General features: G+C 46.0%; 3 protein-coding genes across 11 annotated transcripts; 1 reads left to right on the top strand and 2 right to left on the bottom strand.

Moving 5' to 3' along the window:
* Nucleotides 1–19,724: 19,724 nt before the first annotated feature.
* On the bottom strand, nucleotides 19,725–69,283 carry IL1RAP (interleukin 1 receptor accessory protein). 8 transcript variants are annotated; one of them, XM_064385656.1, is made up of 12 exons: nucleotides 68,951–69,282; nucleotides 52,274–52,341; nucleotides 51,597–51,727; nucleotides 40,401–40,686; nucleotides 39,458–39,650; nucleotides 37,578–37,743; nucleotides 36,568–36,639; nucleotides 35,317–35,446; nucleotides 34,256–34,404; nucleotides 31,897–32,046; nucleotides 30,909–31,052; nucleotides 19,725–21,314 (listed from the first exon to the last, which is right to left on the bottom strand). In XM_064385656.1, the coding sequence occupies exons 4-12, from the start codon at nucleotides 40,655–40,657 to the stop codon at nucleotides 20,596–20,598; spliced, it is 1,980 nt and encodes a 659-aa protein (XP_064241726.1). In that variant the 5' UTR covers nucleotides 40,658–40,686; nucleotides 51,597–51,727; nucleotides 52,274–52,341; nucleotides 68,951–69,282; the 3' UTR covers nucleotides 19,725–20,595. The 8 variants fall into 8 exon arrangements, with proteins under 8 accessions (XP_064241726.1, XP_064241723.1, XP_064241725.1 ...); XM_064385653.1 differs by lacking the exons at nucleotides 51,597–51,727; nucleotides 68,951–69,282 and adding exons at nucleotides 67,261–67,433; nucleotides 68,636–68,706; XM_064385655.1 differs by lacking the exon at nucleotides 68,951–69,282 and adding an exon at nucleotides 68,636–68,700.
* Nucleotides 69,284–89,861: 20,578 nt separating this feature from the next.
* Nucleotides 89,862–97,829, top strand: TMEM207 (transmembrane protein 207). Of its 2 annotated transcripts, XM_064384930.1 has the most exons (6): nucleotides 89,862–90,564; nucleotides 92,566–92,735; nucleotides 94,543–94,580; nucleotides 95,002–95,046; nucleotides 95,493–95,632; nucleotides 96,578–97,829. In XM_064384930.1, exons 2-6 carry the CDS (start codon nucleotides 92,640–92,642, stop codon nucleotides 96,724–96,726), a joined length of 468 nt encoding a protein of 155 aa, XP_064241000.1. In that variant the 5' UTR covers nucleotides 89,862–90,564; nucleotides 92,566–92,639; the 3' UTR covers nucleotides 96,727–97,829. The 2 variants fall into 2 exon arrangements, with proteins under 2 accessions (XP_064241000.1, XP_064241001.1); XM_064384931.1 differs by lacking the exon at nucleotides 89,862–90,564 and having other exon boundaries at nucleotides 92,414–92,735.
* Nucleotides 97,830–103,927: 6,098 nt separating this feature from the next.
* Nucleotides 103,928–111,570, bottom strand: CLDN16 (claudin 16). Its single transcript, XM_064384936.1, has 6 exons — nucleotides 111,450–111,570; nucleotides 106,767–106,869; nucleotides 106,361–106,525; nucleotides 105,127–105,318; nucleotides 104,657–104,803; nucleotides 103,928–104,578 (listed from the first exon to the last, which is right to left on the bottom strand). The coding sequence occupies exons 1-5, from the start codon at nucleotides 111,561–111,563 to the stop codon at nucleotides 104,664–104,666; spliced, it is 714 nt and encodes a 237-aa protein (XP_064241006.1). The 5' UTR covers nucleotides 111,564–111,570; the 3' UTR covers nucleotides 103,928–104,578; nucleotides 104,657–104,663.
* Nucleotides 111,571–121,896: the final 10,326 nt, after the last annotated feature.

Here is a 121,896-nt window from a genome sequence, read left to right as displayed (position 1 = left end):
TTGCAAAATAAAGTACAACCAGCACCTGTTAGGTAAAGGAAATCATGGCCAGCAAGGTGCTGTAACCTCTTGGCAGGATAAAAATAGACCAGCAAGGTGCTCAGGTGGGAAATCACCCAGGCTGCAGGAGCTGGTGGGTGTTGCAAGATGTAATTCTCCTTTCAGTCAATTATAAACCACTGTGTTTGCAGAAGTGATACATAAGCTGCAAACACGGAGGCTGTGACTATTCATATTCACTGAGTCGCTTATTTTTGCTGAGTCCAAATATGCCCTTAAGTCCCAAAGCCCTACATTGAGTTTCAAAGTCTGTGCTTGTAAGAATTTTCCACATGCAGATCTCCTGTCTGTAAGGACAGTTGGCTAATTAATTCTCTCTGTATCAGTTTTCTTTCCATGAAATCTGGGTCCACAAAAGCCTGGTAAAACAGTGGTCAAGAAGAGGGCAAGGCTTCTACTGAGATGGTGTGGAAAAGGATAGATCCCAAAATTCAGACAACTACTAAAGGGCAACTGCAGTTTCATGCATTGACCTCTGCAGATTACACCAGAGAGGGTGTAATACATTAAAGTACCCCCATAAATGAGTGTCTTGGGTGCTGATGACTCAGGATTTCAGTGTATGAGGCCTCACAGAGGTAAAAATTAAATAGAACAAAGTAAATTCAATAAATTATAATTTTGTTGGAGTTGTTAATCCTTTACATTTTAATAATTCATAATTTCCTTAACAGTCCTGCAAAAAGAATGTTTAAAGTCTTGGATTATAGAAGTAACACGTCTTAATAGGGAGCAAACTTTCAGCCAAAGGGGTGTTTGGCAAAAGAGCAGGACTGTTGATATTTTACATAATCCTTTTTTTTCCAATTACAAGATATTTATAATAAAAAACGTATTGCACATCTAGACATCAAATCTGGTCTTTATTTACAGCATCATCATGAACCTCCTCCTAAATTTTTATGTTAACTGCGTCACTTATGGGTAAGAAAATTGCAGGTAAAGTGATTGTCTCTTATTACTTGAATGTGGGTTGCAGCAGGTGGGGGTGTTAGCACCTGTGTGCAAGTGTCTGTGAGAGAGAGAAAGATAAAAAAAGCTTGCTTTCAATAGTTTTATGGAAAGCCCCATGGAACAAACAAATAAACCTTTCCCAGTCTGCCACTGCAAGCTCAGAGATCTTGTCAATAGCTGAACAAAATTATCCAGCAGCTCACTTCTGGGGGGTGTATAATCCTTGGGAATAATGTGGTGGCAGAGGTAGCCTCTGCTTTTTGCCCTCCACATCCTCTGACTCAGCTTGGATCAGGACACCTTGCTTGACAATCACTGCCCATCCACCTGCCTGCACAGCAGCTTCGTGAGGAGCAGCTGTGTGTGTCAGACTCACTTGCTTTCCATTCCTTCCCTCTGAAAAGAATCAATCTCAGTTGAGTTGATTTCATTACTTTGTCACCAAAAAAAAGCAAAATGTGCAGCCAGGTGAGAGAGTGGGGTACACAGACATCCAAGTGCAATGGTGAGGAACACTTAACCCCATTCCCACCAGTGCAGCCTCCCCCATGCTGCACCTCTGCCCCTCTAACACTGCAGCTTCTGCACCTTAGGAGGCTGTGATGAATGAGGGATTTAATTAAAGTATTCTGAAGGGGCAGCAGAGAGGAAGGTTGTGGGAAGTGATGGGACGTGGGGATTTGCACCTGTGTGATGATCAGTGGGTTTTTGTTCCCAGGGCTGAAGAACAAACCATCATCAGTGCTGGGATGCTGGTGCTGTGGGTGGGCAGGATCACACCCCAAAGAATGGATACCTAGATGATAAATAGGTTTCTAGACACATTGGCATGGATTTTTGTACAATTCAGAGCTGCTCTGTTCACAGCACATACAGGTCCATCAGAAGAATCACAGATTTTCTCCCTTTCCAATGAGGGATTCCCAGCCCCAACAATTTACTTTACTGTAGAAATAAGAATTATATCTATATGGAATTAAAAAAAAAAGAACACCGATATTTGAACAATTTCCATCTGTGACAACAGCAAAAGTTGCATTTCACAGAGCTTGCAGGCAGACAGGTAACACACAACACAGCTGGACTCACTTAATTTTGTACATTTACTTTATGGTTATACTGGAAGTGCTTAGACAGGAAGCCTTCAAATTCATGGAGGACCACCTGTGGATTTTCTAAGACTACATTTGCATTAGCAAATAGGATTAACTAAGCAGAGCAGAGCCAAGGACCAGGAAGATTTTTGCTGAGGACTTGACATCCACAGTAAATGCATTTCTTGGTGTTATTGCTTGCGGCTTTGCTGTTTGGTTTTTGCCTCTTTTTAAATTCTTGCCACCCACAGTCTGGTTCCCAGTGGTGCCTGGAATGGATTAGGGAACCACATATTCCAGACAAGTTTCTTCCAAAGGGACAGTAATTCAAACATCCTTAAGATGGCACCACAATGCAAACCAAACTAATTTTAGAGGGAGCTCCTGATCTGAACTGAAACCTTAACACAGACATATACTCAGGGCTTCACAGCAAACTAAATCAATGGATCGGTAATCTCAATTGATATTTGGGAAGGAAAACAGTTAGTAGTCCTCAAGTGTTTATATTCTCTGGGACTGTACCAGATGAGGTGATCAGATTGTGGTTACTAAAGCTATTAATTTATGTGTTTTATTAACTCTCCAGTGACATATAAAGCTAATGTTAAAAACTTCTCATCTTGAAGGGAGTGGGGAAAAAAGAGGGGGGAGAAGAGGACTGAGAAAATAAATAAATAAACAAATAAACAAGAAATTAAGCATGAGATAAGATCAACACTACTATTCATTTGTCTTAAGTGTGTGAGATAAATTAAAGAATAGAGATCTCTATCTGGGCAAAATGTGCATCCAGTACCCTTCTTCCCCTCCACTGAAGTAGGAAATAAGTAGTTTATGACCAGCTGGGACAATCACTACTGAATGGCTTTGAGGCAATAAATCACAGAAGCTGGTTTGTCCACATTTCTTTCTTTTCTTCAGACTGTTTGGCTAAATCTCCCACGGAGAAAGTTACGCCATGCAGGGGATTCAGCAAAATGCATGAAAAATGTACTCATGTCACCTACAAATTCCTCACTTCTGGCTGCAGTCCATTTGTGGCTTTACTACAAGACAATGCCTTGCTGCTCTCCTTCCCTGAATCCTACAAGGGCAGCTGTTTAAACATTTATCATGAAATGTTTCAAAGAAGAGAGCTCACTGTAGCACAATGATGCCATTTGAGCTTTCACGTTTGTTTCCGGGACCTATGGAACACGTGCGGGTTTGGGTGGGGTCATCCCACAGCCCCACAGTTGGCTTATTTTCCTCAAATTCATGCTAAATACCTCACTAATGTTTTTTTTTTTTTTATGTTCTGATTCTTCACAAATTTGGTTTAGCAAATCCAAAGCTGTGGCAAACACCCAGCATGTTGGGAAAAGGTTTCCTTACAGCTGCATCAAGGAGGAATTGAGCCAGAGGAAAGCTGGCTTGCTTTCTCCCACTGCTTCCAACTGTTCTTCATGTCTATTCTCTGCAATTCAATTCTCAGATTGGTTTGTTCCTGTCTAGGGATGGTGTGGATGCAATAGGTCTGTGGGAGAAGGGGGAGGACCGAGAAACTTCCTGAAATAGAAATATATAGAGTTGCTCAAGACAGAGAAACTCCTTCTGGCTCTGACCCTTCCTAAATTTGGGAGATTCATATGTCCTTGCCAAGTTCTTATGTGTTTTTACATGGAGCCACTATTTGATACAGCACATTGGAAGAGCTGGATCTTTGGACTGAGGTGGGATGGCCACCCCTGTGCTCACAGGAGACCACTTACATGGGGTAGCTCACAGGGGCATTCTCCTGTGGACAAACAGATTCCTAAAGGGACAGCAGTCAGCCCATTCCATAGCAGGATACCAGAGTCACTGTTTGAGCAACCTTCCAACAAGAACTAGTCGTGAATCAATGATCTAAAAGCGTAAAACTCTGCTTGCCACTTTCAGAGGTCCTGTGGGGCTATGGATCTCCTCTGTGTTCTGAAAACATGGTTTCAGGAAAAGTTTAGTTTCTCCTGAGAAAGAAGTTTATTAAATGTGTGGGCTTCATGGCACCTGTTTGAAGGCTCCCAGGTTGTCTGTGCTCTTGTGGTACAGCAGGAGACAATAGCATGGCCAGCCAGCCTGCACCCAGCACCAACCTGAGCCTCCGTTTGCCTTGCAACAGCCCAATTTCTTCAGCCTAGGTGGCTGAAATGAGGCAGCTAATGCTATACTTAATGACCTATTTAATGGCCCATTTTCCAGAAGTGATGAGAACTTACAATTATCCCTGTGCTCAGTGTGAGCTGTGGCTGCTTTGCAAACAAAAACTCCAGAGCAGGCATTCAGCTTTAAATGGGCAAAAGTGAAAAAACCCTCGAGTCTTAGATCCTTGTCCTTCCTGCAGCAACATCAAACATCAATACATCAAAATGAAAGACATCCTCCCACTGACTTTCACGGGACTCTCAGTGTGACCTGGGAGAATTGGTCTTTCCCAAAAGCACAGTAGATCCAGCCAGTGGCTCAGCAGCTTCTGCACACTCTGGCCCCACTCTGCATCCATGTGCTGCTCACTACTAGTTCACCAGCCTCTGCTGAGAGCACCACTTGGAGCTGGGTGCCCATGGGAGCAAATCTGGGATCCTGTTGACTGGGAAGTCCTTTGGATTGTCACAGACCTCCCTGACCATTACATCCTCTCTGCTCATTTCAGGGTAATAGATCCCAGCTAAATGGCTGAGTGTAGGACATGTCCACAACAAAAAAAGCAATTATCATTTCCCAACAGCCAGGCCTGAGCACAGGCTTTGTTGATTTTGGCTCAGAACTGGGAACACTGACTCACCTGAGGTGCTGTTTATGAGCTTGCCATCACATCTATGAACTGAAAAGCCTTTCCTGCACAGCAAAAACCAGGCTGGCACTCTAGAAAGGGAAACCCTGCCACTCATACGGAATCCTTCTTGTCAGCTCAGGGCTGGATTTTTCCACGTGGGGCTCAATCCACCTCTCTATCACCAGGTGCCATCAGCCAAATTGTCTCTGCCATGTAGGCTGGCCCACAGCAACCACCACTGTCCACATGAGAAGGATTTAGTAGTTGGCAGAGTATAGTGTGAAGGAGGCTGTGACTGCAGACATGGATTTCAATTTCAGTACTCAAAAACTTCCAGCTAAATTGGTTGAAAAATGGGGATTCAGGTCAGTGAGAACAGTGGAAGGTGTTTCTTAAGTGTTTCACTCAAATTTGGAACACTTTGGATTGAAGTACGTTCCAGGCAGCAAGTGTTGAAGCCCAACATTTATTTTTGAAACACCGAAACATATCTGATCTTAATTCAGAAGGCTTAATATTCACCAAGATACTGAGAACCATGAAGTTCAGCAGCACAAGTCTTATGTTTAAACAGTCAGGGCTTCTTGCTGCATAAACACTCTCCAAAGGCCTTTTAGAGCACACCAACATGAAAACAGCTTACTTTTGGAATAATGTCAACAGATTTTACTCCTACACATGAGATACTTTGGGCTTCATTGGCATCTCTTGTTATCCTGGCTTAGGTGGGTTTTCACATGTTGAGGCTGCAGTCATGTTTTTTCAAAAGGAAACTGTTCTGTTGCCCTGGAGCTGTCATCTCTATGTTTTGCTCTCCCAGGGTCTTCCTATGTTCTTTCAGTCAAATTTTCCCCAGGTAGCTTCACACTGACTTCCAGGGGTGGTTTCTGATCTGCCATGCAAGATGAAGGACCTTATCAATGTCCAAACCACAACATACATTAGGAACTTTTACCCCAGAAGAGAAAAATAATAGGTGAGAACATGGCACAGCTACTTTAGTTCACAATGGTCTTGAGGATGAAAAGGTGGCTGCAGCTTTCTGCTTCTGGTACCAGCCTGGGAGGACATGGTGTGAAGCAATCAGGCAGCAGGTTCAAGAGAGACCAAAGGAGGTGTTTTTTCACACAAAGCCAAGTAAACTTCATTACTTCAGTGCAAGAGCACTGTAAATACATACGGGCTACTGGGACGCAAAAAGGCATCAGAAGTTAAAGAAAGGCCTGCATGTTTTCTGCAAAGGTCTGAGCTCTGCATCCTGAATTATCTAAGACACGGTTGGCTAGGAGGACATTCTAGGGAAAACAGCTCAATGAAGTTTACTCTTGGCATCTCCTAGTAGCAAGATGCAAGACTGGATGGAAGCTGCACAGCGAGGACCTTGACCTTGAAAGATGCTTTTATATGAGCAAAACATTATAATAGGTGCCAACACTGTGTCCCAAACCAGAAACACATAACTGCAGTCTCTGGGCAAACTTGAGTATGTCCCAAGTCAGCAATCAGGCTGGGACTGTCCAGCTCTGTCCCTGCAGACAGAACCACACCAGAGCCTCATGAGGCAAAGGCAAGAGCCAGGGAGCCTCCCTTGAGGGTGGCAGGTTTGCTTTGTGGAGACCTGCTTTGCCCTCTAGTGACTGTTAATGATAAACCAGGAAATCAAGTACCCTCTATTCCCAAAAATAAAATTCATGTCCAGCTACATCAGCTGGCTGGGAGACAGGCAGTGGGGCTGTTCTGACTTTGTTTGGCCCAATTGAGAATATTTCTCTCTCAGGGCAGCCTGTCCATGCAGGATAGAGCAAGGGAAGGAGATTCTATTCAGAAAAGTTGAGAACAGACACCCTAAATTGGGAAACGAATGTCCAAGGGATTGGTAAAGGAAAATCCCCCAGGGCTGATGCTATTTCTAGTCTGCACATGCCTTGGAACTGAAAAGAGACTATTTGGGGGGAAAAGAAATGGAAGAATAATGGAAGCAAAAATAGTTGCTCCAAATTCCTTTCCAAAGCCATGTTGCCTACGAACTCTTTGCAAACAACTGACAATTCATCAGAACATGAGCTCATATTTTGTGATCTATGGGGCCATAGACTTTGTGAGATATGGTCTGCGTGACTATTAAAAGAGCTCTTTTTTGGAAAAATAACAACACTGATCTTTGTTTAAAGAGTAGCAAGGGAAGAGAGGAATTAGAATAGATATCTAGATTTGTGCAATTGCTGTGCTATATGAAAAGGAAACTCTTGGAAAACACTGTAGAGAAAACTTTTCCTTTAAACTTAAGAATAAATTCTTATATTTTCAATTTTGAAGATCCTTGTTTTTGCTAAATTAGAGAGGCTTCCTACAACAAAAGATAATCCAGTAATATAAATGGAGTTAAATTCCTTTGTATCACAGAAATTAAAAGAAATCAAATATCCATTTGGAGATTCTCATTCAGTCAGTTTTTGTGACCACAAATAGGATTATTATCATGTGATTGAAAAATACTTTTCCTGTGTATTTATATATAAGCTATTTCACAGAAACTTAAAGTCTGGATGCTTTGATATTAGTTTTTTTGCAAATACTAAGACAAGAGAGACATTTTGTGTTCTAATGCTCACTTAATAAAAAAAGCTGGAGAACATAAATGAATTTTAACTGAAAACTTAACCCCAGAAATAGCCTGGAGCCTTTATGCAAAGGTTGAGTTACAGGAATATTTCAGGCAGGCTGGAACCATCCTCTGACACCACTGACTAGAGTGAGGAAAAAAACCAAAAACAGAAACCAAAACAAGAACAAAATAAAAGACAAAGTCCATCCCAGCTAATTTGTGAATGAAAGAGGAGAGGCTGCATTAGATGACTTGCTCAGTCACTGATTTCTAGACATATTTCATTAGACTATTAGAATACCTACAGTTGTGCCTAAGAACTCAATCCTAAATAGGATTTTTTGCAAAGCTGTGTCATCAGCTGGGATACTGTTGGCAGAGGAAAAATGTTAGGCTTGGGTTGTTAAATCACTTGGACATATTGCAGGACCTAGAAGGAACTAGGAAAGACTCACACAAAGTCTGTAATCATATTTGAAACTGGGAAAGACTCACAAAATCTGTAATCATATTTGAAACCACTGTCAATCTGTCAGCTCCACATCCATACTGGATACCCAGAGCTTCACATTAGCATCTGTAGTTTTTTATTTGTTTTTCTAGACCCAAATCACTTTCACAAATAGTTTTCTGATAGGTTTTCTAGGCTGCAGCTGCCCAAACTCTGCTGACCCATGTTTATGCCAAGGTCTGACGTGGATTTGGTGGCTTGGTTCATGACAGTAGATGATTAAGAGTGGTCTTACCTGATTTTTAACTTTATTCCTCCAAGAATAACCTCTTGCAATATCCACATCCCAGAAGCTGGGCTGTTGTATGACTCCAGTGATCCTGTCTGAGAGCTCTTTCCCCAGCAGCCACCAGATGGCCTGCAGAGAGGTGCTGTACCTTGCAGCAGCTCTTACAGGTTAGTTAGAAACCAGCTTTAGAACCAGCACACCCAAAAGGTGTCTGTAACACATGGGCTGCTCCCATGTGGGCAGATTGTTTACCTGCATTCACCACCATCTACAGCACACGCACGTGTCTATCCAGCCTTGGCTTTGCCACCCCAGAGGACTAAACACTAATGCAGACAGTCCTTCCGAAGGAAGGATTCTTTCAGGTCAGCTGGAAAATGCTGATCGTCTGAAATAGTGATTTTGAGGCTTTTAAAAACGACTTCCTGGGTTTTGACCCTTTAGAGACATAGGTGTGACTACCCCATAACCAAGTGTTCAAGATCTTGCTTCTGATAATAACCAAGTGCTTCAGAGGAAGGAAAACCACAGCCAGCAGATGTTCAATAGTCACTGGCACAAAGTTTGTTATTGTGTGTTAGTTTGGTACTGATCTTAGTGTCTCATAACTGATTTAGACCTGAAAAACTAGAATGGAATAATTTGATTTTCATGGATCAGAGTTCTTAGCTCTTCTTGACATCTCCAAGAGGTATAAAAAGCATCAGGAAAGGAATGCATAGGTCTTTTCAGAACAGTGATAGCTATCTTGCAGACCAGCTCAGGAGTGCCAGGAAGCAATAGAATGGATTAATCAGAAGTTATTTCTTCTCCGAGTTCCCATATTTGTACCTAAGTGAGCCAGTTTCATGTGCATTTCACGTAGAGATGTGTCCTTTTTGGCAAAGCCATGGGTATTGCCAGGCAGCTCCAGCTCTGCAGAGCCACACAGCTCTGCAGAGACACAGCTGAGGTTCCTTGGGGGGAGCTCCAAGGATGGCATTCCCCTCAGCCTGGGGAACCCAGGTAACACACACAGACACTGCTGAAATCTACTCAGGGCAGATCTAACTACACTAAAATTAGTAAATGCATGAGGGCACAAACTCTCTTCAGAGCTGTCCACCTGTACCCAAGTGCTGCTGATGAAGTCTTGCATTCCCATGAAGGTTTTCCCAAGAGTGGATAGATGTTATCAGCATGTACATCTAATCTCTGACTCTGGAGGTTTCTCTGTGTCCCTCATTTTTTTTAATGAGAGTCCTGAGAAGGCAGCACTTTGGCCTGGTGATCCAAAAGACGGGAGATGGAGGTACAAGGGAAAGAGGAATAGGCTGTGACAAAAGATGCTACTGACTTACTGCTTTTTTGGAGTAAAGAGCAAATATCTGAAAAAAGCACATTAAAACTGAAGGACTCAAAATTAATCCTGTTCTATTTTTCACAAACAAGTAAATTCCAGCAGGGCAAATATATATATATAACAGAATAGGTTATTGTAAAGGAGCATAGTGAAAGAATGATTTCAAGAAATATCTAGACTTTAAAAAACTCCATGTATTCAAACTGGCAAGGGCTGCTGAAATTCCCCCTGGAGTGCTTATAGAAAGAATTAGCTTAATTAAACCTCTGAACCATTAGTGATTGCATTTGAGGGAGCAAAGACAGCATCAGAGGTCTCAAAGGAATGGAAAAGGGCAAGCAAAATACTTATCTTAAGAAGAGGGCAAAGAGAGGCTGTGGGATTAGCCTTTCCAAGATCCAGGACATGAGAGTGGTTACAGAGCATCCCATCACTAGTACTGAATGGATAATGAAACCATAAGGACCTGGCAGCAGGGGTTTGATGAAAACAAGCATGTCAAATCAACCTGAATTCCATGAGAAGGTTAGTGACCTGATGGAGAAGACAGAACCAATGTGTGTGATCCTAATTGGAGATTCTGGCTTTCAATTATTTTTCCCTTCATAAGTTAATTGAGGAATTGGGCTGTAATCACTTCTAGCTCACAGCACTGAGCAGCTGGGCAGGGAAGTGTTGATATTCCTGTCATTCCTCTGGTACATTTGTGTCCCACCAGTTTCATTATACCAAGAGCATCTCCTGCTTTCTTACCTGCACAAGATCATGTCTCATGTCCCCACCATAACTGATGACACTGGGAGTTTTAGTACAGACCTTTAAAGATCAGCACCCATGAGGCCATTGCAGATCATAAATATAGTCCAAAAAATGTGGAGATAGTCCAGGACAAAGGGCTGAATCTCCCTTGCACTGCATTTTGAGTAGTTTTGTTTTGTTTTTTTAATTAAGGGGTTTATAAACTCCCCATACCTTTATTAGGGTTTTAACCAAAAGCCACCTTGGCTAAATTTGTTCTAGCAGTACAGTGCATTTGTGAACTAGATTCTGTGCCCAGCCTTGTGGGTATGTGCCCAGTGTCAGCCATGGGGTAAGTCTCTTTCCCTTCTATAGGCTATTGAGATGTTTTCTACAGCAAGCAGAGAGAGAAAATAATTCTAATCCTGAACCAAATTCCATCTAAAGATATCTGCTTTGCCTACCTCCAGCTTTTTGAGAAAAAGCTGCCATTCCTTGAAATAGTACAGCATTTTCTGATCCCCTCTACCAGAGTCCCCTTCAAACTGGGAAGTATGAGAAAGCAGCTTGGCAGAGCCTGCTCAACAAGACTTGACATCTAAATTGAACATCCAGGCCTCAAGTTCTTGATTTGATTGAAAAGCCACTGGAATTGCTTCTTGGAGACTTGAGGACTGCAAAACCGGCTGTGTGCTCCTCCAGATAAGGGCTCCTTTGTGCCGCGTTGTGTAACGGCTGCCACAGGGTTGATGTGGGCCAGGCCATAAATAACTTCTGCATAAATATTTTTAGCAAATACTTTCTGCTCTCTTGAAATACACTGGACAGCTTGAAGTGTGTGTATCTGTGTGTGAAGGAGGTGGGGGGAGCTAGCAGAGCTCCCATCAGGAGCACAGAGCAAATATCACAGCGCTGCCGATGCGCAGGATAACGCGGCCGGAGCTGACGCCTCCACCCAGGAGTGTCCAGAGCAAGCAAGATGTCCCCTGAGAGCTGCCTTATCAGAGTGGCAAGGCGTGCTGGGCTGTGGCAGAAATATCAATGAGCCCAGTGCACACAAGAGGTGGATGCCAGCACAAGTGGTCTGAGCAGGACTATCCCCAGGCAAGCCCTGAGCTGCCAGCCTATCGAGGGCCCCTTCCAAGGCATCTCCTGACCTTTCTGATGTGCTTAGTGCAGATGGAACTGCTGGTTGTATTCCCTGTGGGCATAACCTGCCTCTTGTTCTGCACCTGAAGGGCCCTGTCTGACTCCAGCTGGAGACAGCACCACTAATCTCTATAGATGAGTGCACACATAGCAAGGGTTAACAGGGAAGCACAGCTGCTAGAAGACTCCAGCTGCAAGGGAAAAATAAAATGAACCCTTCATGCATTAGTCCTTACACTAGAAGCCCAAAGATCCCTGAAAATGCAGAACAGGACAAAGTCACTTACATTTTCTCCCCACGCCAGAGGCACTTCAGGAAAGCGTGATACACTGGCAATGTGTCAAACAGCCCCTGCTGGCTATGGCTGATGGCACAGTGGGGAAGGTGCTCACTGGTATGGATCCCATGTATTTAGAATTATTGATTTTCTGACTATTTCTGTGCAGAGCAAGTCATGAACACAGTGCCAGGCAAGATTCTGTGCGTGTCTCTTCAACACCAAATAGGTCAAGAGAGAAGGAGTAGTAAAAAGCTGGGAGGAGGGGATCAAGAGAGGAAAAAAATGGTCTGGATTGATGCAGACTGTGATTGTCCACCATGAGCCGTGCATTGCAACTGCTAGTGAAGGAGAGCTTCATAAATAGGGTTAACTTCACAAAAACGTGGAGAGGGAGCAAGAACACTGAAGGCTGTTAAGTTCTCTAGTTAAAATATACACTTGGCATGCAATAGGACATGAGGAAATGTGATCTTGTCTAGTGTGCTCTGCAGCTCCTGGGAGTCTGCATCCCCAAAACTCAAAGGAGCTTCCTCTGAAATTGGCAGGGAAGCACCAGCTTTTTTCCTTCAGTTTTTCCACAGAGACAACACAGAAGTCACATTTCAACTGAACAAACTGAGCTTAATGGCTGCAAAAATTTCTTTCTCTGTTATGAAGTCTGCACATAACCAGGGGGAATTACCTACACTAAGGTATCTGGAAGTACTCAGATATCCACCTTTCAGAACCTTTTATCAAGGGAGGTAATAAGCCATACTTTACCATAGTGATCCATAGGAAAAGTGATCTCTGGTGACCTCCTGGTAATATATCACAATCCAGCCCCGGTTCTCAGACATTTCTGAGAGGGTTATCTTGTCTAGCTGTATTCATCAGACACAGCTGATGTGATTAATAAATGTTGACTGATTATTTAATGGGGTGACCTGAAGAGAGTTGCTTGAGGCAGTAAAGGAGTTGTTACAGGTGGGACTTGTTGCAAAGATTTTTCTTTCCACCTGCTAGCAATGTTACTTAATTATTTGGTGCCTTCTATCTTTCAAAAATGAAGGAAAATATTAATGTAACTAATCTAATATTAATCCAGTCTGCTCTGCTTTTGCAGACAGGAATGAGAGATAGCAAGAACTTCAAACCTTTCCTAGTTATAACAGAGGGGAGGTTGCAGCACAAGGCATGTTGAAAGAAAGGCCAAATGCCAACCTGAGAGGAAAGCAACAAAAATCAAATAATGAAGTAGGTCAAACTCAGTGATAAAGGTGACAATGAGAAATGCTGCTAAGGCATCAGCCAGGCAGCCAGGAATTCTCAACAATAGCCCTAGAGCTTGCTTTTGGGCAATTCTCTCCTTATTCCAGTGTTTCTGTAAAAGCATTGACTAAACAGAGAATAATAAAGGTTGCCTTTAGTCTGTGAAATGAGTGATGACAGTTTCACTCTGTAGTAGTATAATGGAGAGCTATGGAGAGCTGTTATTTGCCTGCCAAGTACTGTATTTCAAAAAAAAAAAAAAAAAAAAGAGGAGAAAGGAGGAAATAACCCTATGACAAACTGATAAATAAAAGTATAAAAGTACAACTGGAAATACCAGGATGAATACAATTTTTTAATTGGAATGATGTGATCTACTTTCTCTGCCACATCTTTCCTTGTCCCATATCCTTTCCTAAGATCACCTACTAGAGGCTAAATATAAGCCACTCACCCAGCTGAAACAGCCGGTGACAGGAGGTGACACCCTGCGCCGATCTGGCTGCTCCAGCATTTTGTGGTAACTGGCAGACAGACATCTGCACACAGACATGGGCCAGGCTTGCTGATGAAGTCAGTGCTCCAAAGCATCTGTTGTGTTGACCTCTGCACTGGAAGCAGGGCCAAACTGAACAAATTTAGTGGACCTTGAGGAAGTTTGCTGTCAGACAGCTGGGATTGCACAAAATAAGAGTGACGTCCCTTAGAGAAGGAGTCCCCTGACATCCCCACAGCACCTGGCACACTCTTCCTTAGCTGTGGAGGATGGAGAGGAAGAATATGCTGGAGACTGAATTATCTGGCTACTGATGGGGCAGAGGTGTGTAAGAATAGGAGATAAGCTGCTGTACTTCAGAGAAGAATAAGTGAGAGAATGCAAGCAAGCAGGTTGGGATGGAGTAGAGCGAGATGGTGAGCCCCAGCACCTGCTGAGTCTGTCCTCTCTAATAGTCAGGGCAGTGTCCAGAACAGCTGGAAATACTTGGATGCTGCTTGTGTGCATGGCAATGGTTATCAGAAAACTTCAGACTAAGACAGGCAAGACAGAGGGGTAGCTAAATTAGAAAAGAAGATGGGAAGCTAAATCATCTTGATCTCGTTTTACAAAGTGGTGACCTTGGGTCCCCCCTTGGCATAAAATTCATGTAAGAGGAATTGCAAGCAGTTGAGCTGGACTGAGCAAAGCATTAAGTTTTGAGTGAGCTCTGGGCATCTTCCCAATTATGTCTGCGTGTAGGAGCTTGGCAGGAGTAAGAGGCAGCATGTGGGAGAGGTCTGGCTCACTGATAACAGCAAAAAGAAACAGAAGTGCAGGGTGTCCCCAGGGAAAAGGGTAACTTAGCCCAGTCATTTAAATCTTCTTATCTAACCCCCAAAAAAGCAATAATAAATGCTTAAAATTAGTGATATGAATGGATCCTGATGAGACTGTGGGTATTATTAAACTGTAGCCCTGGAGTCCTCAAGGGAACAAGGAGCACCAAGCCAGTCCAGCAGAAAACTAAGACTCAGCACTAACAGAGCAGCCTAGCAGGGGTCTGATGGTCATCTGAGGATCTGGGTAGTAGCTGCAAATTAACATAGCCCAGATACCCTCACTTTTCTTCTTTCAGCTCCAGCTTGGTGCCAAATGAGCCAAAACTATTGTTGGGTCACATAGAACTCTGACAGTATTGTGCTGCTGGAGTGAATGAAACCAGGCAAAACAGATGTGGGTATCAGGGGGAAATGCCAGATATTTGTTGGCTGGTTTGGGATAGGTTTTCTTCATGTATGCAGATCTGAAATGGATAGTGAGTGAGTTTGAAATGCAGTTTGAAGTTAAATGCAGGTAAATGAACATGTGCCAGGGAGGCTGACACTGAATGGGAGCCAGCAGCTGCTCTCTCCTGCATCCCCAAATGGAGCAGATGCTTTCGAGGCAGAGATGTGAAACAAAATGATAGATGTTACTCTTGCTTGCCTCCAGAAAGGAACAAGCAATTAAAATGTAAGCATGAATGGAGCAGAATTTTCTTTCAGTGGCAACAGTGTGCTCGGAAAGAGTGAGAGCAAAGCAGAAGGCATGGATTGCTGTCTGCAGAGACATCCCCATTTGTGTTGGCAGTGTACAGAGGAGAGAGCCAGTAAGGTATTATCCACAGCCAAGTCCTTGGACCTGATACACAAACATGAGTGTGATTTGAGGAGCAATCTGATATGCAAACATGTTGATTTTTTTTCCAGCAAGCTGTAAGAATATAGTTCGAGGGTTTTCAGTTGCTAGAGGGCTGGTTAAGGAGCTCATGGCAGCACTGACCTAAATCTTTAATAAATCTTAGCAGACTGGGAAACTGCAAATACTGAAAACTGAGAATGCTGGGCCAATATGCAGAAAAGGGCATTTATAACCAATACAGATCTGATGTGTTTATAATGAAATCTGTTTTCCAAAGGAAAATGCTGTTTTCATTTAAGCTGAAATGTTTTAAAAGGCACTAATCTTAACAAAGCATGCTGTAAGGAAAACAGAAGTGAAATACCAGACTGATTTTGACACTCTCAGTGTAGCATGTTTTGAGCTTTGTTTAAAAACTTTTCAAAATCTGTTTATGTTAAATAAAATACAATTTTAAATGGCAATCATGCGTTTTCCATTTTCATGGAAAATTTTGATGTCGTCTTGTGCTGATTTTGTTCTGCTTGAGGACAGAAGAGGAGGAAAAAAAATAAAATCAAAGAAATGGGATTTGCTGTGAATGGAAAACTCAAGTTCTTTGTGATTCTGTCTAGTTCACTGCAGGCTCATTCCCAGACTGGTCAATATGGAACTGTCCACATGTGGAATTTCAAGGTGTCACTGTAATCAGCAGTAGCCAGTGAAAACAGCTCAATGGGATCAGATATTCCCAAATGACCTTTTTCCATCAATAGTACTTCCAGCTTGGCTGATAACTGTGGGTACATGGATGTGGTAATGTTTTGTAAGCATCACCCTGCACACATTAATAGCAGGCTTTTGGTTCTTCATCCATTAACCTATAGATCTCAGAAGGTAAAAACTCGTTCTTGAACAAGTTTCTGATGGGAATCAGTGTCTCAGCGTCTTCATGGCTGATCTGGAGATAAATAAAACATCATTTGCTAATAACCACGGCAGATGGAACAAGGATTGCCTGTCATCGCTATTTCCCGCTTCACCAAGCATGCAACGTGATCTGCCTTGCCTGATGAACTGGCCCCAAGCAGGCACAGTGCACTATAACAAAAAATTCTTCTAGGATCATGCCAGGGGAATGCCCAGAGACACCTCAGCCGTAGCACTTCCTTGGGAAAGGTGTTGGACACAACGAGCAATCAAGTCCGGTTTCCCACTGAGATGCAGTGGGATGAAGAAGAGTGTCAGCGGGAAGCAGTGAATTCCTGCAGGTCAGGGACTTCACTTCCTTGTTCAGCCCAGGCAACAGGAGAGACACTCTGCCACCTATGGTCTGAAATTAATTAATTGCAAAGAAAAGGAAGAAAACCTTTTGGAAAACAATCATTTTGTGGGCAATGGATTGTCAAATGATTTGGCAATAGAGTGCAAGTACTCCCACTGACAGAAAAATACCTGAAAAGTCTCTTTGCTGCAGCAGAGGAGTAGAACCATCAGCCCATTTGGAAGCAAAATCTAGGTTGCAAAACAATCAGGCACAATATTAAGGCTGAGGCTGAATATTCACTTGAACAAATACTGATGAGTTGGGAAACTCTTCAGTGTTTTCAAGCCAAATGAGTTTGTGGCAGATACATTTTAGTGAAGTACAAATCATTAGCCTGATTACAGGCACATCAGTGGAAATGCTATGTTCCCTGACGTCTGGCCATTACTGTGTCTGGTGCTACAAAGAATTCAAGTCATATTCTTCTGTAAACCATTCTGCAGCTTCTCTATCTGTCATTAACATCTCTGCAAAAGGAGCCTGCATGGTACGTTTATGATGCCATTTAAGAGCCACAGCCTCTTCCCAGCATGGCCAGTGATGGTATCCAGTGTAAACATCCATGTGGATAACAGTCAAACCCCAGCACCTCTTTCACATGGATTTGGGCAGGCAGCTTCAGGGTCATTCACGTTGCTCCCTGCTAGGTCCATCATGTTTTACCTTATGCATTTCCAGAACAGCACCAGGTTTCTTTGGCTGCCAGGTGAGGCCCAAGGCCTGGGTGGTGAGCAGGGAGCTCATATATCCCCCATAGACCCTGATATGGTCTGTGCTCCCCTGCTTGACATGGCTCTGGATTATACTTCTACGCTGAGTGTGTCACACAGCACAAACACCATCCTAGAGGTAGTGCTGCCCTTCACAGATATTTCTGGTGAATCAGCTGTGGAAGATAAAATATAAATGTGGAGCAAGGATTAAAGGTTGGAAACATTTTTTCCCTATTTCTGGCATCTGTTGGTTCCTTCACAATCTTGTCATTGTTTGGGAAAATGTCTGCTATAAATACACTTAGATCAGATGCTCTGAGATCAGCATCTAGTGTAACAGATGAGAATAAAAATCTGTTTGATGTTAGAAAGAGAGTTTCTTTTAGTTCTTGCAGGTTAGTGATTCAGGTATTTCAGATGTGAGGAGCAGCCCATTATTGGCATGTCCAGTGGCACTTACTAGGGAGAGACCTAAGGCACCAGAACTTTGCAGTCACTAAAGTGAAGACAGGTTGATGTTGCGATGGACCATGTGGCTTGTCTGTGTCCCCTAACTGTTTAGTTACCCATGTTCAGTGTCTTCCTGACAGCACCAGCCTTCCACAGAGTAAAAACCTCCAGGTAACAGTGGAAATATTGTACAAACGGCTCTGCACATCATAACCTGGTAGCCTTCTACCATTGCATGCTTAGGTAGGATATTCAACTTTGTATGAATGTTTTTATATTAAGATATAGTAGAAATTCCACATATATACTAGCTCTGCTCCTGCTGAACTGTTCTTTTGAAACAACCATGTGGGGTGAAGGAGGTTGTAATACTGTGCTGCCAGTTAACTTTGGAAGTTATTACATTTTTGTATTCAATTGGCAAATGCACATGTACCAGGGAAGAGAGCAGTGACTACAGTCCATCTGCACCAGGGGGTGTCAGATGGGACATGAACAGATTTTAACAGATTTTCAGAGAGCAGAATTCAACTCTGCAACGAGTTTGTTCTGGTCCTAAAGTAGGACATTGTGATGGGATATAGGGTATTGCTAACACCTTCCTCAGCATGAGAGACAAACACAATGGAAATCGGTTCTAGGGTTTCTTCCCATATTCTTGATCAGACATCCATCCAACAGGAAGTGCCTTTGGCTTCTGGGACCTTGGCCTTGGGAGGCAGGGTCTCTGCACCATGTCTCAGTATTTGTTATAAGAGCAAACAAGACCCTGGATCCATTTGATGGGTCAGAAAAGAAGTGGTAAAATTGCACTGGCTCCGTTGAAGCATCAGGAAAAGCAATGGTCATTACTAGTTTGCATTTGTTCTTTCATGAAGTGATGACAGTTTGCCCCAAAAGGCTGCATTTGGCCATTTGATACATCTGTGAGGAGCTCTAGCTGTTGTTTCCTCTATCTTTGCATTGTTGTAGACGACCGAGACAATGTCACACTCAAATAAGGGCAAAGTCTGTAAATAAAAGCTGTTTAAATGCCAACAAATAACAAATATGTTGACTCTGGAGGCTGATTGATTACAAATTATTTATATTTTGTAGCTGCACTTTTCAGCGCTACCAGACTCACTGACAGTACCATCCTACATTTAATTGCAAGCAACTGGAATAATTTCATGGCATTTTGATTACGTCTTACAAAGCATCCTGCAATGTGTCAGCTTTCTTTCCAAATATCTCATTCCTGCTCCTCCTCTGGTCACTGAGAATAGCCACATATGGGCAAAGCTTTTCTGAGCAATTTACAATGTTTCTGATAGAAATTAGAGAGACATCCACACCTGGAAACTTCTCCAGAATCTGAATTTTTAGCTCCTATGAGTTGGTAGAGGCTTTGTTGCCCTTATTTTATTTAGATTGACTCAGCACCACATTTTCTGGTTTCTATTTCTCAATCTGTTGCAGGAGGCTGTTAGGATTCAGCTCACAGAGGCTTCTAACAGGAGAGCTGTCAGCTGTGCTTGATCTCAGAAGGAAAGGATCAAAAAAGTCAGGGCAATACTGAGGAAGAGGGTCTGCTGAGGGAAGGAAAGTGATATATGAATTATAGCTGGACTTCAGCATTATTAAAATGGGTGAGACATGGCTCTGTCCTTCCTCACAGCTCCAGCAAGTTCACCTGAGGCCATCAGATAGGGGTCCTGGGGCCACCAGACCCTGTACCCCAAGGGCTCAGATCATATTTTCAAGGCAGAAGAAAAATAATTACTTGTCACTCTGATACACAATTACTAGACTGACTAGAGTGGTGAAGGAGACCTTTTTTGGTCTCAGGGAAAGAAAATAAATGCAGTGTATTAGCAGGTCTGTCATGCCAAAGCATCAGCTGAAGGCGAGCAACTGGCTGCCAGGATCAGCACCCTTCCTTGGTGGGGACAGAAGGCCTTACACAATGTGGAATGAGGCAAATGAAGTTTTCAGTGCAGGAGCAGAATGGGAAACACTGCTGACAGCCAGCTCAACAGACTGATGAAACAGCAGCCCCAGGGAGACTGTTCAAAGGCTCTTTTGGTTATTTAATGAAGTGTGGTTGAGTTTTGACCCCTCAGATTCAGCGCCGGAGGTTTTCTGTGAGAGTTTGAGGTCTTGCTCCTATCCCTGGGCTCACTGGCTACTCAGAGAATTTTTTTAATCATATTCCCTGTAATGGTTTTCTTTCCTGCTGCGTGGAAGGCCACTCGACTGACAGAACAAATTCCTCATATGGTGAAGTGGAATGGGGACCAAGCCCAGGAGGCCATTGCAAGCTCAGGGAACAGGAGGGGATCTCAGCCAGCTTGGGCAAACCATATCTCCAGGCATGGCCTGGTGAACATACAGCATTTACCAGTTCCTATGGAACTTTTTACAACAGCAGATTAAAGAAATCAATTTTATTTAGAGAGAAAGGGCTTGTCTTGAAACTGTTGAGCAAGTTCTTTTAGACTACAGTGGATAACTGCAGTGGCAGGGGCTCCCATTACCCTCATTAGCAAAGTTTTAGCCTTTGCAAAATGCAGGCTTGCTCCCCTTTCTCCAGAGGCTACTGCCAGCAGGATGGCTTCTCCCTGCTCCCTCCCTCCCCAGCTGGGGACCTGCCCTCCGCACCCGACCCCAGCAGCAGCCCTGCTGCAAACACAGCCACGGTGTGGAAAAGCAACACCACAGAAACGCATTTTCAGCTCCACTTTGTAATTTAAACTCAGGAGAAGCACCCGGGCAGGAAGCCCCCAGCCGCTGCTCTGTGCATGGCTGCAGGTCCCTGGCTCAGGTCACCAGCAGTGGAATTGCTGCAGTCCTCCGTGCAGGCCTGGCACTGACATTTAATGGCACCGTGCCAGCCTGTGACATGGTAAAACTATCCTGAGGCCACAGTGAGTTTCTTTCAGTGGCCCAGCACCAGCAGTGCTTCGGCCTGTGCGTTAGAGCACGTAGAAGTCATTGTTGTTTGACAGGTCACTGTAATGGCAGAGGGCGAGAGCGGGGCCCTGTGCCGCCGGGGGCTCGGCTCGCGCCCTGCCCTGAAGGCCCTGTGCCGGGGGCCTGCCCGAGCCCGGGTTGCAGAGGTGACTGTCCCACCGGGGCTCAGCCACGGCCTGGTGCTTGTGTCTGCTGCTGCCATTGCAGTAGGTCCCACAACACCGGCATGTCAGGAAGCGCTTGGCTCGCTGTTTGGCCTTTGACTCGGAGGCCGAGGCCGTCCCTCCGTGAGGGAGAGTCACAGGAGTGGCACCCCGTGGGTCGGGCTGCCCTTTCAAGCGGCTCCTTCTCCTCTGGACGGGGTCCAGGCTGATGTCGGACTGGGAGGAGCAGCTCTCGTTCCAGCCGGCGCTGGCGCTCAGGCTGCGCAGCGGCAGGGCGAGCCGCAGCGCCTTCCAGAACTGGGAGCCAGAGCGCTTGGACTTCTCCCCCTTCCAGGTGACAAAGGAGACGGATTCCTTCAGCTGGAGGATGCTGGGGTGGGTGCACTGCAGCGGCCTGTACTCCACCACGATGAGCTTGGTGGCGATGGCGTTCTGGCACATGATGCCCAGCTTGAACTCCAGAAGGCTGATGCTCTTCTCTGTCAGGTAGTCAGGACTCAGGACCACGATCATCCTGCGGCTCCTCTGGATGAAGTCAAACACGGCTTCAGTGGTATCTAAGAGTACAAGGGTAGAGGAATTGGGGTGCACAAGGAGAAGGGAGTGGGGAGAGAAAAGCTAAGGAAGCTGTTTGGTGGCATACCTGCACAGATCCCTCTTCCCACAGAGGGAAACCTGGCACAAGCTCTGTGACTTTCCACTTGCCCACCCTCCTGCTGGCAGCATTTTTGCTGTGCAGTGGGTTTTTGAGAAGGCTGAGGCATAAATGAGAAGCCAGGATATGCCATGATTATACTCTGACTTCTGCACAGCATCAAGCATGCCCAGAGAAGTGCAGGCATTTGATAAAGGGTGGGTCTTGTTTGGGAACCACCTGCCCACAGCTTGAGCAATTCTTTGCATTAGGGGATCAAAGCAATCATGTCATCCTGCCCCAGCTCAAACTGCAGGGGCTGACCCACCTCCCCCCTGTCATGCTCTCTCATCTTTAAAAAGAAACCTCCAAATTTAGAAAGCAAAAAATGTCAGCCTTAAACCCCTCCACCAGTTCCCCTAGGCATCATGGGGGGTGGAAATACTGCCCTTCAAAGCATTTCTTGGAATTAATTGCAAGTTGTAAAGCTCAGGAAGAAGCTTAGCTGAAATGGTGCCAGGCAAGAGTAACATTTCTTTTATTACCAGTTTTCAAAAGTAGCAAACCTGAAGGATGTCCTTGGACTTCTACCTGTGGCTTGGGACACAGAAAGTATATTGAAGGTGTAGTAGCTGAAGGGTGAGCAGTGGAAAGGATGGGAACTATATGGCTGTGGCACTCAGCAATTCAACAAAAGCTGAGTAATAAAACTGTAAAAAAATTTAAAAACCCATACACTTACTAAGTGCTGGTGCCTGAGATGAGAGGGGATCCAAGGACAAATTGGTGTTCAAGACAAGGATCATTAGAGTAAGAGCTCTTGCACATTCAGAGAGAAAAATCTGCCTCTAGGAATGTCTTTCAAAGAGCTGTTCTGGGAAGAAGAGCTACCTCCTGCTTCCCTTCCATTTCACACTGCTAAAGCCTTCATTCCTCAGGCTGGAGACTCTCCTCTCTCCCTGACAGTGGAACACTGCTCTTTTATATGAATAAAAATACTGTTCCTTCCCTGCAATGGCAATGCCTCTTAATTCTCCCAGCGCTTGGCTGTCTCTTATCTCACAGCAGAAGGTGTACTGTGTTGCATCTGAATGCACCTTATTTTAATATGGTACAGAGCAGTACTTTTCAAAGAAGTATGACTAGCTGTAAAACTCATTGTCACTAGATTATGTGGAGACCAAGAAAGGAAAAATGATCATACAGTCAAATGCTAATGGAGAAAGTAGGGCACTGTTTGGTTAATAAAATACTGGAATTTAAATCAAATCATTTTGAGGGTGTTTTTTTCTTGCATGAAAAGTTTGGTGGGATTTTTACCCCCAGCACACACAGGAAAACACTGATTCATTGAAACCAAAAGTAGATGATAGTTCTGTCACTTACCACTAGGACACATTTTTACCACCCTGTTTCAAAGGCATAAAGAATTGGCAGCAATCTCCCACGTCCAGATCTCATCCAAACTTTTCTACAAGTGATTGAAATCTATTTTGAAAACAGCCAGGCTTCAACAGTTTGTGAAAGAAAGAGCTCTTTCGCTGTTTGAAAGGTCTTTCTTTTTGAAACTGGAATCACAGAACCACAGCAAAATGTAAGCAGGAGCAGCCCCTGGGAGGTCTACCTGCCTGCTCAAAAAGCCCAGCTTCAATTAACATGAATTACTCTGATGCTGCTGAAATGAAATGTTTTGCTTGAGGTGACAGTGCTGGTTTTCTTTTACCCATTTTGAATTTGCAACACTTTTTGAGACTTTTTATTTTGAGAGTCATGTTTTTTGACACTCTTTTTTTTTTAGACTTTTTTTTTTGCAAGAAGGGTGTTCAAATTTCCAAAGATATATTTCATTTTAAGAAAGGGATGCATTTAGAGTTGGCTGACCAGGGTACCTTGGGATGTTCAGTTTGCATTGTTTACCCAGCTCAGGAAAAATCCTGAGTAGACACTTCACAGTGCAAGTAAAATCTTCCCTCCCAGTTAAACAGCACTGGGTGGGACAGGCAACAATAACACTGCAGGGGCTTGGGGATTCAATACTCTTGGTTATCTTTTTACTAAAAAACCTTCCATCTTCACTAAATGTTTGCAAAAGACACTGCATATTTTTACTGGTTTACTTGTGTCTCCCCAATGCACTCCAAAGATGTAACAGATTATAAGGATTATGATCACAGGTCCCATACCCAGAGACCTCAAATCCATAGGTGGTCACAGGTACTCATTTTGCTAGCGGCCTGGAAGTGCTGGGCTGTCTGTCAACTTACCTGCAGGCAGGCAAACATGGGAAATGGGCAAGAAAGTGACTTGGATGAGAAAATATGAAGCTGACTGAACCTAGAAACTGATGGGCAAAGTAGCCTGAGAGTGAGTTTGATTTCTGTGGTTTTGGCAGATTTCTAAAATTCTGATTTGATATTTAAAGCAGAGATTATGTTGCCTTCCCATCTTTCTGTCTTGTGATTGCCAAGTGAACACTCTTTAGATCAAAGACTTTCTGTGTGTGCGTGTCCACTGCTGTGAGACATCTGAATGCTGTGTGTCGCTGTGTTTCTGCTTGGATGGTCCTGGGAGCCCAGGTGTCTCTGCAGGCACAGCATGAAACAGCCAGGAAAGTGTTCCATTCCAGGGAGGAGCCCCAAATGATCTTGATTCTTGGACTACACACACATCATCTTTCTTTAACAGCATTTTGCAGACGAAATGAGAAGATGGTACTTATGAGAAATGCACAAGGACTGAAATGCAAAAATGAAAATGTTTTATTGAAAAGCAAAATAAAATAATACTGACACTTCACAAACCAAATCACACAAAGGCAAAAACATACAGAAAAGGGAAAACTCTGGAACAGCTGTACAACATCAAACAACACGGGAAGGGAAGATATTTTTTCCAATTTGTGCCATGCTGTTTCCCAATGAAAAAACAATTAGGAACTTTGCATGAGCTGCATATTGATAAATGTTAGGTTAGAGCACAGAAACTCAAATGAATCAACTGATTCAGACGGATGCTGTGATAGAATCCCACAATGGAAACCACACGTGGCACAGAATGACATGACAGGCGTATCTGAGGCACTCGCAGATCTACTTTACAGTTGGGACTGGGCTTTACCCTTGGCCTGAAATACCCCAGCAAAGCCAGTGGTAAAGCTCCTGGGTGAGTGGAACCTGCTTCTGGACTGTTCCTTCCACACTGCTCCCTCTGACCTCTCAGGTCCCTTCCAAACCTTCACCTTGTGGCTGCTCTGCTGATGTCCCTCAGTAACCCTGTTCTGGGGGTGCAATCACAGAATCACAGAATTTCTAGGTTGGAAGAGACCTTTAAGATCATCGAGTCCAACCCATGTTCTAACACCTCAACTAGTCAATGACACCAAAGGCCACTGCAGTGTATGCCTGAGAAAGTCCAGGCCTATTCATTATCTGGAAAACTCTTCTAATAAAATCAGCAAAATACATGAGATGGATTTAAATTCCTAAAATAATCAGACTTACTAAAACATCAGCATAAAATCTCTTGTTAACTCAGGCAATAGTGAGATGTGATGTAGTGAGGTCTGAGATTCAATTTATGAGCATGTGGGAGTCAATCTTTTAAAAATCATACGAGAACCTAACAGAGCTCTGCTTTGGCTTCAGGGCCTTCCCTCTGCCTGCAGATCTGGCAGCTGATCACAGAGATGCTTAAAACACAAACAAAAAGGTGAAGCTGGGCACAATGACAGGGTTGCAATGGGTTCACAAAGCCAAGCATGGGTTTGGATGCTATCTCTTATAAATGAAGTTTTCTGGAGTGTGGGAAGCAGCTCTGTCCCTCCACAGACAACCACAGCAGAAAAGCTCATAACAAAACTTTTAAGCACCTCTGAGCAGATGAGGAGCTCCACTGCCTCCAGTGAAGCTGACTGCAATTTTACCTGCTTAAATCAAAGCTTACTTGGGGTGGGAAAGATGAAAAGGACAGTAAGAAAGAAGCTTTATTTGTTACACATCTGTACAGTGTCCTGGTTCCGGCCAGGACAGGGTTAGTTTCTGCAGTAGTCAGGAGGGGGCATGTCCAGGACACTGAAGTTATTCTATACCACCTTGCATTTGCAAGGAGTGGAGGGAAGGGGATCTCTTTTGGGAGAAAGGGTCCCAGCACAGCGCAGCTGGGCCAGTGCAGGGCAGCAGAAGGAATGGTTGGATATGGTCAATTGTCAGGGGGTTTTTCCATGGGAATGATTAATTTCTTGTACCCTCTATCACCAGTATTGTTGTAGTTAATGTTCATTTTCTTATCTCATTGCTGTTTCCAGTAAATTTTTCTTATCTCAAAGCAGGATCTTTACCTTTTGTGCCTTCAATTCTCCTCTCCTCCCTCTGCAGAAGGAGGGAGAAGGGGAAAATGAGGGGCACATCAGTTTCCCTGAATTGTGGAGTACCTTTCCTAAACACGACACACAGTACCTGACTAAGGGCATGGGGCTTAGTAGCTCCCTGCAGCCCTGGAATAACATTATTAATCATAAATTGCTAAGGGCAAAAGGTTTTCCTGATACCAGTCCCACACCTTTAAGGCTGGGCTTTTTACTGGGATGCCCTCAAAGCTCCCAGCTCAGCTGGGTAAATAGTGCATAGACTCCTAATTGTAGTGCTTTTATAATGCCATAGTGAATGCTTATGCCCCACCCATTGGACACCAACAGAACAAATGCATGAGTCAAAGGTGACTCAGGAACAACCATCACCAATAAAAATAAGCATGCACTTGGTGTGTGTAATACTGAACTCCACAATTAAGTGGGCAGGTCCTTGCACTAAGGGCTGCAGGAGTATGGAGACACCCCCCAGAACCTGAAGTTTTATTTGAAAACATTGTGAACCATAGCACCAGTCTATGCCAGGGCCCTACTGTGCTTTAGTTTGTCCTACAAGAGAGATTAAACTCCCCTCCTCAGCATGAGCTGTGTGATGGGGGTTTACTCACCATGCCCTCTCCTGCTGAAGCAAGGGCACCTACACAGTGGGTTTTTGTACTTCTGTTTTGTGCAAATGTTGCAGAAGCTGAGATACACTCTCTGTTCTGCAGCTTTAGGCTGGAATCAAGATGGGGAGAGACTTTGTAAAGCCAAAGCTGGTTTAAACCTAAACCTTGAATTAGAAATGGCAAAACCAGGCATTGAAGAGAGAGTCTTTATAAAACCATAGAATAATTTGGGTTGGGAAGAACCTTCAAAGACCACCCTCCCTGCAATAAGCAGGGACATATTCAACTGGATCAGACTGCTCACAACTTTGTCCAACCTGGCCTTGAATGGTTCCAGGGATGGGGTATCCACCTCCCTTGGCAACTTGTGCCAGTGTTCTACCCCCCCTCATTGTAAAAGATGTCCTCCTTAAATGTAGTCTGAATCTACTCTCTTTTAGTTTAAAACCATTACCCCTTGTCCATAAAGGGGTAATTGCAAAAGGCCCTACTAAAAAGTCTATCCCCACTTTTCTTATAAGCTCCCTTTAAGCACTGAAAGGCCACGAAAAGGTCTCCCAGGAGCCTTCTCCAGGGAGAACATCCCCAGCTTTCTCAGCCTGTCCTCACAGTTTTACCTACATGGACAGAACTAGTAGTTTTAGGAAGTTCAAGTAAGTTTCTGGGGTGTCCTTCTGAGTTGGACTTATATCCATGTCATTCCAAAGAACTTGGAAGCACCTTGCACGATGCTTTCCCCCAGCCAGTGGCAGAGAGGGTAGGCAGGTTCAGTAGTACATTGGGGCTCCTTGTAGTGCTTGTGAAGTCCCTGAGTTTACTCTACACATAAACATCTCTCACACGCTCCACAGCCTGTACTCATGAGAGATTTCCCTGGATTACAAGCAGCTCTGAAGGACCTGGGGCACTTTTGAGACTACAGAGTCCCAGAGACTGACTACTTGTTACTAGATGTGCTACAATACAAATAGCACCCAGTAGAGTTGTGGGGTTTTTTTAATGCTACTGTAACATCTATTTCCCACTGGAAACTACCTGGGTGCATCTACTTCAAAGGAAATTTGGGGAATGAAGATGAGGGGCTTCAAAAGTCCACACCCCCACAGTGCAGTAGGAGTCTGTGATCCCACAAGTGATGGGGACTACAGACCTGGGACATGCAGGAAAGGCTCTACACTGGAGCCACCTTGCAAATTGTTCCTCAGCCTCTGCAACAGGGACTGAGGACCAGAAAGGAGTGAAGTTACTTAGGACTGGAAGGAAGCTCTGTCCTGGATGCTAATGAAGGTCCCATAGGAACAGGATCTAGGAGTACTGGCCATGCTATCACAAGGTGCTGGATGCATCCCTCCTAGATAGCAAATTTAGACCTTAAGCCCAGGGCTTTTGTGGTTGATAGCAAGGACATACATTGGCAGAAAGCAGGTGTTTGCATCTTCGGTCTCTCTAATGACAGAGCAATATCAAAGCTGCAGGGAAAACACAACTATCCTCTGAAATGCTCGGGACGTGGTCCTTCATGGGAAAAAACCTGAGTTCCTCCCCACTCCCTGGCCTAACTTGTGGATTTTTGAGGTGTGTTTTGATTTGTTTTCTGATTGCGTCAAACATTTTTCAGGGATATGCATCAATCCATCAAGGCTTAAACTCCTGCTAATTTTTTTCACTGGCATCTCCACCTGCAGCTGCTTCCAGAACCTGCCCTTTGGGAACTTGGATTTCTCGCCTTTCCATTTAATGACATTCAAGGCTGCTTTGGCCTGCTTCAGCTCCTTCACTTTGCTCTTCTTGATGGCTTTGTACTGCACTAGAATGACCTTGATGTTGCCCTTGGAGGCCATATTCTCTAGGCCAGCCTTGAGCTCCAGCAGGGCCTGTGTCCCCTGCAAGACGTAGTTGGGGCTCAGGACAACAAGCAGACGTCGACTTTTCTGGATGAAGCTCAGGGTTTCGTCTGTGACAACTGGGAGAAAGAAACATTGAGGTGGTTAGTGATGCCCAAGAATGTGCTGCTGAGCTGCTGCTGTGACACCAGGTGACTCTTGAAAGGGACAGTAAATCCTTTGGAGGCCCTATCTAGATTACACTGGTGCTTCCCAACCCTGTAAGTGACTCCAGGTGGAACTTCCTACACCAGGGCTGGTTCCCACTACCCCGTACAGTGGCATATTCTCCATCACTCCAGACTACCTATAGATGCCTTTCCTTCTACCCATGCTACACACAGATAACCAAGAGAGCTACACCTCAAAGACACTGATGTGTCACTACACATCAGTGACACCACCCAGTGCAGTGAGGATGCCTCGTGGCCAAGAGAGCTGCTGATCTCAGGCTGAGATTTAGCTTCCTTCTAATGAGAGGGGGAAAAGAGGCTCTCTGGAGCAAAGTAGGGAAACTGCCAGCTGCATAACACATGAACTCAAGGGAAAGACTCACCCTGAAGAAGCTTCAAGAAGCCTGACTGTCTGTGCTTACATACTCATCTGGCAGATGTCCAGACTCTGGATACTCCCTTCACTCTTCCTGCCTCAGTTTCCCCACACAAAGTAAGTATTCACACCGTCCCCAAGAGTTCTCATGGGATAATTTGCTTTGGTAATGCCACCATCCTAACTCCTGTTACTCATCCATCTGTTCCTGCTGCCGTCATCTATGAAAGCAGATTAGAGCATTTTTAGAACTGACTCTGAGGACTTCTAGTGAAGTGCCCCAAAAATGACATCCTTTGAGCTAGAGAAATGTCATGGTAACTGTGGATCCTCTTTAATTTTCCTACATCTGCAGGTACACTGTCCCTGGCCACCGTCTGTAATTAATGTGAAAATCCCTTGTAAGTGCGAATCCGGGTGCTTGTACTCTCTGTTGCAAAATCTCCCACACTTCCTTGATAAGGAAACACTCTTGACTGGTCAGAAATTACAATGGAGAGTAAAATAATGCTGACAGACAACTTCATTTAGCTGTCAAGCACGTTTGATTAGTTCCTGTCAGCTAACTCACAGGATAATCCATCTCCCACTGTTTCTTCATCAAGGACAACATAACTCCCTACCCATGACACAGATGCACACTCTGGAGGCATGATGCCAGCTGCCAAAAGCTATTTCCTGGCCCCCATGCTTTCCTGAGAAGGAGATTAGTCAAATCCAGGCTAAGAAGCTCCGGGGAAGCCCCAGCAGCATCAGGGATGGCAGTGTGGTGACAAACCACTCCGGCAGCACCCCGCAGGGCTGGCACTGGCTTGAGGCTGGCAGGGACTGAGGGGGGCAGATGGAAACATTTGGGGGTAAGGTGAAGCACAGAGAGCCCAGGAGAGCAGTGCTGGGAGAGAAATTACACCCTCTAAAGCGAACAGGGCAAGAAGAAGCAGAGGGAACAGGAGGGAGATGGACATCTGGTGACAATGGCTCAGAGCAAACCTGTTCTGAGCCTGACACTGGCATCAAGCAAATCGAGCCTGGAGGGTGCCCTGCCACATCATTCAAGCTCTCTTCAAGGAGGAACAGCACCAGGATTGCAGCTGTCTCACTGACACACACATATTTATTTACCCTCAAACTTTAAGGTGCTCCTACATCCTGGCAACAATCTAGGAGGGAAAGATAACAGAACCCAGACTGATTCTGCTCCCTTTGTCACATAGGTGGGCAGAGAATCCAGCAGTCCCCCCATTCCTACTCAAAAGGGACACCCCAATGGACTTTCAAAGCAGGGCAGTCTGCACTGGCAGAAATTCAGACTTTGAACTTTTAATAGGCATCAAGATCATACAACCAACTCAGTCTCCAAAAAGTAAAAATCAAGAGTGTTGTCTAGATTTGTGCCCTTGCTGGGGAACTTGTATTAAAGTATGTGTATCTGGATAACTTCACAAACTTCTATTCTTGGTGATTCCCCATCTCCCTGAAGCAGAAATAATGTCCAGAACCTCATATGATTTATCTCAAAACAGTAAAAAAGGACTACATCTTACTGAAGAGATGAGTCTCACTACCTGCAACAATGTCCTTTTAATAATAGCAGCTAAATTGTATGCCATATGAGACACAAACTCCCTAATTAACAAGGACGAATGGGACGCACATTATCCTCTCACTGATTTTGACACCTTCCACTCCTTCCTGAAGTGGACGCTCCTGGTTTTTACAAGAATTCTCCATTACCCTCTGTGAGCTGATCCAGTATAACACTCTCCCTGCCTCTTCTAGCCTTGACTCTATCTCATTTTTAAGGGAGCTCAGAGGGTTTGCATGAAGGTCAGTTTTCCAGTGTCCCATTCTGACATTCCTGCACAACACTCCTGGAAAGAGCAACTGAAACAACCAACCACCACCCCCACAGCAGCCATTTTGGTGGCCAGGTGCATCTGCAACACTGTCGTGAAGCAAAAACATTAGAAGACACTAAAAACAGCTCATTAACAGTGATAGGGAAAAAAACCAAAACATAATCTGGATAGGCTTGTCGCAATCAACGATCAATACCTCAAAGACCAATAAAGGGGATGTGCACGGAGCACAGGACCGTGTGAGATACTCACTTCCCCCAGGGAGGCTGTCTCTGTCGAAGATACACAGCTTGTACCCGAACTCATTCTCCAGGACTCCCCGCAGCGTCAGCAGCACAAACTCCTCCTCCTCCGCGTTGCGCGCGTAGGACACGTACACATCGTACTCCTTCCCGTCTGGGCAGGGGGCACAGGGGACACAAAGGGCACAAGGGACACCTGTGATACTGCCCATGCTGGGCCTTTGACTTGCAAGAGAGGCAGGTAGGAAGGCTCACTTGGTAAGCACTATTGCAGGTTAAGGCACGTAGATTTCCACAGACCAAGCCGTTCTGTCCAGGCTTCTTTTGCCTTTTGCCACCTTTGACTCTGCTCTCTCTTGCTGCTGTCTATGCACCCAAGCAGTCCCACCAGACAGAGACTTGCACCCTGCCTACACCCTCCGAGAGCTGCCGCACCCCCCTGGCAGGTTCACACCACAAGCTGCAAGGGCTCAAACACCCTCCTCCTCCTCCAGAGGAGGGAATCTCACCTCAGAGTCCCTAGCAATGAACTCCCAGTAACACAGGGAAGAACTGAGGACAGAACGGTGATTTCCACATCCATCCTTTTGGATGCCTTCCCACATTTTAAAGCAGATCACTTTGGATCAGATCATGAATCCTTTACATAGAGTCACCAGGGAAACAAGGGACTTACTGGAACCTGATGACACATCTTGACAATCTAGATTGGGTGATACAGCTAGATCAGCAGGGCAGGGCCCTGGGGAGCTGGGCATATCCATGCTCCACCTCTGCAGAGAATACAGAGGACTTCTTTCTTCTTTTCCCTGAGCTAAAAGCCTTACTCCTCTAGCTTTAATCAGCAATGACCCACACAACTGCATGTAGATAGAGAAATGGAAGGTCAAAATGTCATTATGCTTGAAGAGGCTTAAAAATAGCTTATAGGAAAACTCCTATATGAAAATAAAGGGTCTGCAGCAGGATAAATAAAAGAAAGCATTTTAACTCCTTACCTAGAATGGTTTCATCTGTTCCAAAATGAGCCCGATAGAAGAGGACCATTTCAAGCCAATACACATGATAGATGACTATGAGCACCACAACGAGAAGGATGGTGGCCCCCAGGCCACAGGCCAGCTCCACAGTGTACTTGGGTGCTACAACTGAGTACAAAAATAGACAGGGAGTCAGGGTTAAAGAACAGGTTGGACCTTCAGCTGGGCAGGAACAAGCTTGTGTCATGTGCTGCTAAACACCAGAGGAGCAGCCAGGAGCCAAGCTGACCCTTCAGAGTAAGGTGGCCAAACCAAGGCTTTTCTCATAGGGCACGTGATGGCTGGCCACCCTGGAACAACATTCTGGGTTATTGGGTCTGGTCATGCTGGCAGAGCAAGTCCATGGCACAGGCTGGACTTGTGTCTCTGAGCGAGGCCTTGGGAGCAGACAGGTGATAGAATGACCTGCTGGTGGAAGAAACCTGCACAGTCCAAAGCCAGAACATGAACATGACCTTCTCAGCAGTATCAGCAAACTCTTGGGGGAACACAACTGCTCTGACTTCTAAGAGATCCAGATAAAGCACCTGCAGCAAAATAAAGGCAATGCTTGCCATTCTCCCTCCCTATCAAACAGACACAGGTCTTATGGCTTGTCCCAGACTGACACCATAAGTAGCCATGGCCTGACTCTTTTCTACCATGACAGAAAAATCAGAGTTCCTTACAGAAAAGCTGAAATGCTTGCAAATAAACAGGGCCACCTGCAGGCATCACAGGCCCCCTCCAGCTCATGAACTGTCTGTCACACCACTGCTGCTTCTTTGTACTAAGGACAGAAAATTTCTAACTGTATCCCTGGGCAACTCTGTTGGTGGCAGTTGATGTGCAAATTGGCAAACTGCACAATAACAGAACAACGGGGAGTGGAAACATCACCAAATTCCAATATTTAATAAGTTGCTAATAAATCTGAATTACAAAATCAAAAATGGAAGGAATTTATCAATGTTCATTAGGTGATGAGCAGCAGAAGTCCATAAGAAGGAGAGGGAAATCATCCAGAAAAAGCAAGAAATGTATATGACCTAATGTAATGGAAGAGTTGGAGCCAACACACAGAGCCACTTGCTAAAAGCCAGGTGCTGAGGGGATAGGTTCTGGCATGCCTGATGCTCCTATGGGATGTGCAGAGGGATGGGCTGCACTGAGCTTAGCATAAGGCTGCTCTGCCAGCAGCAGCTAGGGATGGCTCTTGGACTGTGCTGTGGAATAGAGCAGGAAGAAGGAGCGGGTAGAGGGTAACAATGTCTGCCCAGAGCAAACCCAGTCAACTAACCAAGAACATGGGGAGGAAAAGGGAGGATAGTACAGATCAGTCCACTAGAAAACAGTATTTAGGCACTGATATTTAGGGAAAGAATCTGAGTATTTCGGATTCACTTTGCTACATGTACAAATATTATCACACCAGAACTCACTGACAATGGTTTCAGCCTGTCCCAGTTATGTGTGTGGTCTATTGTTCCTCCCTAACAATCCAGAAAGGTTTGTCTCAATTGAATGAGACTAAAATAGAAGGAGGACAAGTATCAAGAAGAAAAAGATCTTCCAGTAAAGACCTCCAAGAGCTTTCCTATGCTTATAATGCAGAGTAGAAGGAAGAAGGTGTCTGGTGTGAGCTACACAAGCCATGGCAGCATTCCCTGTGGGACGGGGAGGTCTGGCTTACAGTAGAAGCAGGTGTTGAAGTTCTAGATGAGGCTAATAAGGAGGCAGAAAAACCCACCTTAATAAGGAAGCCTCACATAGCTTTTATAACTGAGAGGTGGGTCTGGGAAACAAGAACCAAATCTCTGATGAAAAAACGATGTTGGAAAACCCCACACAGAGCAGAGCTGAATCAGTCTATGCTATCCATGCTGAGGTGGCTGTATCTAGACTGCAGCATCATGACAGCAAGGAGTAAGAGCAGAGAGTGCTGTGGTGTGACTGTCTCACTCCCTGAGCAATGCCAGCGAGCACAGACTGTCTTCTGGAGGATGCCAGCTGCTAGCTGTTGTGTCATGCAAAACCCTCACACAACCAAATAACCTGAAATCATTTCAAGCAGCCTGTGCCCTCAGCTCTGCTTCAGCTGTGCTACAGGGATGGGATGAAGACAACAGATCTGTCCTTTCTCTACCCACGAACTTGCCCACGGGCAGGGCTCTTTGTTCCCTTTGCCTCCGAGAAGTGGTGCAGTACGACAGCAGTTCCTACAGAACAGACTGGCAGAAAGGCCTGATGGAACTCTTTGCCCCCTTCCTGTTTTGCAGGGCAAGGCTGAAGGCAGCAGCAGGAGCCCCCAGCCCACCCTGCCCCGCAGGCACCGCACCTTTCACGCGCACCACGGCCTGGCTGTGCTCCTCGCCTTTGGCGTTCCTGGCGTGGCACGTGTAATTCCGCCTCAGCTCCTCCGCCGTGGCCTTTGCAACTGTCAGAGTCCTTACCAGAGTTTTGTCTTCAAAATCTCTGGTAATTTCACTGTAAGAGAAAAACAGATGTGAAAGTGCAGCAAGTTTTCAGTGACAGATATTCCTTTCCCTGATATAACCTCTTCCTTTAAAAAGGCCAAAACACATAATTTGATATTTATAAATCAATATACACTTCAGATTGTAATACAGCTGCAGCTATTCCTTTATCTGATTTTCCTTAATATTTATTTTACTGCTCATAATTTTCTCATTGCAGCTGTGCCACATTGCCTTTTAGAGGAAATGGAAGTTCTTGCCTATAAACAAGAAGATCTCATGAACTCAAGATTCACAGCTCACGTCACACTCCCTATGCAGTCCTGGATGAGTCACTTTGTCTCTCTCTGCCTAAATTGACCGTCTGCAAAATGAGGATACTGTATTTTCTTTTGCCTTTCCTTTTTCTACATTGGTTTGCAAATCAGCTGGGGCAGTGACTGTCTTCCACTTGTAACTCAGCATCCAGCAAATGGGACTTCGATCCTCATTTGGGTTCTTCACGTGATTGAATCTCTATTCTTCCTAATCAACACTATGTATAATATTACATTTTTGTTTTCAGCCTCTGTTTTTCTGAAACACTTTTATACCCTATGCTATTTGGGAACACTCCTCTAAATAGAATTGTTAGCCCCTGTTTTGTAAGTCCCAGAACAACAGCAGCTGTTGGCATCACCACCAGGACCCGAACAAATGATGATGTGAACTGGTTAACAAAGCTCCCTCAAATCCATCTGTAAGATATGACACTGTCCAGGTCTGGAGGCCTCCTCCTTGGAGGTCCTGCTGCTCATCACAGCATGGTGCAGACAGAGGGGCTTCTGAATAACAGGGAGACTGCCCACTCCATTAGAACTGTCCCATGCCCATACCACACACCCCCAGGGGATTAGAAATGAAGGTTGACATTAGATGTTACCTTTGTGTGACTTTTATCTTGGGATCTGTGATGTCATCTGTGTTTCTCCCATCTATGGTCCACCACACCTCAGTCCGGGAGTCCTTCAGGAATGTGAAGAAAACCTCACAGGGCAGGACAAGGTCATCACCTGCAAAGAAAGGACCATCATCTCCTAGGAGAAAAGGTATTGCAGTGCAGGAACAGCACCCCCCTCACTTCAGTGCTTTCCAAAATCCTATCAGCCTCAGCTCTGCCTTCCTTCAGGAAAGAATGAGGCCAACATCCACTTTCTGACATAAACTGTAATAACAGCTTAACATCCCTGGACATGAAGATTTGTGACAGACATAAATAGAAAAAGATGTCCTGCCTTCTCAAATGTGTTACAAATTCCTTGACTGCACAAAGCGACCCACCCAAAGAGACATGCTCCATGCCAGCCACTTCCTTGGAAACCCAGGCAGTGCTGATCAATCCCACAGCACAGATGCCACAAAGTGAAGGATCAAGCTCCACAAAAACATTTTGGTTTGGAAATACTTCTTCAGGAATTTGACTTCTGCTCAAGATCAGACTTAGGAGCGTGAATATCTTGGCGATCAGTATGTGACTTTATGTTACAAAGGACTATGGATGAAATCTGACCTTCTGAGCCAAAGGAACTGTTCTTTAAAGTCAAGACTCTGGTGCTAATCATCATCATTGCCACCACATTTATTACAGCACTGTAATGGGACACAATCCATTTGATAGAGGGAATTGCTCCAAAAAGCTATTAGGCAAAACTGACGGTGTGGGGGAAGGGCTGAGGGAAAGGGTGTGGTACCCCATTACCCAGTGCTGCGAGGTCAGCAGAAGGAGAGCTGTCACTAATTAGGAAGTCATCAGCCAATAAAAGGGGAGATGAGCAAGAATTGGCTAAAAGACTAAAGCCACTCTAGGGGTGAATGAAGGAGGGAGGAAGGGAGCAAACCACAGCCAGGACCACGGCTGAAACAAGGTCCTACAGGAATTCTCCTAAGCAGCTGAGTGTCCCCGTTTCATCTGCTTCTGCAGCTGCAGTTTTGTATCATCACACCTGAATATCTTGCAAAAAATCAGCTTTTAAAGCTGTGCTCTCCATCAAAAATTAGCATCCCACACTGTCCCCCAGGCAACCCGTGGCAGCTCGAGTGCTCTGAGAGGGAAAGCAGCAGGGACACAGTGGGAGAGCTTTGTGCCTGGCTGGGTCTCCCTGTCCCACTGGCACGCTCTGAGTGTTGGACTTACCTGCTTCCAGCTCGTACACAACTTTCTCATTTGGAGAGGTGAACTGTGGTGGCAAGGCCTTGTTTGGAGATCCTGCAGGAGACAACAGAGAGCCCCCATGGGGCCCCAGACTCGTGAAAACTTGGAATTCTTGCAGCCTCACTCCCAATGCCCTCGCACTGCACTGCACGTTCTCCAGTCTAACTCATGGTGCATTCCTGCTGTGGAGTTCTGTGCACACACAAATCTAATCCTAGTCCCCAAACTCAGGGCCAAGTCCTGATTTTAAGGCTCCCCCAAAGTTTAGGTAAGCTAGTTTGGGCCTCTCACATGAGAAGAGCTCCATAGCCTTCTCATCTCCCACAAGGCATAGCCTGCACCAGTTTGTTTTTACTGCTGCTCTAAAAAACAAAATACAAACCTCATTTTGTGTCACAAATATCTATTTCAACCCTTAAAACAGCTGTTTCTGAGGAACTCAGAATGTATCCTACAGCTCACTAGGTTTTTAAACTCTGCAATTCCCTGGCAGGTAGGCTGAGCCTCTGTGCCTGGAACAGATGTGTCCAAGCAGTGAGTACCTGGAGTTCTGCCTAGCGGATCAGCAGTCTCAACCCCAGCACAAATGGCTTTGAGACTCCAAGAAGACCAAGACCAGTTGGCTATGAAGTGAGAATCCCACAAATAGTGATGAGCAAAGGGCACAGGAGACCACGAGCAGGAGTGCCAAGGTTATGCATTCACATGCCAGCAGAGGGTACCCCTGGCCATCTCATGGGCTGAATTTCACCACCCTGAGGCTGGCCACTCTGTGTTTGGGGCATTTGACAAGGTGGCAGGAGGGACATCTACTGCAGTATGTTCTGGACAGTCACACAGGTCTGACCCCAGCAAGAAAAAAACCATCACGTCAATTGGGTAACGCAGATGGACTACAACCACAAATGGATCCTGCAACAAACTCTTCCAGCTTTTTTTACCACTTCTGCAGACACCCACATGCATTTTACACATTTTAAAGTCATTCTTACCCACCACCTTCATCTTTATGGTTCTGGTGAGATTATAGGTTCTTCCGTGGTCCTTGAATGTCACAATGCAAGTGTAATTCCCTTTATAGGCACTGCGGACAATGCCAATGACAAGCCTGGGCCCCTGGGGGTATCGCTCATAGAAGCCATCCACCGAGTTGCAGTTCTGGAGTCAGGCAGAAAAATACTTGAGTTTGGGACTCAAAAGTACAGATATTGGTTTAAATGCTTCTACAAAGATCTCATTTAAACTATTAATATGACACTTGGGATCATGATGTAGGTCAGACCTAAATACCACGAACTTTGAGCATGTTGGAATATAGACTGCTATGTTCACCTTGAAAATGAAGTGATGAAGCAGATCATCCTAATAACTTTATCCCACTTTAAACACAGACAATTTTACAAAGGAGAGATCTCTGATTCAGAAGTACCTTGGCAATCAAAGCGAGCACCTCAGCAGAGTGAAGAATGAAGTAAAAAGTGATAAAAAGAAAATGATGACGTATTCACAAATGGATACCAAGACTAAAGGACATGTACCCCATTGATGTCCATCTTTCGGGACTAATCAAGCTCTCCTGGCTGCCTTCAGTTCAGGATGAGGCCCCAGAATGTGCAAATAGCAAACGAGAATCTATAGTACATAAACCTTAATAACTCCTCTCTTTCTGTCAGGCAAGGCAGAAAAACTGCCAAAATACCAAGCTGGATATCCCTTTTCAGAAAGAGGCTATGCAGATAACATCTTGATTGTCATAAAACCCAAAGATGTGCACATTTTCTAAGAGATTATTTTTGAATGGTACATTTCCAAATCTGATACATCCTAATGGGGTAGTTTAGGACAGGGGTCATATACCATTTTTAATGATTTTTATTAGGCATGGGATGACTTGCTGCCTGAAAAATTACTTCCAAGGGGCTTTGTGTTTCATTCTGCTAATTGATTGCCGAGATGTGAATTTCAATGAATGATACAAGTAAAGCATTTAAACTACTGAAGTGAAATGGCTCCTCTTGATACAAGAGGAAGTTTCTCCTGAAGGGTTTTAGAGGTGGGATTTTCCTTTTGGGTCTTTTTAATTTCTTTTTTAAATCAGCAGGTATATTTGTTGAAAATTTCCCTTATTAAATTCATTTATACAAAATCTTCTATCTAGAAATACAAAAGCACCGTATAGTATGTTATTAAAGAATTTATTCCCAGAACTCTCAGACTTTACATCCCCTGAGACTTCTTATTCTCTACTGACTAAAGGCATCCACCTAGAGAAAAAGAGTGAAATCATATTTAATAAAATTGAGCAGTAATTCTGTAGGCAAGAGCCTGAGGATGGCTGGATACAGTCTAATAATCAGAAAAGTACGGAGGTTGGGGTAGAGCTCTATCAGTCTTCAGAAAAGAGGTTTGCTGAATTGTGTCAAACAGGACACCCATTGTCTTTGCCTGATGTACAGCTTCACTTCCTGACCTCAGAGGATTTTGCAAAGGATGCAATTTTCATGAACAGGTGGGTTTTTTTAAAGAAGAGGGAACATGAATGACAGTTTCCTTTCCAGGAAAGTGAGAGGCTCACACACAGCAGGTCAGGCACACTGCCCATAACTGAACTGAGCCACCTAAATCCCTCCTAGAAGTATTTTTCACTTGTGCACACTGGTCAAAAAAGCTTCAGCGTTAGCTCTCAATTTCTTTCCAAGAGCAGTTTTACCCATGAACTCAATGGAAGCAGAGCTCTTAAAATTAGTAAAGCTTCATTAACAGTATCATCACTGGGGAGACTCTGAAACGCAGTTCCATGACTGCCATGCCAACCACTGCTTTTTCACACACACCACTGCATCCCCCTGCTGCCCAAGTAAGCTCTTCTTACCAGGTACCACTTGACAGTTGGTGTCACACTGGCAGGGTAAAACCCATCAATATCTGGACATGTGATCTTCTGATTGGCATGCTCCAAGTAGAACATCTCCTCAGTGGGTTTTATGGAATGGCTCACACAAGAGTGCTGGTCTTTTGGAACAACTTCCAAGGGAAAAGCAACTTTGCTGCAGTAGGTTGTGTTCCTAAGGGTGGATGAGAACAGGGCTGATTAGTTGAAACTTGTTTACTCCTACAGCAGTGGAGTGGAATGAAATAAAAATTACATCTGCAATAACAAGCATCACAGCGCTGATGAAGTATGTACAGCCTTAGTTGACTCATTTATAAATGGCAAAGAAAACCCCACCAGAGGTGGCCACACAAGCTCACAAAAGCCTATAAAGATGACTAACAAGCAAAATCCACTCTCCTGCTGCTAAAGCAGATCATAAGGTCAAAGACACAGACAAAAGACAACGTGAGGAAGACCAAAAAGAGCTCTTACACACAGCAGATGCTACGTTCATTTTGCACCACAGTTAGAGACACCCTTAATTTCCTAGAAGTCTGAATGTCATGAATCTTTGCCAAATTAGCATGCAGTCAAAACATTACCCCTGCATCTGAAGTTATTTTTACTCTAGACATGCAGATCACTTCTTAATGGTGAGTGCCTGTGGATTTTGCCATGGGCTCAGCAATAATATTTTCACGGACACTTGCAGCAAGGAGAGGCACACTCATTAGTGTCTGCAAGGCTCCAAGCATTATTGCCATGTAAATTGGCTCAGCACTGAGCAGTCCTATAATTGCAACATTCTTTTCCCATTAATGCTTTTGTAAATGGTAGTCTCCCCACAGAAAGCTCTGGTGCTAACAGCGTCCTTTCCCCACCTCCACAAAAGTCCTTTGATTGCACTGAAGATGTACAGAAACTGCACCACACAACCTACCTGAGCATGCAGGTGTAATTCCCAGTGTCATTGAGAAGAGCAGGCCAGAACCAAAGGGTGTCTTTATCCTTACTGATGTGATTGTCAGGCAGGCGATAATTAATGGGCTCCTCCAGATCCCGGTCCTGCGCGATCCTGTACCAGATCAGGGTTAAGCCAGCAGAATGGGCTGTGCTATAGTTGTACTTCAAGAAGGTCTCAAAAAGTGGGCATTTGATCTTGGCAGGTTCCCCATCGTAAATCTGGATCTGCTTCATGGTGTCCACACCCCAGTCATCGCAGCGCTCTGCAGCCAGGAAGAACAAGGTGCTTTAGGCTTGCAAGTCTGCAGGAGGAAAACAGTTCTGCCCATGCCCCCCACAGCCCTTGGTCCTGTCCCCATTAAAATCAGAGACAAAACTGTAGTGTTTTCAATGAAAGCAAACTGAGCTTTTATAAAACAGAGCAAGAACATTGTGTTCATTTCTAGAGAACCTGGAAACTTCTGTTTTCATTTGCACACCTCCTACGTTTATGCCAAGCTATTTATCTCTCATCAGGACAATAGACTAGGATATTCCTGCATAAAACTAGGCTTCCTACAGAGCTCCAAGAAAATATACCACAAAAGTCTTATGTGGGAAGATAAAATTTGGATGACAACAAAGCCAGAGGTGTGTGTGCATCCATACACAATGATAGGGAAGATGGAAACAGACATGCTGAAATAGGAGGAAAAAAAAAGAAAATAAATCAAACATCAACCCTCCCTTAGAGCTGTGGGTCACTTTCCCTGCCAGAAGAAGCTGAACTGTGGGTTCCAGAAGTGAGGACTGTCTTTCCTGTGATGGTTTAATGTGACACCTGGGCACACCAGGATAGCACAATGAGTACAAGTAGTAATAAGTGACACAGAAAGACTGTTGACAGTGAAGTTTAGAACTGGAGCCTAGGGGGCAGAGGGAACAGTATGGAGCAGGCAGCAGCAGGTTCTCTTGTATTCCCAGGCAGTGCCCAGGTGCAAAGCCCAAGCACAGTTCAACAACAGGCAGTGGCTCAGTGTGGCTCACAGCAGACTTGGACTGACATAGAAAACATACAGCATGAGAAAAACCTGTATAGAGCTTTCTTTCTTTAATTACTTTCTTTTAAAAAATATTCTTGCCATTAGCAAACAGTTTTGACACAAATAGCACAGTCCAAACCCACTACTCTTCCAAGGACTCTTCTCCACTCTGTTCCTTCAACCCATCAGGATGTCCAGGCAGGCAGGGACTCGGTGCAAGCAAAGCACAGTCCCAGGGTGTCAGCAAACCTGGGAGCAACCTGTGCTGTCAGAGCCAACTGAGACACACGGAGAAGCTGCTGTCACTGCACCTCCTGCCTCCCCACGCTGACAAGGCAGAGCACAGCATGGCACACTTCCTCTCTTAGAGCTGCTGGGAGGCATTTGCTAGGGCAGCCTGACGTCTGAGAACCCAAAATGAGTCAAACAGGAGAGGGCTGTGCTGCCTGCAGCAGTCCTTGGGAGCAGTGTCTCAGCACATCACACACAGGCTCACCGCAGACTACACTGCAAAGTCTCTCTCATTTGCAGATATTAGATGAACTCAGACTGAGAGGAGAAACAGAATACAATATGCTCTTTGAGCCCAATTCTTCTGAATTCTTCTGAACTGACTTCACAGGCCCAAAGCAGGATTTCTGGCATTTATTCTTCCCTAAATAGACAGTGGGATGTAGCTTGCCTCCAGATTCATACTTAATTAAAAAAAGCAGAGATAAACCTTTGAGAAGATAGGCCTGCAGCACTTAAAGGCAGTGATGCTAACTCCTGTGGCTCAGCAATGGTTAGTCATGGGCAGGAGGAATCTGGGCCAGTAAGAATAGAAATGTTTTCTGGCGGGTTTACACATAAATGTAAATGCAAGCTGCACTGCTCCTCCTGCAGTATGCCAAACACCCATATGACAGAGTGCTACTTCTGGAGGAAGAGAATGAATTGGGCTAGGAAAAGGCAGTGAAGCTACCCAGAACACTAGCATTTGTTCAGAGAAACCCCAACCCCAAATATCTGGAGAGTGCTCACCATCTAAAAACATACAGATCTTTCAGAAGTGCACAGCATCACACACTATGGCTGCTACCACAGGCAGTGCCGAGGCTGGAACCACTGCTGGAAGCCTCACACCCTGGGAAGGAGCATAATGACCCATCACCACCATGATCAGGGCAAACTGGAACCAGCAGACTGCTTTATGCTGGTGAGGCCATGAACGAGGCATGGTCAAGTGTCCTTAGAGTGGTAATGAGACAAATGAGCCTGCAGAGACTGCCTGCTAACTGCACCATAAAGCATGGGCTCTTACTCATGGAGACAGGGCAGTTTTTTTCTGTAAAGAAAGGCTTCCCCTCTGAAAGGAGCAGACCTGGCTCTGTAAATCAGGATGCCCAGGTTCTCTTCCCAGCATCTGACTTGTGTCTCCTCTTGGGCTGCATAAAGGCAAATCATCCTTATTACTTCAAATGGCAGGACTGGGGAGAGAAGAAACTATATAAAACATTACTGTACTGAAATTCTTGGAGTCAAGATCAATGAAATTTGCAATCGTGAGCAGCTCTTGCATTTTGCAACAGCCCATAAATCAGCACTGTAAAACTACTTACCCGTTCAACCTGAATGAATTATTGAAAATAAATACAACTATTTTCTCTTTTTTTCTTCCTACATTTCTCCAAAACAATGCCCAGGCCTTGCCTTCTTGGCTTGGGAAGAGGGGACTGTTATTGTTTTACTGTAAGAGCTGTAGCTGGAGATTTTGTCTCAGAGCTGGCCTGGCTTCAGGGACACTGTCACAGCAAACAGGTGCTGCTCAGGCTCCCCACGTGCCCTGCCCTGGGTGCTGCAGGCTCTGAGTGAGCCCCAGACACAGCACATAACCACATAACTGCTGGCAATGAACAGCTACACCCAGAGCTCAGGAGCTGCTGTGCAGTGGGAGATCCCAGGCTGTGCCTCCCTCCCAAGGCAAGGACTCCTCCTGGCTGCCAGGGCAAAGGCACCCAGCACGACTCCGAGGGCTCAGGAAGTACTGCCATGACCCCTCACTCAGAGCAGAGATGCAGGAACACCGCAGGCTGCAGCAAAATGTCCTTAACACATAAAACACTGAGGACAGAAGTTGCGGTGCTTTGCACAGCTTCCCTCTCCCTGTGCCATGCAGCAGTTGCACTGCTATTTCTACATTTTGGGGTGGTTTACTCCCAGGATAGCCAGGCTCTGCTTGATATAATGTGTGAGAACTGCAGGGCACCCCTCACACACACCTTTGTGAGCCTCCTCCTCCTCACCTCTGACAGTGCTCTTCTCCCTGTGACAACAGCAACCTTTGCTGTGGTGGCACTTCTGCAGCAGAGCCCAGCAGATGGGGCAACATGTCCACACACATCCATTAAGTAGAGGGGATACTCACATTACTATTGATGTAATTTTATTTGCATCCAACAGCTCCCCACAACATTTTGTGCTCTTTCCACTATTTTAAGGTCTACTGGATATTCAGAGCCTACTTGCTGCTAAGATCAGCATGCAGCTACTTGTGTGTCAGTCTAAATTGGAGATAGCCTGGCATGCAATAAAATGGCATGTCTGACCCTTCATCAGCATAAAGCAGTCCCACTAGGAAGAAAAAATATATACATACACACATTGCTAGATCCTGATTCCAGCAACAATGTGATTTGAGGGAGCACTGCAGAAAAAGGATGCAAGGATCCAGTTGTAATTGTGAGAAACAGCACTAACTTCCATGGTGCTGTGCTCACACTTGTTTTCACTGGCTAAGCCTCAGAAGTGAGTTTCTTCTCTCTTGAAATGTTTCCTGCAAAAAAACAGCTGCTGGAGTTAAGAGCAGCTCCTGATTAAATCAACTGGGATCAGCATTCATGCTGTGACTCCAGAGGCTCCCCAACAAATGGAAACTAGGGAGAAGATGGAGCTGTATCCAACTCCACATCTCTTCTATGCTACAGCAAATGGAGCACTACACATATACCTGAGAGACACAGTAAAATTCTCTAAAAATACACCATCCCACAAATGCACCTTCCTAGAAATGCCTCTGCAAAATGATTTTGAAAGCAGCCACCTTGTCCTCAGTACCAATGAAGAGCACTGCAGCTCCCTTGACCCCTCTTACGGCTGAATGCCCTGCAATTGCTCAGCAAGCCTGTGACCCACAACACCTACCTGGGACAGACAATGTGGGGAAAAGGCAAGAAATGGCCCTGTTTGCACAGCCTGCTTAGGAAAAGGGGAAGGAAACACCCATCTCCAGAACTGGAAGACAAAGTGCAGGCAGGGCAGCAGGGTGATAAGAATGCCCACCTTGATTTCATGTGCCTTGAGGGGGCCTGCCTTGCATGCAGACTGGGACCATGCAGTGGCAGCAGGACACAAAGCCATCAGTGCTGCCAGATTAATGATCCCTGTTCCTCACACCACTTCAGCTGCAGCAACAGGGGGGGCTGTGCTATCATAGGATGACTTGGTTGGAAGGAACATTAAAAATCACCCAGTTCCAACACCCTTGCTGTGGGTGCAGGAACATCTCCCTCTAGACCACATTTCTTAAAGACCCATTTAACCCGGCCTTGAACACTTCCAGGGATAGGTCATCCACAGCTTTTCTGGGTATCCTCTTCCAGGGCTTCACCACCCTCATAGCAAAGAACTTCTTCCTAATATTAAATTTAAACCTGCCCTCCTTAAGCTTAAGGCCATCCTCCCTTGTCCATCACTATATGCCCTTGTGAGAAGTTCTTCTGCAGCTTTCTGTAAGGTCTCCTCAGAGCCATTTCTCTTCCAGGCTGAGTAGCCCCAACTCTCTCAGCCTGTCTTCACAGGAGAGGTGCTCCAGCTCTCAGATCAACTTCATGCCCTCCTCTGGACTCACTCCGACTGATTCATGTCCTTTGTATGCTGGGGACCCCAGAGCTGAACACAGCACTGCAGTGGGGTCTCACCAAAACAGAGTAGAGGGGCAGAATCACCTCCCTTGACCTCCTGGCCACACTTCTTTTGTTGTGACCCACGACACAGTTGGGTTTTTGGGGCTGCCAAGTCATATCTCAACAGGTTCCTGCTCATCTGTCCCTGCTGCATTATCTCAAAGCAAAGCTGGTATGAGTCAGCCTCTACCCATGGGGCACAGCAAGGCCAGTCTGCTATGATGCACGAATCAGCATCAATAAGGCAGGAAAAGTTGATCACACAAAGCAATTAAACAAGAATTAATTGTTACTAGCTTAAAAAAAAATGTTCCTCACCACCATCTTTCAAGCTCAGTCAGTGAGAAGGAAGGAGAGGAAGCCAGGCTGAATGGAGAAGACATGCTGTGAGCACAGGAGGCACCAGCTGTGGCCAGTACCACGCGTGGGTGCATCTCCCATTCATGCCAGTGCCAGGAGCACCCACTCTCCACACTGAGTCTGCATTCTTCCTTTTCCACCCCGCACGAGACCAGCCCTGCCTGTTCCCTGGCTGTGTTCTCTGCTCAGTAGTATCCCATCTGACCATACAACAGGATGCAGAAGAAGAGAAGCATGGAAAAAAACAAATTAAAAGCTCTGCCCTCTGGTTTCTGCCTCTTCTCCTTAACTGGGAGAAGAGGCACAAACCAAAACACGCTGAGATGGGTGGGAATGACACAGAAGTTGGGTTAGGCCCAGCCAGGATCAGCTGGCTCTCACCGTTTGCTCTCACTACTTCTGCAGAAGTGATGGTGGCCACAGAACACCTGAAAACTGAATTGTAACTGAATGCTGCCTTGGAGGCTCAGCCTAGAAGCTGTGCCAATTCTGCAGAAATTTATAATCTCACTTCCAGTGGAAACGCATCCAAAGAGGCCTCTCATAACCCCACTGCCTTCCTCCCACAGCCTCTCCAGAAGAGCAAGGAGGTGGAAATGGTCCTGGCACAACCTTCCTACACAGCCCAACCCCATCCATGTAGTTCTGCTGTGATGGCATTGGTGACATGGTTTTACACTTCTCCCAGGTTTCATCATATTCATCCTGTGTTGCCACTGAGCTGTGATGCCACCACAGAAGCCTCTCATCTGGACGCTGCACACTGGGATGGAGTCTCTCTCTCCCCCCAAGTGCTTTTATCATTTGCATAGGTAGGACAGCTCAGAAAAGAAGAAGGAAAAGGACCTTCTCTTGCAGAAAGGCTCAGTTTTGAAAAGCACCTGTACATGGCAGTTGATTAACTTTAGACCCTGAATGTCTAATTTAAACAGGTGTGAAAACCTGCCTCTGCCAAAGTCATGGAAAACAAGCTGACTGCATAAACTTCTGTTGACTTCAGGGGAAGCAGCCAAAGCAGGACATCCAAAAAACTGATTCTGTAATGGAACCCAGAGCTTCTGACTCTGAATTGCCTTATCTCATCAAGCACAGCCTGTAACACTGGGTAGTCCTTATTTGTGTCTCTTAGAACTCCTCCACAGTGAGCCCTGTGACTTCACTCTCTATCTGTGCATAAAGCTGTTTACTGCATGTGGCAGAGTATTTTGGTTACCCCCAGCAACTGGGCCAAAAAAAAAAAAATATATTCAGATTTCTCTAGCAAGCTTGACATATTTTTCTGGAGGCTTTCTTTAAATTTGAGATCAAAACGATAAAGGTAGGGGCATGAACTACTTCCCTGAAGGATAAGAAGAGCAAACAGCTACTTGCCATCCCACTTCATTGAGAAAATTTATGCGTGAAGCAAAGCAGAGCAGCACAGGAAGAGGAGAGGTACAGGAAATGGAACACCCCATTGCAAAATCATCTGTAGGAAAGGCAGCATGAAAAGGGGTCAGCATCTGATCAGCATCACTGCTGAGCTGTGCTTAAGCTGGCAGGGGCTCTTGCGTGCCTGGGACACCACACTGGCACTTGACAAGGTCCAGGCTAAACTGTCTCTGCCAACAGGCTTGCTTGGCTAAACCCATGCAGCCCAGTCACTGCACTTAGCCAGGTGCTCAAAATACAGTCAGCAATTCTTCCCTGTCCATCCCACAGGGATGCATTACAAAGATGCTGCAGTAGGTGTCCTCAGACAAGGATGGGAAGCAAACAAAGGCAGCAGGCAGTAAAAGGGTCCAAGGGTCCAGCAGAGTCACCTGGGTGCCACAAAACATCTGACAGTGAGAGCACAGCCCTGCAGCTGTAGCAGGGGGACATGACAGCTCCCTGGTGCCCTATTTGACACACACACAGGAGCAAAGGTGACTGTTCAATACCGTATCAGCAACACACCCAGAAAGGGCTGCTTTCCTCCAGACACTCCTGCACTTCAGTGCAGACAGGTGACACCATGATGCCTGCACAGAGCTCACCCTCACAACCCATTTCCTCAGCTGACAAGAAGCAGACGTGAGGCTTTATCTCCCCAGTGGGCACAGCTCTGGCTGGTGTGGAGGGAGGCTAGCAGCTGTGGGGACACATCTGCACGCAGGTCAGCTCTGCTCCATGGGTTTTATCTCCATCCACTCCAGGCCTGTGCAGCTTTCAACACCCTCAGTGTCAATGACTTCATGCCCCCAAGTGCCATAAACTTCCACAACCACAGTAGCTCACAGATGGGTACGGATGGTTATAAAATCACGTCCTAAATTAGGACAGCAAGAAGCTGAGATTGGAAGAGTAGGAGGAAGTCAGGAAATCCCAGGAGATGATGGTGGGGGAGGGATTTAGTCTCTTTAGAAAACAATAATGCAGTTTAATCTGTTTTTCTTTTGACTTTACACACTAAAATAAGCTTCTCAGCTTCTGGGGCTGTCACAAATCATAAGGAAAATAAGGTGACTGGAAACCCATCAGCAGAGTAAGAGCCATACAGTAATAATCCTGAGGAGCTGCACAGGGCTTTCCATCTTCAAAGTCTTTTACAGACAGTAATTTATTAATCTGCAAATTTCCCCTGGCCAAAAGTAACTGTTCTGCCTTTCTGCTAAGCATGAGATCCACAGTACAGTTCAGCACTGGGGAGAGACAGCGCAGGCAGTGGCTCTGACCTCTGGAGCCAGACCTCTGTTTCTTTCTCACTGCAGCCAGAACTCCACTGCTCCAGCCACCACCTGAACCCAGAAACATTGATGATATCTAGCACTTTGGAACCAGCTTCAGAGCAGACAAAACCAAAGTAGCTGAAAGCCTCTGATATAGGGGAGTGTAAATAGACATGTTCACAATCCAGCAAATAACAGCAAAGCCTGAAATAAAGCTCCCAGGAGAGAAACTCCTGGCTGCCTTCCAGCCACTACCTGCCATGCTGGGGTATCATTCTGGCCCAGTCCTGGGCTCATCCTACCACACAGGCTGCCTGATAGCCCCCAAGGGAGCTACAGAGGCATTTCCCATACACACATGATGATTCCCCCACCAAAGGGCTATTTATGCACAGCAGGTACCTGCTCACACTACATGGGTCCATTAGATAATCAGCAGGAGGCTGCTCCTCCTCTCCTGGCAGCAATATTCTTCTGCTTTTGCAATTCCCTAAGACAGTACTCCCAACCATGGTCATCTCCTCAGCCCTCACGCTACAAAAGCTCTTGGAGGGTGAGAGAGCAGCCTGGTTAACAGAGAGGAAAAAATGGAAGAAGAAGCACAATTACAGCCACATCTTCTTTATAAGCAGGTATCTAACATTGGCCAGATTTGTTCAGAAACTGGAAGATAACATTATTCTGTATTCATAGTGGCTGTTATGTTCTTTGTCCATCTGGTTTTTCATCTCTTTTGAGCCAGTGTATATTTATATATTTATATGACTTCAGTAGTGCCAAAGAAACTATTGTACAACCAGACGCGGGTCCATCAACTTTTGTTATCCTTCCCTGGCTATCAGAACGTCTGGGTTCATTAAGCATCCTGCAACATGAGTTCCATCTGAAGGATGGCTTAGCTAGGCAAGGAAAGCAGAAGACATCAAGTACCACTTAAACACTGACCCAAAGGTCATGAGTGATGCACTCGTGCACTCCATGCACTGCAGGTCACGGATATTCTCAAGACCCAGAAAAGATTTGCCCACGCGTTCAGCGTGAGCCAACAGAAGACTCAGGCACCAATTCAGTCTCAGGCTCTACATCTCTTACTCTACACTACTCAGATATTTCTTCCCTCGTTCAGCTTGCACCTCCCTTTCAGCAACTGATTTTGTTTCAGCACCAGCCTCCATACGCAGCAGAAACAGCAGAGCCCAGAGAACAGATGTTTAGAGCCACAGTGCTGCAGGCAAAATCTGGGGGGGAAATAAAGTTTGTGGGTTTGTCTCTCCAATAGGAAGCAGGGTGAAACATGATGCTAAAGCTTTCTGACACACTGCCAGAGAGACTGACAGCCATAGTGGCTTAACTGGATGGAAAGGCCACTTGCAGCCAGAGCAATGCTGGCATTTTAGAGCTGAAATTTAGCAAGTGTTGGTTCCTCACCCCCTCTGTAAGCTCACAGAACCTGGGACTCAGCAGAGCTGGTAGCCCCGGCTTAGGCAGTCCCTGGTCATTATTGCTGACCAGATTGCTCCACTGGGAAGGATGGCAGAGGCAGGAAAAGTGGGAGCAAACCACAAGATGACTCCTGGCCCTGCCTCCAGCCTTCCTCAGTCCATCCTGGGCTGGAGAGAGAGCTGGTCCCAACAATACAGCATTACATGACTTAATAGTCAAAGCACAGAAAAAAACTCAGCTGAAATGACAAATCCCTACCAAGTCACATACGTTAAATATCCCAGGAACCAGGTTCCCCAGTGAGAGCTACCCATCTCCATGGCCCTGCTTGATGTTAGGTGACCACCAGGGCAGCTGCAGTACACAGCCCTTCTGCATCCACTCCAGATAAGCTCAGCTCTGCTCCCCCCACCTACATCCCTGCTCCAAGAAGGAAAAGCAAGCCCAAATGCTGTAACATTTCCAGAACAAGGCCACTCTATCATACTGCTATGTATTTATGACTTTGCAAGGGTGAAACGAGCTCCAGTCTCCTTTTGGTGCCAGTCCCAGGAAACCCTGCAGAGAAACAGAGGGCTGCACAGACGGCTGCCCCTCCATCCAAGCACAGACAGCCATCCAAGCCCATCATGAATAACAAAGGACATTCTGACAGCCCAAACCGGTTTATGAAGTCCATGGCACAAAAAGGAAGCTTTGAACTGAAGAGCACATCTGACACCCACAGACCTGCAGGAAATTAAATGTATACACTGCAGTGGATTTGCAGGAGAAGTGTATTTTAACTGATCACGTGTCTCATGTATTGAGACTTGACTTACATTCTTGCAGCACTCTACAAGGGTCCTGGCCACCCTGTACAGCAAATCTCTGCTAAAGGAGACATGTTTACAAAGTACTAAATGCCCTGCAGAAATGCATGGAGGGTTCTGGTTCTGCCAGATCAATTGGCACGAGCCTGTGTGACTAAAATGCCAGGGTGCTCATTTCTGAAATCAGCTTCTTCCCAGCCAACTGTGTTAGCTTTTAGAGCTGCTCTAACATTTCCTGGGCAATCCTGATTCAATTGCACCTACCTCTCATTTCTGCAAAATCCCAAGATGACTGCACGTGGGGTGTTGTAATGCTGCCTCAGCAGGAGGAGGATGTTGCGTTGGTGGAGAGCAGAACAGCTCGTCCAGAAGCACAAGCAAAGCAGGGATTTTCCCAGCAAGCAGCTGAGATCCATGCTACTGGTTCCCTCCTTCCCCACACACTCCCACTGCCTAGGGCTTAGTGGAGGAGACCTAGGCCGTGTATTCTTTATCCTTTGCTGTTTCCCCTTTGCTCACCACTTCCACCCAGCCCTTGTCAGCCAGGATGGGACATCCCCCACTAAAGATCACAGCCTACTGTGAGTGCCTGCAGCCCTTGGGCAGCCCAAGGGAAAAAACCTCCCAGGCTTCAGCCTGTGCAATGAACGCTGCACTGAGATGAACCTTGCTGAAGTGCACGTTGTGAATCTGGCCCACAGTAATTCAGTGTGGTCCAAGAGAGAATGACAGAAGAGCTGTTCATCTGCTCGGGGTATATTGTATCTGCTTGCTTGCCAGCACTGCAGAGGGACAAGAGTTCATGAGGGCGACTCGTCAAACCCCTGTACAGCCCTTATTTCTGAACATTTCCCCCCATAAAACCAGCTCCTGTTCTTTCCTCCCTCCCCCTTTCCACTTGCCTCCTGCAAATCATGCTGTCTCCTTCCACCCCCAAATAGGAAGTCCGGAGCCGAGACATGCACAATCTGCCTCTTCACAAGAGCTGGGCTGAACGAGTGCCAGAGGAGCTGCGAGCATGACAACATATTTCCTGTCAGGAAAGTGACTCAGTGAGACGGGTATCAGAGCTTCTCTTACTCTAGAAGTTCCCCTCTCCCCTTGCATTGCTAAGGCATGAGTCAGAATTGGAGAGCTGAATCTCAGTTCCCTCCAGATCCAAGCAGGGATAGCAGAGTTCAGGTTCAAGCCTGGGTCCTTCCTGCAGCTCAGTGACAAGGCAGCTCCATGGGCCAGCCCTGGATTCACCCCTCACAGAAGGGCAATAATGATACTAATGACAAATTATAATAATGACTAATGATAATAATGACAAAGGGGACAGCTGGAGTTTGCAAAGCACACCTAGGTCGAGGTGCTGCTTCTATTTGCTCATGCACCTCTTCACACCACACTGGTCGTCTCTACACAGAGCACTGTACAACAGCCCACCAGAACCAACACTGTCTTCATGCATTTACTAAAGTATTTTATACACAACTATTTAATCCAGAAATACTGCAAAGGCTCCAAACTCACTGCAGACAGTTTTCTCCTCTGCAGAGTAAGAGAGCAGGTCCATCACATGCTATGTCCTTACCTGAGGCTCTGCCAAGGGTGACCATGGACAGCCAGAGTGAAACCAGCAGGACACGGACCATCTTCATCCTGGGAGACAAAGCACACAGACCTGGTTACTTGACACTATTTTACCACTGCAGGCCATTTTTTAACTCTATGTGTTTATTCCTCCGTTCACCCAGTGGTCCTTTAATTCTGGCACATCCCTGTTTTGTTTCATTAAGATTCCTTAAGGACAGCACCTGCACGGCAGCATCACTCCGCCTGCGGGCAGCTTGCCAAGCCTGGGAGGTGATGGCTCTGAAAAGGACAGCCCAGCTCATTGACTTAAGTCACCAGAATGGTCTACATTAGGGAGCACAAGGAGTCAAATGGATGTTTGCAGGCTACAAACATCCCAAGCTCTGACTCCCAAAAGAAGGTCCTTTGCCAAGACCTCCTTCTGGTCATCTCCAAGAACAAGTGCAGAGAGCGCTCACAGTGGCTGTGGCACATCTGTACTGAGCGTGTGTCCCACGCTCTGACAGGACAGCCACACCAGAGCAGTCCCAACTGGCAGCAGTCCCAAGGGGTGCTGCCAGTGACCTGCAAAGGGGCCAGCTGCCAGATCCTGCTTCCACCTGCTCCTGCAGGCAGTGGAGGCAAGACATCAGCTCCTCCTAGTCAAACCCTCCTTGGAAATCACAGGAGTAAACAAACGCCAGGTTTGTACACTTTTCAGAAAGGATCTAAACAAAGGCTTATACTTTGTAAGCAGAAGTGATAAGCAAAAAACAATCCCAAACTTCTCCATTTCCACTACAGAACACAATTTCGTGTAATTTGAGATAAATGTACACTGCCAGAGTTTCACTGGCTGCCCACTCCAGTATCTGGCATTCGGCTCTCAGAGCTGCTCACTCACTGGAATTAAATATCCCTCTGTTTCTAGGTTTTTCAGGATGCAATTTATAAGCTGGTAGTCATGAAAACTGACATCTACTAGATGCTCTCATTAAAGGGGTTAAGGTCACATTTGATATTCCTGTGTGCTGTCAGATCACAAAGGGAGAAGAGATGGTTAAAAGGCTGAACTTCATCAAAGCATCTCAGCTCTGCCAGGCAGATGCAGTAATGAGCATGGTGATACTGTCAGGAATGTGCTCATGAGATGACAGAGAAACCTGCTCCATCAGGGTGTGTTAAAAGTGTGGGGGGAGAAGCCACAGAGCTCCCTTAAACATATCCCTCAAAAACCTGTCCAGAAAATATGCAGTACACAGAAGGGCTTTGAGCATAAGCAGAGAACACCTATGATTGCACAGATTGCAGAGATTAACAAGAATGCGACACGTGAACTGCACTACTCAAAACCCAGCAGCGGATATTGAATCCTTCCTTTTCAGGGCTTACATCTGAAAAGCCTTTGTGCGATGCCTTCCCTCTGCTGGGCTCATCTCAAAGAGACAAAGGAAATCTGAAGCATGCCTGTTCTTCCCTGCACAGACCATGGAAAGGGCTGCACACTGCCTCTGAAGCCATCAGGCTTTCAAAAATGGTCAAGAAGCAAGGAAAAAATGAGGTTTTTTTTTTCCCTGGGGTCCAGCTGAGAGGGCTGATCATCCTCTACCACCTTCCTCCAAATTGAAATGCCAGCTGCTTATCAAATCCCTCTCTATTGCCACCTACAACCAGCTTCCAACGTTACTTAAGACTCCATAGGGAAGAAACAATATTAAGTACTCCCACCCCTTGGAAATGCTGAAGAAAGATAAAACATTTTTATGCCACCAGATAAATGGACAGAGAGATCCAACGTGCTGCACTTCTGGTAGAAATGAAGGAACTTTTGGTAATTGAGATGCTTGAAGAGAGGAGGTGTAAAGAGTGGCAGGGAATCATTCCCATAATCAAGATCCCTCATGGTTCCCTCTCCATTTGTCATTAGCTAAATGCACAGCGTGTCCTAACTCACCCTTATTTTCAAGCGACTCTCTCCTGCATTTTGCACAAATCAGACTGAATTCAGCCCTGAGCAAGCAGGAACAACTACGGACTTTGGATGAGTTTCCCTTGCATTGAGCAAGGCCATTTGCGTGGCCTGAGGCCAAAATAAACTACTACATTTGACTCGGTGGTACACGAACTCTGCAGTGAGCTAATATTTACATCCATTAGCTGTGCTCACAGGAACACGCTCCTTTCAACTGTCTCACAGAGCCACCAGGTCTCCATTCCCATGAGCAAGGTATCCAAGATTCCCATGCTCTGTCTACTAGTAGGAAACTCCTTTTTTTCTTGCTCTGCCCAGCCATAAAATCAGAAGCCTTACACACAGAGTGATTTACTTCTGGTTCATTCCAGGCTTTCCAGAGATCTTATCAGTTGAGACAGACACAGAGCCTGTCAGATTACAGCAATTTCTCCATTACAGAGAAGGGACACAGCTGACCACAGCCCTGGCTGCCCCCACTCCACACAAAATGCAAAGGACCATGGAAGGGACATGCACAGAGTCAAGGGCTGGTCAAGGGGAGGCATCACACCTTCCTGGACGCCCTGACCATGCCAGGGTTTGCCAGCCCAGCTCCATTCCTGTGGGACACGATGACTCAAAAATACTCCAAAACCCCAGCAGCCCCAAACCTGTGACACCCCCCCAGATAAAAAGCTCTGCCCACAGCAGTCCTGTGGTGACACAGGAGAAGAGCATAGCATCCCTTAGAGAGGGGTGGGTTTTGCAATGCCCTAAAGAACCTGACACCACAGGGCTACAACCCACCCTGGTCTTGCCAGGAACAGAAGAGTTTTCTCAACCTTTCCCAGCTTCTGTGTTTTGTGACAGGACAGAGCACGTTGCCATTTTTCCTGCCTGTGACGCAATTCCAGTGGTGTCTGATGAACTTCTTGTGCAATTCTGTAGAACTGCACCAAACACCAGCTTCTGTGGCTGCAACCAAAACAGCCAGAGGCCAGGGAGTGCAAACCCAGGCTGCAGCAGAAGGCTTCTCCCAACTGCATCCACCCAGTGCAAATAAAAACAAAATGAGAATAAAATCAGTGAGCGGGAGAGCTCGCCAGCTCAGAAATCACACTGCAGCTAGAAAGCAGGCAATCAGAGCAGCCAGAAGGCAGCTGGAGAGCTCTGATACTTCCTCAGCACTCCAGGAACTTCTCACGAGACCAATATACTCTGAGGTGCTCTTAATGTCTCCATAAATTAACATTTTAATAATAATTCATAGAGCAGTTAGGGAAAATGATCCATCACAGCCCTTGCTAGAATTTTTTTTAAGGAACTTAACTTGAAATGTTCATTTTGTTTCAAATCAGAAATTGTTCCCTTTTCCTTCCGGAGCACTTTTTTCTTCAAACTTTCACCTTCTGTCTACTGAGGAGCAAAGAAAAGTGGGGTGGGGGGAAGTACAATCATGGAAGTGTCTCATGCTCTTAACATCAAAGGGGGTGGAAAATCTCATTTTTTTCATTTCATACTGGTCACACGTGGCATTTCTGTCAGAAAAAAACATGAGTATTTTTAGATAAAACACCCTTTAATAAAACACCCTTGCCAAAGAGACCTCAGCAAGGCATCATTCCCTCCTGCCTTTAGCAGCATGGACTCTGCAAAGCCCACGCACTTTACCAGCAATTATAAAACCAAAGACAGATGTCAAGTAATTAATGAAGAGAACTGCACTCAAAGTAACTACTGCACACCTATTCTCAAAGACACTGTACCAATTCTACAGAACAATGCTGCATTGTCCAGGAAAAATGCCTTTGTCCCTCCTAACCAGAGGCCTCTAGGGAGAGCTGATAGGTTTTTTGCTTTCTATGGAGAAGTCACACTACGGCCTGCAGAACAAAAGTGCCCTTCAAAACCTTGCCACTAAGTGCTCTGACTGAAAGGGAGTGTAAAATAAAGCAGTTTTTGAAAGAGGAAATAAATAATTTCAGCCCAAGCACATTTTGCATAGTGTTTTCTTTCTGTAATTCTGTCCCAACTCAAAAGCATTTGAGAGCCCCAAAAAATGGGATACAGACACAGGAAGGCTGGCAAAATTCAGAGTGGGCTAGCTTAGGAAATGCTTTGGTTCTGTGCACATGGACTTGGAGATGAAGGTTGATTGATTGGCTGCAGAGCAGAGTGGGTGCTCAGGAAAGGGGCTCAGCTCTCTGTGTGCCCACAAGCCCTGGGTCCCTGCATCATCACACAGAGCACTGCAGAAGGCTGCTCGACAAGTTTACTGGGTTTCTTATGGCGAAAAATAGATGTACAGTTCAAGTAAATTCAAAGAATCCAAAAGGCAGACAAAGGGCAGCCTGAAAAAGCAGCTGCAGAAAAGTAACAGCAAAACCACTAATGGAAAATGGGAAAAGGCCCTTCAGCCCCCCAGGAAACACTTTTGCTTTTCAATATGTGCCGGAGTAAGTCAGACAAAAGGAGGAATTACTGTAGCATAAAACATCTTGGTGCCACTTAGCCAGGGCTTGCACAGTGTCTCTCTGACCCTGTGGGGCCACGTGGGCACTGCCTGGCACTGCCCTTGGCTGTGGTGTCCATGGTGCCACTCTGTCCTGCCCTCCTGCACAGAGCTGGTCAGTCCCAGGGACAGCCCTCCAGAGGAACACAATGTGACACCTAGGCAGAAAGACAGGCCATGGCTTTTGGAAGTGCAGCCTTCACTGCCCAGGAGGAATAACCACATTCATGACAATTTCCACCCCAGGAAGAGAGCGGGGAGGGATGCAGCAGCAGTTTGATGATGAGCACCAAAAGCAGCTTGCAGCACTTGCCCTGCTCTTGTGCATGCTACGCCACACTCATCACTCCAAACACAGGCACAGTGACCAGAGGGCCCAGCGCTGGCCTTGCAAAAAACATCCACATCTCTCCTCAGGGCAGGGGGCCCAATCTGTCCTGGCAGCAGCTCCCAAACAGCCAGGCACATTTCAGCAGGGATCAAGCAGAGCTGAAGCCTGCCCTGCAATCAGGGATATCACAGGAGCCACAGGTGTGACCCAGTCACTGCATCTACTGGTGACACATCCCAGGCAGGGACCTGCAAAATCAGTGCTGGAGTCCCACCTGGGCCAGGGCAGCTGCACTCACCAGGCCATCACATGCCTGACATCAGAGCAGGCTGAAAGGAATTTGTTCTGAAATATTTCTATTACAAAAGTAATTTATGTCATCAGAACCACAGGAAATGCTGAAATTTGAGCAGCCTGAAAGCTTTTCACCAGCTAGAATCAAATATTATACACCTGCTTTTGCAGAGGGGAACAAGAATTAAACTAGTGGGAGTCAGATGGAAAGTTGCCCTGGTGAGAGGTGTCTCCTGTAACCAGCACAAAGGATTTTCTGCCTTGCTTGGTCAGACCTGGCCACTGCCACACAGCTTTACAGCCAGAGCTACTGACTACCCTGAAGGACAAAAATACCAAACCAAAAACAAAGACACAACAAGAAAATCTAGAAATAGTCTTCTTAACCAGTGGTTCAGCCAGCTCACTGCCAGCCAAGGACATGACACCAAGCATCCAAGGTGGCTCCATTTGCCTGACACCCACCACGGCCCCTCCCTGGCTGCCTGCCTGCACAGCCAGGCCAAGGGCTGCAGCCTGCTGGCTTTTTAATAATGACATTTTACAAAATCCCCAACATGGGGATGAACGAGCTCAGCAGTGTGATGCTCCAGAGTCACCGTGGGAGGTGATCCCAAGCTATTTCTCCTTCAACAGAGCAGCACAAATTGCTGAAGTAAGGCTGCCTTTCCAGGAGCACCAAGAGCTCCCCAGGGCAGAGCTGGCAGCAGGCTCAGGAAAAAGTGTGGAAACTTTCATCCACAGTGAGTCATTCCTGGGAGCTTCCTTGGTAGTGCAAGATTTGCCAGTGCCAATGTTTGGGACATGGAGGTGAGATTTCCAGGCAGGGAATTTGTGATTTGCTATTGGCACTTACATACCATCTCCTGGCATCCTTTTGGCTCAGCAGATGTAACGCTAACAATGAGAATTCAGAGGAAGAAGGTTTTTTTCACCCTCACAAAAGAAAGAAGTGCAATCTAGGCATGTGGAGAGAAGTGGAGGGAGGGCTTGAAAATGTTCCTGAAGAAATTTGTAATCCCCTGCTTCCCTTTGCACTTCCCCTGGGGTCCTCTCAGGACCTGGAAAAGCAGAAATGCTACAGATCCTGCACACTGCTCTGCTGGAGTCCAGGGTGCCCCTGATCATACTCTGCCACCAATTTAGTGGGCAGAGCACACTACGTTTCATACATCATACATTGCTCATAAATGAGCTCTCTGTCACCTCTGCAAAATATGCTCACCTAGACAAGTCAAATAAGCAGCTGGGACTGTTGCCTGGAGATCTGTGGAGTGGGCTGGAGAGGGGCAAGTAGAGGCACAGCTATAAAATCAAACAGTATGGGTTACAAATGGATCCATGCTGGCCACTGAGCAGCTCAAACACTAAGCTACAAGAGCACTTCTGTGCTCGAGCAAAAGGTATCCAGCTAAGATAGTCTATTTTTTATGTGTGAATAGCCAGGGAATGAAAAGTTTCCAACCGTGCTTCAAAGAGAGCTGAGATCTTCCATGAAGCCAGACACAATGCTTTCTATTTTGGACAGCTATGTTATAGTGAAGGGAGAGTTCTGAGAAACACACACGTATTGTGCTACCACAAAATTAACTGAGAAACCAATCTTTGCACAGAAAATAAAGGAAATCTGCAATCTGTGTGGCCCAAAGACCTGAGAAGACTTAAGGAATCCAAGGTGAGATCCTCCCTCACTGGAAAAGCTCCAATTAACTGCCATGGAACACTTGGAGACATCTGACAACAAGCATTTAATTTATACATTGTGCCTCCTGACCTTTTTAATGGTTTTACAATGTAAGCAGCTCCACTACCCTCCCTAGGAGGTTGTTCCACTGCCCCAGTGGACACAGCAGCACATCCACACCGTGCATCACATTGCACAGCAGCAGCCCCAGGCTAGCTCAGCACAGGTGTCTAAATCCAGATAATACAATGCAGATTTGAGCAGGTTTTTAGATGGGCTTAATGCATTTTTCAGGACAGGCCCAGGACTCTCAAACCCCAGAGGAGCTTTCCCAGGAGGTGTCTCCGTGCAAGCCCAGCCTGGTCCAACCAGTGCCCTGCAGCCCCCCTCCCATCTCCCCTGTCACATCAGGGGCTGCACCAGCCCTGCTCAGCAACAGCCTCTCAGTGTCAAAAACACTCCAAGAGTTTCTTTTCTTAAGTTCAAGCCCTTGCTGGCAGCTACGTACCTGCTCCTTCACTTCATCTCCTCCCCTCACAGCACTAAGTGCTCGAGCACCAGATTCCCAGGATGCTCCATATCCAGACAACGTCCTTCCCTTCTCATTCCTCCAGAGAGAGACACAACAGGCAAAAATCCTCCAAGCACCACCATGCTCCAGAGCACAGCACTGTCTTTCACTTCCCTTCCCAAGAATCTGCTTTCCTGTGGTGCCTCAGGAGCTGCAATGTCTCCAGCACTACTACCAGGTTTGCCCATGCTGCTGCCAGTGGGAAGCCCAGCTCTTCCTGAGGCATAAGAGAATGATTTCCTCAAGTGACCCTGGGTATCCTGGGATAAGCAGCATATTCAAGGGTAAAAGCAAGTCAGATGAGTTTTTCAAGTTTGGGCCACACAGCATTTCCACACCTGGTACTTATATTAATCATGTTAATTTAATCCCATTTAACCTTACAAGTAAAAGCAAACAAGAATAAGACATCAAGATGCTTCAATCCCTGTCCTGCAGCTCAGACAGGCTGCTCCAAGTGTGCTTTATACATCAATCAATTTAAAGCAATATAAAAATAGCCCAGGAGCTACTAGCATCCCCCAAGACAGCACCTCACTTAAAAGCAGTTCTCTGGAGGTCGTTCCAGCCCTCCACATTCCCAGCCCACCCACCTGGTCCTCCTGGTGACTATCAGAGCAGCTTTCTTTTGCATACCTGTCCCTTTCTGGCCAGCACAGTGCAGAGTTGCATTCTGCAAAGGGGACTAGGAAAAGCTGTGTACAGAAAAAAGGAGAAGAGTGAGACAATCCTTCCCCCGCTGTGATGTGAATTCCTTTTGCTCCCCATGTCTCTAACATCTCCCTCTGCAAATATCTGGTTGCACCATCACAGGGAACTTGCTCAGGCTCTGCCTGCCCTGGCCCCATCAGTGCATCTTGAAATTCAACCTTCAAAGAACAGCACCCTGAAATTTGAAGTCCAGGAGCCTCCTGTGAGAAAATCTGCTCTGTGACCCACAGCACCTACCCAGTGGGAAAGCTGAGATGGAGCTGCAGGCAGCAGTATGCTGTGACTATCATCAATATTAATTATTTGGGGAGAATATGATTGATCTCACAAGGGCAATGAATTCATTTCTCCAGCTGAATGACAAACAAAAGGCAATACATGCGCTGCTGACATTTCCAAAGGCTACGAGGTGCAGAGACACAAGGAAATACTGCTATGCACTAAAGCCCTGCTGCAAAGGGCCAAAAATCTGGTAAGTCTCTGAAATGTTCACCTGAAATGGCACCTTCAATGCCAGAAAGCAAATGCCTTCATATTCTCAAATCTGTGCCGACCCCAGCCCTGGGCTGGCTCCCATCTTTGCATTGAGAGGAAGTAATCACTGAGGATCTTTGGGAAGTTGGTGTCATGGTTTGACTCTGGCCCAATGCCAGACTCCCACAAAAGCTGCTCACTCACCCTCCCCTCCCGTGCCACAGCTGGGCAGAGGAGAGAAGAAATTAATGAAGGGTTCATGGGTTTAGATAAGGACCAGGAAAAAAACACACCAAGGGCAAAACAGGCTCATCTTAGAGGTACAAAGTGAATTTATTACTAGCAGAGCCAGAAGAGGATAATGAGAAGCAAAAGAAAGCCCTTAAAACACTTTTCTCCCCCCAACCCCTCCTTCCTTCCCACCAACAGCACAGGGAGACAGGGCATGGGAGGTTTTGGGTCTGTTTGTCACTGAGATTTTCTTCCACTGGTCTGGGAGAGGATCCCTTCCCCTGTGAGCCCATGGGGTCCCTCCCATGGGAGGCAGTTCTCCATTAACTTCTCCAGTGTGAGTCCACTCTCATGAGCAGCAGCCCTACCACCCCTACTGCAGTGTGAGTCCCTCCCACAGGCCCTCCCAAAACTGCTGTGCCACGGGTCCCTCTTCCATGGGGTGCCATCCTCAAGGACAGGCTGCTCCAGCCTGGGAGCAGGGCCCCTCTCTCCACTGGGTCTGCATTGGATCAGCCTCCTCCAGGCATCCACCTGCTTTGCCATGGGCACCTCCCCATGGGCTGGGGGTGGATCTCTGCATCCCTGTGGATCCCCATGGGCTGTGCGTGGATCTCTGCATCCCCATGGATCCCCAGGGGCTGCAGGGGCTCAGCTGCTCCACCACGGTCTCACCAGGGCCTGTGGAGCATTCACGGCTCCGGCACCTGGAGCATCTCCTCCCCTCCTTCAGCACTGGCCGTGGTGTCTCCATGTTGTTTCCCTCACATGTCCTCACCTCCTCCTCTTCTCTGACTGGAAGAAAAACTGCACTGCCCCACTTTGTGTCGATCCTGCTCCCCAATACGTTATCACAGAGGTGCCACCCACGTCTCCAACTGGCCCAGCCTTGGCCAGCAGCATGTCCATCTCCAGAGCCTCCAGGGACCAGCTCTGCCAGACATGGTGGAAGCCTCCAGAAGCTTCCCACAGAAGCCACCTCTGTGGCCCCCCATCACCACCAAAAACCAGGCCGTGCCAAAACCAACACAGGCGGGTTGAGTTTCCCTCCTGCTTTTTGACACTTCATGTCAGCAACTACAGAGTCACTGCACCTGACAGACAAGGGGGCAAAAAAAATTCTAAGGGGGAAACATTACCCTGCTGGACTATTGAACGGGGCTGAAATGCAAGGTACAGCTCCCCTGTAGGGAGACACAGGACAGAAGGACACAGTGAGCCTGCAGAAAAGCGTTTCTGTCTCTCCATGGGTCAGGAGTCTGTGTGTGTGAAACCTCCCAGGGAGACAGACTTAACCAGGCTCCCAAAATTCCACACAGCACTGTGAGAGAGGACAAGGAAGGAGGAGAAAGGTAAATGCACTGGGGCTATTTTTCAAGAGAATGGACACAGGGGAAATCCCATCCCAGTCCATAGGGATGTTATTCCAGTGGAGTCTGAGTTCTGTCCTTCAGTCACCGCAACGCATCAGCTCAAATGCAACCAGCACAATTTGCTAGAGCAACACATTTTGGGATCCAGCAGCACATCTGTGTTCATTCAGAGAGGCTGGGTGCCCTCAAGACCTCCAGAGCCTGCCAGCTGGGCAGCAACATCTTCCTCCCACTACCCAGATCCCTTCTTAAAAACAAGGGCTGGGAGGGATCTGTGCTTGAAGGAAGAGGGGCTATTTCTCAACAAAACAAATCCAATTATTTGTATTAGAGTGAATTTGCATGCCTCTTACTGACAAATTAAGTATTTTTTACACATCTCAGAGCTTTGACTCAACAGATTGCTAATAAATTCATGTAGGTGGGGCTCTGGATGTTACTATGGTGGGAGGGAGGTGAGGTTTTACTTTTTGCAACAGGACTAACCTGAGAAAAAAATAACTAGGAATTTGGACTCCTTACACTTGCATTTATTGGCCTCCTGTAAGTCTCTAAGGTTGAAGATTTTAAAACAGTCTCTAGTTTAGGGCAGAAATATGAGTTTCTGGCTAATAAACATGAAATCTGTATATAGGCATCAATCACCAAAGGCAGTGCATGAAAAATTGTAGTGCCTCCCTGATAATCAGGCATTAGAGAACTTATAAATGGCTGGCCCCTGAACTGAGTGCATTAGTAGAGGCTTTTGAAATCTGTGCCTCTGTTTCCCCAGCCACATTTAGAACAGCCTCTCCCCATCTCACACCCCAGCAGTGCATCTTAATATCTCTAAAGTGCTTAGAGATGCTGAGATGAAAGATAACATATGAGTGCAAAGTATGGATTAATTCCCAGTGCTCAACTGTCAGTGGAGCTGATGGGGCTAAAAGTAACACATACTCACCACAAAAAAACAGGGGTTCTGAGCCTATCTCAAATAGTAGCTACTTAAGGAACAGGTCCCTTGCAACAAGTAATTTTGGGGCTGGTTAGTTTGGCACATGGAGCCCTAGCAGCAGGAAACAGAGAAATGCAATACACTACTATGAAAAATGGATGCTTTTCCAGAAGGTTTTCAACCTGTTCCTATAGAATTTGGTGGTGGGATTTGAACTCATTTCAGTTAGAGCTGCTCACATTTTAGCAACCACCACATAAAGAACATGACCAAACATAATTTGAAAAGCTATTTCCATTTCTGTTTGTTTTTATAAATTATTAAAAATCCAGTTTAAATAGTGCAAAGAAAACTTTAAATTGAGCAAGATAAGTTTTGGCATCCTTCCAAGTAGAAGGCAAACCCCAAAATGTTACTGCAAATCCAACAGATGGGTGTTATTTTTCACGCTTTAAAACCTCATTCCTTTGCACTGAGATTAACTGTAATTAGCTCTTTATTTACATCTAAAACAAAAAGTAAAATGATAAAGAAAGGCACTATAACCACAACTCACAGGCAGAAAAAGGCCAAAAAAAAAGAAAACCAACAAAAATTCCCTCTGAGAAGAAAACACGTCTTTCTTGCCAAGCAGCATAATTGTTACAAATATACAGTTAAACAACTCCACAACATCCTGTCAGCACTAAGGATAAACATTTAAGTCACAGTCTTGCAAGCCTTTACACACAAATTGATCAAATACCTAAGAATCTTCCTCAGAACACTGGAAAAATCTCACATCCCTCTAAATAAACAGCATCAGGCCTAAGAGAGGCAAGACACTCCACTACACTTTTATTTCAGTAATGCAAGGGATTAAAGAAAACTGTGGGGAAAACAAACAAACAAACAAACAAGCAAACCCAGCAGCTTTCCTAGATAAATAGAGAGGTATTAAAACCCACTCTTTCTTCTTTACTATTTTTTTAAGCCTTCCTCGAATTCTGATACCACCTCGACTTAGTAAAGCTGAAGAGGCTCCTTAAGTATTTGTATAAGAGAATGATTCATGTTGTATCTTCGTGTTTCAGCTGCAGCACAGCAAAGCTGTCCAGGGAGCTGCATGGGGACCCGAATCCATGCTCTGCCCTGGCACTGCCAGGCTGCACCTCGGACCTCCCATGCTTGCCCAGCCTTGCCCAAACAAGCTGTCAGCAAGGAAAAAGAGCGAGTGGGCTTGAAGGCAGCCTCAAATGCTTCAGAACCACCGGGCCACTCTGCCAGGGCAGCTCAGGGATGGGCACAGGGATGGACGCAGCGCTGGGGCACGCGGGGCTCCTGCCAGGCAGGGGTGGCAGTGGGTCTCCTTCTGTGGGCACCCAGGCAGGGCTGGCAGGTCCTGTCGGCCCTGCTCTGAGTGGGATTTCCGAGCTAATGGCTCTCTGGCACCTTCCCAGTGTTCCCAGGAGAAGGAGCCACCCACCACTTCCCCGGCTGAGCCCAGGACTCATGGAAATGTCTTATTCTCTGCTGCAAATAGAGCGCTTAAGTTAACAGTCTCTTTTTGTTAACACATGTAGATGTAAAAAGATTCCCTAAGAATCAATGTAACTTTTTCATCTAAATATCAAGTCAACACATAAGAAGACAGAGTAGAAGGAGGGAGAGAAGAGGAGGGAGATCCAAACACCAGGGACCTTGAATCCACTCACTGCAAAAGTTAAGGACTGAAATAATTCTCATTTACTCATATGAGAAAGTGAAGCTCTCACTTTCTCACTCTCTCCTTCTCTTTCCCTAGCACTCTCAGATACTTCTATCTTTAGCCAATTATCCTTGCTGTAATTTTCTTTAAATTGTAATTGGATAATCATCCAGACTCAGGGGAAACCTTTGTCAGAGGAATTCCTGGGGATATATTCCCATTTGATGAAACTGAGAGTTGTTAGGTTAACAAAGGACTGACTAAAGACACGATTCTTCATTTGTAGTGAAAATACTGTTTTACAAGTAACTATTTTTAGAGAACCCTGTAACAAAATAGACACACTTGTACACTCATTTTCCTGTATTTTATTTTCTGTAAAATCAGACTCCAAAATTACAAATATCATGTTCTGTGCATGTGTCTTATTGGGACTTCTGAGGCTGAACACAGTAAACACAGTGGCCAAGAGCGAAATTCCCTAAAGGGCAGGCACCATGGAAGCAATTTCCCCAAATCAGTTCCCTTTCTGCCCTCTCTCTGAGCTCATCTGGCTCAGGCACGTGCAAAAGCCTCACACAGACCAGCACCGTGGCTGAGAAATGTCAGATTAGCCCTCTGCCTGGCAAAAGCACCGCTGTGGCAGGGGGAGAAATCCTAAAACACCTCCCAAAAGAAGAAGCTGCTTTGTTCCAGTTTAGCCGGGAATCTCAGCCGCAGGTTTTGCTGATGGTGGAGCAGAACAAAGCAGCTCCAAACCGTGGATGGCAGAGCCCCTCCTGCCACGGCCCCCGAGCCTCCTGCAGGGTGTGGAGAAGGGTCAGCCCAAGCGTGGCACACCTGAGCCAGCTGTGCCCCCTTCTGCCTTTGCAGCTGTCCCACTCTGCCCAGCCAGAGATGCTCCAGCTCACCTCCAGGTACAGAGCTGCCACCAGCCAGGCTGCAGCAGCACAGAGGACACAGGCTCTGCCCATGGGGCACTGAAATCCATGAGCTGTGTCAACAGAAAGACAGGGGAGGAAGGAGGAGAGCAGAGCTGCACTGTAGAACGTGTTTTAGTTCCCAGATAACGTGGCGCTGTTCACAGATTTCAGCTTATATAGGCTTTTCACTATTTCTATTTTTATTCCCAAAGCACTCCCCATTACTGTATGATAAGGAAAAAAAAAAAAAAAAGACATGAATGCATTCACATGCTGATACAATCTTCCCAAGTGTCCACCTGGCTAATCCAACCTGCACTCTGAGAGCCAGGCTGGGGCACCTCCTCTCCCACACCACCAGTCACAAGGGCTTTATGGCAAGTTTTTGCAAGTCAGAGTCTTGCTGAAATGGGAGGACACTTGACAAGAGAGGGGACCCAGGACACACAGGGAAAGAAATATGAATCATGTGCCTGCCAAAATAACCAACAGACAAATCCAAACAGAAGTGAGAAGAAGGAATAAAAACTCAAATTTTGGACTCTTATTCTGAAGGCATATAATTCTTCCTCCCTAGAGCTGGCATCTGGTTCATGCAGGTCTTGAAGGAATAAGGCTAGGACAAAATCTTTCTGCCTCATTCTTCCTGAATGCTTATTTTAGAGCTTAAAATTACAGCTCTGAGGCCAGCAGGGAGGCATTTCCCACACCTCCAAGTATCCAGGCTGCTACACCACTCCCACTACCCTCTTAAGTCTCTCTTATCTTTGTGTGCTTCGTGGTGCCAGGTGGTTTTGGGTAGTGCTACCTGGGGATGAGGATGCTGGAGCCCAGAGCAGGGCAGTACTCATCCCCACTGCCCCTGCTCAAATGCAGGATACCTGCACAGACCCAGGGAGTCTGGAAAGGGAGAGCCCAGAATGTTCATACACAGCCTTTCCTTCCACACCACGGAGGGATCAGGGGACCTTCTGGACTCTGGGGAGGCACGGACAGACATCAGCAAGCATCATATCAAACGCAGACACTTTGAACTCAAGTTAGAAGCAGAGACATGAAAGCAATCCCAGGGCTGTGTGGATGCAGCCCTGCCCTCTGCCTTGCACAGAGGAGTTAGAAACACAACCTCTCACCCCACAGCCCCTTCCTCCAGCTCCATGCAGCAGCTCCCACCTTCCCAGGTTAACATTTCCCAGTCACTGCAGTGCCCTGCAGGCTTCCACCAGCCCAAGTCCTCTCAGGCTGACTCTCCATGTCCCCCATTATGCTCCATCCTTAGCTGCCCCTCCAGACAAGGTGATCCCAGCAACAACACCGTGCCTACTTCCAGGGAAGAATATCTGGGTTTCAGAGTTTAATCCTCTCTGCTTGCCCTCTCCTGCTCACCACAGGCAGGCAATGGAGACAGAAAGCAGGAGCCTTTCCAGCACCAAGCCTGCCCACCCGAGAGCCTGTGGGCTGGAGTGATGCTCTCCATGAAAACAAGGGATGCCTTTCCTGCAAGGAATACAAGACAGCAAGTAAATCTTCCAGAGCTGCCAAAAGCAACCTGTTATAAATGACCCTCTAAGTTATGAGATATGGACTCTCCACAGTACAGTTAATAAATAACACCTCACAATCCTTCTAGGTATGGAAGCATATGTTGGGTGACACTTCTGCTTGCCCTAGAGGGGCACAGTTAAAAATGGAGTGTCAAGAAAAGAATACTTTTTAATTACGAAGGAGATAAGTGTTTTTATAATACAAGGAGCTTGCTGCAATCTCACGAATCCAGAAATGAAAAGCCTTTCCTAGGACAAAAAACTGAATGCATGGAACAAAATCCATCATTTTATAAGAAAAGAAAGATCTGTAAAGCCAACCAGAATTTTATCCAAGCACTATAACCAGCTATTCACAAAGCAGAGGTCAGGATGAAAAGAGAGAGTGTGCATGTGAGAGGGCATTTATAATCCAGTTTGCTGTGACATCCTAAGGCCCCAAGATCAGGATTCTGTTGTGCCAAGCACTGTACAGGCACACTGCAAGAAACCAGCCCAGAGTGAGGAACAAGCACTGCCACTGTAACAGGGAAAGCGACATTGGCACAGAAAAGGGACACCCGAAGTAGTGAAGCCCTGATGGTTTCCTTTTTCCCCTTCTTTTTAGGAAACCATCCGGTTTCCCTCCAGATACACCCCCCACACACCAAAAAATAAAATACAAGAAAAGTACCTGCTTCACATAAGGGGGCAGCTGCCCCCAACAAACACAGCAAAGGCCATCTTGCTGCCAGCATCTAATCGCTTCCAGTCTGATTTCTTGGACACGTCTCTTCCACTTTATTTCCCTGCTACGGCTTAAGCCTGACCCCTTCCTCTCCCCACTTCCATTCAGAGACCCGTTTGACAGCAGAGAGCAGGTATCGGAGGCTCAAGAATTTGCAATCGGGATGAAAATTAAAGTTGCATTTCCCAGCGCGTGCAGCGCTCCAGCCAGGAATACCCAGATCTCCACGGCCCCCACGGGAGCGAATTAAAGCAAATCCCTCCGCATGTCGGGGACCGGGGGCATCGCCAGCGCGGCTGCAGGAGCGGCGGGGACAAATCCCGCAGCTCGGCTGGGTCCCTGCACACCGAGGGTCCCCCGAGGGTCCCCGGCACCATCGCCCACCCCCGCTCCCCATCCCCGGCTCCGCTCGCTCCCACCGTGCCCACCTGTCCTCCTCCTCCGTGGCCGCCGGGCGCTGCTCCCCGGGCTCTGCCGAGCGCTTCCTCCTCTTTCCTCCTCTTCCCTCGCGATCCGCCCGTGCCAGCCGAGGAGCGGGGGCCGCTGCCGGCTGCTCGCCGCCGCCCGGCTCCCCCCCGCCGCGGCTGCAGCCCGCCTCCTCCGGCACAAACTTTCCCTTCGCGTGCGGGGAAGTTCACGGCCGGGGCGGGGCGGGACAGGCTCCCCCGTCCCTTGTCCCTGCCCACGCCCACGCCTACAGGAACACGGGCGTCCCCCGCGCACCCCCAGGCAGCGCGGCTCACCTGGGGACGCGGGGAGCGCGCAGCTGTGCCCGGCGCGCCGCGCTCTCCTCTTCCTCCTCCTCTTCCTCCTCTTCTGCCTCCTCTTCTGCCTCCTCGCCGTGGTGCCCGACCCGCGCCCCCGGGCTCCGCTCCGCCCGTGTCCCCGCGGCCGCGCTCCGCAGGCGCTCGGGGCGGTCCCGCCGCGGTCACGGCGGGCAGCGCGGCCGGGGCAGGGGCTGGGGCAGGGGCAGGGGCAGGCACAGGCACAGGCACAGGCACAGGCACAGGCACAGGCACAGGCACAGCTCCGGCCCTCAGCTCCGGCCCTCCGCAGCTGCCGGGTCGGGCCGGGGAGGCGGGGTGCGAGCGGGGTGCGCGGGGCCACGGCTCCCTCTCCTGGCCGGAGCCGTCCTGCCGGCGGCAGTGCCCGGGGCCCCGAGGCGCCCGGAGCCCGTGGAGCCGGCCCGGAGCCCTTGGACACGTTCGGGGCACTCTGTGGATGGGCTGGCGGACACAGCCCTGCTGCTGCCGCAGCCCCTGAGCGCTCTGCGGGCCACCTGCCCCCCGGGAAAGTAAAGTTTCCCATTCTCCTCTCTGGTGTGCTGGAATTCCTTCCTCGTAATTTCCTCCCGGGGCTCCCTGGACATTCTGATGCCACCTCGTCCCAGAGAAGTGTCACCGTTTCTTCTCTATTGCCGGCACAGCCAGAGCCTTGATGAGGCTGAAATTGATGATGGGTGAGGAGTGGGCACCTGAAACAGACTGCAAGCGCAGTGTCAGGGAGTCTGAGGAGTGGAATAAAAATCTGCAGAGATTTGGGCCAGCACCTGCTCCTGGAGAATATGGCCAGTGATTTTAAGTGCAGCCCCTAGTGTAGGAGTGCCCTTGCCCAGGAAAGCTCATTGTCCTCTCAGGCTGGCCTAGAGCCTCTTCCATCCTGGCAGTGAGGAACCTGCCCTTATTGGTACTTTTATCACATCTTGGCAGGCTGACAGCAGAGAGAAATGGCTGGACACAAAGCCTGTCGTGCTAAGGAAACTCCTGTCTGCTCAAAGTGCTGCAGCGCTTCTTAGCGCTGTTGGCTACAACACCTGAACTGAGTTCAACACACCTCCGTTGTTATCCTCAGAAGGTGATTCCAGGATATCTGGGAGACCAAATTTCACCCCATCCTATGAAGCTCCTCTGCAATAAACCTGTCCTGGGGTGCAGGGTCTGGCCAAGGCATCAGAGCCATTGATAGCCCCCATCCCTCTGCAAGGCTGCCTGAGGCACTGCTGCACACGTGGCTGCTGTGAAAGGGGGTCCCTGCCCTCAGCAGCCCCACCAGCCCTCCAAGGTGGGCACACCTAAAGCTCCCCCATCCCAAGGAACAGGAGCTGCAGCCTGGCTGTGCCACTGCCTGGGAAGGAGCTGTGGTGGGAAGCCAGTGCTGTTCCTGCAGCTCCAGCAGGAAAACTCTTCCTCCTGTACCTCTCTCTCCTTCCCTTCCCAGGGTTCTGGCACAGCAAAATTAGGCAGAAAGTTTCTTATCTCAGCAGCTTCTGTGTCCTGGTGGTGAATGCCCTTGAAAATCTGCCTACTTGGCTTGTGCTTAGAATCAGCTCTACTCCAGCCATCTCTAACCCAATTCCATCCAAATATTAAAGTAACTTTTTAAGGCAGAGCTCTGTGAAGACTAATTTACCCCACTCTAAGGGCAGATTGGTGTGTATTTTGCTCCATACGACCTGCACTGCTCCAGGACCCCATCTTGTCTGGAGCTACTTTAGGTGTCTGTATAACTTGGCTGCAATACTGAATATAGGCAAAATTGGAATAGCAAGGCACATTTTATGAGCTGTGTTTTCCAACATACTTACTGAGAAATATGTGCTTAAAATCGTCTGTTGAAATATGACAGTCCACTTTTCTCATAGAAGATGAAATAACAAAAGGATTGCATATTTTTAGTCATGATACCTAATGCAGCTGTGGGAGTAGCTCAGCTGGTAATTGTTACAAGAATTTATTATTATTATTATTATTAATAATAATAATAATAATAAATTCCTTGTTCTATGTAATATCTGCCATCCATAGATGCAGATCTGGGGTAGGACATGTCATGATTCTTGTTTGGGAGGATCCAGGCACTGTTGCAATACTGGTAGTGCAGGTTAACAGTCACCAACACACACACCCTGGGAAATTCATACTGTTCCCAACTCTAAGCCTGCAAATTAGGGTCCTTAGGCCAGGGTCATTAATTTTCTCTGCTCTTGATGAAAAGCCAGAATTCAACTTTAGACTTCATCGAAAGGCTCATAAAAAAGATTCAAGACCAAATTTCCAGAGACTGGTTAAAAGCTACAGCTGATGGCAAAGCCCCAAACCACACCTGCTTATTGTGTTTTCACAGGAAATGTTTCAAACCCTTTTGTTTATGGATTAAAAGAATAAAAAAATTCCTACTGCAAAATAAGGGCAATATTTCTCACTTGGGCTCAATGTTGTCATAAGGATATTTTTGTATTGCTATTTTTTCTCCCATCCTCTCTCCACACTTGCACATGCTATTTCTGTGCAGGTTAAAATGCAACACAGTTACACCCTAGAGTGAATTATACTATGTTTTGAAGAGCAATCCAGTAAATAGAAAACTTTTTTAAGCTCAAAAAGGCATCATTGTTCCACAATTTTTGGACAGGGAGCAAAGAGTAGCATTACTAAGTGAAACCACGGGGGGGACTTAAATAGCAGAGGAATGTGTTGGTGTTGAGCCAGGACACTGGAGCTTCTGGCATTGCAACTGCTGTGAAAATATTCCACAGACCTCCAGTAACAAGTGGCCAAAGGCTTTGTTTTGCTGCTGTTCTATTCCCTTTAGGCAATCTAAAGTTACAAGCACAGGAGGATCCTGGGTCATAGAGCCCAGTTCTCTGCTGTGCCAGGAATAATGTTGTTTGTGGTCCTTTTCATGAAAGGACCACGGTCCGACTTTAAACAATTTTTTGGTTTTGCCTGTTACCCCTCTGTGAGGTTCTCCTAGGCTGTGCATGGCCCTGCTGGTCAGGAACCTTTCCCCACATGTTCTGGCACCAGCACTGGCTCTCATTTCAGTAGCTGTTTTGCTCACTTCTCCTTACTCAGGTATTTTATGGACATGGTTCTTGTCTGCCTTTCTCGCTGAGCTGTGGAGGACTGGCTTTTCAATCTCCTTTCCTAAATGACTCTCAGTTCACCTCAGACCTCTTCCCTCCATCTGCGGTGGTGTCAATTAATCTCAAAGTTCATATGGGTTACCAAAAGTAGTTAGAGTATTAAATGGGAGGAGGTCTCACTGATGCTTCATACACTGAAATTAAAGTCCCCATTTCTTATTGAAATATCTCACCTGGTAATCCCAAGATTGCACTTATCTTTCTGCAAATAAGCTATAGTGGTGACCTCATATTTCTCCTCCATTTTTGCTTGCAATACTAAGTTCCCAGCCTTGATCAGAGACTTGTTACTATTCCCTTGTCAGTTCCCAATTCCCTTGTTTTTGTCCCAACTCTCAGCTTGCACAGAGTTTTCTGATTTGTTTGTTCTTAGCCAGCATTTCTGATACTGGGAGATCAAGGTAGTTTCATAACCTCTAAAAGACATGTTCTTGCTTGTTACTCACACCCACCTAACCCATTTTTCCTCCTTCCTAGTTCAGGAAATAAGCCCTAGACTACATATAATTATAGTCTGTGCAGTTATAAATGAACGTGCCTTCTGTGTTTGACACCTGCCTTTTAACTGGCATTGAGAGGAGCACGCCTGATAACCTAAGATATCTGACCCACACAGGGAAGATGGGAGAATGACAGATATTTCTGACATAGCAGCACATGGACCTCCCATCTGCTTCTGTCAAGGGAGCTGATGTTACCCACACATGGAGCTGAACATTTTCTGCTGAGACCCTTTTGCAGCGAGGAACCTGTGCCTGGCTGAGCAGGCAGGCATGGCTTTCAGACAGGTATGAACTGCACCTTCACCAAAATGCAGGAGGAGTCACAATTGCATGTGTCAGGTGAGCCTGACTGACAGAGATTGTGTGTTCTCTGCTGTGACAATGTCCATGTGGTTTGGACATTGACTATGTCCAAACCGCATCTTGGATCTCACTGCCCAGTGAGGAATTTTGTGTGAACCTCTGCAAGAGCCCTGCACAATGAGGAGGATTGGAAGCACAGCTTCGTTATGAGTTCATCTGTGTTTATTCCCGAGGATGCAGCAAATAGCTTTTGTCCATGTTAATGTGCTAAATATCATTAGTGTCTCTTCCCCTGTGTTACTACGGTGGTAGGACTGCTAATGCAAATGGTTCTTAAATGGAAACTTGACCTTACATGACTTGCATCCAAGTCCATTTAAATCTCTGTCACACATGTTTTGATACAGCCTAAGGCCGGAGATATTTCCAGTCCTATGAGTCTGTGTTTCATACAAACTAAAGCTGTTTCAAAGCAGTGGTGGAGAGGAATATCTTCTCATCCTACTGAAGGCTTTGGCTTTTGGCAGGTATCTGACCCACAAGGGCACACACGTTGGACACCGTTTGTGTTTAGGATGCCTGAACATTCTTTTGCACAGTGTATCAAACACACCAAATTTGTGTAAATTGCCTGACTTTGGAGGTTGCAGGAACACTTAAACTGGGTTGGCATTTCTGTTGGGCAAGACCAGCATCTGTCTCAGTCAGTCTTTGAAGAAAGCCTCTAGCCTGGCTGTTAATTAGGCTGCAGTTTACCTCGCTTGCTCAGTGATGCCAGTGAGAAGTGGCAGGCTGTCAGCAGATTAATAAAGCTAGATAGGCTGGATACAGCCTTGGCATCGAGGCAATTCCCTCCTGATGGGTATTTCTACAGGGAGTGGTCTCTGGAGATGATTTTAAACTCCTGGCTTCTCTGGCTGATGGTTTGCTGACACCGTTGCAGAAGGGAAAAGGCACTGAATTAACACATTGTCTTTCCTGGGTAAATGGAGCCAATTAGAAGATCTTATAAAAGCAAGAAAAGGCTTAATACAGTGTATTTTTATCCTTCCTATTTGTAAGAGTTCCTCCTCTCTTGACATAGGTTTATCTAGGTGTTTTGATGCTTTAATCATTTTTCAACAGTCTTTTCTTCTGAACACAACCCAACGTCTCTGGATAACTGTCTGATAATAAACTGCAATGGTTAAGGAAAAAAAGAGAGCATCAAGTATGGTAAATGAAAAAAAATCCATTAGCATATTCCAAAACCTTATTATTATAGTCAATAACAGTTTATTTTCCCCTAAATATGCAAGATCATTCTGCAGAATGACTTTTTAAATCTTTGATTTCACTTCAGCAGTGATGAAGCAACATTAACCTTTAGACTCTGAGTTTATCTGTGCATATGTTAAGGATTTCTTAAGGAAAACAATTCTTTTGTGTAGCTCATAAAAAGATTACACAAGCAACAGAAGATTTCAGGAGCAAACTCACGAAATTACAGAAAACCTTACACAGTCGCTGGAAAGGGCAGCTGCAGGTTAGCAAGACCTTGATGAAGGGAGATGCTGTTACTTGCCAAAATCGGGAATTCCTCTGTAACAGGCTGGCATGATTTAACCAAAGGGCAGGACCTTCTGCTCCTGTTAATCAGCACTGCTAATGGAGATGTAGCAGTTCACGCTGGTGGAGGTTTTTGGCAATGCTGATTGCTCTGGTTAGGCAGAATACCCATCTGCACAGCGAGTGATTTCTGGCAGCCTTGCAGCTCTTTTCCCAGGTCAGTGTATTTCCAGGCGTTTGAAAGTTCCTCTCCCTTAATAGCTGCTATCCATCCTTATAAAAATGAGGATAACAGATGAAGCAGAATGGCCAGTTTTGCTCTACCTCTATTGACCTCACTGGATTTACATTAGAGAGGATTTTGGAGTAATAAATTTGCATTTGCACAATTACTAGGAGCTGTAGTTCCTCCCACCCTGGCTGCTATTGATTCCCAGGGGCCAGATCAGTGCAATGCAGCCCTGTGCCACTGCAAAGGTGCAACAAATATTGTTAGCCTCCCAGGATAAAACAAGCCTGGACAAAGGTTTTTTGAAGGAATAGGTGAGCCACGGGAATATGTCATTAGTTTTGTGGATGGTGTTCAGAGAACAGCTGTAAAGGCAAGCCAAGGAAGTATTCAATTTATATGGAAAATGATGAAAGGCTGCTGCCTGCATGTGTGGGTAAAACTTCCAGCTCTCACAGGAGTGTGGGCATCTTGAGGAAAACACTTCGTTTAGGGCAGTTAATGACTGCTATGCAACTTGACAAAAAAAGACTGAATTAAGTCAATGGAAATTGGATGGATATACAGGCAGCCTTACTCCACAAGCCATGCTTATGGAAACTTCTTTTTTTTTTGGAAGCAGATCTCCCACCTGCCTCTTCCTTATGAAATGAGAGATCTTAAAGATCACTGAAGAGGAGGGAATCAAGAGCAACGCATTCGTTAGCAAGTCATAAATTTGCAGGGAGAAAGCGCGGGGAGCAGAAAAAGAATGAACTCGAATTTCACAAGGGCGAGAGGCGCCCTCGAAGCCCAGCAGTTGCTCGGCTCATGGCACAGAGCCATCAGCTGGGAGATGCAAAGTCGCAGAGCAGCATCTGACAATGAAGTTCACAAGTCGTTAACCAGCAATGTAAAGATGTTCTCGGCAGGCTGCAAGTGAAACGACCTCCCAGGTTTAACACTTAGTCTTCATAATATGCCGGAGGCATTTCTGAAGAGAGTAATTGGCCAAAAGGAAATGAACAATAAACCCTATGATGGAAGTCAATGCTCCTGAGAACCTTTAATTTTTTTCAGTTAACATTCTCTGTATTACTATTTCTCTGTATGTAGCATGGATGAAAGATCCTGGGTGAACTGGAGTCCTCTGCCCACCCTGAGAAGGCTGAACTTAGAGGACATTTCAAATCAAGATTGTTCATCCTGGTAAACATAAAATCTTCATCTGATCTGAAACAAAAGGTGTCCTTTCATGTTTGAGCCACTCAACTTTTTTTAAAACCACTTAAAATACTTCAGATTTGCATTTTTTTCTTTAAGATTTTGACTTCTATTTCAAGCACATTAAAATTCTCCCCTCCACTCCTTTTTAGTCAAAACTCTTCACTGAATTCTTCTTCAGTTTATAAATAGTTTTGGTCCCTCTAAACCATCATTTTTATGACTTTCATATTTCTGGAAAAAAAGGCACTGCTATTATTAGTCATCTACAGTCTTCAAGCCATTACCCAAAGTATTGTCAAACAACTTCTGTTCCACTATTGCTGGGAGAACACCCTGTTAAATGGATGGGGGTTTTCTTTGGCCAGTCACCCAAGACAGGTTCCTCAACCCACAGCTGTGAAATCAGCTAGCAAATTGAGGTTGAAGGATACCCTTGCAGGAAATTTCCAGTCTGTTCTCACATGGCTGTGGCTCCCAGTAGCCTTTTGCCTGAGCCCAAGCCACCATGTTGAGGTTCACCAGGAGCTACACCTGTCCATGTGGATGGGGAATGGTGTGAGGTCCCACCCTAAGGGACAAGTGCATTGGATTAGGCTGAAAACTCAGGAAAATATCATGTACAGGTGCTACAGTATAACACAGGAAATTTAGTGTTTTGGATATCAACACAGGTTCATGGGGAGGGAGCTGTTTATAAATAAGCTGTGGCTCCCCATTACTTCCAGATATATCTGTGCGTAATGTCTGGATGGTTCTTTCCTTTAGCTCCACTTTTCTGCTCTTGCCACACCTGAGATACAATTACAGCCTGTCTTACCTGTACTTAAGTCAGGTTTAAAGTACAATTTTTAGCACATCCAATGAAATGAAAGTTCTCTTTTGCAAAGGGTAATAGGAGAAAAGGCAATAGGAAACAAATGTTATCTGGCAAGCCAGGTAAATAACTTCAAATCTGGACTTCCTTGTGAGGAAATATGTGGGGCTGCAGCTCTTCTGTTCTCCATGAGCACTCTGCTCTGCTGGTGAAAAGATATTTCCTCAAGCTTTTTATCTGGTGAAATCACCTAACCTATCCTTTTCAGACATGGAATTTTTCTGCTCACACATGCTGTCAGTTGTTCTGTGAGGTTATTTCTCATGCAAACCAAAATAGTTCCTGATTTAAAATGTTCCTCAACCTGACTGTTCACATGATAAATGACATAATGGAGTCGCATTCGTTAGCACCAGAAGCAAACTCCAAAATAGAAGCAGACAATTACTAAACAAACATTCTGTAATTATCTTTTCTTTCCTGACCAGCTGAATGATGAAGAAAGCAGCAATGTGTAGAGCTCATGATTAGAGCTGGTCATTTAGGCAAGAAAAAAATATCGGACTCTGGTGTATTTCATCAATCAGAACATGGAGGGAGCTGGTTTCAGCCGATGGGACCAATATTGTGGTGGATGTTGATCATTTTCCCAATGTTGCCTCCCACTGACTTCCCTTTTTATATTTTTAATCTGTCTCCTAAATCACTTCATGCAGCTGTCTCTGGCTTATTTTCTTCTGTCTCGCATTAATAATTAATTCCATTGCTTTTGGTATGCCCTTGACCTTCAGCCACTTCCAACATTTTGATATAAATCTTTGGTTGTATTGCATTATATATTCCATTATACATGTTTGAATACTACATGGAGGTGTCCACATGCTGGCCTGTCCTCATAAGAACTGCAAGAGTCTTTTACAGACCTTTTTTACTGCTTCTTTGGTGCTCATTAGTCCATTATCTGGCAAAATAACAGTCTTATTCTGAGGCACACCACTATTTCAATTACAGAATGATCATAATTAGACTCTCTGCTCATTAGGACTTCATTGCTTCATCTACACATGGGAACCTGTATAAATCTTAATTAAAAGAAGAATTGCTTGTTGTTTAAACATGAGTTAATCTGCAAATTAAGGAAAGGTTTAAATGCTCTTTTACATATAGGTAAGGTAAAACTTAATGATGACTTGCCCAAACGGAATAAATGTTCCAGATGTTCAGGGCAAAAAGCTGTGGGATTATTTGTTGGGATTCAAGGAAGGCTCAGGCAGTTCCTGCCTCATGTACTGTTGGGTCCCTTCCACCCACTGGCAAAGCCACACCTTGCCTGGCAGTAGAGGGGCAGAGAGTTTGGTTTCTTTTAGATTAAATGTTAGGAAGAAATTCTTTACTGTGAGGGTGGTGAGAAGCTGGCACAGGTTGCCCAGAGAAGTTTGGGATGTCCCATACCTGGAAGGGTTCAAGGCCAGGTTTGATGGGGCTCTGAGCAGCCTGGTCTAGTGAGGGGTGTCCCTGCCCTGCCCATGGCAGACGTGTTGGAACTGGATAATCTTTAAGGTCTTTTCCAACACAAACCATTCTATGATTCTCAATATGCCATTCTGGCAAACATTTAATTTGTTGAATGAAGAAGCAGTTTCTGTTGACGTGAAGCAAAAGTTGTCACTGGGGAATATCTTGAAGGGGAGAGTCTGAAGTGTAATAATTATTTGTTAAAAATATTCAGCATGTATTTACAAAGAACGAGGCACAACTGCAATGCAGTCTGATGTTTTGCCATTCCCAAAAGTATTTATGACAGATATTATCATTAGTTAACTCCTGATGAGCCCTAACATGGGAGTGTTTGGCACCGTGAAGTTTTGTGGCTCTGTGGAACTGGGTTCCTGAAAAACCATGGCACAAGTTCTCACTGGGGTTTGTTCTGTGCGGTGGAAAACCAGGCTGAGGGGATTGCCTACAGCAGAGCATGGACCCCCAGCAGCAGCAGAGCTTGTGAATCCCACAGGCCTCCTGCCTGCAGAAGAGGGAGCTGTTCAAGTCTCCAGGGAGCAGCTCTCCAGTTTTCCTCTTCCGCTGTAGCCAGGTGTGTTTGTACCTCTGGAAGTAGCTAAGCAAGTCTTTTGCATTTCAGTTACATATCCAAAGGGCTTGTGCTTTTGTTATTGCTGGCAGCATCTGTCAACTCCTCCTGAAACAACTCTCCAGGCGTGCAGTAGATAAAATTTGGTGGTACTATGGATCAAATAAACTACTGCTGATTTCTGTAACAAAATAAGGAACATCCCAGCCTTGCCTTCAACAAAGAAAGAAGTTTAATTTGTAAAGCAGTAATTCACAGAGCATCTGTTGTCCTCTTTCTATTAACTTTAAGATTAGCCAAGAGAAATGTGGAAGATCAGTCCTTTTCCCCTCCAAGCAGTGTCCAGGGCATGGACTGATACCAGTGCTTCCAAGTAAAGACAGCTCTATCTTATGGGGTTTTTTTATAACAAGGAGTGGATTAAAGACCCAAGCAGAGCTTCTTCATCACCTTGGTCTAATGACATTCAGTAAATACAATTGATTCCAGAAGCAGGAGGAGCAATGATTGATTAAATCTTCAATGTTCAGGATCAGAAATAAAGTCAGGGGGACGCTGCAAAAAGCCAGGAAAAAGCAGGAAAAACTGATTGAAAGTCCCGTCAAATGTTAAGGGAGAATCTCATCCTCCCAATGTCCAGGGAAAACATTTATTTTTTTAATAGCTTTTCTTTAAAAAAAAACCAGTCAGTGTCACCAAACTCATTCTGGTGGTAGACACTATTCTAATCTTCCCAATTTTTATATGCTCAGTAAATTATGCAATATCAGATCGAATACCATTGCTCAAGGATTCATGCCTTGTGGGTTAAAGATGCAAGCTGAAGTGGAAGTGCTGGGGCAGAAGTGGGACTGGCTGGTGGTGAGAGCAGGGAGTGGCAGGGACAAGAAGAGCTGCTGGCTCAGGGCTCACCTGCCCACTTGTCAGACACACGAGTTGCACTGGGAGAACTGGGAACCTTTTGGCTTGGGTAATGAATCAAAAAAGTGGAAAGATTGTTCTAAACACTCTTAAAATCAATTATATGGAGTTCTACCTTTCTACCTGGTGAGTACTTGTCCCTGTTTTGTGCTAGTGAAATAAACACTCAGATTTTTAGAAGTATTATACAAAGGTTGAATTGCTCAGGTATTGAGAACAGTGTTATAAAATCAAAGCTTATGAAATTACAAATATAAAAATCAGTCAGTTTTGCATTTCCTTACTTTTCGAAAATATCTCTTCTGCTGTTTGTTTGGACAAAATTATTGAGTATGGCTCACATTAATTTGTTGGGGTTTTTCCAAAAAGTATTGTCTTGGTAAGAACAGAAAATTCTGTCTCTCTGTGCAGTCTATCTCTGCATACAAATGATTGTTTTTAGCTGTGATTTTCTAACTCCCAAGGGAATTAATGAGTAAAGAAGAGCTCTCCATAATGCATGCATGTATGTGTATATGTCTGTATATACAGTTTATATTGCTTATTTATTATTTATGTCACAGGAGCTTATTCAAAGAATTGCTCTATCTTTTTTCTTTGAAAGTATTCATCTAGAAAAATTACTGACCTGTCTCTCTGCCTTGTCCCTCTCAGTGCCAGCTCAGGTCCCTTTTTGTGATCCCACAGTGGGTCCAGTGCAACGACCCAGCCTGTGCCAGGCCTGGGCTGGAGCTGAAGGAATGATTCATTCTCAGGGTTCCAGGTGCTCTTCATCTGAGAGCTCCTGTGTGATGCCAGGTATGTCCCCTGCAGGGGTGGCAGTGGGGAGAGGGGCTCTGGACAGTGTGGGATGAAGTCCATGGCCCCAAGGAGCAGAGCCTCCCCTCACCCTGTGGCCCTGAGGAAAGCCTCCACCACTCCCCAGGGACTTGGACCAGAGACTGCAGCATCCTGCTGGCAATGTCAGTCTTCTGAGGCAGAAAGACACAGCAGGCTCTTTTGATTAAAAATAGGTCAAGAATTAATTGAAATGAAGGAACATTTTTGGTAGTGCAGAAATTTGAACCAGAGTTGAACCTTCCTTTCTTTTTTTCTTTTTTTCTTATTTTTTTTTCCATTTGATGCTCAGTATTTGAAAGATGTGCAAAATTTCTGGATTTCTGCAGTTGGTGGTGATCCAGGAATGTAATAAAGCTCTTCCCTCACTGCCCTCTCCCCCAAAATAATTCCTGAAGATTTATTCATCATTTCACACATCACTAAGTAAACATCTCCCTTCCCATCACCGGCCTGATGGAGGTCTGATGGAGACTCAGTACATTACTGTGTAAAGCAGAATGATCATGATCTGAAATGCAATACACAGGCAATCTCAGTATCCTTGAGGTATCTCTGCCAGGAGCATGGAAAGCAGTTCAATTTCAAGAGTAATGAGACTAATTTGCAAGTCTCTTCTACTGAGCCTTTTGTGATTTTGCTGTTCTCTCCTACAGTTACAAGTCTTGACTAATAAACAGCGTTATTACATATAATACAGAACATTTCCATGTCTCACTGTGCAGTGTGGCTGGAAAGGGTAGCCTCAGCTTGAGTTTTGTAATGTTTTCCAATTAGATGACCAGACATTAGTGCTCAAAATTCCTGATTGGTGGAGGTTTGCAATCATTGTTCCTTAGCAACTGAAGTAATGTTAAATTAAACTGATAAATGATGCTCTAAAAAAAAAAAAATTAAGAACTTAATCAGAGTGATTAATTTGTGATGCCCTTTTAGGAAAGGTTTACAGGATGTGTTGTGCATTTTCTATCTGCCAAGTGCAGTTCTTCATCAACTGGGTACACAAGCTTTGAAAAACTGTTTTCTGATTAAGTGAAGAGTAGATCTACTCACCCCTCACAGCTGATGAGGAAAGATCTACCCCTTTATAAAAGTCTTTTTTCCCACCCTGGCTGCAGTCCTGGGAAGTGCTGGCCAGGCTGGGAGATGTCAAAGCTGTCAGGAGATGATGTCCCAGCTCTGATGCTATGGACAAACTCACTCCAGCACCTGTTTCTACCATGCTGGGCCACTTCTTCTCATGCACGGCATACTGAACTTACAAACAAAAGAAAAGCACAACCTCCATACCCCAAACTTTTACCATTCATCCTCTGTGTTTTCCTCCTTGGTTTAATTAAAACCACAGTTTTAACCCAGCAGCTGGAAGATTTTGAGACGAAGCCTATTCATTTCTTGGTGATAAGACAGAGCTTGCTCTGTCCACTCAGAGGGACAGGCAGCATGTCCTGCCTCCTACAAGCTGCTCCTCCATGCAGGATTTCATGCTGGGCAGTGTGAGACAGACTTCTGGGGGGTGCAGGCAGCAGGAGTGAGGTTCGGGGTGCATCTCATGCACAGAGAGGGGATGCTGTGCCTACGATCCCAAGCCCACCCTGGGAGCCTGCCTTAGGAACCTGGAGAAAAGGACCAGCACTCAGGTCAAGGCAAGGCTGCAGGCACTTTTCCTTACTGAGCTCCCCAGCCATTTCCATCTTTCCTCTGGACTATCCTGACATGTGCCACTGGCCTGCCGTGACTTCCAGCTCCTTAACAATGAAGTCACTAGTGAAAAGCTGCTTGTTTGATACCCTCCAGCTCCCTTTTCTTTTCCAGTGATTGCTGTTGATTGCTGGCAATCCTTCTGACATGTGCACTTAATCAGTTTGTGACAGGAAGATGGGTCAATGGGCGAGCTCTGAATAAACAGTAAGAGCTCAAAACTGGAAAATTGCTTTGCTGAGCACAATTCTGGTGTCCTGGCTCCCACTACAGCCAGAAGAAAGTAAGAGAGTAATTATGAGTTATGTTTCTTCTGCACCTCTGTTAGTGTGAATCTAGTTTATGCATCACAACAGAAAAGCTTTCCAAAAAATATTGTTCTGCAAATTTTCCATAGTGATGTCCAATTTTTCTTCTGAATTATGTTTGGCTCTTGTCCTAAATAATTTCCAGCAGCCTTGGATTTAACAGGGCATTTATACACTTGCTGTAAAATCTTCTGATGAGTTTTAAAAGGTTGGATTAAAGGATTTGACACCCATGAACTACCTGCCAGTTGGCTGACAGTGCCTTGCAGCTTCACTCCCTTCTGTTGTTATCAAGCAAATTCTTGCCCAGAGATTATTTCCAATTTGCCTTGATCATGGCAATAATTCTCAAAGTATCTTCTTTGATAAAGACTGAACAATCTCAGGCTGGCCTCCATCAGATCAACAAATTAGTCTCATGGGATTGCACAGTCTTGAGGTGCGACTTGATCCTTTCCTCTGAAGCCATTAGAGATGGAAGCACACCCCTCCAGGTTAGTTATTTCATCTCCAGGTGAGCTAGTCCATCCTTAGGTTGCTCCATCTGCTTTCCCAGACAACATAAAGCTGAATTTCACAACATGTTCTCCACTCCCCTTCTTAGCAGCTTTTACAGCAGGACTTGTCTCTGCTCCTTATTCTGCGAGCGTCACCGCAGACCAACAAGCTCCTGGCAGCCTCCTCCTGCCTCTCATGGCAGTCCTCTGTGATCCCTCCCTGCTATGCACAATCACATTTTCCAGTGTTTGTGCAGAATAATAGACATCCATGGAATCTGTGCAGCCCAAACCTTCTTTCTGTTGAGCCAACATGGCCTTTCTAGCATTGGGTGCACAACACCAGACTGTGGGCCCCCAGAGTACAGCAAGCTCAGCTAACACACTGGTTTTAGTGGAGTGGATCTGTTTTAGTGCAATGCTCCTACTGTTCTGTTGTTTTTCAGAAAATGATGTAAAAATATTCCTAGACATCTTGTGAGCACCAAGAAAACAGGTGTTTTGTCATGGACCACACAAGAGCTTGTTGTTTCCTCTCACTTTTAATGCCACCACCCATGAATCCTGTTTATAACGTTTGGATAGACCACTGTGTTTCCCTTGCTCCATGCCGTCCTCAAGTTCTTCAGGCAGACAGCAGCTCTGTCATAACTGGATGTGATACTGGCACTTACCTTCCATCAAGGAATATTATTTTCCATAGTGTAATTCCAGATTTATTGAATCAAGTCTTAAACCTCAAGAGGTAAAGTGGGCTGTATTTTATACAGGAAATGGTTTTCCCTGCCAGATGAAATCTTAGGGCAGAGTGTCTCATTTTGTATAGCTGCTTGGACATTTCTTCTATTTTGGGATTAATGGTGATGGGGTAATTTAGATTCTGTAGCAACCTGAGATAGCTGGATTTACAGAGTTATCACTCCAGCCACTTACAGGCATCTTTGCTTTAATTGAGTTTAGTGCTGTGAAAATGATGAACTTGATGAAGGAAAGCCTTTTCCGCTTGCCTTGAGAATAAAGGCCCAGCTGAGGCAGGACTGCACACTGCCTTCCTTGCAGCACCCACAGGTGGGATGGCAGAGCGAGGCTGTCTGGGAGTGCTCCCAGCCTGTGCAGAGCAGGAGGAGGTTTGCTGCCTTGTGGTGCCTGTCCCAGAGTCTGAGCTGAAGCAGAGCAAGGGGTGCTTCTAGACCTGGCAACTCTGTATTTGAGGTGCTTTTGTTTGCATCACCGAATCTCCTAAAGTGGTTTGGACATATGATGAACTGCTGTCCATCTGTCTGACTCCTCTGGCTCCATAAACTATCGGCCATTTTTAGCCTGATTTGAATCATCCCAAACCAACTCAAACCTAATCATTACTTCCTACAAGTTTAAAAAAAAAAAAAGTAGTTGACAGATAGAAAAGATAGAAAAGAGAACTGTTAATCCTCCCCTGAGGAGGAGGAGGAGGACACATCAAATGCAACAACATTGGGACAATATGAATCTGGAACTGTCAGACTGAGACCTCAAGTGGGAAAGGACCATCTTCCTTCCCAGGACCAGCTTCTCAGCTTTACCCAGTGCATCAGAAATGCCAATCTCCTGCTGTCTCACTCAAAGCCTGGCCACCCTCTCATTTTTCTCACTGTGTTGGCAGGAGATTTGTGAGTACATCACCATGTGCCATTTCAAGCTTCATTTGAATAAGCGTCCCATATAATAGACTTTTATAGCTCTCTTCTGTGAATTCTAAATTAACACAACTAATTAAAATGTTCCAAAGTTTTATGTAAATAACTAATTAGCATTTAAGAAGGAATAGTAAATCCACAGATGGTCATGCTCCACTCAGGGCCCACTGTGCACGGTGTTGGGCCCTTGGTGCAACATCCTGCCTGGCAGGACCAGACTGCCCAGGTTTCACCCCAAGGATGACCCAGCACCATCCACATGCCTGCAGGCTCTGGGAGTGCTGCATCTCATGGGATTAGGCCCATTCTCCCTGTCCCTGACATCAGGGCTTGCAAGAGTAAGGAGAGCACAGGAGTGTGGATGAGAACATCAAGGACCAAGAGATCTGTGCACAGGAGATGAGGTGAGTGTCTGAGCTGAGATTTTCAGTGTTTATACTGGCATTTCTGTAAGGATATTCCCCTAGAAAACCTTCCTCAGGGATACCTCTTAGGAGTAGAAGGTGCTACACTTCACACAACACAGCTGAACCTCAGCACTGCTGGGTTCCAGCCTCAGCAATCCCACTGAGACCCTGGGAGTCTGTTCTGTCACACAAATCCATGGACCACAGCTGGGAATTAAGCTAAATGTTTTCTTCCTCTCTCACAGGATTAGAGCTCATTGATATCTGTAGCACAGTGGAAAGGTGATGCAGGAGAAATACCTTGTAAGAACAGGGAGATTTAAAAAATAGATCTGCATCTACTTCTGATTGCTGTCCAGGTGGAAGTTGGAAAGTGTCCCTTCTCTGGCATCTGGACTCTCAGATGTACCAGGAGCCTTACATTTATGCAGCCCATGGCACCCTGCACTGTTGCAGCTCAAAAAGGACCCCCACAAATACAAGGAAGGAGTTGGCCAGCTGGAGTTTGCTCTAGAAGACAGAGATTATCATTAGAGCAAGCGAGGAGGGGGAATTCATTTTCCCTTCCTATTGAACAGGTCCTACAGGATTAACCTCACCTGTTCCAAGGGCAGCTCTGACTGTTTTCACCTTTTGCTCCCAGAGCTGCAAAAACCTATGGGAGATGGAGAGGTTATAAAAATCTGCTTTAAAGTAAGATAAGGGTTTTTGGTGTATTTGAGCAGGTCTCTAAGGAGGGAAAATGAGCTTGGGAAGATTCATGTTGCTAGGACAATTTTTCTTGGCCAGAGGGAACTCGAGAGAGCAGAAGCAGGAGTCGGTGGGGAAATCAAAGGGTGAGTTAAAAGAAAGGAGTGTGAAGAGCTTGGCTGTTTGTGTTGAAATTATAAACAGGAGTGTGTTTTTCAGATATATTCTTGGGGAAGATGTAAAAGTGGGAGATTAAGTAAAACAGTAAAGCTGTTGAGGGGGAGAAAGGGCTAAGCTAAGCCTTCCTATTGCGTGGTCTTATTTGCAGTCCCTGTCTGCCCTGGAAGCATCCCCCATATCTCTCTCTGTTTATACATGCAGAAAACTCCTGCAGAGTGGGGAGGAAGATGCAAGCTCTCCATCTGGTCTTCCAGACGTTGTTTCTCATCCTGGCACCAGCCTGGAGAGGAGGTGAGCTCTGAATTGGGTGGCCAGAGGGCAGCCTGGCCATGGTACAGGGTTTTGGAGCAAACCCAGAGGAGCCTCATTGTCCCATCCTCACCCTGATCCCAGACATGCTGCTGCAACATCCCTGGGGAGCACGAGCTGGATGTGTGCACAGCATCTCACCCCAAGCATCAGCTCACTGTTCCTAGGCAGAGCATTTGGCATTTTATCTGTCACAAGAGGAAGCTGGAGAGCAGCCTGCTGGTCTCATGTTTTTTGAATCCATAAGTGCTGGTATCAGCCCTCACTAATTCTGGGCACACAGGAGCATGGTTACAGCCTGATCTGAATGGGCTCTGCTTGCAAGGAATGAGAGTCTGGAATCACTGCCCTTCCCTGCATGGACACCAGGTGGGCTGGGGGTACTTGGCAGGGGACAGGCTGCACCTGAGGCACCAAAAATTCAAAATAAACCCAGAAAGGGCACCTGGAAGGAATTGAAGGTTCATGGGAGGCTGGTAAGCGATCAAGTGTGGTAAAGGTGTTTGGATCATCTGAGGAAGGCTTATCATCTTCGGCTGAAATGTTAGCAGGTGCTCAAGGACAAGCACAGGGCGCTCCTGTGGTGCCTGGCTGTGGCAGGGGGCACAGGAAACACGTCCCTGTCCCTGTCCCTGTCCCTGTCCCTGTGCCCACATGACCCCTCTTGCAGAGCAAGCCCCTGGACCACGGGGTTTCCTGCTGAAGAAGCACATGTGCCAGCTGATAATGACCAGCATTCATTTGTATTTCAGCATTCATTGCTAAACGGTTCTGCCTGGAAAATTGCCTTGAAAATGTGTTTCAGGATGTGCCAGATAGTCTCATGCTAATTTCTCAGCCAAAACCTCCCATGTGGTGTCCAATGTGATATCAGTAACTCAAAGGCAGGGGAAAATGAAGCCTCTATTTGCTTTCAAGCAATTTATTCTCTTGTTGTCTTTTTACATCCAGCAGCTAAGTAAATTACAGGGATGAAAATACAAAAGGCTTTTAATTTTTCACTGTAATTTCTTAGCCCCTGGCAACCGAATAACGACAAAAAAAGAGAGATATTATGAAAAAGTACTAATGCCTAACTATAATTTTTAATGATTAAATCCACATACAATTTTAACTGATTAAAAGTAAGAGGACCTGTTGGAGTACAAAGAAACAGCAGCAGGCTTCCGAGTTCAAGTAGTTGTGATCAGCTTCAATTTCACATTAGAAAATGAAAAGAGAAAAATTTCTGCTGGTGATAACTTTGTATTTCTAGTATATTTCATCTCTCTTTTTTTTTCAAGCTGCTTTTAATTCTATCAGCTTTAAGCTTAATTCTGCCTTTGTGTTTCTTAACTCTTGAGGATTATCCAGCCCTTTGAACTGATTTCTGACATGCTCTGTGTGAGGTACAGTGGTATCTGGAGAGATTGAGATGAAAGATCTCTTAAACTCTTTTTCTAGCTGGGCTGTAACACACAGAATTTCATGGGTGTTTGGGAAGTCAGTGATAAAGCTCAGAATTATTTCATGTCCTAAAGTCCACGCTGGAAGTAAGAGAAGCCCCACTGTCATTCAGGTGCGGTAGATCTTAAAATGTAATTCTGAGCTCTGAATTCTCATACAACAAAACAACTGCTAGGCTTACCCAAATCCTGTTATTTTAGCACCTTTTATTTTTTTAGGATCCAACTTGAGTTTTAAAGACAAAACTCAACTTGGAGGAGGAAAGGAAATAGCCACTTTTTTAACTCTTTCAGCTTCACCCTGCCCCACCACAACACAGCTCTCAGGAAGTCACTGCACGCTGATTTCTGTATTTAATGATGAGAGCAGAGTCAGCACCAACGTCGTCAGCACACACAAAATGTTTGCTGGAAATGTATATTCTCAAAGTGCAAGAATTCCAGAGCAAGAAAGCTCCTGCCTCAGTCCTTTCAGATAAGCTTAACATTTCAGTTGTTACAGTATTTATTTCAGGTGTTCATTATAAGTTTGGAACAGCGGTTTTTGGACAAATCACAACAATTTATCACAAAACTTCAATGTTGGGACTTCAAATAGTTTTAAAGTTTTGGCTTCCCTGAATATATGAACACCTGTGTATTGAGTTCAGATTTCTGTAGTTCTCAGCATGGGATATGCATGCACATATAGGAGAAATGATTTATGCATAGAGGAGATTCCTTTTTCTTTCTCTTGCTGCCAGGCAGAAGCCTTCACTGGCCCCACTCCCTGCTGGATGTTCCCTACTGATGCACCAAGGCAAACAGAAAGGCTCTCTGGACCATCCGACACGCCGAGGTAGCTGCACTTGCCTCAGATCTGAGGGGTGACCTCTGAAGCCTCGTTCCTGGGGAGGATGCAGCAGAACAATGTCATCCTTGTTGGCATTCATTTCATCCCTGTGCCGAGTCTCTCCTTCCCCCGTGCAGCGCAGCCCCCACACGGGCTCACAAAGGGCTGCATTCATCAGGGACCAGCAACTGGGTACAATCCTTTTGAAAGACAACAGGCCCTGCCAGCTCTACCAGCCTTGGTTTAAAATGTTCATCCTTCCTCACTTGCTCAAGCCCAGGGCCACCTTGGCTGACTCTTGTGCACGTGGAGGGGTTGGAGGGTCTAAGGACCCACTGGGGTGGTTCCTTGTGGTGGGGAAAGGTCTCCCTGGGTCAGCAAGTCCTGCTGAAGTGGTTACATGTCGTGTGGGAGCTCGCTGACTTGTGTCCCAGGAGCTGTTTGGTTTCATGCCCACACTCCTCCCATGGACAAGCTGCTGCTCAACCTTGCTGCTCTGGATGGGGTGAACCTTCTTTGCATTTCCAGACTCAATTTATTCATGGTTGGTTTGCTCTCATTTATTCCCGTGCCAGCACTGGCCATCAGCTTATAAAGCTCTACCCAGGGCTGGATTTGGTCATCTCAGTGTGTGTGTAGAGAACGAGCAGCTCCTTGTGGCTTCCATTTACAGAGGATGAGACCCAAGCTGCTTTAGTTCTCCTATTGCAGAGAGGAAATGCTCAGTCCTCTCCATTGCTGTGCCCTTCTCCTGGGCTAAATAAACTGAATTTGCCTGCTGAGTCATCCCACGCCAGGCCAGGAGGGGTCAGGGATCCCAGGCCAGGCCAGGTGGCAGCCTGATGGAGCCTTGATGCCAAGGGTGTAGCCGCAGAAGCAAAGGCTGAGATGGTCGTGGTAGTGCAGTCAAGCAGGGAGAGGAGGGATCCCAGTGGCCTTGAACTGGAGAAAGAATTGATTGTGATGGTGATGTGAAAACACAGCAGCATAAAAAAGTGAGCACGTGCTTAACACCTATCTATCATAAATGTAGAGAGTGGGACTGCCCTGATGTTCCTTGTCTCTCTTCCACATCTCTGTGTTCTCCATTCTGTTCCATGTCCCACCTCTCCTGCTGCCACTGTCTTTCTTCTCTTCCTGAGTCTTTGATAGTCTTATTCTGGACTGTTCTGGGAGGCTTATCAGCCTAGCAAGGTGATTGCTTTCCCAAAAGTCATCCCCAGCAACCACCAAATGCCCTGAATGCAGCCTAGGAAGAGCTCGAAACAAGTTTAAGCTGCTAGCTGTGCTTACAGGCTGCAAGGTGTTTTATGTGGGCTTCTGTTTGCCAGTAAACTGCCTCCCACTTTTACCAAGATCCAGAAATCTTCAGTGTGTTCCCTGAAATTTTGGCTTAACCTATAAGCATGTCTGAAATGAATTGTATGACACCCAATGAAACATAGGCCATCAGTTCTAGTGCACACAAATACAATTTGGAGCCCATTTACTGAAATTCAGACCCCTGTGCAACCCTGGCCCTCTCAGACTTGACAAGGTAAATCAGCTCCTCCCAAATTCCTCCTGTGTCCCCATCTTGCATTCCCTTTCACACCTTTCATGAAACCCAGCAAGAGCCAGCCCCCAATGGAGGTGGTTTCTGTGGCAACTCTAGAAGTCACCCTTCGAGTGATCCAAGAACTGTACATCTTCCCACTGGGAGGAGCAGGCACTTTAAGGAAAGCCATGATGGACAGTCACAAACTGCCGTGTGTTTCGGTAGCTCCCGTGGCTGCCTGGGAGATGCATTTGTCACCTAGCAACGACATAAGGTGATGAGGAAATAACAGCATGTTAATCTAATGGCCATGAGTTAACATCTATCAGGGAGCAAGTCCTCCCATGTCCACCAATGAGGTGAATATAATTGAGGGGGAAAGAGATACCAAACTTTTCACCCAGTAAGTAGAGGAGGAGTGAGCAGAGGTTATCTTCATGTGCATGTGCAAATGTGTCTCCTCGTGGGGGGGTGACAAAAAGCCTGGAGAAATCCCTCAGACTGGAGCTAGCCCTTGGACACAAAGCTATCCAGAAGATGGGTCTCAGTTTTGCAAAACCTGAAAGCAGCAGTGCCCCAGCAGGCAGGGAGCAGCAGGAGGGTGCCAGCCCACCGTGAATTTCAGTACAAAACCCCTCTGGGTTTTTGGTGTCCAGTCCTGACTGTCTTAGAGCAAGTACTGAGGCTCTTTATGACATTCATGTATTCAAGCTGCTCAGCTGATCATGGATAGGGAGAGTTTTCCTGCTGAAGCAGTGATTCTTTTCAGTATTGGTGTCAGTCCTAAAGCAAAAGACTGGGCTATTCATGGACCCCCTTTAAGACAAACCTCTCTCCTCTTGACATCATTATAGAGAGTGCAGGACAGGCTTCACAAATTGCCATCATCCCTTGGAATCCCTGTATGGGTCCAACCAGCAGAAAACATCAGAGTTTGCCTCAAGACCAGGAGCTCAAGGGTGATAGAATTCAATTCTTTCCCTTTTCTTCTGGAAATAGATCCAGAACCGATGCCGTGTGTTATTTTTCAGTACGAGGAGCTCATTGAGGTACCTGCCCCCTGAAATACTGGGGTTGATCCATTTGGCGGCTCTAAATTGAAAGTACCCTGGGTGCTGACATGAGGGAAGTAATTGTGAGAGGAAGAAAACTGAAATTAGTTCAATGATGGATGACCTCATTGAAGCCTGAAATTGTAAGAGTCACACAGTTCCCAGCAAGGCTGTGCACATTTTTATACTGCAGGAGCTTTTTCTTTAAGAAAACAGCTAAGAAATTGGTTTGGCAATTTACTGTTGAGCAGCACTGAAAAGGATTGGTCTGAAGCAGGACAGCATGTTCAGACCATTTATTTTGTGTAGCACATGCACTTAGCACCATCATGAGAGATGCTTTCTCAGTGAGCATCATTTCAGGGGCTCGCCTTTCATTAGTGCTGAGCTGAAAGTAAACATTAGAGAACACCAGGGCTTGGCCTGGGTTTATGCAAAACTTGAACACTGAATAACAAACCCGTGTTGTGCATGTGTATCACAGCTGGTTAGACTTCTTGACCTTTCAGCTGAAGCAAAACCACAGAGGTACATCTCAAGAGCAGCTTGGCTTTGTCAATCATTACAGAAGTAATGGCATCCTAACATAATGCTTAACTCTGGAGTGACAGCTAAACATATTCATGGCAACACCCTTTGTGTTAAAATCTGGAAGAACCACAGTTAATGGTGCATTTCAGCCACGGGCTGTAAACTTCAGTGACAACCTATTACTGAATGCTGAACAAACTGGGATTGTCCCTTCCAAGGGGATCAGAGCTATGGTGCAAACCATCATCTACCCCTGTTTAACCACATCACCTGGATGGCTCTATAGGAATTCAACGCGCAGTGAAATTTTGTGTCCCTTGTAAGAAGCATTGGAGATGTATGGGGTTTTTTTCAGCTGCATTTTCCTGGCAAACCCTGACAGCTGCATAACAGCAGTACTGGTGCTGGTGGTGGGTGTCTCAGGCTGGGAAGGGTTTCCTTCATCCTTGGTGCAGGTTTGAGGTGGCAGACACAGTGCACAGGACATGGTTAGAGCTACCTCTGCTTTTTCTGTAGTGCCAATATTCCATCTGAAGGCAGCATGCCAGGAAAGTGTGGCCCCTCTGCACAGACACCAGTGACTCTGTTTGTAGCAGGTCCTGTTAAATGCAGCCGTGGGTTAATATGGAACTAAGCCTCAGCAGCAGGAATTTGTGAACAGCTAGGAAAATACTGAAACAACTGCAAGGTGCTGACCTTAAACCAGTGTTCCTTTAACTTCTGGTAGCTGTTTGTGTCCCTGCAAACCCAAATTCTCTCCCTGGCTAGCGGTAATTTCTGAGGCACAGGAAGCCATTGGGTAACGTGTTCTCTGGCTGCAGGCACGATGTGCAGAGAAGTTTTAAAAGCACCAAGCCACAGAGGGTAAAACACTGCTGCAAACAAAGCTCTTCCAATGTTTCTCACACTAATGATGCGGAGACCTGGAGCTTTGTGTTTTTCTTCATGGATCACAGCAGGAACTGGAGTGCTGTGTCTAACCTTCTTCCAGGTAACCAAATCCTTCACTGGGACCAGGCTGATTTTAGGGATTTTTATGTGGAGGGGGAAGGTTCCAAATTTTATAGAATTTAGTCATCGGCTGTCTTTTTTATTATTATTATTTTGTGAAGGATTTTTTTTGAGGACCTAATGAATTTGGGGAAGATTTAATGCTCACAAAAATTCCAATTAATGCAGAGAAAACACTACTGCCTTTGTCCTTTATTCTGTCTGTGGCTATTGAAATGGAAGAGCTTGGGGCTTCAGCAGCACGGGTGGGTGTTTGGCTGCTGTGACAGATTCCTGCCTCAGAGCAGATGCACTTTGCTGCAGTTTAACTACGCTAAGGTGGCTCTGCTGAGCTGGTTTGAAGGATGATAAAAGAGAGGCCAGAGGTTGTCATTCAGCCATGAAGAATACTCAGGATACACGTAATCACAGTAATCAGCTATCTGCTTTTGACCTGTTATTTAATAATCAGTTGAAATGCAAAAAAACACAAAGGAATTAAAATATTCTGCATCAGGGTGCATGTGTGACACGGCAAATTAGCTCAGTTTTAAAAGGACACGTCTGGAAGAGTTGAAGCTTCTGTCTTTTTCTCTATTCCTCATTTGGATTTCAGCCACTCATGAAATTTCACAGACAATGCTTTATATGAAAGACTTAATATACCCAAAGACCTCTGGTGAAACTAGGGACTGAAAGGCAATGTGTACACAGGATCAGACACATTATAGAGATCTGAGGGGGGATCTCTTGCTGTTTACAGTGGCTTGAGCTTTGCATAACAAAAAGAACCTGTTAATTAGAGATTTTTAAAGAGATTTTTCAGTTATGTATATTTGATATAAATTTCTAGCTCAGAACAGAGCCTTCCAGTTTGACTCAAAGTCAAAAATCTCCAAGTGTTTTGAATATATGCAGAGGGAAATCCAAAGTAATTATTTAGAAATTGCATTCTAATAGTTTTTTTCTGAGAAACAAATCTAAATTCCTCTATCTTGTTCATTCTGCTTTCCAGTGTTATCACAATTCTATACCTGATTTGAATTTTTTTGTAGCAACATTGGGCAACTGTAATAACACACCTAACATCAGTCAGCCTAAAGAATCTATTGAATTGGATTCAATTATACTGATGGACTGCTCTGGTTACTTTTTTGCACAGATAATATTAAACTGAGGCTAAGATCAACAAGGCTTGCAAAAATAAACTGGCTTAAGCTGAGAATAGAAAATATACCTGAAAAACAAGTTTGAGGTTCGCATATTTGCAATGCCTGAAACCTGACTCTGGGAATGATGCACCACTGCTATCTGAAAATGCTGGGTAGAGCACACTTCTGGTCAAAACAACTCAAATTTACTACTGCATTCACAATTAGCTCCCCCCCAAAAAAAAAAAAAATGAACCACAGAACAAGAATTTGGTTATGGGCATTTTCAGCAGGTATTTCTGAATAGCAAAGCCCAGTGCAGCAAGCAGGTCTCAGACTCCAGCTGGTGTTTCCCTGCTCTTGGCTTTCCCTCCTTCACATCAAAAGGAATGCTTTCTCCTTGGCCTAGCTTTCATCTGCAAGCTATTGAATTTATTGAGCTCTTGGTGAGGTTCTCTGCTGGATTCGATTTGGGCTGGCTCAAAGCAGAGCCCCACAGAGGCAGATCCCAAAGGAGAGGTCTGGTTTCAACCCTGCAGGATCAGCACTCCTTTTGCTCTTCTTCTCAGTCTTCCCACTCTAAGAACAGTAATTATACTGGTAAATTGTAAAACACAAAACATACCTGCCCTGTCTGATTTACATGTGTGTTTTCAGTCCGCAGACTCTGGGTCGGACTGTGAGCTGGGCGAGAGGTGAGTGTGGCTTCATTCTCTCCCCCGTGGCTGCCCCCACCCCAGGCTCTTTCAGGGTGCTCTGCTCCTGCCTGGCACACCAGCACAGCAGAGGAATGAGGACCTCCAGGAAAAGGCCATTTAGGGTGGGTTGTTTTTTACAAAAGAGGAAATAGAGGCTGGCAACCCTTTAGGTTTTCAGCAAAAACGCTGGTGGCGGGTGCCAGTGTTGAAAGACAAACATGTGGCACTCTGCTTCTTGCATCGTCTGCATTGCTTCCATCCACAAAGAGAAATTTTTAATGGGCTCCCTTCATGGAAGAAAACTTCTCAATCTTCTGCTTACTGATGGTGTTTGTCTTTGTGTTGGTAGATGTGCTGGGGTGGGTACAGCAGCCCCCTCACACTGGACTGGAAGTCCTTTTTATTCTTCCCTTTTTAGGTGCATTGGACAGAACGATGGAAACTTTAGCAGCTGGTATGTGTGGTAAGTTTCAGATCTGTTTTATGGGGAAAAACTGGAAAATAATATTCTTTGATGGATATATGGAGAGAAAGGCATTAAGAGAGACTGATAGCTAGAGAGCATTGCTCCTGGGCTGTCCCTGTGTTCTGTCTTTACAAACTAATGGAAATCATTTATCCATATCCTCCTCACTGTATGCTGACAACTGAGCTGGGAAAAAATGATAGATTGTGTCAGGGAGAAATGTTTGAATTTCCAGCCAGCATTGGCTGCTGGGCACTCAGGAGTGAGACATTGGTTTCTGGGGACTTTGATCATGTCCAGCGTGCTGGTGGGGGAACCGCAACATTTAACGGCTATTTGCAAAAGATGTTAATGAATATGTTAATTTGAAGACGTGCAGCCATCTGTCGGTGCTGCCCGCAGATGGTGACAGTACTGTTCCTCCCCTGCTGCCTCTGCCTTAGGTTCCTGGTGCTGTTTCTGCTGGCCATGCTCCTGTCCTGCGGGATCTGCTGCTGCCTGCAGTGCTGGCTGAAGCGGCGGAGCTGCCTGCCCCGACGCACCGTGGCTGTCTTTGCCCTCAGCAGCTCAGATGCCTTTTGTGGTTAGTCCTGCTCCTGCTGCAAGGTCCTGCTGGCCCTGGTGGCCTTCCTGTGGCCCATCCATAACCCAGTAAAAAGCAGTTGGGCTTGGGAGCTGGGATGCAGCCAGGGGCTGTATTGCTGGTGAACAGGGGGGTGCCCAGCTCTGGCAGCTTGGGGACATGTCCAGACCATGGACTGGGGGCTGAAGCCACATCCACTTTTCACTGAGCCATACCTTGGTGCAGTCCCTGTGTGTCCATGTGTCACAAAGGTGCCTAGCTGGGGCTTGGCCAGGCAAACACTGGAGGTGTGTGGGACTTTCTCCTCAGTGCCAGACCACTCAGTGGTCCAAGACATTGGGGCAGCCACAGGCTCTGGGCTCAGGCAGCTCTTTCCAGCCTGTGTCCTTCATTTCTCACTTAGACAAAACTGTACTGGTCTAACTTGAGACACCCCAGAACAGCTTGACTGGCTAACACACCCTGGTCTGTCAAAAGATTGTCCTGGTGGGTGCTGTTCACTGTGGCAGCCACCTCAACATTCCCCCAGGAGCACCCAGATTTTGAGGACTGGGCTATAATGAGTGTGTAGCAACCAGAACTGATCTGGAGTATGGCCAGCAGCATCAGCAGGCTGAGCCAGACAACATCCCTCCAAGAAAAATAAAGCTAATCCTGTCATTAGGCTAAGCCCTTCCCAGAGGACATATTACCTGCTTTCTGGGTGGTCACAGACAGTGTCTCCACAGGGAGGACCCGCCCAAACCCACCCAAATTCCTCTGTCCCAACTTCTTGTATCTGTATTTTGTGGTGAAAGACTTTGTGATGCCATCCTTCAAAAATTACATCCGTGCCTTTCTTGTTTCCAAGTGGTTTGGCAGCTCCTCCTGGGCTCACCCCTCTCACTCCCACACTTGCCCTTCACGCCTGTCTGCTGTACAGTTGTGACTTTGCTTTTTCCCCAGCTACTGAAGCACCTCCGTGCCCATTCTCTGGATCCCTGAGTCCCTGCATGACTGCAGAGATTTCTTCTTCTCCTGCCCCGTGCTTCAGCCTCGGGGGAACCGAATTGCCTCCGTCTTATGAGGATGTTGTGAAGGAAAACAAGGTCTAGACACCACATGTCGGCTTTCAGTGATCCTGCTTGATTCATCAGAGATCTTCCATCGTGCCAAAGGAGTGTGAGATCAAATCAGCCTTTTCCACAGGTTGGCCAAGACTGAAAAGCAGCACACATTTCATCTGAACCTGAAAGATGAGACTAAATGCAACAGAATAAATGCCAAAAGTATGTGTTGAATCTGTCACAGGAGTTCTTCAGCTTGACATTTTGATAACTCTGGATTTCAAGAAGCTTCCTCAAAGGCCTGTGTGCATTTGGGGATTCTGGCTCAGCCTCTAGATTTATCTCTCTAAGGCTGCTTCAGCTGGTGCAACCCCATGTATTTTAGGACCAAATGTTGATAAATGACTTGGTAGTTACTTCTCAAGCTTGGGCTGCCTCCTTCACTCGGCACTGTGCCAAGAAACACCCTCTGGCAAAGTCATGCTGTTCTAATACATTGCAATGCAATCATGCCACTCTGTGATGAAGGATCGTTTGCCACATTTAAAATATTTAGCACAGCATATCAGATTTGTCTAGTGCAAAAGGCAGCAAATTTATGGCCAGGGAAGAGAAAACAAGAGACAGGAATTATGTAGGAGTAGCAGTGGCAGGAGCTGGTTACAGAGTCTTAAAAAAAGTGAGTTTGCTCATTTGAGCTTTGCTTAATTTCATGATGACTGTTCTCAGCTACTCTTGCCCTAGAATTGCAGACCAGAAGGCTTTGAATGGCCCAGGACCCACGTGGAAGTTCCCCACAGACATGAATTAGGGGCTTAGATATTTAGTACTTAACTACAGAAATCTATTAGGATAAAGAATACCTTTTTTTTTTTTGAGGTGATCACTGCAGACAGGATGGAAAAATACTTTAAGAAGCCATCCAGACTGCCTTGTGCCCAAGCAGGATCAGCTCAACCAAAGTCATTCCTTGGAGATATTAGCCTAACTAGTTCTCAAATTACTGAAGAAAGATGCTGAGTTTTCCCCTTAGCTGGATTCCAGATGAAAGCAGAGATTCCCCTTTTTTTGTCATGGGCAGGTCACTGAAGGCTGAATTCAGCCTGCCTGACCACTCTGCCTCTGCTCTCTCAGTGCAAAGGGCTGGGGTGCAGCCAGACCTGTGCTGCTGCAGAGGGCAATGCCAGCCCTGGTCCCGTTCTCTGTGCTCCCATGGAGCCACGAGCCCAATCTGGGCAGCTGGGTCTATCTGGGATTAGAATCCCAAAAGATTCATGGGAGCCCACAGCCTGCCTCATGGAGCACCTCCCCACCTGTAGCACACCAGTTCCTGTGCTCAGGTAGGAAACTGGGAACATAAATGCACTAAAGGTTATCGTGTTCTCATAATGATTCTATGTAAGTACATTTGCTAGATAAAGAATTGGAACATGTTTTGAGAAAAAATAATTTGCCAAAACCACTGCAAATTATCTCCCTAAAATCTTATTTTAGAATAAGCTTTAATGTTTGACACTTGTGTGAAAGGAAATAAATGTCACTTGTAGCCAAATGAATGTTTGTGCCAGCAGGCTAAAATATTACTGGGTTTATTAATAAGGAAAATTAGCGAGTACAGACTCAGCCAGGGGAGAAATCGAGCAACTTCTGAGTGTCCTTTTGCTGGCTGAACTTAGTAAGAATTGCAGGCAATCAGCACCTCACAGGATCAGATCTTTCATGTACATAACTGCTTCCACCATTCAACCCCTTCAATTTATGCCCTGAAGCATGAGATTTGATTATGTTTGTCACTGCAGCTTGCAGAGCCTGTTAGTGGGCATTAAATCAGCTGTCACTTGATTCCCACCTACACACTGTTAGCTTCAGTGACCCCTCCATGGCAGAGAACTCCACAGGTTGTCTGCATTATGTGCTGCATAAAACATTACTGCCTCCTGCTTATTAATGGCTTGGCTCTAAATAAATTGCTGCCTTTAATTTCACTGAATGTCACCTTCTAATCAGATGGCTGGAGAGGCTAACAAGCAAGGACTGCTCAGGTTTCAATGCCTCCAATCCCTCTGCATCCCTCTTTCTCGAGGACCAGTGATTCCCAAGGTGGTAAATCCTTCCCCAGCCACCCAACCAACAGAGGGAAAGCAAGACTTTCAGCACACAAAACTTTCCAGGGAAGGTGTTTGTTCCCCTGCTGCTTGTGTGCATTCAAGTGCGTTCAGTTTCCTGTTTGAGGTGGTTTAATTATGCACAAAAGGAATCAAATTTTTCCATCAGAATTGCAACAAGTGGCTCACAGCAAAGTAAGCTAGTGGCTGTCACAAAACCAGGCTCCATCTGGAGTCACCAGCGTGGGAGAACCTCTGTGCTGTGGTACCTGTGCAACATGACAGGAGCCACAGGAGCTTCCAAATACTGCTGAAAGCCAGGAGGTATCTGCAAAAACAGAGCCCATGCAGAGCTGCTGTGGGGAGGACATAAACTAATATTGCTGCTGGCTTGGGGTAAGGAAGGGAAGTACCCTGAGAAGGGCTCAGGGCCCTGGTCCTTGGCTTCCTGATCACGGGAATGGAGAAGAGGATGGGTTTCTTTCTTCTACAAAAGCATTTTTGGGGGCCCCACCAACCTATTATTTCATGTGGAAGCTGCTTCTCCCAGCTTGCCACCTCACTCTGTGTTCTCCAGCAGAACGGACAAGGTTTCTCCAGACCTGTGTTCCCATTCTTACACAAGTAGAGATTTTGCTGGGTAATTGATATTTTTATAAGTACTCAGCTCTTAATGAGGGCAGTTAAAGCTGTTTGGCTGAGGTTTCCAGAATTGCAAAGAAAGAAGAACCATTTCCTTATAATTTATCACCTTAGGAATAGGGTTCACCTTGGAAAAGCACTTGTCCTGCTGTGACTCTCTGGCTGCCACTCATCCTCTGGTTTACACTTCCTGCTGACTTTGAGAAGAAATGGCAAACAGCTCTAGAAAAAAAGCAGAAAACACTAGAAGGCAAATGTGTTTCTGGAGGAAATTGTCATCAGCAAAACTTGTGGGGGAAAATGGGAAAGGTGCAGAGGAGCCAATTGCTTGGTGACCAAGCAAAAGGGAATGTGGTGAGGCACATGGCTAAGACGTTTACGTCTGCAGATTGAGCTGAATAATAAAGTCATAAAGTGGCTCTCAAAACCAGAGGTAGCTGAGCCATAACAGGGCATCAGTTTGGAATGCCAGGAGGGTTGGACATGAAAGATGGGAAAATAATTTATATGCTCATTAATTTTTTTTAATTGTCATCTAATATTCTGCATTATGGGCTGAAGACTTCTTTGCAGGGAGGATGAGGACAGGGCTGGGGACAGATGCCCTTTCTCTTTGGGTCACTAGATGGCACAATTCTGGCTCTTTTCTTCCTTGCTCAAAGGCATTTTACAGCAGGAACCCAGCAGCTACAGGGAGAAAATAGTTCTTGTGCCGTAAGGACGATTGGACAGAGAATTTCAGTCATTAATCACTTGCCCACAATATTTAACAGATGCAGAAGAGCAAACTGTGGGGGTCCAGCCCCAGCTGAGAGAGAAAACCTTGCATTCTTGGTGGAATTTTATTTTCTCTCTTGGAAAGTTTAGGAAATTACTCTAAGTCGACTCTCTCTAAGCTGAGACAAAGTCTTCAGCTGCTGAAGATGCACTGCTGCAGGTGTGCAGTGGGGCCTGAGCTTTTTAGCTGCCAGCAAAGGTCTAGGCAGCCTCCAAAATCAATCCCCCATGCCCAAGGGCTGGTCCTATTTTTGCTGCTACCTTTTGTGTGTCCTTGCAGGAGAGCAGTGATTCTCTTCAGAGGAGTCAAAGCAGGTCACTTGGCAAAACACCTCCTGAGCAAAACCTGGATGCGGGTTAGAGAGACACAGCACCCAGAGGCAATCGTGTTTATTATATCCCACTGATGTTACAGCGTGTAAGGAAAACACAGTTCTGCACTGCTGCTCCTGTCTACTGGAAAGAATTTTTCAGATCCACTGAATTCACACCAAAATCACATGGCAGTGTCTGTGAAAAGGCAGGAAATCCATATCCTGGGAAACACTGATGCAGCTGCAGTAGGAGACAGTCTAGTTCACAAGGTCACAGTAAGAGTGAGCACTAATTACAGCTGGAGATGTTAAAAGCCCTCATGAGCAAGGCTGATCGAGGCAGGGAGAGGAGGAGATGCTGCAGGCAGAAAAGGACAGCCATTGCAGGTGTCATTTTTTAATGTCCCTCACTTGCCTGTATCAAAATGGGAAATCAATAGTTATCTGTAAGGCACGGAATCAACTTAGAAAAGATCTTACCTAAACACTTTACTGTTTTCCATAACCTGCAACCAGCCCTGGCAGAGTGCACAGAGATGTCAGGGGAGAGGACAACAGGGAGCCTCAGTTCAAGGAAGCACCCTGGGGCAGGCACACAGTCAGGAAAAGTGCTACTCCCAGCTCTCAGCTAAATCCCTGACTCTCCCTGTGCCCTGGGAAATGAAGACACAGGTGCCCAAACATAGAAAAATGCCCCTTGTATGCTAGTGAAAATATGGAGAAACCTAAAAAGCTGTTGGAATTGATGGATTAAATGTTGGGCCTCAGCTCAGCTGGAAATTGCAATTGAGCAAAAAGCCTTGGTAAGCCATCAATGGGCATCAGGAGGGGAAAATCAGTCTATTGTCATTCCTAGTGAGCTGCTGCTGAATGGAATGCAGGTAGGTATTAAGGAAATACCTTAATAACTGAGCTCACCTGATACATCTTTAGCCTTAGGGACTGGTTGGGATTTTGAAAGAATAAATAAGTCCTGTTTACTTTCTGGGAGGTTTCTTGCTAATGAATATATAATTAAACTAGAACAGATCTGCATTGTGACCTGATAATGAGCTAATGAGGAGTGAATCCTGCACTCATGAAACCAGTGTCAGTATTAAATCAAACAGGGATTAACAATTAAATATTAACATCTGATCAAAACATCAGCTAGACTGTCAGCAGTATTTGAATAATGAAGCAATGCAGTACTGGACTGGTTACAGAACATTAACCTAGCAAAACTAAGAGTTGCTGTAACCTTTTCCTGGTCCTCTTGTGCAGGAGATAGGTCCTCAAAACCCACCACAGAGTTTGGCTAGAATAGAAGTATGATTAAGGAATCAGATACTGAAGAAGAGAGTCTCACAAGTGTTGATGCAATATTCTTGATATGCAAAGAATATTTGTATATAAATTCTTGGTGTGTGAAGTATATTTCAGGAGGATGAGTTAAGGTAGTATTTGTGCTCTATTTGCATACCCCAAGGAGGAACACAGGGCTAGAGGGACCAAAGAAACTAATCCTTAATATCCACCCCTGATCAGGGCATAGACCTTCAGTGCCCACTGAGCCACTACTTGGTGTGACCCACGTGCTGTAAGTCACAAAACAGCTCCCACCACCTTAAAACAAACTGAAGACCATTTAGGACAAAGGCCCAGAATTCTCCTCAATCACTGAACAGGAGAAATCAGTGATCTGAGATTTGTAATTACACCTGCATTTCTTCTCTGCTAAACAAGAAATAAATCTTCATGGCAAGAAATAACCTCTGTGCTCAGAAAAAGCTATGGAAAGCAGCAGCAAGAGGCTGGCAGGCATCCCTGAGTGTTTGTGGGGAGGGATAATGTGTTGGTTGCATAGGCTGGGGAGTTTTTGATTCAGAGTTGATGGTGTCTTTGCTGGGTACCTCCTGCCCAGGAGCATCTCTGAGCTGCCTGCAGCATCTCTCCTCCCTCGGGGAGGCTGAGGGAGCATTTGCCTCTCTGGGCAGCAGAGGGGATGTGGGCAGTGGAGCAGGCACTGAACACAGCTCTGCCTCTGGGGTGTGTTCACCCTCCATCTCCTTCCCACTGTGTCTCTGAAGGCGCAGGGCAGCAGGGACACAGCCCAGGAAGCAGACCTGAAATATGTTGCCAGAGTTTCCCTGCCCTGTCAGAGAATATCAGCAGTGTCAGCTCTCCTGCCCCAAAAACCCACAGAAAACACACTTCTGATGGGGCTGTAAAAAAGTTTAAAAAAAAAAAAAAAAAAGAAACAACTACCAAGCTCTGAATGCAGTTTCTAGCAATAACAGACAAAAATTCCTGTCACCTCCAGATCTCTTTGTGCATTCTTGGTACAATCTGTGAATTCAGCACATCGCTCATAACTCTTGTACTCGTTGTCTCTCAGGACCTTGTAAAAAAGCCTCCATCACCCCTCCCACTGTGTTTACATCTGTTTGATATAGCTCATCTGTTGGCAGTAACCTGCTCTCAGTTTGGCTGACATAAACGTCTGCCAGCCCAAGCAGCACGAGCTCTGCAGGCACGAGCCTCCCTTGCCTGGGCAGCAGAGCTGCCACCAGAGCTCTTGCTGAGCTGGTGGTGCTGTGCTCTGAGCCCTGTGGAGGTACTGGGCCCTCAGCAGAGCCATATGGACCTGCTGTTGTCCTGTCTGCTTCAGGCCCTGGGTGGTTTTTGCTTGGAACCACGTCAGGGCTGGGTGGTGTTTGGGCCTTGCTGGTCAGCTCTGTGCTGCAGCACAAGGTGCTGCTTCCAGGGTAACCCATCAGAGAACTCAGCCCTACATTTTCCATCATAGGAGTTACCAGAAGTGCTGCTTGGGATACAGCTCATTCCAACCTCAGCCAGCCCATCTATCTCTGGCCCACATAACATAAAGTTTCACTTCATACTGTCTGGGAGAAGGAAATCCAGCCTCCCCACCAAGCAGTCCATGGAGGAAGCCTGCCTCTGGTAGTGCTTCAGCTGCCACAGCTGTGCACACCCAGCTGAGACTCCAGCTTTGTTCCTCCACTGCCCCTAAGCAGGTAAATCTCTGTGCTGGGAGACTTCTCAACCCTCAGTGGCCGTGATATGGTGTGGTGCCCCTGTCAGAAAGGACTGAATTTGGATAGTTTCTACCAACCCTAAGAAAACTCTGTCTCAGCTTCTCTCTCTATTAAAGGCATGAAAAAATCTTCACATCCATTCTTAGGGAACATGTCAAGCCGTACAGGGGTTTTCCTCCCCCACCCTAGTGAAGATCTGGCTGATGCCCTAACCTCATCCAGCCTATTGCAGCCTAACCTCATCCAGCCTGGATTGCAGCCAAGGCCAGCAGTCCTGAACTAGGTTTAAATACCTTTTGATGGAAAGGGACAATAGATTATAGTATCATTTATCCCAGCTTCTAGTTGATGTAGATGTATTGTAATGCACAAGTTCAGATTTTGGATCTTCACTCATTTTGCCCAAGCAATGTTTTTATTAAGCAGAATGAAGCTGGCAATTTCCAGATTTCGCTGAGTTTAGTAGTATACCCTTTAACACTGACTGAGAAGGACTGTATTTTTCAGGGAAGAATGCACCTGCATTTACAATCATTTCTCAGTGCAGACTCACGGACCAAAGAGAGGGTCACACACTTAACACTGCTCTTGTCTCTTGAAAAGCTCCCCAGGTGCCTGTAAGAGGGGCAGACCCCCCTGCTGAGTGCACAGGGTCCAGATGTTGGTCAGGCAGTCAGGGTCCCTCCCTTGGCCAGGATTTTCTCCTTTGCACACTCTGTTGACACATTGCCAGCCATGGAACAGATCCATCTTGCAGTCTGGGGGTCTTCATGCAGAACACTGCAGTCTGATTCAGGAATGGCTGATTTATCTCACTTCCACCAATAGCGTTGAGACAAATGCTGAAAAGAGTTTGTGTTGGTTATTTCAGTCTGTGCTTATACAAGTGGTCTCAGCACTCAAGTCAAGAGGATTCCAGAAAGCAGGATTTTCTCAGAATTTACTTTCTTGGAGGAAAGGTATTTTGAAGCTCTCATAATGCAAATATCGTAGCATACAGTAGATCCTTGAAATTCAACTGCATCTGTATCACAACCACAAGAGCTTGAGTGTCTGTGCAATCCACTACAAATTAAAGCAGAGCTCTTTCTGGAGCACTTACCTCCTCCTCACACCCTTGTGTCCACCGCATACATTTTGGAGGTGGCTGTTTGCGAGGATGGCAAATGCACGTTTGTTACGACGGTCGCAGCTGAGGAATAGCCTTTCCTCAAGGAGTAGGCAGAATGGAATCTTCCAGAACTGGTCTCTGTGAGGCACAGGGAGAGAAATAGAAACTGCTAATGAGTGCTCGATGACTTTCAGCTGCAAAGTTTCATTATTCAGGGAAAGCAGCACTCCAAGATGTGACATAATAACAACACACTTTATGTCATCCTGGCACCTCAGCTCCCACATGAAGACCTTGAGGTGCTTTCTAGAGCTGCCTCAGACTATTCCCATTTTACAGCTGAAAATATCACCACTGGAGATGAGCAACCATGCTAAAGGGCTTTCCCCACCCTGTGCACCTGTAGCATGCCCTGAGCAATGGCTCTGTCCCTGAGCTGTGCCTCAGCCGTGCTTCCTCACCTCTGAAGAGATACATGCAGCAGGTGAGCAGAGACCCAGACAAGAAGCAGCCGAGTGACCCTGCCATGCCAAGCCAGCAGGACCAACCAAACTTGTACTGGATGCCCAGGAAGACGTTGTGGAAGAGCAGAGAGGAGCGCTCCACGTAGACATCCACGGCGTACCACACGGAGCCCGTGATGCCAGGGAGACCTGCAGAGAGTGCCACACTCAGAACCATGGGGGAGCAGACCTAAAGCTGTAGCTGCTGTCTGCTGGGGTGGACTTCAGGGTGGGAAGACGTTCTGGGATGGCAGGTTTTGGTCCCCTTCCATGCTCTGTCTTTGGTGGATTCACCCTGGCTCCTGCAGGTATCCTGTGCTGCCAGGCAGAGGCTGCACCTCTTAGCTTGGCACTCACACACACTTCCAGCACACTGGCAGCACTCAGGTTTCTGCAGCAAAAGGCAAGAAGCTCCTCCCCTCCCAGCTGCTTGTAAAGTTGTCTCCAGAATTCAATTTTCTGATCTGTTTTGATTTTCAGAACTTTGATGATGCTTTTCAGACAAACTTTGAGAAGTGAATTGGAAGATGTTTAAAAGAGCCTCTCGATGTGTTTTACATGTGCTCCCAGTGGCTGGGGTGAGCTATTAAATCTGCTTAGACTGAAGAAGAGGTAGCGCCTTGATATTGACATAAAGTCAAATTATATTATTTGGTACCTAGTTGGCTATTTATTTTTGTGTTTAAAATTCTCCTACTGGCTGTAACAGCAAAGCACCTCAGCCAGTTGGGGATTTATCACCTAGAAGGGACAGACATGTTATTATCCTTTTATTAGAGATCAGCTGCAGAGATTTTGGGCTAAGTGACTTGCCCAAGGTCACACAATCTGTGGCAGAGCTAGGAACCAAACCAGGATGCCAGGACTTTCTAGTCTTTCAGCAATTAGTCTAGAGACCTACAGCAAGGTCTCTTTGCTGTATCAACCTCAACTGCTCCACAGTGAAATAGCAATAAATGGAAGTCAGTCAACTCAAAGACAACTCATCTGGTCAAAACATGAACTGAAAGCAAATAAACTCAATTACATGCTGTTTGAGGCAGGTGGTGAACAGAAGAAGATGCATTACACAAATAAATTACATAAAGATCCTTCCTCCTACAGAAAATCACCAGCCAAAATAAAAGAAGGCTTTTAGCTTCCCCACTTTGCTAAAGGGTGTCCTACGGAATGGGGACACAGTGGAGAATACCTGCAAGGAGCAGCATAACCCCAGACACCAGGCAGATGCGCAGCTTGATGAGCGGCTCATCGGGAAGGAATTTCACACAATCCAGTCCCAGGACCAGGAACAGAAATCCAAATCCTGACAGGAGGTCTGCTGTTATCATCATGGCTCGGGTCAGCACCAGTTTCACTGCAGGACAAAAGCAGATCATTCCAGTGCACAAGGAATGGAAATGTGGGCAGGTTATGGGGTCAGATCCCACAGGAAAATTTTTTTCTGGTGTTCAGCTTTTTTCAGCTTCCCTTGGAAGTAATACCTGACTGAGAAAAGAAACATGCCTCTAATTATCTGTCACTGAGTAGAACAGATACTCTTAGTCTACACTCAAGTGTCTCCACCACTTGCAGAAACATCTCTGACTCTTACATACCGGAATGCTCGGCGTAGATGGAGTCGTACTCATCACAAGTCTGGATCCCATCAAAAACGTTTGTGACACATTCCCACCACAGGCCACGGCATTTTGTACTCACCTGTGGATTGAGAGGACAAAAAAGACCATAGGTTAAAATATCCACCAACGCAGCAGGTGGCTGTCTTAGCCCTTCCACAGAAATCCTGGTCCAGTTACAATGATGGTAAACCAGAGTGTTTAGCTTGAAGAGAAAAAGCAGAAGCATGGAGGAAAAGGACAATATTTTCTACGTCCCCACTAATGTTTTTACATTAGAGCAAAAAAATTCAGACGAGACAGTAGGAAAAAAACCCTTGCCTACTAGTAAGGATAAAAATTTTTAAGGAAATTTCTGGGAGGAGCTGGGGGGTGGCTGACCAGAAAGATCTAAGAGCAGTTTGCTCACTCATTGCCAAATTCTTGTCTAGGCTGAGCTGGGCAGGGCCATGGACCAGACGACCCGAGATTTTGCTGCCTGTGCTCCCCTTCCTTACACCATCTTCCTGACAGAGGAGGGGCAGCTCGGAGAGTGGGAGAGGAGTGCTGAGGAGTCTGGATGCGAGCCCCTCTGCAGACACCTGGGGAGGGCAGCCCCCAGATGACTCAGCTGTAAACACTGGCTGGAAAACCAGAGGCAGCCGGCGCTGATCCCGGCCCTGGGGCTCCCGCTGTGCTGCCAGCCGTGGGACCACGCGTGCCCAAGCCACAGTCATCACTGAGACATCCAGACTGGGGCAGAGCAGCATCGTGGTTAATCGTCTCCGCTGTCCTCGAGCCGTAGATACCATTCCCAGCCCAGCCTTCCATAAATCACTTTAATACGGGAGGCGTTTCCATTACCAATGCAAATATGGCAACAAGCACCTTTAAAATATTCCTGGAATTGCTCATACGAGGAGCAGAGTTAATGTCGGTGCAGCTTTGGACTCCAGCCCTCCCACTTCTGTCAGCGACACCCGCTGCAGTTAATGGAAAGAGAAACTCTTCCAGCAAATGAGTTTCACGCAGGGGAAGGGGACCAGGCTTGCTTGGATGATGCAATAAATTCATTTTTCTTGCACTGTGTAAATCACAAAGCAGATAATAACATATCTTGGACACATAATAAAGTCTTATTCAGGATGTACTGAGGTCTGTAGCCAACCGTAATATTTTCTCCACAACACAATGTCTGAGCCAAGCTGTGCACCTCCTCTGTGATACTGCTGTCTGGATCAAAGGTGAGGAAAAATGACTCGCTACTTCAGACTGGCAGAAGAGATACTATTTATATTTGAATGGAAATAATCTACATGTTTTGTTTCATGAAGATGAGAAGTGCTTAATGTTTCTGAGAACTTCAGAGCATATTTAATGAAAAATATGATGAAAAATGAAAAGCAGTGATGGAAGAAATTAATTTCATTGGTTCTGTGCTTTTCAAGAGAACAGAGTCTCGTAAAACAATTTGCCATTTTTATATTCAATGTATTTTTACCATGGCCCTCTTAATGCAGTTGCAGGTCCTCTTCTGTATTAACTCACCACTGTTCAGGCTGTGCTTGAAAGTAGTATATTTTTATTAAATTACATTTTGTTCCACTTGTATTTATATCATTTCTCTTTCCTCCCAAACCACCATAGGCTTATTTATACTACTCTGCATTCAGCTAATCATGTCACTTACTTCCTCACTTGCTGATATTATTACTGTTTTTTAAATCTTACAAGCAGCATCTATATTTAAATTATTTATAAGGAGACTAACAGGATTCCAGGCTTTGTCATCCTCCAAGCAAAACAGAGGTCTTAAGCACAACAGTTATGGTCTAGCTTGTGAAATAACCCCCTTCCCAGACTAACAAAAGCTTGTTTAATGCTTTCCATTTCTTGGGATATTTCAGTTGTCTCTACTCCTGTTACAGCCAGCATGGGCAAAGCAGGAGGCAGCCCATTTCCACACAGCATGTGTGCAGCCAGGGATAATTGTCCTACTGCCTGGTGCAGGAGGGATAGGAACAGGTGTCACTGTGGGGACCTGTGGCTGCCCTGAGCTGCTGCTGAGATATTCTGGTTTCTGCTGCCAAGGGCCAACACTTGCTCCCCTCTGCTTTGTGCACTGTTGGTCCTTCTGGTTGTCAATCTGCTCCCAAGCCACCCTTGAGCATCTTCCCTTGTGCTGGCAGCACAGACCTTCAGGCACACGGGAACTTGCTCCTGTCAGGGGGACAGGGGTCAGGGCATGGGGCACCACGTGGGGACATGGATTTCCCCATCCCATGGCTGGATTCCTGCACCATGTTGGTAGCACTAATTCCCCATCACCTCTCTCCCTCTACAGCAGATCTGCTCCAGCTTCCCTGGGCCCAGCTGAGGACTCCCAGAGCAGCCAAACATCACAGCCACGCTCCTCATCCCCCACTCCCATTACGAAACACATTGCCACGACCTGCTTTCCCTAACACAAGTATGCATGTAAAACATGAACTGCATAATGACTGTAATACATATAATTATATCCTATTCATAATGTATAATTAATATTAAAATAATTCTCATACAGAAAAAAAGGAAAATTACAGAACAGGCACACACTCTCCTTCTGGGGAAAGCGGAGAAGACAAACATGTAAGCGATGTTAGTCACAGTGTTGTACCGCACTCTGAGAAGGTGCCAGCAGACAATGATTACAAGCCCAGCTTGAGAGTAAAACAGGCAGCATTTAACAGTAGTGGTGGTATTTATAATCTACCTGCAACAGGGAGGGACTGTCTACACAATACAGCACTCGTTGAGAAGCAGATTATGGGCTTTTTCCACTACAAACTACCACAAAAATTGACCCAGCCCTGTCTTGATGCTTCACAGGGAGTCACTAGCTTAAAACAACTTTCTGTAACCTGTTGTTTCTCAAGGGAGGTGAGGGGCTGTAAAAGCTGAGTCAAGGCCCCTGCAGCCTCTCTGGAGGTGGCTGCTCCGGGCACTCCCCAGCCTCTTCTTCCTGGGATGCTCCTCTCCAGTGGGACCACAGTGAGGGCTTCATCCTCCCCAGCTGCGGGGGGCCAGGGTCGAAGCCAAGCAACCAGCCAAGATCCAGCAGCTGTTGAACGATGGAGTTCCCTTTGTTGAAGGATGGAGTTCCCTTCTCCTGGAGCCAAAGAGCCTAACTTACCCTTTTTCCAGTTGAAAATAGGAGTCATTGCGGACTCTAGCCTTTCTGGCCGTGGACATTCCTCTGTTTAGAGAGGCAGTGAGTCATTAGGGTCATTAAGATCAGTGGTCAGGTATTAAGGCTGAGGGCGTTTTACTCCATTATTTAGTATTCACACTCAGAGCCGGAATGTGAGAATAGTGGTTGCTAATGACCAAACTGGTGTTAATGGAGCACTTCGGACAGCCCATCGCAGGTGTGCCTTTGCGCCAGGAAGACAAGGTTACACAGCCTCGGGGTAATGGACCAGCTCTTTACTGGACTCACTTTGCTCAGGAGCTGGGCTTCTCTCATCTGGTTTTCCCCACAAGTGGACTCCCTTGGCTCTTCTGAGTACACTGATATACCTTCATCTGAGTACTTCCTGATAGGAATCTGAAATATCTCCCAAATGAAGAGTCACATCCTATCCAGCATCACTAGGTGCACTCTTTGTCCTGAAAAGAGGCTCACTGAGCAGACACACTGACCACCAGGAACTGCACTGCCTTGGATCATCATCTCGGCACTTACATCCACCTCTCAGGGTCTCTGACAGTCAGAGTGTCAGGATTTCTTGTGGCATAGAGAAAAAGAAAAGCTTTTCTTGTAATTAGTTTTATCCTTCTTTCCTTGGATAATTCACCCCTTCACGTGCTGCAGCTAAATGCTGCATTGCAATCACTGAGGAGCTCATGGTTTCCTATGCTGGATAGTAGATAGAAAGTTTCCTCCTGATACATTCAGACAAACTTTCTATCCTGGAAGGTGTTTCACCTTCACTGCCTAAACGATCCAATTTGCCAGACAGCAGATTCCTACACTGTGGAATTGCAGCTTAAATGTACAGAAATGAATGACTGTGCTGGGAAGAAAATTATAAATTTGCAGTATTGAGTGCTGGAGAAACAGTGATGATTTTGGACCTGGAGTCTTTGGGACACACCTTGCCTGTAAGCAGCAATCTGCTCCCTTGTTTGCAATTACCTTTTGCCAATACCCTTCTCTAATAAGAGAGTGCTACTGTCCACATGAGTTCCAGGAGTTATTGAGTCCCCATGCTCCCCTTAAATTTCTGGTAGCCCTGTAGCTCAATGGCTGGTCAGAAAAAGACTTGAAGAGCACTGTTGTACATGCTGGATGTCTCCACCAAGAAGACAAGAACTAGAAACATCAAAATATCCATGCAGGTTGGAGATACAGGATAACTCTTCTCAAGTTCATGCACATTTAAAACTAGAGCCTGTAGATCTTTCCAGAACTTACTAAGTAAGAGCACAGTCTGGATAAAAAAGTCTGGCAAAGAGAATTTCACAAAATGCCACTTTTTTCCTGCTCTTGCCACAGTAATAATTTTCATTCTCATCCATTTTCATCCAGCACAACAGGGAGAAAGAACAGGAGAGTGGAGTGGAGCAATGACACCAGGAACAAACTCTCTCTAGCACAAATTTGTTTTGGTGATCAGGCTCTCCTCACCCCAGTCTTACCTCCAGGGAGTCATCAGCATTCACCATCCAGCAGTCTGTCCAGGTAGATATTATCAAAAATGCAGCAGAGAAAAAAGCAAAGAAGAAGCCCACATATTGGAGGAAAAACTTCATGCCAGCAGGTGCTCAGCACATCCAGGGGAGTGCGAAGAACAGCACCCAGCCTTGCTCCTAAAGCCAGGGTAGAGACAGTGTCAGTGTCCCCGATGCCCAGCAGTGACCATGAGGAGCAGGACCTCCTCTCTTGTGCAGATGCCATCTGGTAGTGATGGCTGCAGGGCAGTGCTCACCTGCCAGGGGTCAGGAGGAGGGTGAGAGTGCCCACGGGAGCTGCTGCAGCCAATCCGCCCTGCACCGCTACAGCTCTTGTCATGCCTGACTGAAGAGAAATGGGGCTGTGCAGAAGGGACATGCAGTAACCGCAGCCCTGGGCTGCCAGGGGAGGCAGGTACCATGGAAGGTTTTGTCAAAACGGGGATTTAGAAAAAAGAATCAAGAATTGTTCTCTGGGGCAGAAGTCTTGAGCCTTGCTGTGGGGCACAGAGAGGAGCTCTCATGTGCACACACACATTTATTCAATGGTTTATGCCTTAGCAGGGAGCAATTATTAAGTGTCTTGGTGTAGATCCCAGGCCCCTTGGTTGTTACCCTGTTGGTCTCTGGTGCAGTGATGATCTAGTTCCATGCAGAAATGTCACCAGGGAGGAAAAGAAAAAGGCAGCAGTCATGGGTCTTCAGAACCAACATCCACCCCCATCCCTAATACAGAACTCTATATTCTGAATTTAAGTCAAACCTTGAAACCTCTCATGTCCTAGGCCTCAATTTGTTCATGGCATGAGTACAACTCCCATGTGGAAATCTTGAAGTTTTCAGACCAGTGCCAGTCTGGAGGATTTCAGTTGGTTGGAATTTCCCTGCTTGCTTACTCTGATGGCAAACTTCTGTTTTCCTGCTGGACTCCACAGGTGAGCAGGGGTCACACAGGCTGCCAGAGGCAGAAGGCTGGGGACTCTGTAAGAGGCTTCTCAATGTTTCCTCTCTGTGCAGTGCTGAGAAAGTCATCAGGGCACCCTTCAGGAAAACCAAAGGGGAGTCGGACTAGAAATTCCTCCCACCCCAAAGGCACAAAAGCACAGAAAGCATCGCATCCTCAATGATCATTGATTTTGAATTTAAATAGAAGCAGTAATAGGCTGAAGACCTGCCTCGAATGGGCAAATATTCAACAGAGGGCAGAGGAGCAGCCTCTTGCTCTGCGTTCAGCTTTGCTTCCAGCCCAGCTTTGCCCAGGCTGGCGGTGTCTGTCATCTGAGCTGCCACCTCCAGATGGAGCCAAGCGGCACCTTTACAGCGCTGCTCAAAGCTTCTGCTTCGCCGGGATTCCCCTTCAAATACCACAGCAATGAGAAGTTTATTCTTACAATAGATAACCCGTATAATTCCAGTCATAGCCTCATGAGGCGGTTTTGCTGACAGAGATCACAACTTTTACCCTCGATGCCAGGCTCACTCCACTCCTCAGGGCTCACACTGTGGAACAGGTCCTCAGCACATGCTTTGAGAGGCTTAAGTGGAGAACAAAACTCCCAGGCATAAAGCTGGGTATGCAGGAGGCTCTGATGCTTCAGCTTTCTGCTTTCTGTTTCCTAATTCCATTTATAGAAGCTGACAATTGAGGAACCTTTTTTCTTCCATCTTTCCCAGATGCAAGTCTTGATGTGGTTATGTGGATATGATGCTTTCTGCTGAGTTTTCTGGTATCCAAATGTCTGGATAAGTCAAAGAAACCTTCATGATTTTCACTTCATGGCTTTCTGTGTTGTGTTTACAACAGTTCTGACCCATATGGACATGGCAGTGGCCACACAGGTCCCATAAAGGATCACGACTTTCATTAGCACATATATGTATATAGATTACATTTGTTTGATACAGGTACTGAAAATAGACACCAGCTTCCTATACTTGTCTTGTTCTGAGTTCATTAACCTCAGTCTGCACCAGTTTTTAAGAAGCATCCTAGTCAGTTATTATTGGCAACTCAGAAAAAGTGGTGTGGTGAGCTAGAAAAGGCCTGAAAAATCTGAGACAGCCTTCCCACAGTCAGGATTAAGTCCTTAGGACTTAGTCCTAAATCAGGACAGAGTTTAACAACAACAGAGCCTGGATTAACCAGGAAATGTATTATAGCCATTGCCTTCTCCTTCTGTCCTGTACCCAAATGCAATCTACTTTCACAGAGGATAAGACACATAAGATAAGAAAGGGGACATTTTCTCTTATTTGGTGCATGGTGGAAGTGTCTCAATACAAGCATGACAGAGGTAGAAAGTGACAATTTGCCATGCTAATAGCCAGAGAGGTGTTTCTAAGCTTTCGTGCTGGGCACGTTGTATTCTGTTCTTCCAGCCCAGCCCATGAAATGCCCATGGATGTCAGACCAAGAGGCAAACACCACCAAGGGATGGAGGCAGCATGTGAGGCACCAGCGCTGCCTGTGCTTCACTCCATCTCCCCACAGCTGTTATTGTAGTCCTGGTGATGTCTTGTTTATTTTCCGCATGCCCAGCAATGTGTTGCTGTCCCAGCTCCTTCCACCTCCCTGTGCTCACCTTCCCTGCAGGGCAGGGCAGGTGAGTGACCCTTCCTAGAGCAGGATGCCAGTGCTTCCCTGGCCATGAGTCACTGGGGGCAGGAAGTGGCTCCAGCCATTTGCATCTAGCTTGGGGCTCTGGAGCATCCTGGCCTGGACAGCAGAGCAGGTCAGGATCCTTCCGTTTTCCCTGGTGTAAGGCTGCTCCAGAGTGTGAAACACCATGAAGACGGTTTGTGGCTTTTCACCTGGTGGAGAGACCAATCCAGTATCTGGTCCTTCTTTAGGTCTGTGTCTTCAAACACACCCATAGAATCTGCTGTAGATACTAGAAAGAATACAATATTCTTTATTTAGTAGAAAATGGCAAGGTACATGTTTAATATTCTTTATTTAGAACAAGTCAGCATCTTCTTGAAGCAAAGTCTGTAGCAGTTTCTCATCATGGTCTGCTTTCCTAACTGCATGACAGATGTCCCCTCAGCTTCAGAAAACAGCTCTCCCAAAATAACCTCCCACGATGTCTTTGTATAGCCCAAAACCTGGCTGACATGACTCAGAGTACCTTTCCAGTGAATTTGTAGGCTGTACTACATGTGCTAAACGTGCTTTGACACTAATAAAAGCATTAGGGTATCCTAATATTTGATTGTCAGAGCTTGGCCTTGTCAGGCTCTTACTCTGTGTGGTATTGATGCAGCAGAACTTTGCTAATGTAAGAGTTTTATCACCTTGACTACACTCAGACCCAGCTCAGGGACAAATGCACCATGGGTCGATTGCTTTTATTACTCATTAACACAAGGTGGTCTGTGCTCTCCGTTAAAGCCAAGCTATTTATGTTAGGGAAAGATAAACTACTGCCACTCTTGGGAGGTGGTTGTCACCAGTCTACTGACAAAACCATTTCTGCAGCAACACCCCACTGAGGTTGCAGCCCAGTGAGCACAGAAGGGTGCTGTTCCACCTTCACTTCCTCAGTGCCTAATATAGAGTGTAGCAGAGGGCCTGGAGCAAGAAGGAAGTGGTGATGCTGTGCATTCATGCATGGAATACAGACCTCTCTGCACACACGCAAGCAGCCCATGACGTGACTCCTGCTCAGGGCCAGGAGCTTGTCCAGCAGGAAGGGCTCAGGAGTCAGAGGTGATGGAGAGCTTTGGAAGGGGTTTCCCTAAGAGCTTTTCTGCTTCTTGGGCTTGTCTGCCCAACCCTTCCCACTCCTCCCTCCTGGTTGTACCACCTCCCTTTTCCGGCTTCACACACCACCATCCATGGCCTCAAAGTGTGTTCAGCTCCAGAGCAGTGCTCCTGGGATGTGAGATGTGTACACAAATAAATTACAGAGCAGTGTGTAATGTACCCCTTCAGCCGTGCTCATACAGCCACAAAACCTTGGGATTTAGCTTGGCTTTAGCTCAGTAACCCCAAGGAAAATAGCAACACTTCTGAGCAGCCTATGATTTTTCAAGCAGGCACTATACAAGATTAAAGGAAAACAGGAAAGGAAAGGCATGCTCTGGTAGATGAGAGCTTAAAGGATTGGTAAGTAAAAACTGTGTTTGTACGTGTGTGTGTGTGTCTGTATATTATACAAACAGACATGATGCTTGCACACGCTCATTTAAAACGGCTTTTTCAGGCACTACAAAGCAATAAATGCTAAAAAAACCATTTCATTACAGTCTTTTCAGGTTCTCAAAGCACCATGTTCTCCTCAGTACAATAAATTTATGGCTGCCTATGAAACCCCACACCTGAGAAACACAGTCTCAATGATGTATGACTAACCCCACTTTAGAGCTGGGGAAAACGCGGCCCTGACTAAGTGCCTTTAGATCGAGAGCGAGGAGTCCCGCTCCTCTTTAGCACCGGGGCAGGACTTGGGCGTGGGAAGATCCCTATCAGTGAGAACGTGTGTGACCACTCGGCTTTCCTGGGAGCCGCCAGAGAATACGCGCTGCCCGTCACTGCATACCAGCTACACGCAGGTGTGTTTTGGCAGAGGCGCTGGGTAGTGGATCAGACACACCTTTTCTCGGCATGTCACAAGTTCCAGTCCACAGCCCTGGTCCCCAGGCACCCCGGGGGCTGTTGATGCCCTGCCTCGTCCCTGCGGCGTCATCCTCATCCGAGCGTGCCTTTCCCAGCATGAGCCTGAACTTTCCCGTGCACTGATACCAGGGTGATTAAACGCAAGTGAAGCACAGCCTCTGTGCCACTGGTAGCAATCGTGCAGGAAGGGGAGGGAGAGCAGCGTGGGCATTTAGCACTCTCCAGAGTACCAGAGACAAGCAAGGAGAAAGGTGCCGCGGTGGAAGGAGTCTGTGTCGTGCCCGTGCTCGGGCGGCTCCGCAGGGACACCTTAGCAGGGGAGGGGCCGTGGGTGCGCTTGGCCCTGCAGGGCTCTCCTGGCTGGAATCCAGCCCCCCTGTGACTCACTTCACAGGAAACATCCGCTTCAGACCTCCGTGCCTCTCGCTGATACTCACCAACCTGCTTATCAGAGTGACGAAAGACCCTCTAGGAGACTCATAGAGAAAGGGATGAAAGTAACTACGGGGTTAGAAATGCACAGTTTGGTAACAGGATGTTTGGTCTGCTATAAAAAGCCCAAGAAGACAAGAGCTGAGGCTCGGAGAGAACAGTTGCTGCTGTGATTCACAGACCGTGAACACAGGAGAGTTTTGAGATCTGGTTAGCTCAGTGGGGGCCAGGTGTGGGTGCAAGATCTGCAAGGAGTTTCCCTGCACAGCTCTGGGGCTGTGACTCTCTTAAAATCAGTGTCTGCCCACTTGCCTGCCGCCTGTCCCTACCGATACACTCACTGTCCTCTCTCCTCCACATCGGAGTCTCTCTGTGCGCTAAGAAAAGAAAGCACAGCATGTCCTTTCCCTCTTTCTTTCACCTGCCCCCGTTCTGCCCTGGTGGTCCTGGTTCATGTAGCGCCCAGTTTCTGTTCTTCATGAAGATGTGTTGCTCCTCACCCACGCTCTCCCAAAGGAGATCATCCCTCCCCTCTTTTCAGGCTTAAAGCTTCATTTGCACCTTCTTTGTCAACAGCACAGGGCGTGGGCTCGCGGAGCGCTCCCGAAACACCCGTTGGCAAAGCCTCTGTGTACATCGGGCTTAAGGCAGAGTTTCAGCAGCAGGGACACAGCTGTGAGAGAAACGCCCCCAGCCTCTGACCTCCAGCCAGATAACTGGGGTTTTAAACTCCCTCCAGGCATTGAAATATGACCTTGGGTTTCCAATGTGCTCTCCCAGTCCTAGCGATAAAGGGTGTGTTGGAAAGTCCAGGGAAGAAACTCCTTCCCTCTTCCTCTGCCAACACACAGTTCTGCTTTCAGTGCAGATGAGTCTTGCACTTAGCCAAGGCTTTTCAAGAGTTTCATTTCCTTGCAGGCATTAGATTAACTGGCTACATTTAAATACTCTCTAAGTGTTTAACTCTGCTCCCCACTGGAAAATCCAACTACACTGATTCATGGCAGGGGCTACTGAGTGTTTCAGAAATACCTGGCTCTGATTTGGTGTCTTAAAGAGAACTGACCACATTGAATGTCAATACTTACAAATCCCATCTTTCTGCTCCTCTCTATTTCCAGAGACAACTGCTTGTTGGAAGATGGTTGTACAGAGCCAGCATACCTCTGAGGATGCTGAGCAGTTGTTAACAGTTTCTGGCATGTCATGAGATTTCCTACAGTACAGTAATCTGTGCATCTTGAATTTTTCCAGTGTCCAAGGACACCACAAATAGGTTTGGTCTTATTGATCCCCAGAGGAACTCTTAGCAGCATGTGAAAGGGACTAAGTTCAACAACCTGAAAAAGACGTGAAACTTCATTTCTTAATCTCGCATTGCCCCTAACAGTCTGATCTAGGAATCTGGCAAGAATTTATGGCAGAGCCTTTCCAGGAAGGACACTGGGTCACTTTATCTTCCCAGCACTAATTATCTGACATGTAGTAAGGGCTTAGGAAAAGGGCACAGGTTGTGGTCCAGGCACAAAAAGGTGAGACACAACCATACCCTGAGATGAGAATCTTTGAGTAGTTTCTAAAGTGCTGAGTACAGCTTGGGCTTTTCCTTGGTGTGAAGGTTGCCCCCAAAACCAGACTCATAGGTACTTGATCTTGATGGCTCACTTGGTCAGTGGTTGGGCAATGTAAATGGTGGTAACTCTGACTTCACAGAGGTAACTCTGTGTTCAGGACAGTCTGAACAGCAGTTCCTGCAGAGAGCCTCAGATGTAGTCATTAGGCATCTTTTCTCCTCCCCATCTCTTTGTGATATCATTCCAATTCCTCCTTCCTCCCTTCATCTGATTTCAGCAAGAACAACCTGAGATCATTCCAAAGAGGAAAATTTTTCAGTGGTGATTCTGAAGGTGATCAGATTCTTGCCAGTCTCAGGAAGTTCATTTCATAACTAGGGCATCAAGTTCATAAATGAGCATGTGCACCATCCATCACTGAGTTCCTGGTGGACACTTGGTGAAATTTGGGTAGAAAAGTGATTCTTGCCACAAATTATCTTGGAGGATCATGACCAAGACGTTGGAAGCATCAGGAACATGATAAGAGCAAACAGGATGGGTAGATGGCAAGGAGAAGGTCTTCACAGAGCCCGTCTCCTAGAAGTGCACTTAGAAAATTCCTCCATGGATGGTACCGGGGATGATATCTTTATCTTGTCAGGACCTTGGTGCACATCTCTCATGGCACTGAGCATGACACTCACACACACATGGATCTGCCTCACTCTCAGTCAGCCTGGGTCTCACTCACTCTCTTTGTTTCCCCTCTCCTGCTCTGGGACTGTGACACCAAGAACTGCTGTGCTCCACGTGTTCCTAGTGGCACATGATGGGGAAAGTGGTCACACTTTGTGGCTGACCCTTCTGACAGGTCACACTTTCCATCTGCCACATCACTGCTGAACCTCTTCCCCAGATGCCTCACCACACCTGTCCCAACGTGACACCATGATTAGTTTCATACATTTTGAAAATGACATTTCTTGTTGATATGATGTAAAACTACCCTCTATCTACCACATTTAGCTCCCTGCTTTTCCCACCATTACCTCTCTAGTACTATGAAACTCATTGTTTCCAGGAATTTGATTGTGTCTGACTTTTGTTTTCTATCTGGCCTCTGGTACAGAATGTCCAGTGAAAGAACAATACTAAAATAGAAAAATTGAAAACAAAATAAATCCTAACATACAGGTCAAATCTCTTGGCCTCCAAGGGTTGGTTTTCGTGCCATGGAATCTCTATCAGAGCTTCCAGTATTGCTTTGGGAAACAATACATGAGCAGCCAAGTGCAGGACCACCTTTATTCCTCAGCAACTCACTGCCTTGCATAGGCAAGCCCTGAAAGCTGAGAGCTGTGGGTAGTGACACACAAAGTACAGCTTTACACATGCCAAAACCACTTACTTACAGATGAGAAAGATTCCAGTGTTTTGGGGGCATTCTGAGGCACAGTCTCGGGCCCTGTAGTCATTTGTTGGTTGCTGATTCAGAAGAGAAGAAAAAACAAAGGTAACAGGTGAAAACTGAGAAGCCGGGGAGGAGACACAATTCCTTTCAGAGCCCTCACTAGAGAGAGGTTTGGAGGAGAAGTCAGGAGTTCAGCCAGCCTCACACAACTTCAGTGTATTACATATAAACACATTTTAGCTACAGCCAGATGAAATCCATCATGTGAAGAGTGGAATTAAACTACTCCCAAAACTGTAACCTTATTACAACTGGTGGGAAAATATGAATGTTTGAATGACTGCAAGAAGAGGGTTGATTATTAGCTTGGTTTATCTCCAGCTGATTAGGAATTCCAGGTCATGTCTGCTGACCAAACATAGATTGGTTTATGCTGTTTCTGTCCCCAATATTTGAGAATGAATAATTACTACAGCATATTTTAATTCGTATTTTCAGAATATATTTCCTGTGTATAATCAGTATCAAATAAGTCCCATCAATCCCTCCAATGGATGCTGCCTCCATTGACCATAAATTTCAATACCAAGGAGGAAATCTGAGCTTTGCTCCTGGAAATTATGGTTTCAATTCTTCTGTGTAGGTAAAAGTTCTGGTTTTGGTGCTATGCACTGCCCTGTGGTTTATGGGCAATGGAAGTCATTTGAAGGAAGTCTTCTCCAACAACTATTTTGTAAAACTTTGTTCTGAATGGCAGCTCTGCAGGAGTGAGCAGCAGATGAAGGGTTAAACTTTCCTTGTGCTGTTGCCCTCTCCAGCCCTGAAAGCCACTCTTTGGCTGCTTCAGCTGCCACCAAACACAGTCTGCCTCTCACTGCAGACCAGGCTGGACACAATCCTGACTAATCCCAGGGAAGATTTGCAGAGGTCTTAGATCCTCCTGACATCTGGGCAAAGACATCTGGGCGCTGCCTGCAAAACAGAGCTTGGAGCTAAGGTTCAGCAGGGTGTTTCTCCTGGATGGATGGAGGAGTAAGTGGGAGAGAGAAAAGAAAAAGCAGCCTGCAGATAAACAACAAAGTCTTTTTAAGGTTTTTCTATACAATGTAAACCTGAGCTAAACACATGTGGTCCTCCTACCAGTCTGCCCTTTTCCTCCAGAACCTTGGGGACTTCAAATGAAACAGCAAGTCACAGGGTTCAAAACAAACAAGGTGTTGCTCTTTCCTGTGAAGTACAGAGAAAATCTGCAAAACTCCTTCCTGCAGAATGCTGCAAGTGCCAGAAGTTTAAAAAAACAAACAGCTGAGTTTAAGGAGGGAAAATCGAGTGAACAAAATTAAAGTTAAAAGTACTGGCACCAGCTCAAGATTTATTCAGACATGGATCAGGGCACGCTATAACGCATTTTGGGGAAGGATCACTGTTCTTGCATTATTTCCTGGTTTTACAACCAGCTGCCACCAGAAACAAAGGCTGGAGTGCTGTTGTCTGGCCATTCCCATTTTCTGGTCCAGTTGTGAAGCTTGTGCCTTCACTCTGAAAGCAGAGTAATGCAGCTGTACCTGCTCTGCACACCTGCTGCTCTGCGCACCTGCCCATACTTACAATAACTTACAATCAGATGTTTACCCTTATACATGAGTTTTAGCTCAAGGATGAATTCAGGGGAGTCTGGGGGCAAGCTTTAGTGTATGCAAGGACAGAGAACCACACGTGAACCCGTGCTTCCCAAACACAGGCACTCACAGTGAGACCTTCCCTGAGAAGCGTGTGAGAGAAGAGGAAACCAGGCTGCTCACCTGCAAGTCCTGGCAAGTGTTGAAGCTTGTTTTTGCCAGAAAAGGAAACAGGTATCGTTTACTACCCACAGAGCTGAGATCTCTGCTGAGTACAGCGCTGAGGCTGCTCTCTGACTCACACCCCCCAAGGGAGTGACATGACCAAGGTGTTGAGCGTTTGGCCGGTGCAGCCAGGGCTGTGGCACACGAGGGCAATCTCTCTGAACAATTAGAGGAGTCTCTCTACCTGCAGACAGAAACATCCCAGTTTGATTTCACGGGCTGTCTGTACACACGCCTCTTCTCACTTGGTCATGCTATTGTGAAGGACAAAAATTCAACTTGCATGTTTATTTAAGAGCAGGCCAATCACTGGGGACTGTCACTAGGGGAGTACCTTTAGCCTAAAGAATACAGAGGAGATTGCAACATCAGGGATAAGCTCAGGTCTTTCAGCTGAGATTAATTATCTGAATGTATGGTATTTCCCAAAAGTCAGGTATAAAAACTAGGTGAAAATAGAGTGAAAACTCTTTGGGAGTTCCAACAGGAAAAAAAAAAGAAAAAACAAAAGAAAAGAAAAGAAAAACAAAAGAACCTCAGGCAGAGGAGGAAA

This window comes from Passer domesticus, chromosome 11 (genome assembly GCF_036417665.1).
Source record: "Passer domesticus isolate bPasDom1 chromosome 11, bPasDom1.hap1, whole genome shotgun sequence".
NCBI lineage: Eukaryota > Metazoa > Chordata > Aves > Passeriformes > Passeridae > Passer > Passer domesticus.
This window is presented reverse-complemented; position numbering and strand designations above follow the sequence as displayed.

Excerpts from the sequence above, each read along its gene's own strand:
- IL1RAP (XM_064385651.1), bottom strand. The coding sequence starts at position 52,340 with ATGAAGATGGTCCGTGTCCTGCTGGTTTCACTCTGGCTGTCCATGGTC. Across the intron at positions 39,651-40,400 it reads AATTACACCTGCATGCTCAG|GAACACAACCTACTGCAGCA; the intron begins GTAGGTTGTGTG and ends ATCCACCCTTAG. Across the intron at positions 32,047-34,255 it reads GGCCGTGGTGCGCGTGAAAG|TTGTAGCACCCAAGTACACT; the intron begins GTGCGGTGCCTG and ends TTTTGTACTCAG.
- TMEM207 (XM_064384930.1), top strand. The coding sequence starts at position 92,640 with ATGTTTCTCACACTAATGATGCGGAGACCTGGAGCTTTGTGTTTTTCT. Across the intron at positions 94,581-95,001 it reads GACTGTGAGCTGGGCGAGAG|GTGCATTGGACAGAACGATG; the intron begins GTGAGTGTGGCT and ends TTCCCTTTTTAG. Across the intron at positions 95,633-96,577 it reads CAGCTCAGATGCCTTTTGTG|CTACTGAAGCACCTCCGTGC; the intron begins GTTAGTCCTGCT and ends CTTTTTCCCCAG.
- CLDN16 (XM_064384936.1), bottom strand. The coding sequence starts at position 111,563 with ATGAAGTTTTTCCTCCAATATGTGGGCTTCTTCTTTGCTTTTTTCTCT. Across the intron at positions 106,526-106,766 it reads CATCTACGCCGAGCATTCCG|TGAAACTGGTGCTGACCCGA; the intron begins GTATGTAAGAGT and ends TTTGTCCTGCAG. Across the intron at positions 104,804-105,126 it reads CTGCATGTATCTCTTCAGAG|AGACCAGTTCTGGAAGATTC; the intron begins GTGAGGAAGCAC and ends TGTGCCTCACAG.